The 144,179-nt window shown below is 44.1% G+C and overlaps 3 protein-coding genes across 4 annotated transcripts; 2 read left to right on the top strand and 1 right to left on the bottom strand.

The window, feature by feature from the left end:
* Positions 1-17,011: 17,011 nt before the first annotated feature.
* Positions 17,012-21,104, bottom strand: LOC310870377 (E3 ubiquitin-protein ligase TRIM35-like). 2 transcript variants are annotated; one of them, XM_083781567.1, is made up of 2 exons: positions 21,084-21,104; positions 17,012-19,464 (listed from the first exon to the last, which is right to left on the bottom strand). In XM_083781567.1, the coding sequence occupies exon 2, from the start codon at positions 19,268-19,270 to the stop codon at positions 17,828-17,830; it is 1,443 nt and encodes a 480-aa protein (XP_083637693.1). In that variant the 5' UTR covers positions 19,271-19,464; positions 21,084-21,104; the 3' UTR covers positions 17,012-17,827. The 2 variants fall into 2 exon arrangements, with proteins under 2 accessions (XP_083637693.1, XP_083637692.1); XM_083781566.1 differs by lacking the exon at positions 21,084-21,104 and adding an exon at positions 20,149-20,274.
* Positions 21,105-21,345: 241 nt separating this feature from the next.
* Positions 21,346-38,071, top strand: pom121 (POM121 transmembrane nucleoporin). Its single transcript, XM_083781753.1, has 14 exons — positions 21,346-21,985; positions 23,801-24,019; positions 24,791-24,958; positions 25,515-25,595; positions 26,334-26,505; positions 27,703-27,791; positions 27,874-27,953; positions 28,887-29,008; positions 30,433-30,532; positions 30,852-31,247; positions 31,944-32,167; positions 32,437-34,072; positions 35,142-35,252; positions 35,544-38,071. The coding sequence occupies exons 1-14, from the start codon at positions 21,369-21,371 to the stop codon at positions 35,639-35,641; spliced, it is 4,113 nt and encodes a 1,370-aa protein (XP_083637879.1). The 5' UTR covers positions 21,346-21,368; the 3' UTR covers positions 35,642-38,071.
* A 9,063-nt stretch (positions 38,072-47,134) lies between these two features.
* ppm1e (protein phosphatase, Mg2+/Mn2+ dependent, 1E) lies at positions 47,135-123,338 on the top strand (the record flags this gene model as incomplete). The annotated part of the gene is made up of 7 exons (XM_083760525.1): positions 47,135-47,398; positions 103,899-104,026; positions 111,728-111,927; positions 114,940-115,128; positions 115,625-115,768; positions 116,516-116,609; positions 122,308-123,338. Exons 1-7 carry the CDS (start codon positions 47,217-47,219, stop codon positions 123,336-123,338), a joined length of 1,968 nt encoding a protein of 655 aa, XP_083616651.1. The 5' UTR covers positions 47,135-47,216.
* Between the last annotated feature and the right edge of the window lie 20,841 nt (positions 123,339-144,179).

Genomic DNA, 144,179 nt, shown 5'->3' with positions numbered 1-144,179 from the left:
ACACACCGACTGAATTCACCTTTCATGCTCACATTTCTGACTTCACGCGTGTATCCATGTAACCATGTATCCATGTAACCGTTCGACACACGCGTTCCACAGGGCCTTGAGAATACACTGAGCTCTGAGCTTATAGATCGGCTAAGTGACTAATGTATGTTTTGTAATAATAATCAAAATCTACAGTAAAAGTAAGTAAAAGTGCTATATTTGTCTCTGAGATGTAATGGAGTAGAAGTAAGATTATTGAAAATTGGAACTACTCCAACATACCTCAAAATTGTACGTAATTGCAGTACTGGCGTAAGTCACTTTCCACCACTGGTAGTGAGCGTGTATGAACCCTGGTAGTGTTGAGGCCTGGCCTGCATGGCTTTGTAATGTATGTGGCTCTCTACATCAGCAGATGGTACGACATGGGGGTCTCCTAGCAACTGGCTTCCAGAAGCAAACTGAATAGCTGCTGTTTAGCGTGGGCTTGGCCTCTCTTTCTTTGAACACATGCATGGCACGCTCCCAGCAAGACATGAGAGCACCATGTCATGACCTGTCCACTCACCACTGTTTATTTAAACACTTTAACCATTATTTTAAACTTTAGCTGTTGAAAGATAGCCCACGCCCATAGCTATTTTTTTTTTAAATCATGAAAATGTTTGCAAATCTTCTGGGGTGGTTCCTGGAACAACATATTTTCAGATTGGGGTCGGTGGCCAATTACATATTGTGGATCCTTGACATGAAATAGTTTGAGAATCACTCAAAAAAAGCTGTCATGTTTTAGAAGATATTTGTGGAACCTGGTCTCAATGTGTTAAAGGTGCAGGAAGTGATTGAATAGCTATATTGTTGCTGTCGGGCAGAAACCTTGGGGTCCCTCAAAAGTAGCAGATCTCCAAGCTCGAAATGTGACGCAAAGTGATGCGTTTTTGAGCTTGTAGATTTGGTATTTTTGAATTTGAATCTTGAAAAGTAGTTTCACATAATGAGGTTTCCACCCGACAGAGTCTCATAGTGATGAAACAGAAATGAGCACACAAAAAATTAGAACTGGAAAGAAAATGACTCTCTCCTGAAATTGGTGTCCCACCTGAAAATTTGTTTTCTGTTTATGATAGAGCTGGAGAGACACCTGTTATAGTACAGTCTCTGGAGGGGGGTCTCCTGCACCCCCCGGAAATATACTTCTAATCAGGGTTTTCTTATTGGAAAAAATGTGCTGAAAATGATGAGCTATGATAAAAAGTTGTCAAAATGTCCCACCTAACTCAAAATCCACTTTTTTGTATAAAGCTCTGGCGAAATTATGTAAATGCAAATATTAATTCACCAAAATTCCATAAATAGACATGGTAGTCTGAAATTTGTCATGGACTATCCTGACACATAAGGGTAAGTAGCAGAATAGCATTTTGGGGCTTGCTACCATTGTATTTATAAATATGACCTATATAATCCCCAGAAACACAGAAAAATATACTGTCCGCTTGACAAACAACAACAAAGATGGTAATTCTACAGCACTTTTTGTGAGTATCACTGCCCCACTTGTATATAGAAAACTTCCCATATCCATAAGCTTTCATTTAAGCCCAAGATGACCTTTCTATCTTGAAAATTACTCTTTCTGTAGCCAAAAGTTTGCACTATACCTCAAATCGGAGAAAATTGTATATTCAAGTCAGTTTTCCACAAGCCTAGAATTTAACAATGTACTGCATACCTTAGGTTTGAAATATAAAAAGTGAATACTTCAGCAGGGAAACAAATGCTTTTAAATGGTGTTCAAAATAAATATATATTTTCTTTTATGTTTGATATGAAAATATCCAACATAATTTGGATATATATAATATCACATTTGCATCTGGTGTGCATGTTAGTGCCACCATAACAAAAATAAATCTACTTTTAACATATTTATTAATTTGACTCAGGCCAGGTGTGACTGTTTAAATTAGCCTTGAAACTGGGTCAAACTTATTGACCACAGAATTGCACTCAGAACATATATCAGCTATTGAATAATATTAACAGTTTTTGTCATTCAATTCAACACAGAGATACACATTAAGCAAACATGCCCAAAAGAAAATCTGCACCCGCAGCACCTCCGGTTATTTGCATCCTTCATGTGTCATCCTTATCAGATCATGGTAATTTTATACCCCTCACAAAAATCAAAGGAACTGCTGAAGAAAAACTACAGCGACTTCATAAGATCCGGGACCAACGTCTCCAACAATCACATGAGTCTCCATATCGCATGCAGTCAGTCTGTGACCAGATCCCTTCAACTCTGCCTGATGACCTGGAAAGTGTTGGATATCACCGCAACTGTTATCTGCGCTTTACTGCCAACCTTAATCTCCTAAGACATGATGCCGAACCAGAACCAGAACCATCAACCTCAGGGGGGTATCGATCGCCTCGCCGATCGTCGTCTGGTCCCATCTTCCCACCAGAGTGCATTTTTTGTAACAAAGTTGCGATCAAAGTCAGTCGGAAAACAGAGAGACCTGAATTGTTCTCATCTTATAGGAACAAAACAAATGCATGGGAGAAAATTGAATCAAGGGCAGAGAAAATGGGTCTAGTTCGACTTCATAGACAGGTGAAAGGCAAAGATCTCTTTGCTTGTGAGGCCAAACATCACCATTCATGCTTTAAATCTTTCCACACAGCATTCACTAACTATGAACGCAGGATTCAAAGAGCCAAGGGTACTGAACAGGATTGTATGTCAGCTGCCCATGAAAAAGCATTCATCTCGGTATTGGAACACATTCAAACTCATATCATCCAGCAAAATGAAGTCCTACAGCTAGCTTCCTTACGCTTGGTCTATGTCGAACAATTGAAACTGAATGGGCACGAGAACTCAAATTATCGTTCTGAAAAGCTAATGAAACGCCTACAGAAAGACCCCATCAAGGAGCATATCAACTTCACGAAGGTAGAACATCATAAAGCTGATGTAATTTCATTGTGGCTTGTGTACAGTTCACATCTCACAGTTTCTAGTGCTCTTGCACAAGCTTACACTCTAGGAAGCACAGACGAGCACCAAAATGTTGCTCTCCAACTTCGTCAGAGTATTCTACAGGCTTTCAGCGACTCCAAAGACCTACCGTGGCCTCCAACAGCCGATGACATGGAGCTTACATCTGAAAATCTCTTGCCCCCAGCCCTTGTTCGGTTCCTACGTAAGGTTATGACTGGCAAGGAAAACATGGAGACTGATGAAAAGGTGAATCGTCTGGTATACTCCATTGGGCAAGACCTGTGCCGTGCAGTGTCAGAGGGAAAATGGAAGTTACCAAAACACATTCTACTCTGTGAGACTGTCAGGCACTTGTTCCGAAGCAAGCAACTCACAAAGATATTACACCGACTTGGGCACTCTGAGAGCTACCTGTTTGGCTTAGAGTTGGAAACTGCCCTGGCCAAAGCCCTGGATAAGGCCTCAACATATCGGACACACCAAATTGTGACAGGGGAGGGAAACCTTGTATTCCACTGTGAGTGGGACAACTTGAATAAAACCACTACCAGTGTGCATGGCAGCAACATTGTCAACAGTGCTGGGGGAATCATGGTGCAGGAGGTTAAACCTGGGTTTGAGAACATCAAGGTCCGAATGCTGCCTATCATCGATAAGTCACAACAGCGTAGCCTTAAAGTCGACACACCAGAAACTCTCCCACCCCTGAACTTTCCTCGCATTGGCCCAAAGTTCCCTGATGGCTCATCATTCACACCCCCTGCAGAGAACGATGCAATCTTTGCTGATAAGATGAAAGAGTACTACATCTGGCTCTTCAGCAGGTATATCGGAAGTAACGGTGAGCAGCCTGTGCCTGGACTAGGGGGCTTCACCTCTGCAACTGGTACCCCCCCACCCAGAAAGTCGACTCTAGACTACTTCACGCCAATCCATCAGCCAATCACTGACAATGCAGTTGCTCGTGAGCTACTGAAGCGTTCTGAGGAAGTCACCGCAGAGGTGGGTCAAAGATGGGTCCTGAATACGTTTGATTTGGGTGTCTGTATGAAAGCCCTACCCATTATTTGGCGTTGGCCAGATGAATTTGGCAGTCAAGTGATCATGATTGGACCCTTTCATACATCCATGAACTATATTGGAATGCTCACAGGCCACAAAATGTGTGGTTATGGCTATGCAGAGATACTGTCTGAGGCACAATTAGCGACAAGTGGTTCCCTCAAAGGCGTTCTCAATGGAAAGGCATATGCAAAGTCCCTCTTTTGCATCAAAACAGTTTGTGAGGCCATGGAAAGGCTGTTAATGGAGCAATTAATTGAGGAGGAGAACATCTCTATGACTGAACAAGCTCCTCTTCGCAACTTAACCCAAACTTGCAACCGAGAGCAACTTGATGAAGCCCTGACAGACCCCTCTACTCTAAGTCTCATAGAGAGGCATCGTGCTTATGAGGAGAAGGTATGCAAGGGCCACCTAGGGAAAACAGGTGCCTTCTGGATGTCCTTCATTAACCACTGTCATCTCATCTTCATGCTCCTTCACTCCATCACGAGGCATTTCGTCAGCTTGGTGACGACTGGAATGTCAAGCCTGAGGTGATGAGGCAGTTGGAGCAATTCACGTGTCTGCTGTATGGACAGAGTCACGAGTCTTCAGTGGATGTCGCCCGTGCCAAGTTGCTGCAGAAAATGGTGGGGGCGGATGACAAACTCAGTTCTAAATCTAAAGTTGACCTGGCTCGCCTTCCTCCATGCTACTCTGCTCTGAAGCCACACATCCAACGTGTGAACCACCGTGTTGCTTTATACAAGCGAGCTGATGAAGCTATTGTGGAAAAACCAAACCCCTATGATGAAGGGCAGGGATGGTTGAAAACCGAAGGGGAATTGACACCAGTGTGGTCCTGCGGTCCAGTCCTACCAACCTCACTGGTTGATCTCCTTGACACTGGAGATCATGGACAAGAAGACAACGAGATGAAGAATTTGAGGAAAATGTTGACTGACGAGTTCTATGATGACTGATTAATGTGACTGTGCATTTTGTTATGCATGGTGCAAGTTAGTGTACAACTGTACATGGTGGACACTGTTTGTACAATGTTGCTTACAAATTTCCCTGTGTACAGGGCAGGATACTGTAATGTGTGTATTTAGTTCATTACAGAGGATGTTGTTTTGTGTGTGATGTTATGCTATATGTTATAAAGCTTGCTTAAAAACTCTGTCTAGACATCTTATTTGCACATAGAAAGTACCTATTGTTGGATTCTAGGCTTATAGAAAGCTACTGACTGAATTTAATATTTTCTCCGATTTGAGGTATAGTGCAGACTTTTGGCTACAGAAAGAGTAATATTCAAGATAGAAAGGTCATCTTGGGCTTAAATTAAAGCTTATGGATATGGGAGGTTTTCTATATACAAGTGGGGCAGTGATACTCACAAAGAAGTGCTGGAAAATTACCATCTTTGTTGTCATTTGTCAAGCGGACAGTATATTTGTCTGTGTTTCTGGGGATTATATAGGTCATATTTATAAATGCAATGGTAGCAAGCCCCCAAATGCTATTCTGCTACTTACCCTTATGTGTCAGGATAGTCCATGACAAATTTCAGACTACCATGTCTATTTATGGAATTTTGGTGAATTAATATTTGCATTTACATAATTTCGCCAGAGCCATATACAAAAAAGTGGATTTTGAGGTAGGTGGGACATTTTGACAACTTTTTATCATAGCTCATCATTTTCAGCACATTTTTTCCAATAAGAAAACACTGATTAGAAGTATATTTCCGGGGGGTGCAGGAGACCCCCCTCCAGAGACTAGACTATTACTGAACAAACGCTCTTTCTCAATAGCAACGATTACTTCAGTATATCTCCAATAACTCAACAATTTTTTTTAATAATAATTGTACAAACAAATAATTATACTAAACAAATAATTATAATGAACAAATACTTATTATAAAAAACAAATAATTGTTTCAACCAAGTGTACCAAATGAACCATATGTACACTCCTAGACAGAGTTATAGAAGGGTCCATTTGGTTCCATTGGTATAGCAAAGCATATACCAATACAGTTCAATAGTTCATTAATAGCACGTCCATGTCTCATGATGACCACATGTGTAAAGTATCCTAGTTGTCTGACAGTCTGACTGTCTGCTGACGTTATTCTTTGGGAATTAATGGTCAGACAGGTTTTAATTTAATTAAAGCAGCGTAACTTTCCTGGTGTGCTGACATTTTTTACCATTGAGCTAATTGTTGTGATCTCAGACCCCCCGTCTGGCTCTGACAGGCTGGTAGTGTGTGCAGGCTGGGTGGTGTGTAACAATCCAGTTGAAGTATCATACTATCATAGTGACGTAACAACAAGATATATGAGACATAGAAACGTGACATGATAATGACTAAGGCTGACCTCACTCAGTGGCGACATCTAACAGATGGCTCTCGTGTCTATAAAGTAGGTCTATAATGCAGGCTGTACTATCACATATCAAGTACACTGTATCTCAAGTTCAAGTACACAGACTTACTTAGATGTACATGGACAATTCATAACGCTAATTAGAGTCAGCCTGCTCGCTTTATTCTGGGATAAATTGAATCTTAAAAATCATCTGTCTAGATGAGACATGACCCTTGACACAATCTAAATCAATAGAAGAGCGGGGGGACTTTTAGGTCAGATTCTCACCTAATACTTCGGTAGACTCAGATCCGTATGGGCTGGGAAATGGAATTCTTGCATATTTAATTGGCTGCGGTTTGCCTTCACACTGTCATTCGCAGCAATTGGAAACGCAGCAGGGGGGACCTTTATCAATGTGTTCCATTCATAAACTATAGCCTACACAGTGAAATCTATGGTGATAAAATTACACTCATAACGTGCATGTGTCGTGCCGTCTGGGACCCCCCCCCCCCCCTCTCTCTCTCTACGCACGCAGCCGCCACACACTGTTCTTTTGGGCATGGAGGCACAGCGCTGCATGAGCGCACTGATATAACTCCCCAGCCCCACACAGTGACAGCACTCCATGTTTACGGCACGCACAGACAGACAGACAGAATTGTAGGCTATAATACACTGCAGTGTTTTTATGTGTTTTCTTAAGCAATTGATTAATGTACACGTCCTCATTTCGATCAGGGCTTCAGTCTCCTTATTCGACCACGTCTATCCACAGTAACGGGACATCTTTGCGCTGCGTAAAATATGCCTTCTCCGTCTCCAACTGTGTTCAGCTCCTCACCCGCCACATTATGTTTGCTTCATTTCCTTTATTTACTGCGGATTGCATTCACACCTGCACCGAATCGTAGTCAAGTGCGATTCGAAGCGAAGCGAAACCCACGTTTTTGGGCGGAGTAAAATGCGGTTATTTGCTGCGCATTAGGATTCGAATGAGCCTTCACACCTGCCAAACGAAGCGCACTTTCTGACAATGCGCAGCAGGATTCGTTTTAATCGCAGCAAAGCTCTCTGGTATGAATGTGACCTTACTCTACCTATGAGGGCTCTACCTAATGAGCCCAATTAAGTCCCCTCACCTGTGCAATTTCCAACCTCTGCCTCAGCCAATTGATTGCCATGGCAACCCCACACCTGCCAGTTGATTACTTATCCACTTTTCACAGTCAGTTTGCACTCTTCAGGCACAGGCAGACAGAGAGATACAGAGATCTCCATATTGAGTATGGGCACAAAAGGGACACAGACAGATAGTTAAAACGGGTGCTATGACAAGTTGACAACGGGTATTATTAGGTTCCCAAGTTGCATAGTTCTCAAGTAGGCCGGTGACCGACGGGCACGTACAGGTCTAGTAGGTAGAATGAAAGTGTGGTGTGACTGTGCCCTTAGCGATGAAATCAGTTTATGTAAGATAGATAGATATCTGTCATTAACTGCCATCTCTGTATGTATTTATAATTTTATTTTACCGACGGCACAGGATGGTGCCATGGTGGTCATTGCGTTGTCACAGTAATGTAACTTTGGGAGTGTAGCTAAATGGATCCGCTCATTCCATGGTGTGGTCTCGAAGTCAAGTTTTGTGGCGAAGATTAAGTAAATGAAATGTAAATTGTGCTAGCAAGTGGTTGGTGCTGCAAGCAGTGCAGATTGAGGTTGGAGGACGGGGCTGTGCGGAGCTAGGTTCCTTGTGGCTGTCCATGCGCCGCCACCGGGGCGTTGTGAGACGGGCCCCAAAGCGAGCAGGTATCAGACATCAGACAGGCTCCATGCACCGGGGCGCTGTGAGACGGGCCCCAAAGCGAGCAGGTATCAGACATCAGACAGGCTCCATGCACCGGGGCGTTGTGAGACGGGCCCCAAAGCGAGCAGGTATCAGACATCAGACAGGCTCCATGCACCGGGGCGTTGTGAGACGGGCCCCAAAGCGAGCAGGTATCAGACATCAGACAGGCTCCATGTGCCGGGGCGTATTGAGACGGGCCCCAAAGAGAGCAGGTATCAGACATCAGACAGGCTCCATGCACCGGGGCGTTGTGAGACACGCCCCAAAGAGAGCAGGTATCAGACATCAGACAGGCTCCATGCACCGGGGCGTTGTGAGACGGGCCCCAAAGAGAGCAGGTATCAGACATCAGACAGGCTCCATGCACCGGGGCGTTGTGAGACGGGCCCCAAAGAGAGCAGGTATCAGACATCAGACAGGCTCCATGCGTCGGGGCGTTGTGAGACGGGCCCCAAAGAGAGCAGGTATCAGACATCAGACAGGCTCCATGCGTCGGGGCGTTGTGAGACGGGCCCCAAAGAGAGCAGGTATCAGACATCAGACAGGCTCCATGCACCGGGGCGTTGTGAGACGGGCCCCAAAGAGAGCAGGTATCAGACATCAGACAGGCTCCATGCACCGGGGCGTTGTGAGACGCGCCCCAAAGAGAGCAGGTATCAGACATCAGACAGGCTCCATGCACCGGGGCGCTGTGAGACGGGCCCCAAAGCGAGCAGGTATCAGACATCAGACATCAGACAGGCTCCATGTGCCGGGGCGTATTGAGACGGGCCCCAAAGAGAGCAGGTATCAGACATCAGACAGGCTCCATGCACCGGGGCGTTGTGAGACACGCCCCAAAGAGAGCAGGTATCAGACAGGCTCCATGCACCGGGGCGTTGTGAGACGCGCCCCAAAGAGAGCAGGTATCAGACAGGCTCCATGCACCGGGGCGCTGTGAGACGGGCCCCAAAGAGAGCAGGTATCAGACATCAGACAGGCTCCATGCACCGGGGCGTTGTGAGACGCGCCCCAAAGAGAGCAGGTATCAGACATCAGACATCAGACAGGCTCCATGTGCCGGGGCGTTGTGAGACGCGCCCCAAAGAGAGCAGGTATCAGACATCAGACATCAGACAGGCTCCATGCACCGGGGCGCTGTGAGACGCGCCCCAAAGAGAGCAGGTATCAGACATCAGACAGGCTCCATGCACCGGGGCGTTGTGAGACGCGCCCCAAAGAGAGCAGGTATCAGACATCAGACAGGCTCCATGCACCGGGGCGTTGTGAGACGCGCCCCAAAGAGAGCAGGTATCAGACATCAGACATCAGACAGGCTCCATGTGCCGGGGCGTTGTGAGACGCGCCCCAAAGAGAGCAGGTATCAGGTATCAGACATCAGACATCAGACAGGCTCCAACTTGCGTCAGCCGACCGACAGCGTTTGTTAAATTTAGTTTAGATGTAAAACTTTACTTTAACTTAAGCTTATCTTTTGTTTATCTAGTCAGTAGATCAATGAACCTAAACCCTGGTGCTCTGAACTGAAAGACCAGTATGCTCTTGTGAGTGCGAGAGAATAAATAATTATTATTATAAAACTTTATTTGTATAGTACCTTTTATGACATGAAATATATGCAGCTCAAAGTGCTTTACACTTACAGAGCAATGGAGAAAAAAAGAAAAGCAAGGCATAAACAAGTAAAATTATTTTAAAATCAATCTTAATAATTAAAAACAACCGGAAGCCAATGCAGTGATGCTAAAACTGGAGTAATATGTTCTCTCATCTTAGTTTTAGTTAACTCTGGCTGCCGAATAGCTTAACTGCTATTATATACATTAGGCAATTGCTCTTTTATAGAGCAGGCTGGGGGAGGGGGATGCTTTTTAATTTAGAAGAGATGAGATTAGTGTGTGTGTGTGTGTGTGTGTGTGTGTGTGTGTGTGTGTGTGTGTGTGTGTGTGTGTGTGTGTGTGTACGCACGTGTGTGCATGCGTGTGTGAGCCACCGCTGCTAAAAATAACAGCCCTGTGTGCGTTGGTGGAAATGTTCTGTACAAAGAACAATTCAAACTCACAGGGGGGCCGTATTCACAAAACATGTTAGGGCTAAAAGTTCACGCTACAGCTGAGTGGGATTAATCTTTTTGAATGTAGGACAGGGGTCTTCAACAGGGGGTCTGGGACCCCTAGGGGGTCCTCAGAGTTACCATGGGGGGGGGGGGGGATCTTTGTGTGACAGAAACTTTTGTGATAGAAGCTTTTTTATTAAGTGGTGCAAACCACTTCCTTAAGTGAGTATGTGTGTGGGTCCCTGCCTGGCTGGGTGGTTATTATGTGAGCACAAAAACAGCATGGTTGTAACTGTCATTTCTCAACCGTTTCGGACACGGGGCGGCTCGCCGGAATCGGGCCGGCACCCTGGGTGCATTCCTGTGGGTCTGGAAACCATAGCACCACCATTAGCAAAATGTCTCATTTCAAGTTTTCAAATGTACACAAATCTTTTGAAAATAGCAGATCTACAAGCTCACAATATGTCGCGTCACGACGCATTGGGAGAGTCTATTTTCAAAATGCCAAAATATATATAGGGCTGAAGCGGGTAATGTATGTTGTGTCTTAATAATCAAAATCTACAAAGTAACTAACTAGTAACAAAAGTTTTCAAATAAATATAGTGGACTAAAAGTACAATATTTGCCTCTGAGATGATGTGGACTGGAGAAGTAAAAGTACTGGCAATTGGGCAAATACTACAGTATTTGTACTCAAGTGAAGTACAAATAGCTCACAATTGTACTTAAGTACAGTACTAAAGTACATAAGTTACTTTCCACCAATGTCAGTGGGGCCTCTGCCCACAGGTTGAGCACCGGGGCTGTATACGTGACGAGATGTAAATGTAAAGTGTGTCAGTCGTACAGTCACGTCATTACTGTATATGTGGCTGACATGTTGAACTTGGCCCGGGAGCTTTGGCTACAGCCCAGTCAGCCACTAAGGCTTATCGCTTAAGGAGGCACACGCACACACACACCCATCTGTTGCCAACCCAGTGTGTACGTGTACACACACACACACAGACACACACATGCTAGGCCATCGGTATTGAGTGAGACGTGTCATACAGGCTAGCGTTGTACTTGTATTACCTTAGTATGGCTTTATCGTTGTGGTCCCCTCTGTGTGTATTATCCTTGCACATCCTTCACTAATACTTTCACTTGGTTAACCCATTCTGACCCGAGATCAGATTCTAAAAATGTCTATTACATCCTGACAGTTTCATTATTAACCCATTCTGACCTGAGATCAGATTCTAAAAGTGTCTTCGATTTTTCAAAAATAGCAGACCTACAAGCTCGTATCGCGCCACTCGGTGGGGGGGGGGGGAGTGGTTGAGGCACTTTTGAAGTGATGATGATTACACTGACCTTTTACAATGATTGTCTTCTTTTCAATCACATCAGAATTGGCACAAAACTGCCACTTACGGGTCCATTTGGTTCCATTTGTACAATCTCAGAGGTGCACTACACCCGTAAGGGGACATTTGGGAACCCCCTCAAGGAACCACTTGACCCACTGGTGTAGGTCCAGGACAGTGTTTCCAGTGAGGCTAGCCAACATGCACAATATATCAGTGCCCTGACTCTGTTTTGACCCGAATGGAACGCAACCTTAAATTAGCATCATTGGTAACACCTGTGAAGGAAGTAATATATGGCTGTCGTGTGCCATAGACAGCCATATATATAGAGTTATGATATATCGAGGAACGTCGGGCAGTGAGGGTGATCTTTGTTACTTGCGGTCTATTGTTTCTGGGAGGGGGGCTTCAGTTCTCAGTAATAATTAGCCTATCCTCTTAGCAGCAGATGGTATGAAGGGGATGGGGATGGGAGAGGAGAGGAGACGGGGGTGGGGGCAGGAGATAATAGCAGAGCAGAGTCACAGCTGTGTAGAGCAGAGCCAGGGCTAATGACATAGTAGACTCTCATTTAGAAAAGGCTTTCACGCATCAGCTTAACCCAACACACAGTCAAATCCTGGTGTGTCGACATAACTCTGAAAGTAGTACAAATGGAACCCAAGTCATTTCGAGACACAGAGTGAGTTGGACAGAAATGCTGCCATCAGCGTTAGATATGAAACGAGGCTGAACATGGGTGACGTGGTCCTTTAATCGTATACTTATTTACTATGCTGTATCCGGAAAATCATTGTTAACCCATTCTGACCTGAGATCAGATTCTAAAAATGTCTTCTAAATCCTGACAGTTTTCTGAAAAAGATATGTTTCTATGTCAGTCGTTCTTCGATCTTTCAAAAAATAGCAGACCTACAAGCTCGTAGATGAGCTTGTAGAATATCTGCTATTTTTCAATAGCTAAAGCATAACATAATGCTAACACCAAAAGGGGTTCCCGCCCATATGCCGTGCTCAAAACCCACACACAACCCCTTTGACTGGCTTGGCCCCTGCCTGCCCTAGCCAGTTAGGGGTACCAACTAGGAGGGGGGCCCTAACCCAGTGGTTTCAGGCTGTCACACCCCAAAATAATCATATATGAACTGGGGACACCCCACCATTGTAGGAGTTGAGGCAGCGGTGGCCGAACGGTTTGCGGAGCGGTCTTGATATCGGAAGGTCGCTAGTTCGTGTCCCCGGACCGGCACATTAAAATTACCACCACTGAAGTGCCCTTGGACAATTAGGCATTGAACCTCTACCATGAAATGTTCTATGAGCAGGGCTTGGCTGTAAACAAGTTATTGAGCTTAGTCCAGTTACCCTGGGTAAACATAGTACCTTTCCTTTCCTTTCCACAGATAAATATTGTGGAAAACGCCTCGCAAGGTCTATTTTCACAATTTTTGCCAATGAGAATCACTGGTACACAGTTTGAGAACCACTGGTACACAGGTTGAGAACCACTGGTACACAGGTTGAGAACCACTGGTACACAGGTTGAGAACCACTGGTACACAGGTTGAGAACCACTGGTACACAGGTTGAGAACCACTGGTACACAGGTTGAGAACCACTGGTACACAGGTTGAAATGAGAACCAGTCATTTATATACCAGAGTGGAGTGGCTGCTTTGCAACCATAAAGGTTCCCAGTTGGATCACGGGCTCCACCCGAGTTACTGTCGAAGTGTCCTTGAGCAAGATGCTGAACCCCTAATCGGTGTGTGTGTGTGTGTGTGTGTGTGTGTGTGTGTGTGTGTGTGTGTGTGTGTGTGTGTGTGTGTGTGTGTGTGTGTGTGTGTGTGTGTGTGTGTGTGTGTGTGTGTGAATAGGTGAATGTATAATATAATGCACAATCTATGTAAAGCGCCTTGGATAAAGGCTATATAAATGCACCACTTATCAACAACCAGCTGATTAGCACTTCACTCAGGCATGGAGCTGGGCATTTAGATGGATTCCCTCGACACTTTATAAGGGGGGAGGGAAGGCTTGTTGTCTGTCCATTGTGAGGCGTGTCTGTGTTTACAGCAGTGGTGGAAAGTAAATAAATAGGCTACATTTACTTTATTTAAGTGCTGTACTTCAGCGGTTCCCAAAGTGGGGTCCGCGGACCCCTAGGGGTACGCGACGCATAGCCAGGGGGCTAGTGAATCATGGTGTGTGTGTGTGATATGAAATGTCCAGTACCTCCCCAGTGCCACCCCAGTGTCTGCCCTGCAGTGTCTGCCCAGTGTCTGCCCAGTGCCTCCCCAGTGTCCGCCATGGTGCCTCCCCAGTGTCTGCCCAGTGGCTCCCCAGTACCTCCCCAGTGTCCCCTGAGTGCCTCCCCAGTGTCCCCCTGAGTGCCTCCCCAGTGCCTCCCCAATGTCTCCCCAGTGGCTGCAGTTTCTCCCCAGTGCCTCCCCAGTGTCCCCTCAGTGCTTCCCCAGTGCCTCCCCAGTGTCCCCCTGAGTGCCTCCCCAGTGCTTCCCCAGTGCCTCCCCAGTGTCCCCCTGAGTGCCTCCCCAGTGCCTCCCCAGTGTCCCCCCAGTGCCTCCCCAGTGTCCCCCTGAGTGCCTCCCCAGTGTCTCCCCAGTGCCTCTCCAGTGTCCCCTCAGTGCCTCCCCAGTGTCCCCTCAGTGCCTCCCCAGTGTCCCCCTGAGTGCCTCCCCAGTGTCCCCCCAGTGCCTCCCCAGTACCTCCCCATCGTCCCCTCAGTGCCTTCCCAGTGCCTCCCCAGTGTCCCCTCAGTGCCTTCCCAGTACCTCCCCAGTGTCCCCTCAGTGCCTTCCCAGTGCCTCCCCAGTGTCCCCCTGAGTGCCTGCCCAGTGCCTCCCCAGTGCCCAGCCGAGTGCCTCCCCAGTGTCCCCCTGAGTGCCTCCCCAGTGTCCCCCTGAGTGCCTCCCCAGTGTCCCCCTGAGTGCCTCCCCATGCTCCCCAGTGCCTTCCCAGTGCCAATGCATTTGTGTATTTTATGGTGTTTTTATTGTATACCAGGGGCGCCCAAATTAAGGTAGATCACGATCTACCAGTAATCACAAAGGCTGTGCAGGTAGATCACATGACATAAAATGACCTAAAATAATATTTCATTTAAATACAAAAAATATAATATTTTTGGCATCTGCCACTTGAATTAAGATAACTTGACTTGACATCAAAAAGGGCCTGTGCAGGAGGATGCTAAACGCACACCAGTCTTCGTAGTGGTGCCAGCTCACGGCAGAATCAAAAAGGGCCTGTCAGCTCAAACCAATTTTTGCACCGGCGAAAATGAAAGCCTGGGTACAGAGGCTATAGCTTCAAACCCAGAACCCTAACCCAGAATGCAATATTTTATATCTTATGTAGAAGGGAGTTCCGTCTAGCCTATGGCAGGTCAGTCTGGTGCATTTCAGAGGCAGGACAGGTTACATGCGAAAAAGAAGGCACTGGAGCAGCTCAGACAATTTAGGCCCTTTGTTTAATAACAGGGTGCAGGCGTTTCAATGTTTAAGTTACATCTTCATCAGGTAATCATGATGTAACTTAAACATCGAAACAACGTCACTTTTTACCTGCACCCTGTTATAAACTATAAGGGCCTAAATTGTCTGAGCTGCTCCAGTGCCTTATTTTTCGCATTTTATATCACCAGTTTTTATAGTAGCTATTTGTTAATTACTTTTGATGGAGTAGTCTATAGTAATGTCATACGGGGACCTCCCCAAAATCCCAGGCTGAGAAGCAAGCACTGAGCTAAAAGGTTTGGGAAAACCACTGATCTAAACTCACACGTGTCGGTTTGATCGCAGCTGTAGGACAGTGATTTAGACAGCGACCCCCTGTGACCCCAAACTGAATGTAGATGAGAGTTAATGAATGTTAAAGGCCAGGGTCAGGGATGAAGAACACATCTGCTCCCAAACACACGCTAATGGGGCCATTATCCTGCACTCCCCCCCCCCCCCCCCCCTCCTCTCTCTCACACACACACACACACACACACACACACACACACAGTACAAGTAGTATAGTAGTATTATTGCATTTAATTGGTGTAATGCATTTAATTGGTTTAAAAACAATGTTGCAGTAAGGTGCCTGAGTTTGTAGATTGGCTATTTTCGGCAAAGATATTTTCGTGAGGAGGGAAATAGAGCAGGCAAAGTATTGACTGTTTTAGTGATCAAAAAGTGTAAAAGTGCACATGAACACAACATAAAGTTTAGATTCTAAAAAATCTCCCAAGACATTTTACTCATATTGTTTTGGAACCCAGTTCTTATTATGACGCAAAGATTTCTCTATGGGGAAAATAATGTGGGTGATAGTGCCATCTAGTGGCTAGATGTGGTTCCAAAACCTTTTAGCTCGAAACCCAAAAGAGAAATGTGATGTCTCCCCACCGGGACCCAAACTATAAGGAAACTAGCCCATCTACAAGCTCACAATTAAAAACATTTTCCTTCTTTTTTGACATTTGAAATAATGATGTAGGGAAACAAAAATACAAAAATAGTCACAACATTTTCGTGAACAAGAACATATGGGTATTTTTTCACTGTTTGGGAAACTATTAGTTGTAGGGTATACCTGATATAATCACAGATAGCAAATCCAACTCACTGACATTCTGAGGGTGACATTTTTTAAATGTTATGATGAATTGAAAATGGAAGACCCTGATGTAAACAAGTCTTAGTGCTTTTTCTGGTTTTATCTTCATAGCAGTTTTTGTATTGGTCTGTACTATCGTTTGAACTGTACCCATTCTACAAACTGTGAATTTCCAATCAATCAAACACTGCTTGCATCCCACATGTTCTTCTAATGGTAAATGGTGCATTTATATAGGCCTTTACATAGATTGTGCATTACATTCACCCACTGATGGCGGAGGAAACCATTCAAGGCAACAACCTGCACATCGGGAGCAATTAAAGTGTTCAGTGTCTTGCTCAAGGACACTTCGACACCAGCTCTTGGGGATTGAACTGGAAACCTCACGGTTCCCATCTGGATGTTCTACCGGCCACTCTGTCTCTATCCCTGAGACACTGCCGCCCCAGCAAATCAAATGGCTTCGATTGTCACAGTTTATGTCATTCCATAAGATTGCTCTGCAAGTTAAGCATTGATTTTAAATGTTTTATTTGAATACATGTATACAAATAAATGATCAATACAAATAATACTTGAAGGTGATGGGGACAGCTGGGAGGAGGCCTGGTAGTGTCTAGGACTCGAGTACAGCTAATCATCTGGGGACCCCTCAAAACAATGACCCCAATAAAGACCCCAAGTTTTACTGTGTCCCTCCATGAAAATTAAAAATGTAATTATGGCGAAAGCCACAAAAAAAAAACAACATAAAGAAATACCCCCAGTTTGAGAACCAGTGGTATAGAAGACGTCATTGTGCTCATTTCAAAATTCAAAATCTGAATTCTAAAACAATGCAAACACAGTATGAAGTATAAAAACATCTGTGACACAACGTAATCCCTTCCATCCAAAAGCCCCGTGCTACTTCCATACTGTACATACAAACCCAGGGAGTGAGTGAGGCAGAACAACCTTGAACCTGACAGTCAACGTCCACCAGAGCCACAGTGACCACAAAGCTTTTTTTCCTTTTAAATTATTTCTACCTTTTATTTTTACTTGTTCTCCCCAATTTAGTTGTGATGCCAACTTTAAAATCAAGCTCAAAATCGTAAAACATGCCTAAAAGATTTAGGCATAAGGGGTAAGGTGGCGCGCAAAATAGGGCCCACCATCTATTATTCCCCGTCATGGTGACATAATTACGGTAAATATCACCATGAAAAGAAAATCACCAGACCATCACTGGCCTACTCGGGAGAGATGAAAGTTGGGACCTAATACCCGTTATAACTGTCTGTGTCCCTTTTGTGCACATATATGGAGATCTCTATATATGTCTGACCTTGTCCTTTTTATGCCCATATGGAGATCCCTGTTATCAGCAGTATACATATCGGGCATATGGGGGTGGGGTCGTCTGGTGAAAAACAATCATGAACAATCATTCTAAAATCGACTGGCATTCCCCTTTAAAGACAGATAGGTTGCCTAAAATGTTGACAAACTAAAGTTTAGTCAATTTTACAGTTGACCTGAGTACAATGACCTTCTCTGGCAACATCTTCAGGGGGAGAGCAGAATTGGTGTTGACATACGGAAACAGCGTGTCCGTGAAGGTGTGTGCGAAGGTGTGCACGTGCGTGTTAGTGTCGGGATCCGAGAACGACAGCTTTCCTTTGTCCCAGTCCAGCTGCACCCTGATCCTCCGAGGTTTCTGCTTCACCAATAAAGGACTGACCGACGGCACGGAGGGAGGGGAGTGACTCACAGAGTGTGCCGCCGTGTAGTATTGACCATGATATAACCCTATGCCCCAGGATCGACCCCCTGCGGTTCCCTTCCTCCGATAAGAGTCCGCCAACAACACGCCCAGTTCCCACAGCTCGCCGTCTCCGACCTCGACGTCCCAGCTGTGCGTGCCCGCGTTAAAGCCCTCGGAGCCCAGGACGTGGGAGAAGGGGTCAAACCTCTCTGGGTTGTCGGGAAGGGGCTGGCTGTCTCCGGTCCTCACGCTGGTCAGATCGTCGGACAGCACGAGTTCCGGAGAGGCGGTGTTGGGGTCTAGAATCACGGGCGTGTAGGAGACGATGTCCTTCATCTTGTCCCAGACTCTGAAGGCCAGGTTGCCCAGGTGTTTGGCCACGTCGATCAGCGCTCCCGAGGCCAGCTGTGGGTCCTGCAGCGTGAACTGGACTCTCTCCATGGTGGAAGTGACGTTCTGCATGAACGAGATGTGTTCGGCTCTCAGCTCCTCCTCCACGGCTCGGATTTGGCGTAAAAGGGTCGATATCTCTCCGTCCAGACCCTCGATCTTCTCCTTCATCATCCGACTCTTCTGCTGCTCTTCCTCCCTCAGCGCAGCGATCCTGGTGTCCTCTTCCTCTTGTAGAAACCGATGAAGCCTCTCAAACTGCTCCTTCATCTGTGTCTCCGTGTGCCGAGTCTGGACCTTAATGTGGTCAGCCGTTTGATCGTAGTGTGCCTTAACTTGATTGAAGGCCTCCAGCTTCTCCAGTAAGAGGTTCAGCGACTTCTGGATGCCCACCTTGTGATCCAGCGCGACTTCGTCGATGGGCCTGAAACTGTGGCCGGTGTGTTTTTTAGAATCTCGACACACAACGCACGCCGGCTGTCGACACTGTAGACAGAAGAGCTTGAGTTTCTCGACGTGCAGACAGCAGAGAACCTCAGCCGATGCTCTCCGGTGTCTCTCCTGCACGAAGGCCTCACACAGGTTCTTCAGAGCCAGGTTACAGACTGGATCCATTAAATTGATTTTCTTACAGACCGGGCACTCCTTTACGACCTTCTTTCTCCACCACTCCCGCAGACAGGCGTCACAGAAGCTGTGGCTGCACGACAGGAGAACGGGGGCTTTAAAGATGTCACAGCACACAGGACAAGAAATGTCCTCTTCTGAGAACAGGGACAACTGGGAGGAAGCCATGGTGATGCTTTTAGTCTCAGAGTTAAGGTACAGACACTCTGCTGTCAGTGGCGGTAACACTTGGAGAATCCTTCTTTTGACTTCAGATTTTTACTTTGAATCCTTATCGTGCCTCCAGGAAATACACGGTGTTGTCATTCGTCTACTTGTTGCACTGCAGTCAGTAGCGCGGTAGCACCCATCACGTCATTAAACTGTAACCCATAAAACAATGCATTAAATGTGATAATTTCGTGCACATAACCACGACTGGAAATGAAGGTGGCCATATTAGTCAGTCTCTCAAACCGTAGCCTCAGTACCACTACTACCCAGGCGTTCACGTTCGGCTCAAACCGGGAACGTTGAATCAATGTTTGCCTCTTGACAATTTAACCAATACGGTATTAAAAAGGTAATAAGTCATACATTGTAACCATAGAAATGTACAGATACCCTTCATACACTGTATGTTGGTTTGTTTACTGTTGAGTGCGAAAACAATGTTGTTGTTGCTAATCATCTGGGAGGGTTGGGCCTTGGGGGTCCCAACCAATGGTCACTCACAAGAGTCACAACCCCCACTTTGAGGACCAATGTTAGGCGAGCATGTTTTCGTGAAAAAAAGAACATCATAAACGTCTATGCAACCACTGAAAACAACCTATTATTTTTAAGTCTGGCGACAACCGGCAGAATCTTGTAATGAATGTTGAAAAACCGGGAAATATTCGTGTTTTAGAGATTATCTGTCGAGACTGGGCACCTTATTTTATCGGGACACGCACTCGGGACTCTTGAACTCTTGAACTCGGGACTGAAAATAGTAAATACACTGATTGTAGCTACACCAAAACAAACTTAAACAAAACAGAACAAGCAAAATAAAACAAACATACCTCGTTGGCTGCATACAATTCAGTAAATGTGATACACGATTAAATTGGGCAATGCAATTTGCAATGTTCCCTTTCAAACGTTTTAACTTTATGCAAGCAAGCAGAGCTAAACCTTTGGTGTCAAGTTGTAACAACTAAATGTGTCCCGACTCCCGGGGTACAACATAGGAACCTGTTATGTATATGAGCACACTCAGCACACTTAGTTTAGTTCCATCCTGTGTGAAACACATAAGCGCACCTCCTAAACCCTAAGCCTAAACTTGATAGAAATGCATACATTTTAGACTCAAGAATGATCTGGGTTGATTTTGGGATATTTTGGGATATTTTCTACTACTGTACATTTGCACATACTGGTAGGTTATGTACGCACTACGCATGATTTATTGATTGATCGATCAAATTCGAAATATGTTTGTAGAATGGGTACAGTTCAAACGAAAGTACAGGTCAATACAAACAGTGCTACTGAGGATAAAACCAGAAAAAGCACGACTTACATCAGGGTCCTCCATTTTCAATTTATCAGAATATTTAAAGACATACAAATATACACATTAAGGCATTGAACCCCTACCATGAAATGTTCTATGAGCAGGGCCTGGCTGTAAACAAGTTATTGAGCTTAGTCCAGTTACCCTGGGTAAACATAGTACCTTAAAGGTACTACTTTTCCTTTCCTTACACTTCTATGAAAAAAATGAAATCATCACTGATATAACACACACACACGCGCGCGCGCGCACACACACACACACACACACACACACACACACACACACGTGACACACATTATTATTAATAATAATAATAATATATAAATATATAATACTAAGGGAACAGGGAATAATAATACGGTAACATCACATTTACAGTTCACGAATACAGCAACAACAGTTGCTATTTGACAGTTTGAAAATGTTGACATTAACCTGGCGTCACCCGGGCTTTTCAATAATAAGTGCATGCTTTCTAAAGTTTCTATTAACGACTGTGTGCTCCGATCCGGTCTAGTGACTAGAGTAGAGCCCGCCTCATTCGCACACACACGCATACACATGCGAGCACAAACGTGAGTTTCCGTATCCGCCCTAGACCGGATCCGCACCATACACAATGAACGGAGTGAACCACAAACACAAACAGCGCCAGAAGAAGAACGACACAGCAGGGCTGCATCATGGGATACGTAAGTCCTCCGGCGGCGCGGTGCCGCCATGTCTCCTAGAGAGAAGCACTTCATATTTCTCATCTCTCTGTCGGTGTCCGTGCTGCTCGTATTCACCCTGCTTCTTTACTGCGTCCCCACGGTTCTCTACGCCACGCTGATCCTCGGAGTTTGCGGCATCGCGTGTTATTATTATTACAAAAACGGACAGTCGCTGCTGTACGCCCGGCTAGGCCCCGTCGATCCGCGGCGTGGACTGAGCGTCGTAGCCGCGCTCCGCCGCTGGTTGACCGGCAGGGCCGCGAACGGAGCCGCAGCACCTCCGGCGGGGAGGACCTCCAGGAGCCACCGCGGCGGCGCTAACAAAGCGGCAGCCCACGTTGTCCGGGACTCGGGCACGTACTCCGGCTTCGGTCTCCCCCCAGAGACCGCCGGTGGACTAGCGGGTGTTTATAGACGCGGAGCAGGGGGAGATTCTGTGTTCAGTCCGCGGGACATCCTCATGGGGTCCTACATCAGCAGACCTGCGGTGGTCCCGCCGGTCGCCACCGGGAGAGGCTCCCACGGTCCTGGGGCCGTTGTTTACCCACGAGATCATCTCCGAGAGAGGCTGAGCCGGCCGAACCACGCGGTCCATACCCCCAACAGGAGACTGTCCTTCTCTGGGTGAGTTGACTCCTTTCAAGTGGCGTCTCTATCTATCAAAGCTGGTAATGGTAAGGTAATGCTTGATGATCATGTAATTGTTGTATGTCATGAACATGATCGAGTAGTGTTTCTCAAACGCTTTCACAGTATACAAATGTAATACAAAATGGAAGAATTTACTTACAGACCTGCAAGGGTCTATTTAGAAAGTCTGACAGTGGTTCACAATCTTGAAATTATTCAGACAACCACTGGTTTATATTACACTATACAGAGGGGTGGATGATTAAAAAAAATAACACACACACACACACACACACACACACACACACACACACACACACACACACACACACACACACACACACACACACACACACACACACACACACACACACACACCTGTCTGGAAAGTTGAAAACCCTTAATATTTCATTGTATGATAGTAGCAGATAATCATAAGTGAAATAATGGAAATGAATTAAATCCTGCAAGCCAACTGGGTGGTGGGGTCAGGTCACAGGTGCATTGATTTATTATTTACATAGCCTATTACTATGTATTGGTGTGTTGATGACTGATGACTATTTTAACAGGAAGTGCCCCCAGGGTCTGTAGAATGTTTCATCACATTTAAAAACAAAGTCTAACCTAGCCCGCCATATTTCAAAAATGCTTTGTGTTTATTATAGACCTCATTATCAGTGGAAGTGCGTTGCTATGTGAACAGCGTGGGTTCAACAAGGTGATTTCCTGTCAGTCACTGATCCTCACACACACTGCAGCAGGAAATAAACCTGGACCCATTTAAGATGTTCTGAAACGTCATCAGTACCGGATCAGTTTTTCACCACATTATGACAGGTGGTGGTGGTTGGTTTAATACGAATAATTGTACAGTTAATAAGTAATTAATAACACAACTAATCCTTCTACAGCTAAATAAGTCCTGGGGCACCTGATCATAGACCTCATCACCATAAGTCGATAATCAAGAAATTGAACCTATGTTTGTCACTTCACTTGTGCTGCTATATACTGTAACTATTCATCATATAGTGATGTATTAAGTGTTAATGGACATGTTTTATACAGTTAAAGCATTTGTAATCATGGAAAAACCCTTACTTTGTTACTTGGTCACGCACCCAATTATGTACATTTTATTAATCTTGGCTTGTTCTGTTGTTTTACCTTTTACTCTTTCTTTTTTGTTTGTACAAGATCTCTGGAGCTGGTAGATGTAGGTTATTATTTTAAGCATCTGAATACTGCTCAAACTATCAATGTGTTCGGAAGCATTTTCCATCAAATTGTAATAATGGTCTCGATATTTCACAATTTTGTATAAAAGCAAAGTTTAAAGCCTCAGTCTGTGACCTCATCACCGGGTTGTCAGCAATGACTCGGCATGTAGAACAGCAGGAACAATATTACTAGTTAATTGTTTTGGAATCCGCGCTAGTGTGGCGGGATTCTCCTTTTCTGTTTCACAAATCACACAATGGGACTTGTTCACGCAAACGCTTTCAGTTGTGAGATGGTTGGTAGCCATTGGACAGATCATCTATTATTTGATGATTTTTGATTGATAGGGGCAGCTATATAATAAGATTCATCTGGTAACAGTTCCAACAGAGATATCCAGACTCCAGACTTTCTCGAGCAACATTTGTAACTTCTCCGGGGGGATCCCGAGGCCTTCCCAGGCCAGTTTGGAGATATAATCCCCCCCCCCCATGTGGTCGGCACTTGTTCCGCCATGTCAAAATAAAATAGAATAAATGTAATTAAAACTACATTTTGTGTTTTTAATCCATGTGTTCACCACAGGGAGCAGGTTGGCACGGCCAGCAGGTTCACCATCACGCCGCAGCGCCACTACCCCCTGCAGCAGACGGGCACCTCCTCGGTGGGGCTGCTGCCTCCGGCCCAGTGGGACAACTTCCGGAAGAAGAGCATCCTGAGCCCCCGTAACTCCTCCTCCGTGCACGCCAGTCCGGTCACGGTGAAGATAGCCAGGCCAGACCACAGCACCTACAGATCCCCATTGTAAATTCAATGTTATTTAATTAACCCATTCTGACCTGAGATCAGATTCAAAAAATGTCTATTACATCCTGACAGTTTCATTATTAACCCATTCTGACCTGAGATCAGATTCTAAAAGTGTCTTCGATTTTTCAGAAATAGCAGACCTACAAGCTCGTAGCGCGCCACTCGGTGGCGCGCTATGAGCTTGTAGATCTGCTATTTTTCAATAGCTAAATTATAACATAATGCTAACACAAAAAGGGGTTCCCACCTAAAATGGGTTAATTTTCTCCACAAGGTATTCAAAACTATTCATGATCCTACATGGATTGCGGTTGTAACTCGCCACATTTGGATTCCATAGAAGCCAAGCGTGTCTTCTATGAAAACATGTCGCGCACCGAAAATAGCAGGTCGACAAGCTCGCAACACGTCGCACCTGCGACGCGTTGTGAGCTTATAGATCGGCTATTGAAGATGAAAGAATATTTGAAGTGATCAAACTAGCAATAGAATACATGTTTAGTGAAGCATCTACCATAAACATGAATGGTCTCAGAAATGTCAATGGTTATAATGCCTCAAATCTGTGATTTCTTCAACTGGTTGGCTGTACGTGGAACAGCAGCAACATAGGTTTAGAACAATAATACCGTAACATCATCATCGGTAGATTTTATTTAGCTTTATTCCATGCATCATTGCAGTCAGTGCCATGTAGCTACAAGCCTTTGTGTCGTTTGAAATGGTGGTTTGAGTTGTTGTTGATGATGTGGGTCGTTCCTTTAGCTTGGAGCACGTGGCCTCCCCCGGAGGTCTGTGTTCCCCGGGCCCGACGCCCCCCGCGGACCCCTGCTCCAGGGAGACGGTCCTCAAGGTGCTCAAAGAGAGCCGCAAGAGGGAGGTGGTTGACGACGAGGACAGGACATTTACAGACGAGCAGAAAAGCAAAAGAAGGTATGTAGGAGGCGCACACACAGATCCCATTTTGTCAATGCACTTTGCACTGACTCCAAGAACTTCTACTGAAATGCACAATCAATGAATTAATCGTCATATCTGTAAAAACAAAAACTGTATTGGTACAAATTGTATCACTAAATTAAATTGATCCTCTATTTTTTTTCCTTCCCAATATAGTCTTTCTATTTTCTAATATTTTGTGAAGAATGAAGGTTGTGGATTCCATCAGTGTTGGAAGAATAAATGACTACATTGAAAGGATTTGAACTAATATGTGCATTAGTAGGCCTAATGGATCAGGGAATAACTGCATATAATCACTCAGAACCCCATTTCTCTGTATAACAGGTGTAAGTTAACTAATGAAACACCTGTACTGTCTGCAACATTAGTATCTATCGAATTGACCATGAGAGGGATATGTCAATTTCGTGCATTCCTAGAAATGGTAATATGGTATAGGCCAGTGGGTGCTGTGCCGTGTGGGCTTCCCTGAGAGTCAAAGTGAAGGATTGAGTGTCTTTAAACCAACTTAATCTCCTTTCCAAAGACGCAACGACAGCGGAGGAAGTGCACATTCTGCCTTTGAGTCCCTTCTTCCCAATGGACTGCAATCTCAGCTCGTACCGAAGTGAGTTTAATGTCTGTTTAAACCATTTAACTAATCACAGATTGGGGGATATAGTGACATAGATATATGACAGTGTTTTTATGTCTGGTAAAAAATCTTTCCAATAAAAGGTCAATTCTGCTTTAACACTATTTGTGAGGCGGGTGGGCGAGAAAAGAAAATATTGATATTTGTTCATAAATATATAAAATATATTTAATTTGGTCCTTAACATTTATGTGCCCTCACACTACTGTACCCATGAGCGCACGTGTTGCTTACCAGCCTGATAGCCCTCCAGCTATGATTGTTAACCCTCCTCGAGGAAGCTATTGAGCCTATTATCACAACATCTGCTTGGCAGCTGTCTTGCTTTTAAGTCTCAGGCTAATTAGGACGTAATCAGGCAGGCCATCTCCAGTTTACTTCCGGTGTCTGCGTGAAGTAGGCTGCCTACCTCCTCTTTTTAGGAGACCGGAAGCAGGTGTCTTATTTACAATGGAAGAGTGAACGTGAACACAGGTTCTGAATCATTCTTTAGCCCCATGGTCACTGAACTGGACACTGGACCAAATCGCCTGCACGCTCTCAACACGTCACGCTGTGACATGTTGTCCGCGTGTAGATTCGGTCATTAGTTATTTTAAGTTTCGAAGCATCAGAAATGTCAAATGTCTCAAATGAAATCGGTTCATCATTACATTTTCAGCCTTGAGATTTTATTTAGCTTGTTTTTTTTTCCATGTCTCCGCCCCTCAGGCCGGGAACCCTTAAGCGAGGCCTGAACGTGGCGGAGGAGGCCGTCATGAAGAGGTCTCGAACGTCCTCCATCAGTTCTCTGGGCGGCGGCGGCCACATCCACATCCACACCACCGGCTCCGTCCGCAACGCCATACAGAGCTCCTACAGCTCCACGCAGGGCTTCAGCCAGGTACGTACAGCAAAGCCAGTGGACTCCCGACTCATGCACTTAACCCATTCTGACCTGAGATCAGATTCATACGAGGTTTTCCACTGGACACACACTGGTCTGATTAACCCATTCTGACCTGAGATCAGATTCCATAAATGTCAGTCGTTCTTCGATTTTTCAAAAATGGCAGACCTACAAGCTCGTATCGCGCCACTCGGTGGCGCGATATGAGCTTGTAGATCTGCTATTTTTCAATAGCTAAAGCATAACATGATGCTAACACCAAAATGGGTGCCCGTTCAGAATGGGTTAAGGAAGCATGGGGTCGGTCCGTTGCTCTCCCCAGGTCGGCAGAGGGAGTGTAGCGCGCCCAGGATCACATTAGACTTATTGACACTGGGTGAAAATGATGGGTTGCAAAAATCATGGGATATAGATTTAGGGAAAACAAAGTAAAGCCAGTGGTTCTCAGACCTTAGTCTGTGCCAAACACCCTCCAAATTGATATGTGTTTGGCTGCGGATGGGGGGAGGGGGAGGCGGGACCCCAGAAGAGAGGATTTGTGTTATTTTCCAAAACATTTGAGATACTTTTTTTATTTTGTGAAATGTTATTTTAGCAGTGCATTTTGCAACCACACTTCATGCTTATCCTACAAGAGAATGCAAAGACATCCATTGCTGATTTGCAAAATTGAGAATTCCATGTTTAACTTAGCTGAACTAAATCCTTTTTGGAGACATGATTTGTATTTATATGGAATGTTTTATCACATCATGGTGAAATCCTTGCCATGGTTAAAGCAGCACTATAATGAATAAAAAGGTAATCCAATGTCCAATTTGGTTGGTACAAGGTGGTATGTTAATACACTATAACTTACACAGTTGGGTTGTTGTTTTTTGTCTCCCTGCTCTTCTATTGAGGCATTTAGATGGTGTCAAAGGTCATGTCTCACCTAAACACAGGATCTGGCACTCATTTTGACCTGATGGTCAAGATTCAATTTACTCCCTAAGCAAGCAGGCTCTATTGGCTCAATTGTGGTCAAATAATAATAAAAAATCAGCTCTTATGCAAGAGAAACATCCGTGGTAGAAGAGGAAAGTCTCACAGTGCAGCTTTAAATCTGTACCACCAACCTAAAACGGTAAAGCTCTGACCAATTTTGACCAAGAATACAAAACTAAACCTAACTCCGTTTTTTGTCTTTAGTGGATGAGAGCCTCGGCACACGCCTCCCCTCTTTCCAGCCCCATGTCGTCTCGCTCTCAGACTCCAGAGAGGGCTTCTGTCAAGCCCAGGTAGGATGTCTGCTTCTCTGTGATGATGAAATGCAGAGTGTCCCCTCTTCGTTATGTCTGACCCAGGCTTTGTTTTATCCAGGGAGGAAGATGCCAAGTCTCCCAGCTCTGCTTCCTCAGTGAAGTCTGACAAGGTGGCCACAGACACTGAACCCACCATATGTGAGTCTTTATAGGCTGTATATTATATAAGTTCATACTGACATATGTACGCAGTAAGAATCGGGTGTGTTAACATAATATAAGACTCAAAGCCTGTTTTACAGTAGTCCGATGTGCTGAAGTTCAATTCTTGTCGGGGTCTTGTCCTCTCGATTAATTGGTTCTGAATGAGGCCACTTATACACGACAGCGGTCTGTAGAGAAAACGACAAAGTCCCATTGCGTTCTCACTTTTTATTCAGCTTTTACACGGAGACGCAACAGTGACTTAACATGTTGTAGTGTGCATGCCAGGTGGCTATGTCTACTTCCTATCACAAAGCTGTTTGTTTACATTCACCAATCTCTCTACATTTGTATTCATACAATGAGCGGGCGAGAGAGTGCTTGCTCATCCTAGTAACTCCAACATCGCTCTGCACCAATATAAGAATCATATTAAGCAATGTGAGCCGACGTGAGCCATGATCATGTCACACGTTTTGTGGATTTGTCGTGTCATTTTGGTGTTAGCATTATGTTATGCTTTAGCTATTGAAAAATAGCAGATCTACAAGCTCATAGCGCGCCACCAAGTGGCGCACTACGAGCTTGTAGGTCTGCTATTTTTGAAAAATGACATAGAAACATAGCTTTTTCAGAAAACTGTCAGACATTTTTAGAATCTGATCTCAGGTCAGAATAACACGTATTGGCCCAGGCCGTAGCGTAACGGTCTGGGCACCGGACTGGTAATCCAGTCGCAGTGTGCCGCGGGTTCGACTCCCGGACCCGACACGGCCTTTACTGCATGTCATCCCCCATCTCTCTCCCGTTTCCTGTCAGCCTACTGTCTGTCCCTTCAAAAATCAATAAAAGGCGTAAGCCGCAAAAAAATATCTAAAAAAAAAAGAAAAGAATAACACGTATTGAAATCCCATGTTGCCATTCCAGCCAAAGTGGCCCCTGTCCCCAAGGTCCCCGTGGCTCTGTCGTCCAGCTCCACCAGCAGCGGAGGGAAACGGAAGCGTAAGATCCAGCTGGTGGCCAGCCACGGTGGGGAGCAGATCTCCCTGGTAAGATGATCTCCATATTCTAACGCGCATGTGTTTTTTCCTCGTAAAATGAATGCCCTACTCAGTGATGTAAATAGGTCCCGGGGTGCAGGGAGGGACTTTTAGATGAGTGTCCCAGGGACATTTTATGAGTCCCACTTCAACAAATTGCAGCATTTAACTCCCATTTCATTTTATATGGTTATAATGTGGTTATATTCATGTAGAAAACAGAAGAAGAAATGATTATTATAACTAAAGCTAGTGTGTGTATTATTTACTGTACATGCTGAGTACAGTCGTTGTTTTATTGCGTTCCTGGGCTATAAACTGGATGCAAAATGCACCCTATTTTAATCTCTGCCTACTACTTGATCATACTACAGCGCCACACAAAAGTAGCGGATCCACGTGCCGGGTTTCAAAGCTAGATCTGCTAAAAAATATATATTTAAAAAGGGGTTTGGACATACAATATGAGGTTTCCACTCCACAGATGATTACTGTACGTAGGGTTTTTTCTACTTTTATTGGATAGTTCATTTCTTTCATTTATTGTAGATGAGGAATATGAAATTGTCAGTCCGAAGTTATTTTCTTTCTTTCTTTCCAATTATTATTGGTCTTTTTTTTTTTGCCAATGGTTTGATTAATTAGTGCCCTACGTTTGACCGGGCGCAGTACTAAGACAATGGCAACCTACCTCAAACCCTAACCTAACCACAAGCACAGAGCAACGCATGTTCGCCAACCTTAATGCATGTTGTTCGCCAACCTTAACACATTGAGTACGCCGACTGCCTTCAAAATATAGGCTATAGAATACCGGAGGTGTCTGATCGCTTTTACTTTGAAAGCCATGAACCGGAAACACTTTCCTAAAAAAGTTGACTTTACAAAGTGACCTCAACATCCCCGATCATCTTAATATATTGTTTTACGCTCCAAAAAGCGTTCATATTTTGCGGGAGAGACGGATGAGGAGCAGAAAATAAGCGCCAGCATATCGCTCTATTCATCACCACGGAGAGCGCCCTGGATTAGGAGCTACGAGTCATTCTTTCCGTCTCGCTAACGTGGGAGTCAATAATAAGCTAATAGTTGCACTGAGCGTTAGCATACGGCAAGCGAAAAGCGAAATGCCAAAAAAATAAATAGGAAAAATTCTGAATATTAATATCTCGCCCCGCATCGCTGGGATGTCGCTAGATGTCCTCAGACGTCCTTAGAACTCTACGTTCGGTATCCTATGACGTTCTCAGGCGTCCTACGTGCTGTAAGTGTTAATGCATGTTCGCCAACCTTAATGCATGTTCGCCAACCTTAATCCTGTCGTTTTCCGCATGTCGGTCCAATGACTGGTCGGAAAAGTGTACCTTTTCTCCACCAGCTGCATTTTCAGCCATGACAATGTTTCAGTTCTGCTGATGGTAATTCCCTTGCAGCCTCCACCCCCAGAGCTGGGATACACCATTACCGTCAAAGACTTGGACCAGGAGAAGAGAGCCGCCCTCAACAAGATCCAGAAAGTCCTGGAAGAAGTCGGTGAGTGTCGAAAACATTAAAAAACACAATGAGGAATCGATTTCTTCGATTCAAAATTTCTTTTCTTTTTTTGTTAATTAAAACATAAAAATTTGTTGTGCATCAAAGTGACAAAACCCAACAGTCTATAAAAATTGACAATCAAACGAAAGAGAAGGATGATCACATTGGCTGAGGCGTAATTACACGATGAACTCAATGTGTTGGCTCATTCTTGTTACAGATCGCACACTGCATACATAAATATTCCTAATAATTATGGCCCGTGTGCTCGGTGTGTTTCAAACCATTAACCCTGTTCACCTGCATCTGCGTGTAGCTCCAGAACCAAAGAAGCCTGATCCTCCCGCGGCAGAGCCTGCTCCTTCCTCTCAGGCTGCAGCCTCCTTCTCCTCCTCCTCTGTGGACTCCGGCCCCACCCTGGCCAGCCTCCTGGCGGCCCCCCTGCCCACCGCCACTTCCTCCTCCTCTGTGGCAGCAGCGGCAGCACCCATCCCTGTCATCAACCTGGACCCCAGCCCAGCCGCCACCGCCATCACCAGCAGCATGAGCACGGCCCCGAGCTTCACGGCCGCCCCGGCTCGCTCCTCCCCGGCCCCTGCCCCAGCGGCAGCGCCTGCCCCTGGCCTCCCCAACTCCCTGCTAGAGATCCTGAAGATGCAGAGCGTCCCTCCAGCCGGTTCCACCACATCCACGTTCAACACCACCACAGCAGGTAGGCTTAGATCAGTCGTTCTCAAAACGTCTTCGTGCTCCAAGGACCCCCACATTGTGGCCCCGGACACCCACCTGAAATTATTTTGTGCCAGAGTCCTCCTGAAGAGTAGATTTGTGTTTTTCAAAAATGAAAAAGAGTTTTCAAAAATAGCACATGTAAAAGCTTGGAACGACAGTTTTCTACCTCTGGTCTGCTTTGAGGCAATATTCCAGAGAAGAAGGGAAGATATAACCTCATGATCAGCTCTGTAGCAGTGGCCATCAAACTGTGTTCTTCTGGATCGGGGATGGTTGCCGTATATTAGAGAAGTCGATGGGTGGCTCTTCCAAGAGAGATTTTGCGCTCATTAGAAGGAGGGTGCCATCCAGCCATTTCTCGAATTTCTTTGAAAGTGTCCATGTCTCGAAGCCATAGAGTAGAATCGTCTCGACGGCCGTCCTAAATATTTTTTACTTTAAACCTCTTACTAAGCTGGGATGACCAGATCTTATGAGATAGAGTTATGGAGCTGCCATCACCATCAACATGGAGTAGGAAACGTCCAACCTTCTGGAGCAGTGCCTTGGGAGCCACGACCATGAGCTCTGTTTTTGAACTGTTTAGTATAGCTTCTATGATATTAGACAAAATGGAAGCAGTTAATGAGCACTCTATCATTACTGTATGGTTGTGTGTGTGTGTTCTTTTTTTTAGGTCCAGTGTTGACAACCACATCGGAGCCCAATGGTTCCGTGCTGAAGCCTGCCTCCACCACGGCTCAGCCACCTCCACCCTACTCCGCCTCCACCCTGTCGGGCCTCAGCCAGGCCTCCTCTGCCTTCAGCCAGGTTCTGGGTGGGGGTCAGGCCACCAAGACCACCATGGCAACCAGCAGCCTGTTTGGACTGAGCACCGCCTCTTCAGCCTCCAGCACATCGGTTAGGCCCGTCACCGTTATTACATGATGGCCTAATGGCGCAAATATTTTAGAAAATCGCAATTAATTAACACAGATTTTGCATAATCGTCATAGAGTGCCAAAGTTCTCACTCATCCCCTGGTTCATGGGGTCATCTTAAAATCGTCTCATATAAGCATTGTGGTCCAAAAATAAACATCCAGTGCCAAAAACACTATTAAATCCTTAATCGCAATTATTTGTATGAAAATTAATCGTTCAACTTAATCTTTTTTGTAATGGTGACAGCCCTTCACGTCGGCTCCCATGGTCCCCGGTAGCGACTCGGCAGCCGGCACCGCTAACCCTCTCCTGGCCTCCGGCTTCAAGCCCATCTTCGGCGCCAACCCAACCACCGCCCCGGCCTCCTCCTCGGCCTCCTCCTCCGACAACAAGCCGGCCGTGCCCACCTTCAAGCCGCTGTTTGGCAGCACCGGCGCGACTGACTTCGGCCAGCCCGCGGCAGCAGCAGCAGCCACTTCGGCCCCGGCGGTCACCTCCGTCAGCGCCACCTCCATGTTCGGCGGGGGGTCGCTGACGACGGCCGCCGCCCCCCCGTCGATGTTCGGCAGTATCGCCACCGGTACCTCCTCCTCTTCCGGTGCCGCCACCGCAGAGTCTGCCGTCAAGCCTCTGTTTGGAAACTGGGGCACTCCCTCCTCCACCACGAGCAGCGCCTCCACGATGGCCTCCTCCGTCACCAGCGGGCCTTTCGGGGTTCAGTTTGGAGCCGCCACCACCGCGGGCCCCCCCGCCCAGACCTCGTCCACTAGCAGCGCCTTTGCGTTCGGCGCCGCTCCCGCCACCACCTCCGCCAGCACCACCCAACCCTCCAGCACCGGCCAGAACCCCTTCGCCTTCGGCCAGGCGGCGACTACTGGCGGGCAGAACCCCGCCACCACCATGTCCTTCGGTGGCTTCGCCATGCCCAACGCCGCCACCACCACGGCGGGTGCCTCTGCGCCCCCCGCCGCTCCGCAGCAGCCCACCTTCAGCTTCGGAAAGCCGCCGTCGTTTGAGGCGGCCACAGCGACCGCGCCGCCACCGGCCTACCCCGGTGCGACCATGACCACGGCGGCGGTGAAACCGTTCAGCTTCGGCAACGGAGCGGCGCCGGCCGCAGCAGCAGCGCCCGCCCCCACCACGGCTCCCTTCGCGTTCGGCTCGGCCGCCGGCCCCACCCCCGCCACGGCCTCCACCTTCGGGCCCCCCGCAACGGCCTCCACCTTCGGGCCCCCCACCACGGCCTCCACCTTCGGGCCCCCCACCACGGCCTCCACCTTCGGGGCCACGGCCTCCACCTTCGGGCCCCCCACCACGGCCTCCACCTTCGGGCCCCCCATCACAGCCTCCACTTTTGGGGCCCCCGCCACGGCCTCCACCTTCGGGCCCCCCACCACGGCCTCCACCTTCGGGGCCACGGCCTCCACCTTCGGGCCCCCCACCACGGCCTCCACCTTCGGGCCCCCCACCACGGCCTCCACCTTCGGGGCCACGGCCTCCACCTTTGGGGCCCCCGCAGCGGCCTCGACCTTCGGGGCCCCCGCCACGGCCTCCACCTTCGGGGCCCCCGCCAAGCCGGCGTTCGGCTCCAGTGGCTTTTCGTTCGGCAGCGCCGCGGCGGCTCCGTCGGCGGCGGTGCCCCCGAGCTTCGGGGCGGCCGCTCAGACTGCGCAGGCGCCGGCCGGCTTTGGTTTTGGTAGCGCCGCCGCGGCGCAACAACAAACCCCCGCCGGCCCCGCTGCTAATCCAGCCTCTGGTTTCAACTTTGGCGGCGCCATGACGGGCGCGCAGTTCCAAACGCCCGTTTCTAACAACGCGCCGCCGCAGATGTCCGTGTCCGGCTTCAACTTTGGAGCTGCTGCTAGCGGTAAGCCAACGTTTGGTGAGTAATGAAGCGTATCAAGTCACTTAGCCCCTCGTGATCTACCAGTGGTTCTCACACATTTTCATGTCGAGGACCCCGAGATTGATGTGTATAATTTTGACCACGGACCCCCATCTGAAGAGGTTTTGCCAGGGACCCCAGAAGAGATTTTATGTTACGATTTTAGCAGATGTACAAGCTTGAGACACAAAGTGACGCACTGTGATCTTTTAGATCTATTTTTGAATAGCAGATTGTGCTGCTATATTAATTCATTGCTTGGTTGGGAACCTACTGGAACCCCTCCAAGGAGGGGGGTCTCACTTTGAGAACCACTGCCCTATACACGCCCAAAACCTTAGTATATTGATAAAATCAATTATTTTCATTGCAAAATGGTATGAAGTCAATGCTGCTGTTTACATTTTGTTATACTTCGATTCTTGAATTTAAAATCGATTTTCCGATGCAATTGTTACACCCCTGGTGGTTAGTGTAGTTGTGTCTGAATTTGACTCATTGCCCCATTCAAATCCTAATGTTTAACCTCACAGGAACTTTTTGTAAGACAAATGCATTATCTTGTCATCAACTATAAACTGTTCTAGTTCAATGCCAGTCTACATTTACAGCCAAAACAGGTCATGTGTTTGGTCCTGAATCGGCACCGGCCCACACTGAATCATGGCAGCTTTGTTTCCATAATAACTAAGCGGACTCAGACAGACTTTTGCAATGTTCATGGATTGAAGTTCTCAGTCAGATTCCATAGAGCATGCCTTCTATGAAAGCATGTTGCATAGTGGAAAAAACTGAAAATAGCTGATCTACAAGCTCTCTGCGATGCATTAAGAGCTTGTAGAGAGGCTATTTTCTGTTATCAGTTTAATATTTCAGCATTTGAAGTTTTCAAACTAGCAACACTTTCATAAGTATCTTCCATAAAATCGTAATATAGTCTCGGATATTTCATATAAAAGCACATTCACCTAGTTTGCAGTGTGTAGAACAGCAGGAGCGTTATTACTAAAACACCATCATTTTGCATAATGTGTATTAAATCTAAATGTTTCCATGTTGCCTTCAGGGACTTCTACTCCCACCTTTGGACAGAGTGCCCCCACAGGTCCCATTCCCTTTGGCAGCCCAGCGACGCCCGTGCAAGGCTTCAACTCTCAACTCGCACCTTCTCCCTTTGGTAAGAGAGAGTCGTAGACCTTGTAGATTGGCTGTTTTTGCACAACGCTGGCGTACAAACTAGTTTTTCTTTATTATGCACCTTATATTGGACTTTGTATTATTTGATTTGCCTGTGCCTTCCTGTTATTGAGCTGTTCTCTGTTCCTTTTCTGTCCATCCATATTCTAACTCTTCCTGTGCCTGCAATGTTTGAGAGCTCTTTTTTCCAAACTTTAATCGTGTGATGATGATGATGATGTGACAATAAAGCTGATTCTGCATGACTTCCTCCCTGGAAAATGTCTCACAGGCGCAGCGACTCCTTCTTTCTCCATCGGCGCCAGTTCCAAGCCCTCCGGTGCCCGGCAGAGGCTGCAGGCCCGCAGACAGCACCCCAGGAAGAAGTAAAAACAAACTGCAGTGGTTGGTTCTCAAACTTTTTTTTATTTCAAGGAACTCCCATAACTCCCGAGAGCAAACTAATGGGGTCCATTCGGTTCCATTAGTTCGCTCTCGGAGTTACAGACCTGAAAGGGTCCATTTGGAACCCCCTCCCCCAAGGAACTCTGGCGATCCCCTGAACCCACTTTGAGAACCACTGCTACAACCCAAGACAGTTTCTGCGTGTGTGGGGGCGACTGGGGACGGACGTGTATTTTGTCGCTACTGTTGCTGCTATGGCTAAATAACGACTAGCATAGCTGCCTGTTCTAATCCCACATCCCACACTTTCCCTGTGTGTGTGTGTGTGCGCGCGTGTGTGTGTGTGTGTGTGTGTGTGTGTGTGTGTGTGTGCGTGTGCGTGTGCGTGTGTGTGTGTGTGTGGTCTTCTCGGCCATGCTCACCCTCGTGTTTGCCGGGAGAAATTTAACCCGCATTCTGTTGCTGCTTGGCTGACTACGTCGATCCAGGAGGGAACAGGATGGCTTAGGGAGGTGGATTTGAAGCGCAAATGTATATTCTACTTGAAAAGAAGCGAGAACGTTTAAAAAGAGAATTAAACGGCATCGATTCTACGCAAACACATAATACAACTTAACCCCCCCCCCCTTACTGTATTTGGTGTTTTTGTCCCAAGTTGAGTCAGACTCATCCTTTTTTTCCCCCTCCTTTTTTAAATGTGACGTGCTAACCAGGTGTGAGTGTAGACTACGTATGTATCAGGTCAAGAGCATATTCTTTAGCAATGCCAAACAATAGGGCTTAATGCACCATTTTATTTTATTTTTCCAATGTGAATTATACTCTAAGCTCTTTAGAACAATTATATTTTAATTGTGTTTTGCGTTGTAAAGAATTGTCTCTTGTCTCCGCGAATGAATGACCACAGCATGTCTGAATACCTAGATCCTTGTGTTTTCTTTTTTTCATTTAGTACATTATTATATGCATTCCCCTTACATTTGAAGTACTTTACCAGACGATGTGTGTTTGCCTAGTGTCCTAAATCGTGGTGATTGCCAATGTGTGAAACCAAAGCCGGTTGTTAAAAAAACAAGACTGCCCTCGTGACATTAGGATAAGCCTAAAGTCAAATGCAAGCCGCATGTTGATGTATACTAGATGAGAACAAGTGGTTCTCAACTGTTTTATTTCATTTTTATTGGGAGCCCCATTTGGCTAAATAGGACACAGTATTGCTTTATTAAAGCTGTTCCAATGCCAGAACATCTTGTTACCCCGCGTTGGGTCCGACACGGTCAAATCCTCAGTGTTAATTTAACTCATGAGTGTACAAATGGAGCTTTTCGGGGAAATGTATTAACGCCTAGCTAGTGTACAAATGGAACCTTTATGTCCATTTGGTTCCATATGTACTCTCCGAGTTAAATGAGTACTGGAAGATTTTTACTGTGAAATCCACAGGTGGAGACTTAACTACTTGACTACCTCTCTTTTCAACACCGATTTCCTTATTCAGTGTAGCTGTGGTGCAGTGCGGCGACAACAACCCCCTTAAAAGTCATTCAGGAGGGGAAAAAAGTACATGTGAATTCCTACTAAGATGAGTTTCATGGTAATTTGGGTGACACCTCTTTTCCTCCGAAATGCTCTTGAGATGTATAATGGCACAGGAACTGTTATGTTGAAGAGCAAACTGCTTTAATGTCATGTAAACCTAGTAATATTCAGTATTGACCCATGACTACTTAAAGGACCACTTCACCACTTTTCAATTTATCTTCATATAATTGGTCCTCACTAATATTCATTATAAAATGCCATCATTTTTTCTACTCCGCGTCTCATAGGAGGGCTGTGGGCAGTTCAGAAACCTGTCCACGAGTGACATCATCGTTAGGCAGAGTTTTTTTTAAACAAGATTTTTTCCCGAAAAATATTGAGATTTTTATTATCTTGTGAACAATGGCTTCCATTATTGCATTACAACTTTTCAGGAATAGAAAGCCTTCCGTTTCATATGGCTTGGATTCCCCATCGATGATATCACTGGTGGACGGGTTTCTGAACTGCCCACACAGCCCTCCCAATGAGACTCAGACTGAGTAGAAAACATTGTGCTATTTTATCATGATTATTGGTGAGGACCAATTATACGAAGATAGGTTGAAAAGTGGTGAAGTGGACCTTTAAATACCTCCCAGATTGTGGTTTATATCTGAACCATTAAGTTAAGATTCCACCTTTCGTTCAGGCCAAAAAGTTCCCCAGCCTATACCGGCAATGTATTTAAAAGCCTTCAGACTACTACTAACTATACTCTGGTAGACACCATGACACCTTCCAGCATTTGAAAATCCAACAGAGGTTATGGTTTTCCTTTTGCATCAAAAGTACAGACTGGAGCCTTTACTGGAAAGATCATATTTCCCCCCCCCCCCCAGCTTTAGATCTTTGATGTAATGTTTCCTTTTTTATTCTGTTTATTATTACTACTGTAGATTTGCCTTATTGGGTCGCACTTGGAGGAAATGAATGTGAATGGCAGCATATTTGCTTGTGTGGGGGCATTGGTCGTAACGTGGGGATCAAGTGCAGTCGAGGATAGGAGTCGATATTATATTTTTGTATGGCTTTTTATGAAGGGTCACTTCCTGCAACTGGCACCAAGATCCCCCCCACCACCAAAACAGATTTTCTTTTCCCTCTGAAAGCCAATGCAAAAAAGTAGCCACTTTATTAGGTGGATACGTTGTTTCAGTGGTATTGGTGAATGAAATAGTTTACATTTAAGCCTAATAGATGCTTATCAGCAAAAGAGGCAAAGTTTTGTCACATGATAATAAAAAAAACCCTACATATTTTTCAACTGAAAGAAATCGACCACTCTGAAAAACGGTCGGCCGTTCTTGTCAAAGCGTTGGTGCGTAAATTAGGATTTATAATGATTCCCATTGGATCAGGTCTCTTTTTTTTTTTCTTAAGTATTGATGAATGTATTTGTCGAAAGTGAATTTAAAACTGTTTTCCACAAAGCTCATGTTCATTCATGCTGGACTGAAACTCAGGACTGAAGGGAACCGAAGGGGGGTAAATGTATGTTTAATATTAATGTGATCTTTTACCACCCAGGGAAGGTGAACAGAAATACCCTGGGGGGTGGAGGGTAATGTTGCACTCCTAATACCTGATTTAAACGTGGCTGTGCGCGGGTGCCTGCGTACCGAAAATCGGTACCAATCCGCTGCTTTTGGTGCACGACACCCACGCACAACAAAGTACAACTCAGGTTTTAGATTAGAACCATATTATATGGTGTGTAGATTATTTGTTTTTCCAAGTCCTCATTTTTAATACGAAGTCGCCCCCTCCTGGACAAACCAGTTGTTGATTCTGAAATGTGTGAATTTGTACGTGGGTGTAAGATAATAATTTTGGGAGGCGAAGGGGGGGCTTAACCAGTGGCTAACCCATGCTTAAAACAAAGAACAAGAAAATGTATATATTTTTGTATATCAAGCAGGTTTCTATTAGAGTTCCTTCAAGCTTGGCTCAGTAAGGCGCTTGGTCTAAACATGTATATTAGTGAAAGACCAAACTTTTTGTTTCTGTTTTGTTTGTGCTAATTCATTACATTTTTCCTCAACCATATTGCTGTGGTGGAATAAAACTGTCAAAGTTTTCCCCTGTCAGGCGTTTATTTTAAATGTGTTTTTACATGGTCTGGTATGTGACTGGTTGTGTTTTCATGGTGTGTAAAAAAAAAAAGAAAAGCTCTGGTTGACGCATGGTCTCATGTGGGTTTCACGGAACATGGATATCAACCATATTTATACAGTTATTACATCTATCTTTATTTTATTTCCACAACGTTTGCATGGGTTTGTATACCCAGGTGGTGACTGAGTCTGAGTTCATGTTTAGGGCAATCTTTCATTAACCACTTTCACCTGCCGTCCCAATTTGGAGCATTTATAAGCGGGGGGAGATCAATTTGAAACATTTCAATCTGGCAATACCTTAAGATTGATTTTTTTGCACTATACCATCGGCTTTCTGACATTCCAGTTAAACCTAGCTGTGACCCACTGAGCACATGAAACTTGACTGGTTTTTTGTTTGTTTGTATAGTTTAAATTGTAATTTATGTATTTTTCCACAGACCATTTTAAAATCATAATTGTTATACAGTATTGAAGCACAAATCTGTGTCAAGGACTTTTACAGTGGGGGTTCTGTTAGTATGGAGGAACCTTTTTTATTTTCACGGCGTACGTAACATGGACTCCTCCTGTCCTACGTGTCAAGCAGATAAACCAGTATTTCACCGTGAAAAGTGTGAGGAACAATGATTGTGTGATGGATTTGTGTGTGGTATTTAAGTCTCGATTCAGACAAGAAAACGGCCCTTAAAAATAATTTCACGTTTTTGTACAAGGGAACCAAAGGCTGTGGTTTCAGAGCGATTGGAGAATGACTGCGCAATAAAAATCCTCTAGTTATATGTGAGCTCTGAGCATGTACAAAATTACCCATACGAGTCCATTTTGTTACACTCCCAGAGTTCAGAATGGATACAGTAACTGGGGATTTTGCTGTGTTTATAAGACGTGCCTACGAATTTGGGACTTTAATTGTCTGTGACGGTGTGCGTGAGTGAGTGTGCAGATGTTTTGGATGTCGCGTGAACGTTGCTGCACTGGGCAGGGCAGCGTAATATAGCCTCTACTCATGATGTCTTGAATTGTGCTGGTTTTAAATAAAAATGTGACAAGGTTGACACTGGTGTATTCCTTTCCGTTGAATGGATGATGTCAAATGGAAAAGCACAAACATATTTCCCCTTCTCCTTTCCTCTCGTAATCTTTATTTTTCTTGCCTTTTGAAAGGGAGATGGTGTGTAAAATGGAAATCTTAAACTTAATTTATGCTTAAGTTAGTCTTAAACCTGATTTAGTTATAGGGTGCATTAATTAGTATAGTAATATACCAGTCAAAATTTATTTAATAACCAGTTATTGTACTATAACTGTCATCTACAACTTATGACCAAATAGTTTATTAAAATACCACTTACTGTAAAAAATTAAATAATAAATTAAAAACCAGTTTTTTGTGCTTAGTTCAGTGTTTTCATATATACCCTACTATACTATCCAACAGACAAACAGAAAGTAGCCTACTTAATGGGAAAACAAACCATGTATGCCTTTAAAATGATTTGTAATATAGGCCTACATTGTATTATACGATAATACTTATTGCATGGCTCACTGGGGATAGATTTTCATTTTAATAACCATTTTAAGGAATAAAAAACTTTGCAGATAGAGGATAATTCAAGATTCCGTACAGCTGCAATGTTGAGTTTAATGTTTAATACAGTCGGAACACTTTTCTGTTGTGTTTTTTTTTACCACTCGGTGAGAGTTCCCGCATAATTTACGGGAACGATGATGTCACGCACATAGCCTTTATAGAGCGGCGCAGTCCCTCCCCCTTTCAGAACAACGAACGGCCCAGGAAATGAAAACGCAATGCATTTCCCCATAAGCAGTTTTTATTTAATTTATTTAAGACCTTTTAAGCGTCGTAAGAAGCCAACTCTTGTCATGACAAATCATGACAACACACACAATATTTCGGGCCAAACAAAGAATTAGAAAGACGGCAAGGTTACAACACTTTTTTGTTGTTTTTCTTCTTTGTAATTATTTGTTTGGTCCAAAATATTGTGTGTTGTCATGATTAGTCACGACAAGAGTTGGCTTCGTACGACGCTTAAAAGGTCTTTAAATAAATTAAATAAAAACTGCCTATGGGGAAATGCATTGCGTTTTCATTTCCTGGGCCGTTCGTTGTTCTAAAAGGGGGAGGGACTGCGCCGCTCTATAGAGCCTGTCTGCTTAGTAGATGCTTGCACATTACAGTGATTATAATCCGACGCATGAAAACGCAAGACTACGTAAACAACGGAGCGGACTATGTATAAAATAACCTTGCGTTTTTTGTGTCCGTTTAACTCCCCAACGCAAGGAACAAAACGGACTATGAGGCGCCGGAAACGAATAGTTTTCATAATCCTCATGGGGGCCCATGCCTGGTTTAGCCAGGGGAGGGCGGTGTTGAACAGTGTCTGACTGTCTTCAGTGCGGTTGGGTGCAATTCCCCGAAAATCCTCATGGGGGCCCTGGCCGGCTCCCACAGACTCTGTCACTTTTGAGGCCTTTAAGGTCAAAACTTTGGTCAGATCCTGTGTCTAGGTGAGATTTGACCTTTGACACAATCAAAGGCCCAATCCCAATCCACTCGATCCCTTGCTGACTCAATGAGCCCTCACTGACTAAAGCCCAACACACACCGGCTCCGTGCGACGCGACGCGTTGCCAAGCGGCGCCGCCTGGAAAATAGAACTGGCAGTCTGGCACTGGTGTGCGATAGGTTCATTGAAAATAATGGAGGCGGCTGTTTTGACGCGCGGCGGTCGCAGACGGTGTGTGATGGGCTTTAGCTGTGCTTTCATGTGAAGTCTGCGAGGGCTTGAGGGATGTCCCATTTGAAATCGGTAAGTCAGTGAGGGCTCAGCCCCGCCCCTTTATGTGCCCTTTGCCAAAGTCAGCGTCGATGCTGACTTTGGCTGATTTTAGCAAAGAAATTACCCATGACAGTTCATAGCGTTACCAGTGGAATGAGGGGGATCCTCCGAACGTCAATCATTTAGGTATGCAAATTAGTTATGTATCACGATTAGAATGTCAACAAACACAATAGTGCTTTCTCACTGTTCTCAAAAGGAGACAGAATGGAAGGATATAGGCTATATATTTAATAACAATAATAATATGGGAGACATAATGAGAAATGACTAATGAGCAAAGTAAAAGAATATGGAAATGAAATGTATAATGAATATTATATATGAATATTACAACTCATATCACACAGGAAAGTATTTATTAAACTAATAATAAAACGATCAGCTTAAATACTAAAATAGACATGATAGACATGTATAAATAGGCCAAGCATGTAGGTATATAGGCACTGGCTGTGAATAACGACAGTTTTTATAAAGTTATGCAAAGTGTCATAAATGGCGGACTCATCTTCAAAGTGCTGTCCCATTTCTTTCACAACAATTTGGAGCCCTTGCAGCCTCGCACCCTCAAGCACTTACAGCTGACGTCATTAAAGTCAATGAGGGTCCGCGGCTCAGGGCTTGAGGGAGGCAATTGGGATTGGGCCTAAATGTCTCAAAAGAGCAGGGAGACAAAATACAACCACCCCAATTGTATAAGTTATAGCCTTTGTATTAACATACTCTACCACTCACATCAATGCTTTGATTGTTCTTAATATTTCTCAAACGAGCCTTCACTTTCCTGCAAGTAATTGGGTGTTTTGGAACCAAACACATACATATTCAAGTCAACGTTTCTTTACGTATAACTGGCAGGTTAAGTGCTCTGGAAATATCCTCTTTAATGAAACTGCGGGTGCTACCCCCATCTAATAGTACTTGGCTTTGCGTTGGTGAATCTATCCAAATGGTAGCTGTCTGCAGTAATACTGTAGCCTATTGTCAGAGTTGCTTGCTACACTACTAATTGCATCTGCAACACTGTGGTCAGCCTGTCTGTCGTTGCCGTGGTCGGCGCGTCTATCATGCGCTGTATAGTCTATATTGACTGGCTGTTTGATTGCAAACTGTTTTGTGGTGTCTGCGCCCGCACTCTTCAAGTTCACAGTGAATATGCCCTGCGTTCTACAATTACGCGCGACATGCCTGCCTATAGCATTTTAATGGCATTGTCATAATTCTGGTCTGATAAAGCCAATCCCGCGACTACATAGCCGCTGTGCCACATTAAAGAATGGCTTTAAATATGTGAATTTATCAGACTTACTGTTTTTGTCTATTGCTGTCTCAAATTGACTCGCATCTCCAGTGAACTTCTCCATGGTCAGTTTAGGCAGTTTGACGGACTAAAATATCCTAAAAGTTGCGTAACTGATCTGACGGTGCCTGTTCCTCTCCGACGCTGATGTGCATCACTTCAATGTCCACAACTTCAGTTATGATATTTAGCGTGGTGACTTCTCCTTGCACCAGCCATCCAAATACACTAACACTTTCAATCTAGTCCTTCATTCAGTCTCTCCATTTTTCCTGTGACCATTTTCCAATATTGGTCTCAAGAATGTGGTCTTAAGAATTACTTTAAATATGTGAATTGAAATTGTGCTTCGTCACAGTGTGATTGTGAAAAGTTTTTAGCATTTTAGCCTGAGAGTGGCGCTAGACTCTAGCGCCACTCTCAGGCTAAAATGCTAGCGGCTAGAGGATAGCTCATGGGATGGCTCACTATCTTTGCTGAAGATTGCCATTAGATTTTGGAATATCTTGTGTCATCAAAAATTGTGTCCTAATGGTGGCGCTAATGGACAGGTCATTGGGCATTGGTGGAAAGTAACATTGAAATACCGTAGGCTACTTTTACTTGAAATGTTAAATTCTTAATACTTTTTATCCTTCTATCTATCTATTTTATCCTTTTATCCTTCTATCTATTTTTCTATCTATTTTTCCTACTACCTATCAAACAGAAGTTACTTTGTCAATCTAGCCGAGTTTGACTCGAGACAAACACGACATCAGTTCTGGTATTCCACAGGGCTCGATTCTTGGCCCTCTGCTTTTCTCCTTGTACATACTGCCATTGGGCGAACTCATTGCCAATCACGGAGTCAATTTTCATTTCTATGCTGATGATACCCAACTACTTAGAAGTGGAAGTAGAAGTTGTGTGGAAAGGTCATTTGGTCACCAAATTTAGCCATCACCTGGGGAGCTTTCTCCCCCCCCCCCCCCCCCCCACACACACACACACACACACCACAAACCATCATAGATAACCGTGTGAAAGATGATGGTGATGAAAATAATAATAGGCCTATATCAGATTTACATTGCTTGTCTAAGTAGTAAAATGCATTTATTATTTTACTATAAAATGGGGAGAGATAGAAGAAATCAGCTTTATTATAGGAAAAAAGCACAACAAAACAGTAACGCACAAAAACAAGGGTATGAGAAAATCAAATACAATCCTGCACAGTCTCAGAAATGCAAGACCTGCAAGATATTTAAAAAAGCAAACATGTTAGGTATTGAATTGAATTAGCACTTTAGGCCTATAGAGCACCGAAGTCTGACGTCACTTTCAGTAGAGGGCGTCAGTCCCCAGGTTCATGTATTTGTTTAGTTGCATTGTAATCCCCATTGAGGCGATTTGACATCGCCTCATATAACAACTGTGTTTGAAAAATAAACATGTCACCCCGGCCGCTTCACTCATATGGATATGAAGAATCAACTGACTGAGAGAAAACGCTAATGTTACTGCTACTGAATTAGTTACATTTTCGCTAGAAGCAGACTGTATCATATATGAGTGACTGACTGTTGCAAACGATACAGAGACACCTCCCTGACAATAACGCCGAGACAGCTTGTTTATGTTTGGACCACAACGCTTATAGTAGACGATATTAAGATCACCCCATGTTATTCTCCATAGAGAAATCACTTCCGCGAACCAGGGGAATGGTCGGGATGAGCGAGTTACGTCAGGACTTCGGTGCTCTATACATTTGTGCTGTATAGGCTAATGTGAAATGTGTCCTCTGCATTAGAGCACTGAGCAGTCGTGTTGTGGCGATCTGGAGTATAGTTCGGGGTTAAGTGTCTTGCTATAGCCTAGACCCTAGAGGGCCACATTTAAAGGCCATGGCCCTCATTTATCAATTGAGTGTAAAATCTGCCCCAAATTCGAGTGTGGGTTTCGTAGTACACCCACATCGCCACGGCATTTATAAAGTGATCGCAAACAGCTGATCCTTCCTTAATTTCGTTCTGACGTTAATAAATGTGACGGCTGAAATCTATCTGGCACGCCCTATGAAATCAAGCCTCGCCCTCGTTTTTGCGACATGAACAACTGCAATACGACCTGGAAACCATGGTTAAAGGGGGAAAAAAGTTTCTCCCGTGCCTTGCTGCCCGCCTCACCCCCCTCTCTTACACACACACAGACGCACACGCAACTTGCAAGCTGGTGTGTTATTAAATAAATAAAGAACGAACATCTGCAGGAATTAAATAAAGTTGTAGGCCTATACCCTACCCATTCATGGCCTACCCTACTAGTAGTCTGTTTCCCTCTCACCTCGCTTGCCTTGATGTCATGCATGCACGCACCTACTGTGACCTACATGACACATCGACATCGCATTGCCATGAATGGAATACGTTTGTAGGCTGGCCTATATTAATTTTACCCATTTGTGCGCAGTGCACGGCGAAGGCGTGAGACTGCGCACTGCTGTGATAAGTCCTGTGGGTGAGTGATGCCTGCATGCGAGATAGGCTATCATGTCGTCAAGGCAGTCATAATCAACGTTGTAGTGATTTGATCATTGATGTATATACATAGTTTTATATTAGCGTGTCAGCAGTTCAGACAATGCTGCTCCGCTTGTGTACGACAGAAAAACAGCCGAGAACAAAGCATACGACAGCTCCCGACCAGACGTGACTTTTTGTCCTACTCAAGTTCAATTTCGGTAATTTCGGCGTGCACCCATATTTTGGCATATGCACGGTTGATAAATGAGGGCCCATATGTATAGGCTCTACATATTGATATTAAATGCTCAATGCTGTGCCAGATAAGTGGTTTTACCACTATCAAAAATAGCCTGTTGCAGTGCTTGTAAATAGATGATTTACCTTGATTTGCCTCACGATGTATTGTGTTCTGAGCTTGTCTGCTATCTTTAAAATGGGGTCCCTTCTGCGAACATTATTTTCCAGATGGGTGTCTGCTCAATTATCAACATAATTAATTATACATTTAGACCACCAAATATCAATTTGGGGGTCCTTGACATGAAAAGGTTTGAGAGCTGTAGTAGGCCTGTTATGTTGTCCTTTAAGTTCCACAGCCGTCTGCCATCCAGCCTCCCCCCTGACTGACCCCTCACTGGGGAATATTCCGGGAGGAAAACGGAAAAGGGGTGAGATGTCCTGTTACCGGCCTACAGGAGTACACATTTATTATTTATATAAAATGCTGCTCCAGATGTGGTTTTAGGCTTTATTTGAGCAAAAATAGCCTGTAAGTACCTGTCAGTCGACCTCCATCCGCCCACTCTACCCCCCCCCCCCCGCCCCCCCCCCCCTCTCTCTCTCTCTCTCTCTCTCGGACGCGCGGCGCGTTCACGAGCCGGCGCAGAGTGGTGGAGAACAACTCCGTCTCCAGCAGCTTTTCCCAGCAGCAGAGCATCTCTCTCTCTCTCTCTCTCTCTCTCTCTCTCTCTCTCTCTCTCTCTCGCTCTCTCTCTCTCTCTCTCTCTCTCTCTCTCTCTCTCTCTCTCTCTCTCTCTCTCTCTCTCTCTCTCTCTCTCCCCCCTCCCCCCTCCCTTCCAAAGTGTCAGTACTCAGTACAGTAACACTCTCTCTCTCTAGTCTTCTGGAACCGGGCTTTTCTTTTCGTCTCGTCCTGGGAAATGAGAAGCGATGGCCGGCTCTGCAGCAGAGGAGAAAACCTTCCGGAGGTTCCTGGAGCTCTTCCTCCGGGAGATGAGGCCACCTCTGCAAGAGAACGACCCGCTGCCGATGCGCCCTCTGTCGGACCTGCTGTCGGAGGACGAGGTGGAAGGGGAGTGCCTCGACCTGTGCCTCCAGCACCTGTACAAATAGTTGAGTTTTATTTCTTATTTTTATTCTTCTTATTCTCTCGCTTTATTGTGTTTATTGCATTGCAAGTTTGTGGTCATGAATAGATATTCGAATTCTGAAATGTGGTTAAAGTGAGCAAATTATTTTATATTCTCTCGCTTGCTTTTATGTTGTTAATACATTTTTTGCACGTTCGTGGTCAGGAATAGCCTACGATGTCTGAAAATCAGTTAAAGTGAGAAAATTATTATTACTCTTTCGCAATATGTTTTTTTTTTTTTTGCCCATTTGTGGTCATTTCAAAATTGTTAAGTTATTATACTTCTACGAGAGGCAGGGTTTGATTAAAACAAACACGACAGCTTGTTCAATCACCCACTATACTCGTAACTCGTTCATTAGTCAGTTTTACACGCGTCTCGTCTTATAGACTACTATGCTTTTATTGCTTTAGCAGCAGTAGTAGTGAGATTATTGTACAGTTGTTGCCATTTACATTACAGTTGTAGCCTTTGTTTTAAACGTATAAAACAGTGCGCACGTTGTAACGTGTCGCGTTTTCAGTACAGGTTTTTATGTATGGTCCTCAGTCTCCTGTAACCTGTCTCTGTGAGGAGGTGAATCCCCTCCGTTTGTTTTTGCGTAGCACGGGACGTCATTGATCGTTGGCGATCACATCCCATAGTCGGGAGGGAGGGCGGACGGCCGCCTCGCGCTGTGATTGGATAAGATGGGTTGTCACGGGCAACCACAGGTCGTTGTAATGTATTCGACGGTCAGCTTGCATATAGGGGTCATTTAAGTATCAGAGCCTCTCTGGTTACTACTTAAATGTATCTCGTCTTGTTTCCTCAAAAAATGTTGTAGGCTATTCGACATTTATTTATATTATCTTGGTGTTCTTATTGTTTTACCGGCTATAGTCTATGGCAGTGTCTTTCAAATCAAGAGCGCCCCCAAACTGAATATGAATTTGGGGCCACAAATCTGAAAATATTTTGTGCCAGGGATTCAAGATTTGTGTTATTTATTTTCAAGCTCAAGCTTTCTACAAGCTCACAACGCATCTAGCATCAAACTTCATACATACTACAAAGCCATTTAAGCTATAACTAGGCTAAGTGCCGATTGCCCGATTCATACTCCTATTTTAGAGCCGAATAAAAGTCGGTTCGGCTCTGTAGAGCCTACAATGTGACGTCATTTGAGGTTCGGGGGAGCAGGGTGCTACTGAACATTTCTGACAAGCCGAAATCATTTCGGCACTACAGCTGTAAAATAGGAGTATGAAAGTCTGAACTTATAGTGTGAGGTGGTGCAACTGGCTCCTATATATAGATGTGCTGTGAGCTTGTAGAAAGCTTGAGCTTGTTTAAGAAAGTAAATAAATAAAAATAATAAATAATAAAATAAATAACACAATTTGTTTTGAAAGACCCTGATGTAAACAAGATGTAGTGCTTATTTTGTTTCATATCCTCGTAGCAGTTTTTGTATTGACCTGTAGTGTAGCCCATTGAAATTCTACATTCTACATACTGTGAATACAAATTTCAATCAAAACTCCAGAATAGATAACTAGATTTTGATTCTATTAGCTCATTTCGCCGGGGACCCCCTGGAACCACCCTCCTGGCCCCCCCGGGGTCCCCGCACCCCACTTTGAGAACCACTGCATAAGCTTGAAACGTTGTTACGCGTCAGCGGAGGCTTGGCAACCCAACTGTCCAATCACAGCAGGACCGTCCCTACGGGCTATGGGCTGTGTCCGCGCATCTTCACGGCGGGCTAAAAATAGCTGCAGACACCGGTCACGCCATGGGCCTCAAATCGAAACCAGATCGTTGCATTCTAATAGCTTCTATTAACACTTACACTGATAGGGCTTGTATTGTTGATACAACATCCCCACACAGGCTCAGAGAGCCTATTTATTTAACGTTTTGAAAGCACAGCATCAGCATGCACTACTAGATCAGTACTGCAGTGTTTCTGATTCTGAACCATTTTAATTTCAAGAACCCCCCTATGTGTGATGAAGATGCTTCATCTTTGAGACTCAGTTTACATTGTAGATTCTCAGTACACTCGCAGAGTTACAGACCTGCCTTAACCTGGCTGTAACCTACAGTCTACTCTCCTTAAACCCATTCTGACCTGAGATCAGATTTAAAAAATGTCTATTACATCCTGACAGTTTCATTATTAAAGCATGGTTCTCAAAGTGGGGTCCGGGGAGGGGGTCCCCACCCAGCAAAGGTAGTTAATAATAGCATCACAATCATTTTAACCACTTTATCCATTTATATGTTTGCTATTTAAAAATAGCAGATCTACAAGTCCTTGTACATCTGCTATTTTTGGCATTTATCAAATAAATAATATATATATATATAAATAGGCCTATAGAAAATGTTCTCTTCTGCGGGGGTCCTTGGCACAATTTTATTTTCTGATGCGTGTCCTCAGTCAAATTACATATTGATTTGGGGGTCCTTGACCCGAAAAAGTTTGAGAGTTGCTTTTTAGCAACAATTCTATTTTATTTAATTACTTACTTAATTTTTTTCTGTTCTTTTTTCACCTAAACGTCATCAGTGATGTTCATTGCAATGCCATTTCAATGCCATTGGTCATGATATTTGCATATAAATACCCCCCACAGAGGCTGCAATTCACACAAATAAAAAATGTCTGGACTGTCTTGAACATTTTTTAACCTAAGACTTTTGACCTTTACCCTAATAAAAGTGGGTAAAATAATTGTAATATATGTTTTTTTGTGATCATTAGAATGTCTAGAACATGTTCTATTCATTATTGTGAAAGATATCCCCAAAATGTAAATGATTAATTTATTATATTATTATATAATTATTATATAATTATTATAAATTTTTCATCAAACTTTATTTAAAAAATAAAATTAACATATTTTTTAGTCTTAGTCCTAGTAGTACAAAGTAGTAGTAAGGTTGAAATCTATTTTTTGCAAGTAGAAATTAATGCGGGTGTAAAGACCCCTGCAAGACACTGTACCCCACGTTGATAATCACTGCACTAGGATATATATTATATTATTATTACCGGTACTACTACTACTACCACACCTTCAAATTGACCAATCAGACACATTCGTCACAGATTCTTTGGACAGTTTCACATGGATCATGGAAGGAAAATGAATTGGAACATACAAACTGTATCACAGAGAGCAATGTCCACTAATGTACGCACCTGACTCACTAGAGGGAAGTATAAAGAGGACATGAAGCCTATGACGTCACAGAATAGGCTAATATTATCTTACCATATATAGGCTCATACTAGAATAGAGAACGGAATATAAATGTAACCTTCTGCAGTCTGTGCTGCTGCTGTTGTCTTCCTCTGAGATTTTACCAACGCCGGGTGGTGGGTGGTAGTTTACTAGTCCTCTTTCTCGTGCCCGACATGTCGGTTGCTTAGTTACTTTGTTGCTAAATAAAGTTAGTCGATTTTTGGGGGGCGCCTGCTGACCTAGTGGTCCAGGTGCATGCCATAGGCTCTGGCCTGACAGCGCGTTGCGTGTTCGAAAACCGTTCATGACGACCTTTGCTCCCCCATCTCTCTCCCTCAGAAAAAGGTTAGGCGATTTACAGGTCTGTAGTACGCTCTTTGTTAGTGGGAGCCGGTGAATTTACAGTACATGCACTCCTCTGCCTCTGCAGTCTGTGGATATCTGCTTTTGATATACACATTAACAATGAATAGACAATACACCTCAGTCCAAAATAATAACACAACTGGCAGAGGTTACATTATTTCACATGAACCTGAATGCAAAATATGCACTTGCTGGTGGAGAAGAAGATGAAGAAGAAGATATTGAGGTTAAGCAGTAGAGAACGAAGCTCTATAACTTGAGCAGGGCAGACAAACTCTTCACTGAGCCGTAATGCTCTCTTTGGCCTGATTTCTGAGGCCGAAATAGACGCAGAAACTGTGCTGGGAATGACAGTGTTGGAAGTATAGTCATCTGGGGCAGAATGGCAAGGATAAAACTTGTTTGACTATCTCCATCTCGGAGATCGGTACTTTTACTGGCCAGTTTACACGACCTAAATGAAATGTACAATGTTTAATGGCAAAGCAACTCTTCTAACACCACCTCGTACTGTGTACAAGCAATTTATTATTATTATTATTTATAATTAGTGCCTTCTTGTAAGAGGAAAGTCGAACTCGTAATTTCATGCATCCCTGTATACTTAACACATACAAGCTTATAGCCTTTTCTCCTGTGCATTTCTTTAGAAGAGTCTGTAGTGTCATCTAGGTTTGAACTTGGAAAGCCCAATGTATTCTTTGTCGTACGACGGAGCATAAATTAGGGCAGCGATACCTGTGGCCATGAGGATATATTGCAATTCCCCCACAATTGATTGGCAAAACATTATGATTTTATTGATAATATAACATTAATATTAGAGACTATAGAACACTGAACTTCGGCCTGGAAGGTCATGGTTGTGATCCCGGGTGTTGGAAACTCTGTGTATGAGTTTCATGGCTTGGGTGCAGCAAGTCGTGTGGTAAGTAGCCTCGTAGCACTTGCCTACGCAGGCTAATGCAATTTATGCAATGCCTAACGGATGCCAGATTCATTTGCAGACCTGCTATCCTGTAGTGTGCATAGTTTCAATGTACAGATTATAATTCATGTTTTGATATTATACTGTTTAGACTGAGGATCTGTGCTTGGTTTACAAATGTATCCTATATATGACTATGTCTATGCATTTGACGTATTACCTCGTGTTTACCTTGATTCATTGTCTCCACCCGGCCCGAAGGCATGGGGAGAGAGTATGATTTGCACTCCGTCCGTGTCCGTCTGTCCGCCCGCCCGCCCGTCCGTCCGCCCGTCCGTCCGTCCGTCCATGTCCGTCCGCCCGTCCGTCCGCCCGTCCGTCCGTCCGTCCGCCCGTCCGTCCGTCCGTCCGTCTGTCTGTCTGTCACACTCCCTGAATGGCAACAACAAATCTCTGCCCCAAATATTCCACAACAGCCTGTTATAGCGCCACCATGAGGTCGATTTTGGCAAAACACATTTCATCCATACATCACACAATTCGTTATACACTATCTCCATAGTCATGTGATCAACACGGATCTGCATCATTTCCCATCTTCCACCCTGATTGGCTAAGATTGGCTTCCAAAGCTCACATGATCGGTCCGTTTCGAACAAAATGCCACAAATCACAAACACTGTGTGCACTTTCCGTGAAATTATACACACACATTTGCACTAGGCAGAGGACGACATGACACTCATTTTTCCCCCAAATCAGCATCACAGTGGCGCTATAACAGGGCAATTCCTGTTTTGACCAATAACTGCATCGATCTGTGTACAACTTTGTATGCACACTCCCTAGAGGCCATGGAAAAACCTTTTCCCTGCATCCCTCCACATCTGCAGGTTATAGCGTCACCATGAGGCCGATTTCTGCAAAACACATTGTTTATATTAGTTGCACAGATTTTTCTCACGCAAATCGGTACACATGATCTCTGTAGTCATGTGATCAAGTCATGTGATCAGTGTAGAATCTGAGTCTTTCTCAGATTCTACACTGATTGGCTAGATTGCCTTCCAAAGACTTCAGGAGTGGCCCGTTTCGTACAAAATGCTGCACATGTCCTGCTCATCCAGAATTCTATCCTCAGAGATGCTATGAGTGATCTGGCTCTGCATTGTTGCAAAAAACAAACATGTTTATATTACTCCTAAACATTTTGCCAAACATCACACATGCACACTCCTATCCTCCTGGTGAAGACCTGTGCCCAGAAGGGCACACATTACCGTGTGTGTGTCCGTCCGTCCGTCTGTTACAGCTAATCTCCGGCACCGTTAATCCGGTCGATGCCAAACTTTGCACACACACTCCCTGGATGCCAACGATGAACCTCTGCCCCACATTTTCCAGAACGGCCTGTTATAGCGCCACCATGAGGCAGCTTTTCACATTTTTTACCTATAACTGCACCGATCTGCGTGAAATGTTGCATGCACACTCCCTAGAGGTCAAGGACAAACCTTTGACCTACGTTTTTCACATCTGCCTTTTATAGCGCCACCAGGAGGCCGACTTTTGTAAAACAAATTTTTTGATATTACTCCTCCAGATTCTGTCCAATTGCAGCGTGCAATTTACGTGAAATCTTTCACACACTTTCTTACTAGGCTGACGAATGTATCCCACCCTTTTCACATTGGCCTGTTATAGCGCCACCATCAGGTGGAGTTTTGCTAAACAAATCTTTGGAACAAAATGCCTCAAATCATCCAATTGCCATCAAAGGCATAAGAACAAACCCTTTTCACATTGGCCTATTTTAGCGCCACCAGTAGGGGGCAGGTCAGGTTGTGGTGCCCCGAGGGGAACCTTTTCTAGTTTACTGTAAATCGCTCTGGATTAAGAGCATCTGTTAAATGGCAAAATTGTTTGAACTGGAAGCTGATGTAATGGTTGCGCTCCACCTCAACTATATATATATATATATATATATTCATATAGAGTATGCACGTGACATCACCATACCCGGAAGTTATGCGGGAACAAGTGTGTGAGTGGCAAAAAAAATACTTTCTGTCCTTGACAGCCCATACATACAGTACCAGCCTGGTCTTGACAGCCCATACATACAGTACCAGCCTGGTCTTGACAGCCCATACATGCAGTACCAGCCTGGTCTTGACAGCCCATACATACAGTACCAGCCTGGTCTTGACAGCCCATACATACAGTACCAGCCTGGTCTTGACAGCCCATACATACAGTACCAGCCTGGTCTTGACAGCCCATACATACAGTACCAGCCTGGTCTTGACAGCCCATACATACAGTACCAGCCTGGTCTTGACAGCCCATACATACAGTACCAGCCTGGTCTTGACAGCCCATACATACAGTACCAGCCTGGTCTTGACAGCCCATACATACAGTACCAGCCTGGTCTTGACAGCCCATACATACAGTACCAGCCTGGTCTTGACAGCCCATACATACAGTACCAGCCTGGTCTTGACAGCCCATACATACAGTACCAGCCTGGTCTTGACAGCCCATACATACAGTACCAGCCTGGTCTTGACAGCCCATACATACAGTACCAGCCTGGTCTTGACAGCCCATACATGCCAGCCTACCAGGGGATCCCCAGCTAAATTACTTAATATAGTGCCACAATCATTTTTTTAACGACTTATTTTAAGCATATTTTATATTTTGACTATTCAAAAATAGCAGGTAATATACAAGCTTGTAGATCTGCCATTAAAAAAAAGAGAATAGTGAGCATTTCTGCAAATGTTTGATATATTTTTAAAGCAAAGCTTTTTTTACTCAAATGTTTTCTTCTGGAGGTCCCTGGAATGAGATATTTTGAGATGGGGGTCCGCAGCAAGATAGGCCTACTATATGATTTTGGGGGTCCTTGTAATGGAATGGTTTGATAACCACTGATTTGGCAACATAGGTTTTTCAGAAGACATTTTTAGAATGAATGGGTTAAAATAAAAGGTAAAATAAAGCTTGAGAACCATACATGCCATGCATCAAAAGCTAAACCTTACACAACCTTACCTGCTCTTTTAGCTGGACTATATTTAAAACCCATCTAAGAACATTTCTTCACTGGAACAATTTACATTTTACGTTTGTCTCTCACTTCCGCTTGTCTCTTGAGGCCATCTCTCTGTCCCGTAGCTCTTTGAGGTTTGATTTGGATGAAATGTGAGCTTATAAATGAAACAATTCAGCAGTATAATAACCCATTTTGGTGTTAGCATCATGTTATGCTTTAGCTATTGAAAAATAGCAGATCTACAAGCTCATAGCGCGCCACTTGGTGGCGCGCTATGAGCTTGTAGATCTGCTATTTTTTGAAAAATCGAAGAACGACTGACATTTTTAGAATCTGATCTCAGGTCAGAATGGGTTCATCAGACCAGTGTGTGTCCAGTTGGAAACCTCGTATGAATCTGATCTCAGGTCAGAATTGAATAATTGGCGCAGCAGATGCTGAGGGCACTGCCATCGTGGCTCCCATTATCACTTTGTCAGATCATCAGCTCCACGCAAAACTGCCCTTTGTCTCGTAGCAATTTGCATTTTATTCAAATGCACGGGGAGGGCTGTGGACAACGACGGCACCTGCTCACTAAAATCCTGAGAGTTAATGTAACTGAGAGTCTACAAATGGAATCAAAATGGATTATTTATTTGACCTTTTACACTCTATTTGCAGTGCAGCGCAGTAGCATCTCTTGGTCGAGTAAAAAAAAAATCTATATCTGAGATCACTTCACTGTGATGTTCTCAGTGACCACTGCACTGATGCAAGCATGCAATCCTCCTCTGTTGTCCTGTCGTCTGTCTGAACGTAAATATGAATAGGAGTCAAATGCACCTAAAAAAAAACAATACACAATAGTAGTACGCAAACGTAAGACAGGTGTTTTTAGCTATGACATATAAACTAAGGAATAACGCTTTTATTAGACTTAGAGGAAGTCACGTTGGAAAGGAAAAACCTCTTTCACAAGTGAGATCTAAAACAGGCCCAAAACATAAAAGGACAGATAAACCGATTAAAGCAACAGTAGATTGATGGACCTGTACTGATCCCCTGAGGGACATTCAGTTGGCAGTACCACAGACAGAGAGTGAACAGGCAGCGCAGATGCAGACGAAAACAAATCATAATGAATACAGGTAAAGGTACCAACATGCAGTGGTGGAAAGTAACCAAGTACATTTACTTAATTACTGTACTTGAGTACAATTTTGTTATTTGTACTTTAATAAGCATGTCAATCTTTCAGTAGGCCTACTTTGACTTACAGTACTTACTACATTTCAGAGGCAAATATTGTAGTTTTACTTTTACTTACTACAATTATTTGTAGATCTGCTATTTTCAAAAAATATCTTTATACATTTTGAAAACATGAAATGGGACATTCTGCATAACGAGTACTTTCTACTTTTGGTACTTTAAGTATATTATTTCAATACTTTAGTAAATTTAGAATATCCAGACTTGTACTCCTACATTGCAATTTTGATACTTTTACTTAAGTTTTACGTAAAACATGTGAGTACTTTATCCACCACTGCAGTGAGTATAGGCTATGGACAAGGCCTCCTTTACAAATGGTCAATTACTGGTCTGTAACTCTGAGAGTGTGCACGGGAATGGGACCAAATGGACCCGCACGGGTCCATTTTGGGCACGCACGCATGCACGCACTCACGCGAGCAAGCACGAACCGCACGCACGCACTCACGCAAGCAAGCAAGCAAGCACGCACCGCGCACAGGCACCGTGCGCACGCACCGCACGCACGCATGCATGCACGCATGCGTGCATGCACGCAACAGCCACCTCTTTTACATCAGCTCAATAGACAGACAGTGTGGGACTTCCGCCGGGCCAGGCTCCCTCCCGGTGGCATTTCCTCCTCCTGGTTGATAATGATTGTGTGTGTGTGCGTGCGTGCGCACGCATGTGTGCGCAAGCGCGTGCGCATGCGTGGAGCATCGCCGGCCGGCGCGCTGCTCTGCGCACGCTGTGCAGCCAACGTCAGCGCCTCCTGTCATGCAGCCTCGCTGATTAGTTTGTCTCTGGGCTGAAGATCTAATAATAGACTCCGCAAAGGAGCAAGAGATCGCTTTTCTAGCCCCTTTTGTGTGTGTGTGTGTGTGTGTGTGTGTGTGTGTGTGCGTGCGCACGTTTGTGAAGGCGTGATTGACGTTTGCCTTTAAACGATGACAGATGAGGAGAATAAGATTGCGATTTCCTCGTGCTGGAGGGTGGGTGGTTACGGGGGATGTACATTTTAACCGAAGAGGAACGTGTGTGTGTGTGTGTGTGTGTGTGTGTGTGCGTGCGCGTGCTTGCGTGTGTGTGAGTCAACATTCCTGGAGGGGGGGCCGGGGTATTGGGGGTGGGGAGGGTATAGGGCTCAGTGGCAAAACGACGCATCAGCCCACGCATCCATCCGCCTGCTCTCGTGGGAGAAGATGGTGCTCCGTTTAAAAAAAGAAGAAAATAAAACGGAACGTTTTGAAGTCATTTGGAGCTTCTTAACACATACTGTATAATATACCGTCTATTCTTAGTAAAACGGACCTCCAGCTGGGACCGTACATGAAGCACTCCCCCCGTACACAGACCCAGTCTCTTTGCTGAACATTGCAGATGTGCAAGCTATATAAACAGCTATTTTAGGAGAATGTTCCCCCCAGAGTAGGGTTGCTATAGGGCTCAAGTGGTTAAAGATCGCTATTGTGTCATAGATCCCTTTTAAATAAGGCTTTCCGGACCCATCCCCCATTTTGTTATTATAATGTAAAAATGCATCCATATCTATTGGATATATTTTGCATCTAGCACAAGTACTGTACAAGGCCGAATCGGGTCCAGTTTACGAAGTCTAACAGGTAGTGTTTACGTTGTTGGACAGGAAATTTGAGAGAATGGGCAACAAAGGTCATGAACTACCAGGGTCAAACCTATGGTGTTGCAAACAAGTGCTTTATGGCACGTGCAGTCCAGAGACCGACGGGGGGTTTGATCAGAACTATACCGCACACAGTATGTGGGCACGGTTCCCCCAGGCCGCCTGGAAAACCCAACAAGATACGACAAGGATCGAATGCCTGCGCCTCTCTCCTGTGCCCCCCCACCCCCCCACCCCCGCTGGGAGAGCTGATAGACAGTAATTGAGAGAGAAGAGGCTCTTCTCAAACCCCATTTAAACAGCCACGTCCTCCACAGCTGTAGACAAGCGCAATCCAGCTTCCTCTGACGCACACACGCACTCATGCACGCATGCATGCACACTTACACACGCACACACAAAGTGATGGAATAGGTATTGACTTGAGATGTGGTTCTCCAAATGTTTCATGGCCAGCTAGGGACCAATCTCCTGAAAATGTGTTTCGTGCCAGGGAGGGACGTACCGTAATGTTCACTTATTTTCAAGATTTGTTTGAAAATAGGGGCGGAGAGGGGTGTTGGGGTGTGGCGACAGGGAGGGAGGGAGTTGGAGGTGGTGACGGGGACATTTGCATGGTGACACGTGTCTCTCAACCTCACTAGACAGAGCAGGAAACTCAACCAAAACATGGATTAACCTCAGCAGGAAGGTGTGTGTGGTTTGGGGAAGTGATCGAACCCATCGCTTACCCCCTGCTCCACCCAATACCGCTGAGATGTCCTTGAGCAAGGCACTGATCGGAACCCCCAACTATAGGCCTGTCACAATTGTTACATACTCGCCTAATCGCAATTATTTGAGATAATCGCAATTATCTTTCGTCGTCAAATGTTTCCATGTTGAAAAATGGGGTACAGGCATAAGTTCCGACATACTAAATAGCCCGACACCCCAAACCCTAACTAACCCTAACCGAAAGCACGACGCAACGCATGTCGGACCAACGCATGGCGAAAGCTACAGGTGATTTGCGCATGTCGGACTTTTGGTGTGTCGGATTAAGTGTGTGCACCCCGAAAAAAATAGCCATACATTTTCAGTTTTCAAAAATAGCGGAAATAGTTGATCTAGAACAAGCTTACAACACTTGTGTGTTCTGTACGCTTGTAGATCTGCTATTTCTGAAAATGTATGGACATTTGTAATTTTGTTGTGTGAGTACGAAGGCTAAAAGGCCAAACAGAAATACAAATGTTCCAATGTTCAATGCAGTGCAGACATGTTTAAATCGTTAATCGCAATTATTTGTGGGACAATTAACTTTGTTAAGAATTTGTACTCGTGACCGGCCTACCCCCAACTGCTCATGTGGAGCTGCCCAGTTGCCAGTAGTACAGTATAAGACTGTGGTCGCACTGGACAGTTCCCAGGTCTGTGTCATTTTAAATGGGTATTTTTTCGTGGCTTTCGCCTTTATTTTATATATTTTATGGAGGGACAGACAGTAGGCTGACAGGAAATGGGGAGAGAGATGGGGGGAAGACATGCAGTAAAGGCCATCGGGATCGGGAGTCGCTTCGTTGCGAGCTTGTTTTTGAACATTGTTGAAAAATCTTGAAAGTGTGAGAACTGACGTTAATTCCAAACCCTGCATCTATAAGACGACAGGAGGCTTTGAAAGACCACTATGCCTTCCACAAGAGTTGCCATGGAAACCAGTGATGCCTCATCGGTTTATTAACAGCACAGATGGAATGGGTTTGAAATGAATGTCCAGAATTGTTGTCTAAATATACAGTATTCTTAAAAAAATCATACCCGTGTGAAGTGAGTGGTGCAACTCCGTGTGGGAGTCCCCGGGGGGGGTCCGGGTCCCCGGAAGTTCCAGACCCACAGGAACGCGGCCAGGGTGCCGGCCCGGTTCTGGCGAGCCGCCCCACGTCCGAAAGGGTCGGGAAATGACAGAGTTACTAGAGTTACTTTTTGATAGTTATAATGTATTTGTGAAAGGGATCCTCTGCCTTTGACAAGAGACTGCAGTAGGGCATTATGGGTAGCTCAGTCGGTATAGATCGCTCGCCTTTGGAGCACAAGGTCAAGGATTGTATTGTACTGGGAGCTGATGGTATTGGTAGGTGTGTTGTGGATTGTATTGTACTGGGAGCTGATGGTATTGGTAGGTGTGGCGCTCGGCTCCGCCTCAGCAATCCATCTCCCAGGGGTCTAGTGCAGGGGTTCCCAACCCTCCCAACCCCCCAATCTATTTCCACGGACTGGCTGACAGTTCATTAAATGTTCGCGGACCGGCATGGCATGGTACAAATGGACCCTTACAGGTCCATTTGGTTCCATTTGTACACTCCCAGAGTCAAATGAACTCCGGTGGTATACATAGCTAGTACACCAGTGGTTCCCAAACTTTTTAGCCCAAGACCCAAAAGAGAGATTAGACGTTTGCCCAGGACCCCAACTAGTGAAACTAGCAGATCTACAAGCTCTCGCGTCGCTTTGCGCTGTGTTGTGAGCTTGTAGATTGGCTATTTTCACTACTTCTTTGATTTGTCTTTTCTTTTTCTTTTTATTCTTCATGAAATCACTGAAACTACTTGTTTTTAATTTAATAATTGTTGCTTTTTTGGGAATGATTTTTGAAAATGTTTTTGAGATAATAATAATAATAATAATTAAAAACAAAATGTAGGAAACAAAAAATAAAGGGACGCATAAAAATGTGTCCTCCACCCACAGTGTTTGGGAACCACTGGGCTACACTATATATACAGTTTATACGTAAGTGGTGTTAAATGTACCACGCTTACACGGTGTTGACTATTCATTATTCATGACAGAGGCTAGTTGGACAATGGACATGGTTTATTGAAAGCCAGTGCAGCTGGAAAAGTGCACGCCCATGCCATCCATCGTCACTGCATATTGTCGGGGAGAAACCTTGTATTTTCATATATTGTTTTTTTTTCTTTCCCCGCAGAATAATGCTTCATCAATGACGAAGCATGAAGTGAAGTCTTGTATGACGAATCGTCATACAAGACTGTCACACTGAAGTGGGTGAAAACAGCCGATCTACAAGTTCGATCAACAAAGCACATTTTGAAGTTGTCGATTTGGCTAACATTTTCAAATGTTTCAAAAGTAATAATAAAAAAAAAGGAAAAAAAACAGTTTCGGACATACAAGGTTTCCACCAAATGTAAATGTTGAACCTAGTGCCACGGGTGTTTTAATCAGCTGATTTATTGCTAGAGAGGAAGGGTTTAGACAGAGTCCATAAAATGTAATATGCCAGCCACTCCATTACGGTATCATGGTGTCTGCTTAGGATCAGCACCCTTGACAGTGACTGACAAAGGCACTAAAACCTAAATGCGCTCGTTTGCTTATTATTATTAGTTAATAGTTATTAGTAGGTAGAGTAAGTGTCGTGATATCTTTTGATATAGTGTTTTTTCATTAATAAAGGTAGAGTAAGTCAGTACTCTACTCATTTATTTGTGCCATCAATTCCAATTTCACTTTTGTATCCTGTCTCCTGATGAAATTGGTATCCCGACCTGAAAATGTATCATTTCCTTTGCTTACTAAAGAGCTGGAGAGACCCATTTTATTGAACAAACACTCTAGTCTAGTCTATAGCAATGCTTGCTATCGGAGCTATTTAACGTGTATTTTAACACAAAAAAGTCACTTAATGTCTAAATGGCTGATTGCTTCGCTCCTGATTGTGCTGCTTGACACATTGTCCAGGGACACGCCCCCGTTTCCGATTCGCTCCCGCCTCCGGACAATGTTTCAATCAGCAACGCCCACTCGGTATACACACTCCCTTGGGTCGTCATCGGACAAAGTCGATTGGACGAACGGTTTCTCGAGATACGTATTGTGAATGAGAGACAGACAGACAGACAGGCAGGCGGAGCTGCCGAAAATACCGGATCTACAAGGAAAAAAATGCCATGCCGATTGCTCTGAATATGAATGTGCTGAACCTGTTGTCTCTTCAACAGACTGATTGCTTGGCCCCCAGAAGTGCTGCTTAAGATGTTATCAAGCTTCACACTGACTCCACATTGCACTCCCTCGGCTCCTCAGCAATAGACCCACGTAGATCTGATGAAGGGTCCTCCAGATATTTGAATGACAGTCTTTTCAATAGACAAACGTTTGGGGATAGAAAAACAAAACAAATCCCAACAACAACAACAACAAAGAACCACCACAGGATAGAAAGAATCAAGACAACGTCCTATGACAGTGTCCCATCTCTACTATGTATTAAGTCCTATTAACCCATTTTGGGTGGGAACCCCTTTTTGGTGTTTTAAACATTGTTATAATTTAGCTATTGGTGGCGCGCTACGAGCTTGTAGGTCTGCTATTTTTTGCACAATTAAATCTTTGAATAATATATATTCTTTCAAAGTGAATGTTTTTCAAAATCAGGTCTAAATGGGTTAAAGTGTATAATAGGATGAATATTATCAAACGGTCTGAAGGGTCAAAGCAACCAAAAAAAAACGTGGCCCAATAAGTGCAGCTTGAGCGCTTTAGTTTGCGTCCAAGGTGGAGTTGGCTCACAGAAGCAGCCATGTGGCTCCCTCAGTGGGCAGACGTGGCCTAGTATCAGTGCAGCCCTCAGGGTGAAGGACAGAGCTCACCTTGACAGGCCTTTAACACAGTGCTTCTTCTTAACCCATTTTGATTGTTTCTATGTCAGTCGTTCTTTTCGATTTTTCAAAAATAGCAGACCTACAAGCTCGTACGCTATATGCGCTTGTAGATCTGCTATTTTTCAATAGCTATAGCATAACATAATGCTAACACCAAAAGGGGTTCCCGCCCCAAAATGGGTTAATGGGGGACGCACCGATATGGGAATTATTGGCCGATACCGGTGTTTAAAATAACAATTTTGCCGATAAGACGATACTGATAACGATATGTTTATTTGGCTCCCCCAGAGTTGGTGCCGAATTGTCCTTGAGCAAGACCCTGAACCCCTAATTGCTCCCGATGAGGAGGTTGGTGCCTTGCATGCTTTTCCTCCGCCATCGGTGTATGAATGCGTGTGTGACTGGGTGAATTTAATGCACAATCTATGTAAAGCTCTTTGGATAAAAGCGCTATATATATAAAGGCACCATTTACCATTTATCTTATTTTTTTTATTCCAAGTACCCTCTGTTTGATATGAATTAGGCCACGGTCCCCCGTTTTTAAATCTCTAGAAGACCCTCAGACGTCATGGTTCTTCTACTTCAGAAACCCACCTACCAGGGATTTATTTTAACAGTTTAACAGTGAGTTCTATAATAGCATGCTAACAGTATTGGAACAGTCCACTGCCCTAGTCCGAGACACAGATGGGATAGTTCCAGGGGGTCCCCAGCAATATGTGTTACATACAACATCACAATCATTGTATCCACATTTTATACGTATACAAGCTCACAGCGTGACACGTCATCTCGCGATACAAGCTTGTACATCTGTTATTTTTTTAACATAAATCTTCTCTTCTGCCAGGTGTCTGTCAGAAAACATTTTCAAATTGGGTCCCGCCGCGGCCAAACATATCAATTTGGGGGTCCTTGGTGGCACCACAAAGTCTGAGAACTACCGTGTCATAGGGGACACGCGCAGATGTAGAAAGGACACCATGTGTCGATGCCATGGCGCCATGGGCCAACAAGTTCAAAAAACACCTTTGAGTAGTCTTACGTAAGAGACGCCCGCCCCCCAGCGCGGACCACAGGAAACACTCTGCTGCGTCGCAGGGTTTATATTATAAAATGAATGCTTGCCTCTCCAGGGACCTCGGGGCGACGGCAGCGGCTGTCCCTCCATGCTTTTCATTTGTATAAAAGAGGTCCTTGACCTCTTCCTGTGCTTTGCCAGCCGGGGATAATTTGATCGAACGGTAATTGATTGTCTCGGGTTTCCTCCCCCCCCCCCACCCACCCAGTTGCGGAACATCGTCTTGCTTTGTGGCTTTGGGTGTCATATGTTTTTTCTTTTTTTCTTTCCCGCCCACACACTTTTCCGCAGGATCAAATCTTGTGCAAGGACTTGGGTCCTTCCTTGTTCAAGACCTTCGTACAAGACCACTATAATGTGGAACACTAGCTGCGACATAATGCATATTAAAGGATATGAATCACTCACTGGTCTCTTTCAAAATTGGCCTGAAGAAAAAATTAAAAAAAATGTATCAGCAGACCACAAGGGGAGGAAAATGTAAATCCCCATCGAAAGGATGGTCAGTTCAGTTTTATTTTCGGAATGTACATAAACAAACATAATTTCCATTTGTTTCCCCTCCTTTCTTTTGAGTGTCCGTTTCTTGTGTCCTGTCCAAATATCCTAAAAAGGGCTAGGGAGAAGCCATAGGCTTGTCAGGCCCTACCCCTGGAGTCCCTTTGCTTAAGGTACACAACATGTGTACTTGATGTAGACAAATGGTAAATGGTGCATTTACAGTATATATATAGGCCTTTATCCAAGGCTTTACATATGTAGTGTTCAACATTCGTTGATGACGTTGATGACCACAATGGAAACAAGTCCCCAGGACTTGTTTGTGTTATCCATTTAACCTTAGTGTCTTAGCTGTACCTGTATGCACTGTTTACATTTAGGACTATTAAAGTATTCAATCAATAATAATAATAAAAAATAGGCGATCTATATATGCTCACAACCAGTCACATTGTGTTTTTCCCCACACAATCCCTTCGCCGGAAAATAGCTGTTCTACAAGCTCACAACATGTCGCAACATGGTGCATCATACAACATGGTGCATCATACGTAAGTGTGCAGATCTGTTATTTATTTGGAGAGAGCTCCAGAATAAGAACAGAATGGGAATATGTAACTAGTATGTAAAAAAAAAAAAAAAAAGGTACACAGTTCGACTTTTACTCACTCACCCTTTCAAATAAGGCCAATGGTCAAAATGGGGAACGTGGCAGGTATAGTCGGTGTCTTTAAGCGCAGTGGCATTGGCTCTTTTATTCCCATTGTAGCACGCAGCATAATGGAAGACATATCTCATCCACTTCGTCATCATTGAAGTGAGCTTCAGCAGCCCCTCTGTACAAAACATGCAGTCGAAAGGCTTTGTAGTGAAAACGGCATGGAGTGGATAAATAGACCGCCTCTCAGCCCCATACACTGTGAGGCTGTTGTTGTTGGCATCTCCCGTGGAAGCTGTTTAGAGTCTTTTGTGTCCGGGTCGCTGTCAGTGTCTATTACAGCGCTCCTATATTGTCTGTTTTGCAGTGCGCCTCCATTAGCGCCTGATTCATGCCAGGTTTGTGGGGGACTGATGCCAATGCCAATTTTCTATAGCGGTAGCTCTCTCGAACCCCCACGTTGAAAGTATTTGGCCACAGACGACCACCCCATCGGAAATAGTTTTCCTGAAAAACGTATTCAAATGACGATTGATTGATCATCAAAATAAACATGCTCTGATCAAGTGGGCCCAGATCCAGGAGAGGTGGAGAACCACCGTCCCAGACCATCTTATACCGATGGTTTGACCAAAAACGCTGCCACATCTTGGAATCGATTTCCATTGAAGTTTCTAGTTGAGACTTGAGAACATCTAGACAAATTATAAGCAAATAAATGTGAGCATTGTAGCCTACATATAATAATAAAAGGGCACTAGTAATTTTTTTATGATCCATTTTAATCATAAATGTCTATCTGTACGGTAGAGTTAATACAATATATAACTTATACAAATTTGTATTTTGTCTCCCTGCTCTTATATTGATTATAATTGATAATTAATTAATTGATATTAAGTTCATTTTCAAAGGTACAAATTCAATTTATCCCCTGAGCTCTATTAGCTCAATGGTAAAAATGTCAGCAGGAAACGGGGTTAAAATTCTGTGTGGCCGAGGAAAGTGTGTGGCTTTAACCCATTCTGACCTGAGATCAGATTCATACGAGGTTTCCGCCGGACACACACTGGTCTGATGAACCCATTCTGACCTGAGATCAGATTCTAAAAAATGTCAGTCGTTCTTAAATTTTTCAAAAAATAGCAGACCTACAAGCTCGTAGCGCGCCACTCGGTGGCGCGCTATGAGCTTGTAGATCTGCTATTTTTCAATAGCTAAAGCATAACATGAGGCCAACACCAGAATGGGTTAAACTTAAATTATTATATGATGATGATGATTATTATCATATGAAACGAAACAAAAAATATAGCATAGTAACTACCAGTAAGATGCGCTGAGGGCCCCCTTGAAGGGCGAGGTCACGCTGAAACAACAGAGCTTCTTAATATGGCACAGTTGAGAAATAGGAGTTAAACTATTTAATCTGGTGTCAGTGAGTGAGGTCAGATAGGGTCTAAATCGATAGTCCAATCGGTGATGCCGGTGTCACTTCCAGGTGGGCAGGCATGATTGTTTTGTCATTCTATAGCAGACTAATAATCAGAACAGAGCATCCACTTAAATCCCTCATGTATCGTCTCAGAACAAAACGACCTCCTTTTTTTGCACTGAACTAGTTTCACAACCTGAAACGATGAAACGCCCTTCTGCTCGCGTCTTAAAGATGACCGCGTACAGTCACTCCATGCATAACAGTTAAATGCAGGGCAACGGATACATGAGAAATCACCACCAACAACATTGTGAAATGTGAAAAGCATAAATAAAAACAATTCGTAGTAGTAGCAGCAGCAGCTACTGGTGGACATAGTATATACTCAAGTAAATATGCAAGTATTCAGAAGTACAATAGCCACTATAGCGTTGCGTTGGTTCTCAACCTTTTCAGGTGTGACCACTCCACATAATCATATTTGAACTGGGGAACCCCTACCCTGGCAAGCACTTGTGTAGGCATTACATTTACTTTATTTTCTGACCGGGCACCCATTTTGGTGTCGGCATCATGTTATGCTTTAGCTATTGAAAAATAGCAGATCTACAAGCTCATATCGCGCCACCGAGTGGCGCGATACGAGCTTGTAGGTCTGCTATTTTTGAAAAATCGAAGAACGACTGACATTTTTAGAATCTGATCTCAGGTCAGAATGGGTTAATCAGACCAGTGTGTGTCCAGTTGAAACCTCGTATGAATCTGATCTCAGGTCAGAATGGGTTAAGGCATTACATTAAGTTTGACTCGCTTCCACCAATAAATATTTGTAGAAAACTGAAAATAGCCGATCTACAAGCTCACAATGGCTCTCGTTGTGAGGCGGCGTGAGAATGTTTTTGTCTCTTTCTTATATTATTTGACCAGTTTTTATAGTAGCTTATAGTTTGTTGACAGCTTTTGACGCTGCAACGGTCTTATTTGTATGCATTTGTTTTATTCTAGACTAGAGGTATTAAAAAGGTCATTTTAGAACTGTGCAGAATAGATAGCCTGTATGCCCTATAATAGCTTTGGATGTGGGTCTATCCCAGGCTGGGAAATTACTGGCTGGAAGTAATCCCTTAATCAGGGTCTCGCTGGGATTACCATCGAGGAGGGCCCACCCAACCAACCACAATGAATGTTGGGATTACCATTGAGGACGGCCCACCCAACCAACCACAATGAATGTTGGGATTACCATTGAGGACGGCCCACCCAACCAACCACAATGAATGTTGGGATTGCCATTGAGGACGGCCCACCCAACACGCCACAATGAATGTTGGGATTACATTGAGGACGGCCCACCCAACCAACCACAATTAATGTTGGGATTACCATTGAGGACGGCCCACCCAACCAACCACAATGAATGTTGGGATTACCATTGAGGACGGCCCACCCAACCAACCACAATGAATGATGGGATTACATTGAGGACGGCCCACCCAACACGTCACAATGAATGTTGGGATTACATTGAGGACGGCCCACCCAACACGCCACAATGAATGATGGGATTACATTGAGGACGGCCCACCCAACACGTCACAATGAATGATGGGATTACCATTGAGGACGGCCCACCCAACACGCCACAATGAATGGCACTAATTCAGGCTGCAGTGTCTATTTGTTCCAAAGGAACAGATCCAACCGTTTCCCGTTGCTGTCTCCATGTTATTTTTTCTTTTTTTTTTATATATTTTTGTCCCACGATTTTGTAACCCATTTTTCACCCCTGTGTCAATCATCCTGTGATGTGATCCTGGGCTCTACACACCCTCCGCCAAGTCTCCATGTTCTAACCTTTTAGATTTATTTGTCCTACTACTTGAACATGCACGAGCGAGCGAGCGCGCGCAAGTATCAAAACTAGCAGATCTAGAAGCTCAAAATGTTGTATATCTTTCAGTCCAAGAGCTACTCTCTGTGATATACAGTATATAAACATTTGAATAAGAATTTGAAGGTTTTCAGAAAACTTTTAGGTTAGTTAGGCTTTAGAAGGCGTTTTTTTTAATCGACCCATACAGCCTTATAGGTCCTATAAGGGTTAAATGTGGTTAGAATGTAGTTATTTTATCGTCAAGACACATACAACCCTCTTCCTCCTCCTTGGCTGTGTCGCTGCATGACCGCAAAGTAGGACATGGCTGCCATTTAGGCCACGTCGTCCACGCTAATGCGGAGACATTTTAACCACTTAATAGACCACAGTGTGCCCATTCTGGGCATGTCGTACTACTATACACAGCGTTCGGTGAAAATAGCAGATTTACAAGCTCACGTTGTGACGTGTCATGCCGCATAGTGAGTTTGTAGATCTGCTATTTCAGACGCAGACATTTGGATCAATACTAGACCCCTGTGTGGGGGCGTGGGTACACCGGTGAACGAAGTGTATGGAAATGCATCTGTTTTATTTTGGGGTTTTTTTTACTACCAAAAAGCCGGCGTTTTTTGTTTTGTTTTGAGTACCAAAAATGGATCGTTTACGAAACGTATTAATTGCATTTGAAAGCGTTGGTGTCGTAATTGGGTGTTACTGTGTGGACTGGAGAAAACATTGCTTTTCTAAGAGGGCGATCTAATATTGTCTTGATCCAGGCTGTATCCAAGCATCGAAAATGGCTACACATTTTGTTTTTGTTTTGATTGTGCTGTTGAATGCCTCTGTGTTATATCCCTGAGATATAATTGGGCAGTGAATTTCCAGCACACTTTATTATTTTGGTAAATTAACGACCTAATTGATCACACTACAGTCAACGGTGTCACATATAAGTATCAAAAGTAGCAGATCCGCAAGGTCGAAACGTGGTGTGAAGCAATACCTTTCACCTTGAGTATATTCAGTTAATGCATTGGAAGGAAGTCACCAGAAGGAATGAGGTGCGTCTTCAGTGAGGTCTAATGTGGGTGCAGGTCTGTAACCCGGCCCCTTTTCCACTGAGGTTGAACTGGTTCAGGTCTGTAACCCGGCCCCTTTTCCACTGGGGTCGAACTGGTTCAGGTCTGTAACCCGGCCCCTTTTCCACTGAGGTTGAACTGGTTCAGGTCTGTAACCCGGCCCCTTTTCCACTGAGGTTGAACTGGTTCAGGTCTGTAACCCAGCCCCTTTTCCACTGAGGTTGAACTGGTTCAGGTCTGTAACCCGGCCCCTTTTCCACTGGGGTTGAACTGGTTCAGGTCTGTAACCCGGCCCTTTTCCACTGGGGTTGAACTGGTTCAGGTCTGTAACCCGGCCCCTTTTCCACTGGGGTTGAACTGGTTCAATATGCAGGTCTGTAACTCAGCCCCTATTACACTGGGGTTGAACTGGTTCAGTTCCTTTTTTTTCTGCCTAATATTGAACCAGTTCAGAGCGTTTCCACTGAAAATGAATTGGTTCAAGACCCTGTTAATTGGTTCGGAACTGGAGCCAAACAAATGGATGCTGGTTATGTGGAAAAAGCACCAAGGTTCCAAGAAACTAGAACGGAACCACGGTTCTGTTGGTTGATATGGGGCCTGAGAGTGTGTAAAAGGGGGACCAGATCCATTTGGTCCTTTTTGCATACTTTCAGAGTTATGGGGGCCCATGGTCCTAATGCGTACCAAACTGGGTGTCCTTGAAATAAAAATGTAAAGAATGTATAGAGAATCACTATTCCAATCTAAGGCAGTGCTTCTCCAACCTTTTCGTGTCAAGGACCCCCAAAATGATATGTTTTTGGCTGCGGAGCACCCATATCAACATATTTTGTCCCACAGGGGGAACCCTGGTACCCCCCACCAAGGACCGCACTTTGAGAGGCATTGATCTGAGGAACATGAAAAACAGCAGGGCTCGAACCTGACTCTGGGAAGACACAGGGAGCCTTTGTAGTGTAAATCTGCGTTCAGACCTGAATATATATATATATATATATATACATATATATATATATTAGAGCTGGGACTTGATTTAAAAAAAATCTAATTAATCAGAGGCTTTGTAGTTAATTAATCTCGATTAATCGCATTTTAATCGCATATCAATATTTAACCCGAGAACAGTGAGAAACCTTTTTTTCAAATGTTTTTGGTATCCCAGTGAATAGTGACTACGGGATTCCACTCATTTTCAACATTTTACTGTCAGTAAAATCAGTAACATTATGAAGTACATCTCAGTGACATCACAAAAATGTACTTCATAATGTTACTGTTTTTTTCAGACCTCCAGTTCTATAGGCAACACAGAATGGGGGGACTTTTTATTATTTCCATTGCACACAACTCCATAGAAAAATGCGTTTTATCCCAACAGTGATATATAGGCAGGTGATATATATAGGCAGCAAGTGCCTATATAAAGTGTCTTCAGTGTGTATATGAATACTCAAATGTGCTTTACATGGCTGGGCATGAGAAAACAAATAAAAACAACTTTATGATGGGGGAAACAAAAAGGTGCGATTAATTTATATGTAGTTAATCGCGATTAATTTTTCTGTAGTTAATTAATCTAAATTAATCGCAATTAGTCCCGGCCCTAATATATATATATATATACACAGCTCCATCTCACTGAATTTTAATATTTTGTCAAAGTAAATTTTCTTCTGTAATATAATTCAAAAAGTGAAACTTTCATATATTCATTGTGCATTGTGAAGTATTTTAAGTATTTAAAACCTTTTTTTGTTTTAATCTTGATGATTATGGCGTACAGCTCATGAAAATCAAAAAATCCTATCTCAATGAATTAGAACATTTTAAACGAGAAATGTCGACTGAAAAGTATATTAATGTATGCAGTTAATACTTGGTCTGGGCTACTTTTGAAGAAATTATTTCATCAATGGGGCGTGGCATGGAGGTGATCAGCCTGTGGCATTGTTGAGGTGTTATGGAAGACCATGTATGCTTTGATAACAGCCGTAAATTAATTTGTATTGTTCAGTCTCATGTCTCACGCCTTCCTCTTGACAATACAACCTAGATTCTCTGTGGGGTTCAGGTCAGGCCAGTTGGCTGGTCAGTTAAGCACAGTAATACCATGGTCAGTACACCAGTTACTAGTAGTTTTGGCTCTGTGGGCAGGTGCCAAGTCGAGCTGGAAAGGACAATTAGCATCTCCATGAAGCTTGTCAACATACTGAAGCACAATGTACTCTAAAAAGATGGCTGTTCTGACATTCCATATGTATCCATCCTTCCTCTTCGATCTCTCCCTTTTGACTGATACCTGTCCATACCTGCCCTACCTGGGCCCTATAGGCCCTACCTGGGCCCTATAGGCCCTAACTGGGCTGGGCCTGAGGCCTCGTCTGGCCTTACTAAATAGCACACATTTTTCGCCCTACCCGGCCCGAAAACGTCAAAAATATAAATGTCCATAATATGACATTCCCAGACCTGTAGTTTCAGAGCGACATCGCAAGGGCGAGGTCGCTTCTCGCCCTCAGGGCGTCTTATGTCTTACTGGTATTGAACTATTTTAAAAGGTTTTTCAAAATAGTAAAACATGTTTATACGTTTAGGGATAAGGGGTAAGGGGTGGTGCAAGATATAGCCTATGCTGTTGTACATACTTGTCGTCACTGACATGGAGATTCAACAGTCTCTTCTTTCGGCTGGAGAGACATGTACAGTATGAGAGAGAGAGAGAGAGAGAGAGGCCCCATTTTTGGAAGAGTATGACCTTCAAAACAGCCAAAGCTGCTCACTGGCCTCTTTTTCCTTCCTTCCTTCCTTCCTTCCTTTCTCTCACTTTCTCTCTCACTCTCTCTCTCTCTCTCTCTCTCTCTCTCTCTCTCTCTCTCTCTCTCTCTCTCTCTCTCTCTCTCTCTCTCTCTCCTCTCTCCCTCTCTCCCTCCCTCTCCCTCCCTGTGGAGTGAGTCAGTAGTGTGGACTACAGGGGGAGGCTGCAGACCGACCTGGCAGATGCATGGCCCAGGCTGGCTCTTCACCACCACCCAGACAGAAATAACCACATTGTATGGCCTATATAGGCCTGTACTTCTCTCACCTAAATTGTTATCCGAAGCTATTTTCTGATCAGACAGCGTGACAGACATTAGTGGCACAGTGTTGAAACCGCCTGGACCAGTGCCTGGGCAGATATACAGCACAGTATAGACTGGGCTTCTCCAGTCTATGGGCTGTATTTTGTGTGTCTTAAGTACCAGGTCTTATTACTTAACTTAAGACCTGGAGGCGTGATCAATGCTCTTTGGCCACTCAGAATAGCCAAATGGCATTGATCACACCTCCAGGTCTTAAGTTAAGTAATAAGACCTGGTACTTAAGACACGCAAAATACAGCCCTAGAATCTGATCTCAGGTCAGAATGGGTTCATCAGACCAGTGTGTGTCCGGCGGAAACCCCGTATGAATCTGATCTCAGGTCAGAATGGGTTAAAACTTGTCTTGACATTTGTTCCATACGGAGCATACATTACACACTGATAAGGCTGTATCTCCCAGCTTATCAAAAGTAGAAGATCGACATGCGCGAAACGCGTCGCTTGATCCCGGCGCGTTTCAAGTTTGTGGATCTGCTACTGTTGCTTTGTGTGACGCTGTGATATGATCAAGGTGGGTCTTTAACCACTTTCAACCCGGTGTCCCTACTTTGGGCATGCCAATATAGTTGAACATTTTCAATTTGTAAAATGTTTAAATGCAGATCTAGAATTTGCAATTATAGATTTCCCTGGTACAACGTCATCGTAAGACAAAGTATAAAACAGGGCTTGTTAAGTGTTCTTTGTCGTAAGAATTGAATATGATTTATGTAAACTTAAAGTATTTTTTAGGCCCACGGTTGTTTTGGTGCATGCAGCGTAACTTATTGTCAGGAATCAGTCTGTCTGAAGTAGAAGTAGAGTCTACTGTGAGCCATCATTTCTACAGCACTGTGTGGCAGGCAGATTTCAAAAGCTGATTGCGGCAAATCCTTTGGGCAGAGCTGGCACGGCTTAACCCATTCTGACCGGGCACCCATTTTGGTGTTGGCATCATGTTATGCTTAACTATTTAAAAATAGCAGATCTACAAGCTCATATCGCGCCACCGAGTGGCGCGATATGAGCTTGTAGGTCTGCTATTTTTGAAAAATCGAAGACACTTTTAGAATCTGATCTCAGGTCAGAATGGGTTAATAATGAAACTGTCAGGATGTAATAGACATTTTTATATCTGATCTCAGGTCAGAATGGGTTAACATTGGATGCTGCAGCGGTTTGTGACTGTCCTGCTGCTTCTCTCTCCATCACTGCGTGTCCACCTGTCGTCCCTGTTTTTGGCCATGTCATTATAGCAGTGTTCATTTTAGTCCTAGTCTTTTGAATAACACACCGTTTAGTTTAGTCATCTGACATTTTTAGTCTTAGTCTAGTCGTGGTCGACTAAATATCTTTTAGTGTTTTAGTCTTAGTCTTAGTGTAAACTTTTGACAGAGAATTCAGATTTACACACCAATTAGTTTTTGTCCTATTTAGTCATCTGGAATGTTTAGTCTTAGTCGACTAAATATTGAAAACCTTAGTCTCAGTCTTAGTCAAAACAATTAACACTGTATTATAGGCGGACATTGTCTGACATATCAAATGTTTAAAGACATGTAGACAGGCTATTTGCAGCTATTGTTTTTGAGTGGTACTAACCGCCCCAACATGTGGCTTTGTGTGTATGTATTACTATTAACCTTTCCTTCAGACGAGTACATTTCCCATTCACTTGTCCGGAGTCGGACACAAAACTCACTTGTCCGGAACACGAACACACAAATACATTTTAAATCAACTAACTGTATAAGTTGGTTTTGGTGAATACATTAGATGAATGTTCTCAGTTTACAAGTTAATGGTGCGTTCACAAGGGCAGACACAACGACGCAAAGAAGCGTTGTGAATTGATTTGGAGCAGCTGCATGCGTCATTGCGTCTTTGCATCATCATGCCGCTGGCTTCCATTGACAATGAATGGTAGACTTTTACATCTTCCGCGCTCCGTGAACGCACCATAATAGCCCTATAATGTCTGTGATCTTACATGCATTTCATGTATTCCAAATACAAGTAAAAATGTAATACACTTGTCCGGAAAGAATTAGTTGTCCCGGACAACAGGACAAGCCTTAATGTCAAGTCCTGAGTTGTATGTGTCACCTAATGATACATGGCAAGGATACAGTTATTACCTTTTTTCCCCCCTCCAGTTGAAAATACATCATCTCATAGACCATGACAAAGTATAAATCATCCTCTAGAGATGATGCCATGCAGTGGCAGTGTAAAGTACATTTAAAGTACACAGTACAATTTAGAAATGCGTACTTTACTTGATTATTTCCAATTTCCAATACTTCTACTCCACTACATCTCGGATCCACATATTGTACTTTTTACTTTCCACTACATTTATTTGAAAACGTTAGTTACTAGTAGATTTTGATTATTATTACAAAACAAACATTAACCACTTCAGACGTACAGTAGCCTATATACATTTCCACCATTTGAAAATACCCGATCTACAAGCTCACAATGCGTCGCAGAGCTTGTAGATCGGGTATTTACAAAAGGTTATTATTATACATTTGAAAACTTGAAATGGGACCTTCTGCACAATGAGTACTTTTGGTACATTCTGAAGCCAATACGTTTGTAGCTTTTACTCAAGTACATATTGCATTCAGGACGTTTACAGTAGGTATTTCTACGTTGTAGTATTGATATACTTTTACTTGTGGGAGTACTTTTTCCAACACTGATGGAGAGAGATTGTGGACTCTCTCTCTCCCATTCGGAGCGCATCCATGTCCTGTCTCTCCAATTTGACTAAATGGCAGTGGCCTTATCCAGTCTGTCTGCAGGCCTGTAAGCAGCTTTTATCTCCATCATTGTCAGTGGCAGGGTTGCCATGTCTACTTATTGTAAGCGATTATTTTATATATATATATATATATATATAAATATCGCTGTGCTTTACTTTTGGGCTTGTTTCTTAAGTGTGTTTTCTTGTTTGGACTTGCTATCTAAAGCTGCTTGAATCAGTATTTCTTGCTCAAACATTTTCATGGCAAGTACCCCCATCATCTGAAACATATTTCATGCCAAGGAATCGGATCCCCACAAGATGTGTGTCGTTAAAATGTTTCAAAAATAGTTTTGAAACTTTTTTCCCCAAGAATTCCTATTTTCAAATAGCCACGCACGAGTCGCACGTGCATGTGTGTGTGTGTGTGTGTGTGTGTGTGTGTGTGTGTGTGCTCATGTGGCCTAGTCGCTTCTTTTGGCCTTGCTATTTTGTAGACCTGGTTCCTTATTTCTCTTGCAATACCTGGCGACGCCGACAGGGCGTGGCCCTTGGTGTCCTGTAACACCTCCTAAACGCATTGTAAGAGTAACGTCTGCATTATTGAGGCCACCGCCGCCGCCTGCATATTTAATAGAGGCTCACCATGCTATTGCTTACCTGTTGAGACCTCTCTAGCAGTCTTTATACCCCCTAAGGGCTCTCTCATTGTGCTGGCCTTAGTTTGTTCCTTAGATTCACTTCATCGGATAGAAAGAAATAAAAGGCTGTTTTACCCGCGAGCTAAAGCCTAGTGGAAACCCAACACTGCATGGTTCCTCAATAGCGATTGCAAGCTTGGCCAGTAATTGTTTGTGGGGTACGTCTGCCTGCTATGGAAGCCTTGTTCCGGAGTGATTGGTCAGTGATATCAGGTCAGTGACTGGTCAGGTATACCAGTGATTGGTATACAGATATGTTTCCTTTTGTTTTGGAAAGGTTTTTCTTGACTACGTCTCCTGTTGTGTCCGTGGAGGTCTCTTGACTTACAGTATTTATTTACTACCCCTCCTGTTGTATATCCGTGGAGGCCTCTTGCAGTACTTTTTTCTGTTTTGTGTGATCGCGAGGTTAAGCAAGCAACATTATGACTTCCGGTTTTTGTACGGAACGGAAGCCCCTGGCTTTCAGAGTCATATGAGCCATGTGAGCCTGTGTGCGTTAATCCGGCCCGGCCTACGACACGTTGATTCACTGCTGAGTCAGAACTGAACAATACGTTTCCTATAACGACATGATATGAAGGCCGAGTTTGCTGTAGAGCAGCGTCACACAAGAGTACCCAAATGTAGAATGATCTTATGAGCTGGAAACGCAGCACGAAGCGAAGAGTTTGGAGCTCGTCGATCTTCTACTCTTGCTATTTTTTTATTTGAAACTGGGGAAAGTAACAGTTTTGCACACACAAGATTTCCAGGAATGTCATTTGTATTCATAATAATAATAATGTTCCAGTGTTTACGCAGGAGCTATCACAACTTCATACCGACACTCTGTGGAATAAAGTGAGGAATGACACACAAAGCATGTCAGCTCCTAGCAAGGCTTCAGCGCTGTCTGTGAAATATAGGCCTACTGTAATAATGCGCTTGGATACGGCAGTTGTGCATATTTTGTCTTGGAGCAGTTTAAAAGAAGTTGCTCTTTGCAATGCATACTTCTCGTATAATGAAATGCCATGCAATGTACAGTAGCTGACTTGATTTGAAACAAGGCGCTGTATAGCGATATACTGTATATATAGTATAGCCAGTGCTGAAACATTTTAGATTTATATTGGCAACAAAAACTCCAGGACAGTGGTTCTTAGATTATTATTATTGCGAACGCAATGAGCACTAACTATGAGACCCTGCAGATCATGTCTGTGTGTCTGTGTGTGTGTCTGTCTGTCTGTCCCGCTGTTACACCACCCGCCCGCCAGGGCACAGCTGTATCACACAAAACACACACACGCACGCACTCACACACACGCACACACACACACACACACACACATACACACACAACTTAACTTAAAAAAACTTAACTTTAAAAAAACAACTTTAAAAACACTTAACTTCAAAAAACTTAACTTAAAAATAAAATCTTAAAAAAACACAAAAAAACTTAACTTAAAAAAAAACTTTAAAAACACTTAACTTCAAAAAACTTAACTTAAAAGAGAACTTTAAAAATAATTAATTTATTCTAATTGTTGTTATTGCCATTTACGAGCTGCGTTCGCTTCCCGCGTTTGCGCGTCTTACTTGTTTTTTAACACGCATCTTCTCTTCTGGGGGTCCCTGCCTGGCACTAAACATTTTCAGATGGGCGGAAAAGGTTTGAGATCCACTGATACAATTGGCCTCAGGTCTTAATGAGTTAAGGAGCCTCACCTACGAATGCATATGTAAACAGGGGTGTGTGCGTGCAGTGACAAGGCTCACCTGCGGCCCATTACCACACACACACACACACACACACACACACACACTCTCTCTCTCTCTCTCAGCTGTTCAATTACATAACAGGAGGCTCTACATACACACACACAGCCGCACCTGTCTGGAAAACCTGGGAGGGAATTCCACGTACAGTAGCTTTGCCAATCTGAGCGCCACTGTTACTGTAGTCCTGGGAGTACTGAAACAAATATTTGAATTTTGTTATTAATTCATGAACAGTTTTGCTTTTTTGGGAATGTTTTTTTTTTTGAAAATGTTAATAATAATAATAAAACAAATGTAGGAATCTAATACTAAGGGGACCCATAACAATGTGTCTGCGACCCACAAATGGGTCCCGGCCCACTGTTTGGGAACCAGTATTCTAATAACAAATAATGATAAAAAATCTAACCAAATTCCATAAATAAAATAAAAATAGCCGATAGCTCACAACATGTGGCGAAGTGACATGTTGCGTTGTAGTGTGACTGGTCCTGCCCCCCGGGGAAACATCTCATTTCTCTGGCTAAAAGGTTTGGGAACCACATGCTTTAATACGGACACGCTATGCCACTGTCATTAAAAAAAAAAAAAAAAAAAAGTTTTTCTCTAATGGGGTGAAAACCTACTGTATGCGTCTACATGTGGTGCGTGACACTATGGTCACATCCAGACCGTAGCGTCAAGAATGCGCGTAGAACAGGCGTCTCTTCCTGGTTTTGAAACAGCTGGTGGATGGAAAGGACACTATAGGTATAGGGTATGGCTTCAACTGGCAGCTTCAAGCACCCTCCAAATCGATTCCGAATGATTAAACAAGGTTTATTTAGGGCCTTCATGATGATGTCAATAATGACATGATCGGTTCCATCTGTGACAACTCATAGACGGGTCCCGGCAGCCAGCAGCAGCTGCCATTTGGGCGCCAATAATGGCCACTAACCGCCCACCTCCACCTACAACAATTGGCCAATCACAAAGCCACACGCAGTCTGCAGACAAGCGCGCACACACACACAACCATGGAGACAGGGAAAATATGCCAACACAATCTCATGGACATGAACATTTTTGAACGTGTCCACACAAATCTTCTCTTCGTGGTCAAATGGCCTACATATCAATTTGTGGATTGTCTGAAAAAAAAGTCTGAGAACTACAGATTTAGAAGGCATTTGTAGAATTTTCAATTTAGGCATTTAGCAGACACTCTAAGACCACTTTTCAACCTATCTTCATATAATTGGTCCTCACTAATATCTGTCTGTGTCTCATAGGAGGCCCAAAGCAGTTCAGATACCCGTCCACCAATGACATCATCGATAAGGAATCCCAGCCAATAGAATGTGCAGGCTTTTTATTCCTGAAAAGTTGCAATGCGAAAATGGAAGCCATCAATCTCACGATAATAAAAATCTAAATATATGTATTGTTTAAAAAAAAATGGTCCAGGCGCATGCCACATAAAAGGCTCTGCCTGACAGCGCGTCGCGTGTTCGAGTCCCGTTCATGACGACCTTTGCTGCATGTCTCTCCCCTTCTCTCTCGCCCTCTTCCCTGTCTATCTTCACTTGAAAACTTGAAAATCAAAAAGAAAAAGGAAAAAAAAAGTGATGATGTCACTGTTGGACGGGTTTCTGAACTGCCCACAGCCCTGCTATGAGTGAGACACTTCTGGGTCACGGGCTAAAAAGACTGAGTAGGAAAATAATTGTGGTATTTTATCATGACCATTAGTGAGGACAAATTATAGGAAGAGAGGTTGAAAAGTGGTGAAGTGGTCCTTTAATCCAGAGCGACATACAGTATAAAGAATCGGCCTCAGGTCTATGATGGGTTAAATCAACGTTTCTATCTCTCCTTTAATCTTTTTCAATAGAAACGGACAAGGCGGCGCCTTAAAGCCCTTATAACAGATCAAGCACGAGCTATCGAAAAAAGCAGCGCGGTCGGTCGGCTTTGCGCCGCGGCTATTTCTAATTTGGTTCCAGATTAGACATGCCGCTGTGCGGAGGCGTCGACATGTGAATGCATTCAGAACGGCAGCAGTCAGCCCGCTGACGTCACTCAGTGTCCTACTCTTATACGCGCTCCGTCCCCCGAGTTACGTCGCCCACATTCCAAAAAGCATCTGGGGACGCACCGAGCGCCAAGGTATATGGATGACGTACACTACATCGTCACGCTACGATGCCCTCACTCGCCACGCTCCAGTTCACAGCCGAGAGAGGGAGAGAGAGGGGGAGAGAGAGAGAGAGAGAGGGAGAGGGAGGGAAAGACAGAGGGAGAGGGAGAGAGGGAGAGAGGGAGGGAGAGGGAAAGACAGAGGGAGAGAGAGAGAGGGAGCCTCTGTCCCCTGAAGTCACCGTATTCACAATCCACGCTTTTTTCTTTTTTTTTGTTTCGTCAAATTCATCTACTGCAGTGATTCTCAAACTCTTTTGTGGACACAAAAGATTTTTGGCTGCGGACCCCCCTCTGAAAATATGTTGTACCAGGGAGACCCCCAGAACTCCAGAAGAGAATATTTGTGTTAAAAAAAAATCCCAGAATAGAAGATGTGCAAGCTCGAGTTGTGAGCTTAGTTTGTACATCTGTAATTTTTGAATAGCAGCATATGAATTGATTTGAAGTGGTTAAAATCATTGTGACGCTAAGTTAACTGCTTTTGCCACCCCTCCCAAGGACCCCTGGAAGTCCCCGGATCCCACTCTGAGAATCAACCCTCTAGTGTTTTATATTAGCTTGGGGACGCTTCTCTGAGTGAATGCAAATCTCGCCTGCGTGTGTATGTGTCCTTCACAGCATGACCGATTGACTTCAAAGTCAAAGGCATGTGTTGCCGAGGAACCACGTGTGAAGTAAAATTATCTTTGATATCAATCTTCATATATGGGGCATACACCGGCAGTAATACAATACATACACAATATACATGCATACAATCGTCGCTGTCGCGTGGAAACCTCATATGTCCAAAACTGTTACGTTTCAGGATTCAAATTAAAAAGAAATGCTTGTGGGAAATGCTCCTTTCCATACTTTTGTCGCTGTGTAGTATGATCAAGCTAGCTAGGGCGTTAATTTATGAAACAACAAATAGGTTTCTGCCCGACAGCCATGATACTAGTGTATGGGTGTTACACAGACAGTGCCTGCTGTCACTATGGGTGTTGCATAACTGGAGGGTTCCCTCCATTTAGCTCTCTGAGGCCCCGTTCATGATAAGATAACATTTTGTAGGCACAAAGGGTACATTTACACCTGCCATTCAATTCCATCACCATTATACACTTATTAATGTCTGAAAAAAGGTGTGTATATATATATATATATATATATATAATATAATATATAATAATGTCTCTAGTTAACAGTAGCATCAGCAGAATTAAATGACCCTATTTGCCTGAGTATAAGACTACGTTTCTACCCCCAATGGGAATATCCTAAAAAAACAGGGTCGTATTATAATCGGGGACTAGACTATTTGACATTCAATGTTCTTTTTCCACGAATGAGTCTTGAAAAATGGGGGTCGTCTTTATAATCGGAGTCGTCTTATATTCGGCACAATACGGTACATATAGGGACCAAGTCCCAAGGACCTTTTTTTGCGTGTGTGTGTTTGTGTGGGTGGGGGGAGTGTGCGTGCAATGCCGTGCACGCTTGTATAACTATACTTACAGTATGATGACCAAATGTCCCCGCACATATTTTGTCGAGTTTGAGAAATAGACATATAGCGAGGCTACTTTTCCTGTCCTTACACGAGAAATGGTTTAAATGGATAAAAAAAGTTTTCTTTCAGGATTCAGTCCAAATACATGCTCCCTCCGACCTCTGTAGGCTACTGTATATCTCTTGGTTCGGAAAGGTTCTGAAGTTGACTGAATGACGTCAGTTTGTAGTTGGGGGGGCTTTAGGCTTATGATTTGGAAAATATTCAGATTGGTTAGGCATTCACAGGTCAGGTTTAGGTGTTACGCCAGATTAATACTTAATTGTATGCCCAAAAAGAGCCGATCTGCAAGCTCACAACGTATCGCAACGCAGATATTCTCGGCTCACAACACACGGTAAAACTCCGGCATTAGGGTTAACACATTTAGTACAGGAAGTGCCTTCAAAATAAAGGCCAGAGTTGTCTGATCGCTTTTACTTTGAAAGCCATGAAACAGGAAACACTTGCCTAAAAAAGTTGACTTTACAAAGGGACCTCACATCCCCGATCATCTTAATATATTGTTTTACGCTCCAAAAAACGTTCATATTTTGCGGGAGAGACGGATGAGGAGCAGAAATGAAGCGCCAGCATATCGATCCATTCATCACCGCGGAGAGCGCCTTGGATTAGGAGATACGAGTCATTCTTTCCGCCGCGCTAACATGGGAGTCAATGACAAGCTAATAGTTGCACTGAGCGTTAGCATACGGCAAGCGAAAAGCGAAATGCCAAAAAAGAAAATAGGAAAAATTCTGAATATTCTTATCTCGCCCCGCGTCGCTGGGACGTCGCTAGGACGTCCTCACACGTCAATAGTACTAATATTTCGGGGTCCTTATGACGTTCTCAGGCTTCCTATGTACAGAATCTATTTGTACAAATGGCTAACTGAAAGGTGACAGCGGGGGTAGTGATTAGAGGTGTGGTTAGTTGAATACTGTAAAACAAGAATGACACGCGTATCATTAACTGCCAGGTAAAACAAGCGCTATCCATTGTGCATCTGTTTTTTTATTTTTATGTAACATAACCTCTCGGCTGTTGGTTTCATTTGTTTCCAACGTTCTTTTTTTGGTTCAATCACTGTGTTTTGGTATGCCTTTCCTGTAGCTCCAGACTGTTAGCTCATAACATTAGCCGCTGTTGGCAGTGCGCCGTTTCAGAGTATGGGGTCAGACTCGGGCAGCCAATTATGACTAGGTCACGTCAAAGTTGTTAAAGCCAACAGCATCGAATATAGGCCAGGCTTCGCCGGGCAAAAATGACTTATTGTTAATGCCCATTCCAAGGCTCTGAGGGTAGGCCAGGTCAACCTTAGCAATGACAGGAACAGGGATACTATCCTACATTTTTTTACATCAAACGACAAAACATCACTTAAATTAGTCTGTGGCAGAGAAAATGTATATGTGTGGTACCCATCTTACCCAGCACATCAGGGTAGCCTGGGAAGTTAAATGGAAAAAGGGAATATCCGCATTCTCTTAATCATTCAGTCTATCCACTATTGCAAGTATTATTTTATTACAGCAGCAGTATTTATTTTAGAAGCTTAATAAGTCCTCGTATCAGTAAGTCTGTGTGGGATAGATACTACGGTAAGTAAAGATACTGAGATATACAGAATGGATCTCTAGAAGCCATTTTCTCTGCTTTGACTATATGCTGGTTCCTCTTTCCGATTTCAATGAATGACATTTAAATTTAAAAGCTGAAAGCTTAAATTCTGCACTTTCATAATCTGTAAAAAGAAAGCAAAGGGGGGGGGGGGGGGGGAGGATTGGGGGGTGACGGGCTCTCCGTACTCTCCTCAGCAGGGTTGCCATGTCTGCTTTTTTATAAGTGACTTTGGGCTTGTTTATCTGTGAAGTTGCTTGTCAATACTGGTGGTTGCGGTTCCTTCCTAAATGTTGTTTAAACCAGTGGTTCTCAAGCATTTTCATATCAAGGACCCCCAACTTAATATGTATTTACCGGACCAGATTTGTGTTGTTAAAATGTCTTTGCGATGCGTTTGTAGATCGACTATTTTCCAACAGCCGATGTATAGGTTTAAAGTGCTCGCGTGGCCTATAATAGCCTCTTCTTTTGGGCTCATTGTGCCAAGTACAGTACATGTACAATACAAACGCATACAAATAGCTTGCTCACCCACTCCCGCCCACACACCCAGCTCTCAGCTGTTTTTCAATGAGAATGGAAAACAAGACAATGACCTTGATAATGAATCAAAGTCAAAACCAGCACCGGTACAAACAAACAGTTTAAAAGCAAGGACAAGATGTGAATTTAAGGAAGTCCTGAAGCGGCCAAAAGAAGATCTGAAGAGAAAGAGGAACGCTTGTTCAAATCAAATGGAACTTGAATGACCTGCGTCCAACTTCTGTTTAAAAATGTAGGAATAACAAACAGGGATATTTTTTATGTTTTAAGACTCTTATAATCCCACCTTTTCCCATGCATTCACTTAGCCGTTAAGTGAATGCCTGGAAAAAGGTGGGATTATATGAACTTTTCTTGTTTTTCAAAGGACAATCCAGGGAAGTTGCCTTTCCCCTTTTTAAAATGCTAAAGAATTAAAGCTTTCCTGGAAAAGCATGTAAGGGCATACTTTTCACTGACATTCCCATGTTTAGCATCACTGTCCTGAGTGAACTCTAGGACTACTCTATCTACTCTAACTATACACAAACGCAACAATATAATTGACTGTGAATGGGTGAAGGGGAATGCTCAGCGCTGCTTTGTACAGCAGAGGGTTTTCAACTTGCCACGAGGACTCACTGAAGTGATTTGTTGGCACCAGTTTGGACGCGGTGACTTGTCAGTCACAGGTATCCACGTTGCCATGGATACGACCCTTGCTCTAGCCCTCGAGGGGTTAGTCTATTCATTTGACAGACAGCAAGGACATAAAACCATGGCTCTACACATAAAGCGTCTATATGTAGAAACACGGAGTGCTGCTGTCACAATGCCACGCTTGTGGCATTTGTAAGCGCCCACTCGTTCCATTTGATCAGTGTATCTCCCTCTAAAATACTTTACTTGCGTAATTGTAACGCGTACTCTCTCTTTTGTATCGAAGTGTCCTTGAGTATGACTGAACAAGACTCTGAACCCCCTATTATTGCTCCCGATGTGCAGGTTGGTGCCTTGCGTGGTTTCCTCTGCCATCGGTGTATATTATGAATGCGTGTGTGAATGGGTGAATGTAATGCACAATCTATGTAAAGCGCTTTGGATAAAAGCGCTATATAGTTGCACCATATACCATTTACCACTGTCTGGTATGCGTCATGATGTGATGCGTTGTGAGCTGGTATAGATTGGCTATTTTTGAAAGATTTTGACCAGCCTCCAGTATTGAAAATGTCGGAAAAATCTATTGAAAAGGAACATTCTGCGTCATCACTGCATTAGCCTCGGTTTTCAAAGAAGAAAAAAAAAGCCTGGGCGAGCGAGAAGGAGGAGGAGGGGAGGGGAGGCGGGCTCATATGGTTGGTGAACCAATAGGAAGTCGGCATCTTTTTCCAGCGCTATAGTTTGTTTTCCGCCCCTCTATGGCCTGCAGAAAAGTATAGCTCTCTTTCTGGGTCTTTCTGATATGACTATACGTTTATGTTTGGTACATTCAGCATATTTTGATGCCAAGATACTTTAGTAGTACGTTTACTCATGTCAAAATTTGAATACAGGACTTTTCCTTCATGGTTACAGAGTATTTCCAGTGGTTGAAAAAGTACTTAATCGTTTTACTTATCAATACTGCATACTTCGTTGCGATGCGTCGTGACGCATTGTGAGCTTGTAGATTGGCAATTCTCAAATGGACGAAATGGATACAAAGTAACTAGTAACTAAAGTTGTCAAATAATTGAAGTGGAGTAAAAGTAAATGTATTTAGTTAGTAGTTACTTTCCACCACTGAGTATTTCTACACTCTATATTTCACTATTAGAAATCAGAGTTATTTTTCCGCCTCTGTGGTGGAGAGTGAGACCTGTTTTTATGAAGCTGTGGGAATTATTCCCTTCAGAAGAACTAGAGTACGAAACATGATATGTTGAGACGATGATCAAATAATACCATGATGAAACAAGGCACAGACATGCCATGCAAATGCGGGGTCTGTCTCTACTATGTTCTCTGTAAGGTGTCACCTCTGGAGGTGTCGGTGGAGTAGATGATGAATGGGAAGAAGACAGACTGGGTGCAGATAATAACACGTTGCCCACTCCCACGGTTTATTGCACAGATCAACATTTCCATTGCCAAAAGGTTCTTCATCAGGGATATCGTGATGAAGATCCTTTTGGCAGAAAACAGTGGGAGCAAACGACAGTGTGCAGAGTCTATTATTATCGCCGATGCTGGTCTCCCGTTTATCCTGCTGCATGCCTGCAGCTGACAACGATCGCCACAGTGGATGCGCAATGTCGCTGTCGTGCGGAAACCCGAAAGTTTGACTCGACCTTACGTTTTGGACGTAAGGTTGAGACAAGTAGGAGGCTTAGGAACAGGTGCTTAACCCATTTAGACCCGAGTTAAAAACATTCACTTTGAAAGAATATATAGTCAAAGATTTGCGCCACATTTTTACGATTTAAAAAAAATAGCAGACCTACAAGCTCGTAGCTGACCGGGAGGTATAGTACTTCTGCAAATTTGTGTTTTTCAGCAGATGATAAAAAAAACGTCAGTTGAATCTTTGCACCACGTTCTGAACAAGGTTGAATTTGGGCTTCATTTCCTTTGATGAGGAATTGTTGGCTTTGGCTGCAACAGTAATTTTGTCACCTATGCAACAGTACTTCAGTCAATAGAGGTTAGCTTTTGTGGTGGGATTTAGCGAAAGGTCTATTGTGAAAGAAAATTTATGTAAAAGTATTTCAGTCAGACAACTCTTAGAGTGAATTTTAGAATATATATTTATTGAGCATAATTGAGCATAGATATAAAGAAGCATAGATTGGCATCAGGGCTCATTCCCTGTAACATTAACATTTTAGTTAAATTATAAGCCAAGTAGAATTACAGGGAATGAATAAGACCCCCATGCAGGGAGATCTAGAAACAGAGCCTGTATACATCACAGGTGGATGCTGGGGAGGCGGTGGGATTTACAAAAACGTAATGAGCAGCAGGTTAGCAGCAAGCGAGGCAAGCGAGGCAGGAGAGAAGCCAGGAATGAGCAGGTAGATCATCTGATCAGGTAAAGAGTGCATGAGACTAGTCACCTGATCAGGTAGGCGCGCTCACGCGCTGCCTGCCTGAACTAGCTCCGCAGGCATCATGTGTGAAGCGAGGGGTGCTCTTATCATCATACATCACATTCCATGCTCAACCAATCAAATCATCACAAATGTCATTCCGGCCAAGATTGAACTTTTCTGTCCTCGCTTTTAACTTCAAGGTTTGTGTTTTACACAAACAAAAAGCTGGGCGTAGACCTCATAAACCTGAGCGACTAGTTCCAGCAGGAGGCAGAGGCAAATGGTAGATCTCAAACAGCATAAAAGAACAAAGATAGCCCTGCAGACAAAAGGAATGCAACACCCGCTATAAGCATGATGGATGTTATGACAGCCTGTGAAGCAAAAATCTCTGTTCTGTTGGTTTCAGTTGAGTTCAGTTGGATGAGCTGTAGTCACTAAACTATTTACTGAATCTACAAATCTTGTTCTTTTGCTGATTCTCTGCTTTCATATGAGGTACTATCTTTCAGTCCAAACTGGCCATATCGTGTACTCTGATAGGGTCTCCAAAGTAAGTTCTGTTACCATCGAGATGCGTGCGACCACATTCAATTCAATTCAATTCAAAGGGCTTTATTGGCATGAGAAAACATACGTTTACATTGCCAAAGCAGAAAGAACAATGCAACAATACAGCAATACAATCAATACAAAAATTATGTACATTTGAAGATCAGAATCTTCAATAGATCAAATTCTATGTACCCAGGTCACTCGATGCAGGTATAGTGCAGGAATATACACAATGATTAGTCTTTAGGGTAGTTGTGTTCCATTTGATATCCTTCTCCTATCACAGCAACTCACAAATCTTGCTGCTGTGTTTGCACATTGTTGTACTTCGCCCAGCAGATATGGGATTTTTTTGTCATTGGTCATGTTTTCAAAATCTCTGTGTGTGGTTGTAATTCATTCACTTCCTTGTTTACACTTTGTGGGAGACTCTATCGGCAACTCGCAGACTGTACGAGTCCTCAAACCATCAACAACATCAACGTAGTATTGACCGGGCCTTTTATCTTCTTCTTTCCTGCATGCGATCCCTGTTGCGAATCATCCAGTCTTTTACGTACCCTTTTAAAAGCATGTAATCAGAACTGATCGAGGATGGATTAACCACAAGTGGAGCATTCGGGGGCGGGTGATTTTCTGGAACACCAGGGGCAGCAGAGGATGGATATAGCACATGTGGAGCATTGGGGGGCCGCGGCGGGCGATATGCTGGAACACCAGGTGAAGTTGATGTCTGCTGTGGCAAAGGGTCCCTATTTGACTCTTGGAAGGGCCTCGAGCAAGACAGGTGGTCACTGTCACTGTCGGCCGGTTCCCCAAAGCCCTGTGGCTGGTAGGACGGAGGGATGTCATTGCGTGTTGGTCTCCCGAAACACTGTGGCTGGTATGGTGGAGGGCTGTCGGCCCAAAAGCCAGCAGGTAGCACGACCACATGGAACTTGACCTCTGGATCCACAGCCGAATTGATGTCCAACTCAAAACATGCCTTTAAATGGTACTGCAATGAGATGATGTCACAGTTGTCGATGGTCTGGGTCAGGCCTTTAGGAATCAACAACTGGCTCCTGATGGTTTTGCTTGTGTTGGGGTTCACCGTCTTCCCCGCGGCACTGCACACTTCCTCCTTACTGCAGATGGTTTGACCATCGGCGCGATACACCACGCTCTGGACCAGTTTGAATTTAGGCTTCATTTCCTTGGATGAGGAATTGTTGACTTTGGCCTCAACAGTCATTTTGTCTCCTGGACAGCAAGTGCTCCTGTCAACAGAGGCCTTCATTTGGACCCATTCATTGGTCCCGAGCTCTTTTCCCACCGAACCAACCTGAGGTGAGATTATAGATCTTGGCGTGGACCGGTGAACAAAGGTTAACTCTTGGCTCACGACACTCTCAAACCCGATAGTCTCTCCGGTGACTTTGGCCTCCAACATGTAGACAATTTGTCCATACATCCCTTTGAAGGACGGCGGCACATTTTCCACTGGTATATTGAAACTGAAATCGTAGGCATGCTTCCCTTTAGGAAGTACGGTCGTAAATATGCTTTCTGGAATTAAAAACAGTTTGAGTTTGAAATATCTCTTGTATGAGCGGTGAGGGGTTCGGTCCCTAGATGACCAACAAACGACGGCATCCCCTCTCAGCTTGACGAAAACATGTTTGACTGTGGTGTTTTTATCCAACTTCAACTTAACTCTCCCTGTGACCAGATCGCCGGCTGAAAAGGTCCTGTCCTTGTTGAGAGCATTGTAAGTTATGCTAAGCTTTTTCACACCCATGGCTCCCCTTTAGGATGTAGTGTCTTCTTCTCTTCGTCTTTAACTGCCAGCATCTGATGCTATTAAGTGAAATTCTTCCAGCCAGTGATGTCAGTCATCTGTGTCATCTCTGTTGTCATATCTACGTATGACGTATGACTCCAAATTCTGGCAAGGTTTTAGTCCAATCAGAGCCAATTGTCAATTGTGGAGATACTTGCCACTTTGGCCTACTGCACTCAAGGAAATTGGCGCCGATTGTTCCAGCAGCTTGCAATCTTCTGTGAATCCACAGTTTCATCCCTACGGGGGTCGACATCTTCTGTGCCCACATCTTCTGTGAATCCACACTTTCATCCCTACGGGGGTCGACATCTTCTGTGTCCACATCTTCTGTGTCCACATCTTCTGTGAATCCACAGTTTCATCCCTACGGGGGTCGACATCTTCTGTGATAAAAATGGAATGGGCTGCTCCCATCCGCAGGGTGTGCGTATGAGCAGTCACTGAATGGTTGGATGAACATGAATAGAATGCATCACGCCATGGATGACTTACTGTTACCTCAAGCTAGTTGGTTACTAAGGAGATTCTGGAGCAGTGTCTGAGACAACATATCGTTGCTGTCGGGCAGAAATCTCTTTTCTAACTTTTTGTGAATTATCACCCCTACTTGATCATAATATGGCGTCACACAAAAGCAGTATAGCAGTATAGCAGATATGCAAGATCGAAGCGTGGCACGCTTTGAGCTTGTCGATCTGCTCTGCTCTGCTCCCCCACAGTTTTCGACATATGAGGTTTCCACCCAACAGAGACGATATACTATCACAAGTAAACATTAGGACAACACATTTATATCAAAGTGTGGGTTCTTTAGAAGGCATTTGTAGAATCGGCCAGGTCCTTCGAGCCGGATGTAATGGAACCGATGGCAGGCAGAGAGGAGGTAGGCAGAAGGCTGGAGGATGAAGAGGAGGAAGAAGAGAAATTGGAGGATCAAGCGGAGCCGGACAAAAGGTCCATGAAGCCGCTCCAGGGAGCCACCGTCCCACCCAAGGCCCATGCCACAAGGCAACAACCTGCCTTGCTGGTTGAAGGGTTGCCTCACCCCCAGCGGAGGCGACAACAGCCGAGTGCAGCCTTGATACTGGGCCAGCCCGCAGAGGAACCGCCTGCTGCATCGTCCAGCCAGGCAGGCTCCGCCCCCCACTCCAAAGCGCTGAGCCAGGCAACCTCCACCCACCACTCCAGAGAGTCGAGCCAGGCAACCTCCACCCACCACTCCAGAGCGCCGAGCCAGGCAGGCTCCAGCCATCACTCCAGAGGGTCCGTCCAGGCAGGTTCTGGCCACGGCTCCAGAGCCCCCAGCCAGGCAGGCTCGGCTCACTATTCCAGAGCTGCCAGCCAGGCGGTTTCTGGACACGGCTCCAGAGCATCCAGCCAGAGATGTCGGCACAGCGGACACTCGATATCCCTGCATGACACCCAAGTGGCCGCCCTCAACGAACGGAAGAGGGCCATGACTCTGTTAGAGATCGAACAGCAGATCAAGGAGGACAGAATCGCAGACGAGCGATGTCGGATCCTGGAAGAGCGGACTCGGCAGGACCAGGAGCGGACTCGGCGGGACCTGCAGGAGAAGGAGGACATCACCAAGCACATGGTGCAACAGCGGCGGCTGAGACAGGCCAGAGATTGTCTCGTCTTTCCTTGAGCAGAACGAGCAGCCAGATGAAGACACAGAGGTCGTCCACCAGGCAGAGTACGTCCACCCGGCAGGGGGCGCCGCCCAACAGGTCTCCCTTGACCGCCCTGCATACGCAGCCTTCCAGGGCAGACAGAGTGCAACACCGGGCCCTGTTGCATTCAATGCAGAGTCGTCGCGGGAGGAGGAGAACTGCAGCATCACTCCCAATCTTCCGCCGTAGTCTGAAAACCCACCTTTTTAGACTCCACCATGGCCCATAGCACTTACCCCACCCCCTTAGATAGCATTTCTGTAGACTTAGATAGCATTTGATACAGACTTATAGCATGTTATGTAGACAGCACTATAATTGCATTGTATGTAGTCATAGCACGCCATAGTACATATGTATAGCATAGTAGTATATATATATAGTTTATATGTATAGTCTCATAATATAGATATTCCACTGTTACTTTCTTAGCTTACGCATGTTTTATGATAAATGCTTTTGTGATGTATTCCCATGCTTTTGTTCTTGATTATTGTAAGTCGCTCTGGATTAAGAGCGTCTGCTAAATGCCTAAATTGTAAATTGTAAATTGAGGAGAGAGGGCTGCCGCACCAAACCTTTCACTCTGCGATGGAAAGGACTCCTCCTCCTCCCCAATGTAGGGATCTATCCAGCCCATCTCCGTACCGCCAGTTACCGCCACCTACCGGTCAGAGGCCCTCTCGACCAGAATCCGGGCCCGCCAATGTGACAGTTCAGTCAGACCGTAACTGTGGACCCACCGAGGTGGTGCAGAGCAATCCCCCAACAGCTGTTGGTCCACTGTTTGCCCAGGAAGTTCAGTCACCAGGCCTTATGGAACTTCTGGTGGCCTCGGCATACAGAGTACCACGGCCCAAGCTCCCCTACTTTGATTGTGGGAAGGAGAGTGACTTTATTCTGCTGGAGATGGCGCTGAAAAGCTTGCTGGGGATACACAGTCATCTCTCCGAACAGTACAAGTACCAGGTCCTGCTGGACCATCTCCATCTGCCCAGTGCCTACACCCTGGCAAAATCTTATATGCACTCACCAACTCCATATACCTCGGCCCTCCAGGCCCTGAAGGCGATATATGGAGAGCCCCGTCAGCTGGTCCAAAACGAGCTTAACCGCATCTTTGAAGGACCTACTGTCAAGACCAGGGATGCTGCTGCTTTCCAGGACTTCACCCTGGCAGTACAGTCCCTGACGTCCATGTTGGAATTGGTCGAGGGAGAGAACTGTAACGAGCTCAAATGTGGTTCCCACGTTGACAAACTGCTCTGCAAGCTTCCACCTTCCCTCAGTGAGAATTTCATTGAACATTGCTTGACCCGAGGCATTCTGAAGGAGGGCTCCAGCCGCACATATGTCCTCCAGGTGAAGGGTGCAACAGTCGCCTTCTCCATTTCTCCCCTAGGTCGACCTGACCTGGTGTATCCGATTGAAAACGCCTTCACTGCTCATGGACTTGACTTGGCTGAACACACCTGTCCAGGGAGTGCCCTCCAGAAACATTATTCTCACCTTGAGGGACTCCCACTGCCTAACCTAGGTTAAGCCTCTCCTCCTCATCGGGTCCGACTACCCGTCCCTCATTACTCCGATTGAGCCAGTGGTGGCAGGGCCTACCGGAGGACCGGTTGCTATCCACACACCACTGGGTTGGGCAGACCAGGGTCCAGCCCATCCCTTTACCCGTGCCCATGGGGCACCACAAGCCTCGAACACCCTCTTCACAGGGAGCAGCCCAACTCTAGCCCCTAACCTCTCCGGTGAGCTCCTTCGCAATGTGGAGTTACCGTGGCAGATGGACACTTTCCCACATCCACATCCTCCTCTCTCCACGACACCAAGGTTCGTCCTTCCCCTACTCCGTGGAACCGAGTGTAGGCTGGAAAGGGATCCGGAACGGGCTGAAATCCCACCACTGCCACCAGAGCTGATTGCTGCTACACGGGAGAGTGTTGACGGGGCGGCTCCCTCAACCTCCATCACTGCAGAGACCATCCAGTTCCAGCAGTCTTCAGGCCCTGAGACGGTTCATTTCAAGACGGGGGACCCCTTCGAGGTCCTCGCTGATTGTGGTACCAACGTCCGATCAGGAGACACCAAGCTAGAGGAAGCTTTCAGAACCATGGAGCCTCCCAGCCAATCCTGCAATCAAGGCTGAGTGGCTGGCAGCTTGCTCACTATACACACAGGTGTGGGAGGCTACAAATAGGACTAGATGCACTCACTCATTCATGCATGCTTCACCACACTGGCTGGTTGTCTACCAAACCTCCAGCACCATCTCTCTTCTCCACCCAACTGTGTGCGTCCACGAAAGCAAACCACACACACCAATTAAAACCTTAAACCGAATCCTCTGCCTCTGCCTCGTCTTGATCAGCCTGGCCGGTGGCCTTGCCTGCTCACCATTTTGTCCATTACACCTCACCTATACCCATATACGAAATATTACTGCAGAAGACACCCCACACCCCATTAACCCATTCTGACCTGAGATCAGATTCATACGAGGTTTCCACTGGACACACACTGGTCTGATCAACCCATTCTGACCTGAGATCAGATTCATACGAGGTTTCCACTGGACACACACTGGTCTGATCAACCCATTCTGACCTGAGATCAGATTCTAAAAATGTCAGTCGTTCTTCGATTATTCAAAAATAGCAGACCTACAAGCTCGTATTGCGCCACTCGGTGGCGCGATATGAGCTTGTAGATCTGCTATTTTTCAATAGCTAAAGCATAACATGATGCCAACACCAAAATGGGTGCCCGGTCAGAATGGGTTAAGTAATGCAGATTTAACAATAATTTTACGCTTTAGAGTTAAACGCTTTTAGAGTTAAATATTTGAGTAATATTTCATTCTGACCCCTCCACGAAAAGGCCTCGTTGTCCTGACCCCTTATCCATCATTTATACATTATGGATAAATAGTGTGGACTTAGACTGTTTTTTTAAAACACAGTAACTATAATGGCGTTACTGAATGGGAAAATGTAAAGAGTTACATTACAAGTTACAGCAAAAAGTAGTTTCTTTATGTAAAGTAACTTAAAGTAAGGGCGTTTTTTTTCACTTGAGTGCCTAGCTGCCCCGCACAATGTCTGTGCACGCCACTGCACACGTCTTTCCTCAATCTACACACATGCACACACACACACACGCACGCACACACACACACACACACGCACGCACACACACACACGCACACAAACACACACGCACAGGCAGAGAGACAGGAGTGGTTGCAATACCTGCCATGGCTGCAGGCAGGTTAATGAATCCTCGGTAATAAGGGCAAATTGCATTAACGCCCATCATCTTAATTTGATTATTCACAGTAACGATAGCAATTTGTTCATGCAAACGTAGCTTGTGTCCTCATGCTCACTCACGCACTCACGCGAGCGTGCACGCACGCACGCACACACACACACACACACACACACACACGCACGCACGCACGCACCACATACTAGGATCAATATCTCTCTGGTATAACAGATGAAGTAATTACAGTTAAACTAATTGGTAATTAAACTAAACTAATCAATTGCGTTTGCCACTGAGCAAAGCAAGGCCAAAGCCTCAGTCCCTATCCTCACGTCCACTCCATCCTTCTATCCCTTTATCTCCGTTTCTCCGTGGCGCTCTCTCTCTCTCTCTCTCTCTCTCTCTCTCTCTCTCTCCCCCATGTTCCTGGCCACTGTTGCCGTGTCTGCTTATTATATCCCCATCTGAAGATATTTTGTGCCAGGCATACAGTACCCATATTACATTGGTGTTGTTGTTAAAAATGTTGCAAACGGCCCAGGCCGTAGCGTAACGGTCTGGGCACCGGACTGGTAATCCAGTCGCAGTGTGCCGCGGGTTCGACTCCCGGACCCGACACGGCCTTTACTGCATGTCTTCCCCCCATCTCTCTCCCGTTTCCTGTCAGCCTACTGTCTGTCCCTTAAAAAATCAATAAAAGGCGTAAGCCGCAAAAAGAATATCTTAAAAAAAAAAAAAAAAAATGTTGCAAACAAACAGAAGTATGTCTTTTTTTCAAATGTATAGCTTCTTTTCAAATATCTGATGGGGCTCAGGTTGTGGGAAAAAACGGTCTCTTCCCATGCATGCTACTGTACATGGTCGCTTGTTTCTCATGTCAAAATCTGGCAACATATTCCTGTTCCTGGCCCAGCTCTCTGCTCCACGCTGAGCCTCCCTTCTCTTCAACGCGTGACGTCAAATCCAGCAGGCTTCCCGACCGACCCACTCCCCCCCCCCCCCCCATCCCACCCTACCCCCCCACCCCAGCAGCTGCAGTAATCTGCAGTAAAGCCATCATCATCTCTCTCTCTCTCTCTCTCTCTCTTTCTCTCTCTCTCTCTCTGTCTGCTATCTCTCTTCTGTATAAAGCCCTAGCTGTATTTATACTTCGTTGTACCGACAAAAGCCGATCTACAAGCCACAGACAAGCCAAATGCAGGGATGTCCTCAAAGGGCAGGGAAACATGTCCTATATAGCTATATATCCATAATAATACTTTACATAAGGCCTTTCAACATTTTTGTCACGACGCTATACTATGACCTCACTGGTGATGTGCTGCTGGCTTGGGAATTGAAGGGAGGGAGCCCCTTCCTCCATTCGCTGCCTAATATGGGCTTTTCCTATACGTCTCACACTAGCCAATGAGTGCTGCCTACCTTGGCACCCCCCCCGCTCAGTGATGGAATGTGCGAACCACTGGCGATTGTGAGGAGAGAGAGAGAGAGAGAGAGCGAGAGAGAGAGAGAGGTTTCTGTGAATGGATACAGTGGAGGTGTGTCTCTCAGCTGGGGGAGGGGGGGCGTGCGCATGCTTTTCTCTGCATCATCTTCTCTGTTTCTTTCTACTGCATCATCCGTCTTTCATAAAGCCTAAGTGGGTATATGTGATGCGGCACGACACGGAAAACTTTTTTCTTTTTTAGGTTCGAAAACCTGTCACTTTTGGCATGCCGACAACGGAGCCGTTAACCTCCTGCAGGTTTCCTTCCCCCTTGAGCTCTCTCTCTCTCTCCCTCTCTCTCTCTCTCTCTCTCTCTCTCTCTCTCCCCCCCCCATTCTCTCACTCTCTGTCTCTGTCTCTCTCCCCCCCATTCTCTCACACTCTGTCTTTCTCTCTCTCTCTCTCTCCCCCCATTCTCTCACTCTCTGTCTCTCTCTCTGTTTCTCTCCATCTCTCTCCTTTCGAGTGAGTCATTGTTAAAGGGAGCAACCGACACCCTGCCCACCTACAATGGCGTGCGTGCGTGCGTGCGTGCGTGTGTGCATGCGTGCGTCCGTGCGTGTTTAGGGGATGTGCTTTGCCGTGCGGTGTTAAAGGGTGTTGCGTGCAGCAGCAGCAGCAGTATCACGATATCGGGGGTGAAGCACAGAGCTGATTCAACCATGTTGTTGTTGTGAATATTAACTAGTTCACACACGCCTCTCTGTCATGCATGCATCATTAAGTGTGCCTTTACACCTGGGTGCCCGTATACGTACTGTACGTGTCACTCCAACAACCGGCGACATTGTGAACCGTGGGCATTTTGTCACATGCCCACAAGGATCACTGGTGTAAAGTAACTACGTACATTCACTTAAGTACCGTACAGTACTACCGTACTGTGCTTGAGTGATTCCAATTACTATACTTACTTTTACTTCTACTCCACTACATCTCAGAGGCAAACATAAGCGGACTTGGCAACCCTGCCTGGAGTCGAGCAGAGCCAAGAGTTACACAAACTCCGTTCACTTCACGAGGCCAGTCCATTGGCGGCTCTTCTACATAGACTTCTATTGAATGGGGACAACCGGAAGTTGTTTTCTGACCCCTCAATGTCGCAACTCTTCTATTAGAGTCGACTAGGTGGCAAACATGTCAAACATGTTAGGTCGTCACCTGACCAAAAGGTCCTGGGGACTTGTTTCCATTTGCATGTATTCAATGCATCAACATAGCATTAAAAATAAAAAACACTACACAACCTCCCATCAACTTTCCTACTGTCTGTCTCTCCTGCTCTGTCTCTCTCGTCGTGGCGTGATGCTCCGCCAAACCGTGAATCCGTGGCGTTGTGGCCAATCAGGCAGAACATCTCTGTGTGTTTGGGGGATTGTATGCGACCGATTGGCCGCATACAATCCCCCAAACACACAGAGATGTTCTGCCTCTCTCTCAGACCCCGCAGGCCGACAGAAACGGCTATCAAAATATACTTTTTGTTGCTTCTCGGAAACGGCTGGTCCGTCATTCGGCTCAGCACGCCTCAGGGTTATATATATATGACACATGTCAAGTTTGAGACCGACCACTGTCCCACGTTATGCCAGAGGGACGTATTGCGTGTACACACAGACACAGAGATTCTGTGATTAGATGGCATTAGAATGCATGACTCGGCATTGCATTACAAGCTGACATAGTGAAGAGCTAAGCGCTGCTACAGTGAAGTGATCGCTGGCGAGCTGGCGGTATAGTCGTACTGTAGCAGCGAACGATCAACGCTTAGATTAATGTAGTTTAGATGTAGTTTTCGTCTGTGAAAAAAGGTTGGCCAACATTTTCGATCGTAGTTTTAGTTGATGAAATGAACGATGAAAACACCACATTCAGAACATGTAACTTGTTGATGGAGTCCCACACAGTACCGTACTAGGCCCTCTCAATCCACACAAAAAGATATCTTGGCTGAAAATTGCCAATCTACAGTACAAGCTCACGACGCATTCCAAGAGCTTGTAGATTTATTTTTGCCAAATAGAATAGGGCCGCTACCAGGGTTCATGGAGACTTCAAATGATTGTTTTAACTCTTAAACTAATTTCTCCCCCATAATAATTCACTACAGAAGCCAGCAGGGAGAAACCATTCACAGAGGAGGGAGGGGGGCCCTGGAGGTGACCTGGGTTCACGTTGAGTTTATATAATATATGGTCTCAGTCGGGTGGAAACCAAAATGTCCAAAACTCAGTTAATTGCTTTTCGAGTTTGGAGCTTCTTGATTGGCTTGTTGTGTGCTGCTGTCCTGAGAGTGTACACATGGAACCATATGTACACTAACATTGACTTTACAATATAAATTGGGGGTCCCAGAGATAGAAATGCCATTAAATGGGGGTCCGTAGCCTAATGCATGTCAAACTGGGAGTCCATGGAATCACTGCTAGAGCCGTAAACATCTTCTCTTATGGGGGTCCCTGGCATATCTCTTCAAATGGGGGTCCGTGTCAATTTGAGGGTTATTTTTTCTTTATTTTATATAATTTTTATCCCACGATTTTGCAACCCAGTATTTTCACCCAGTGCCAATTATCTAATGTAATCCTGGGCGCTACACTTCCTCTGCCAACCTGGGGGTGGGCAGAGGACTGACCTCATGCCTCAATCTATGCATGAGGAGTCCAAGCTGCTTCTTTTCACCTGACAGGGGGGGATTTCCCTGGCCGGACGTAACGCGTGGCAGGAACACGTTATTCCGAACAGTTCCTTTCCCCTCCATCAGGCGCCCCGGCTGGCCAGGGGGAGGCAGTTTAGAGACCAGGATCACTGCATGTTTTTGTGAGGGTATACCTACCCTAGGGGACACGGGGAGAACATGCAAACTCCACACAGAAAGGCCCTTTCGCCAACCCCCGCCTCGGGTATGGGCACTGATGACACGGATGAGGGAACACACCCCCAGCGTCCCCAGCGGGAATCGAACCCAGGACCTTTATAGCTGTGAGGCGACAGCACTACCGAATTTGAGGGTTCTTGATGTGAAAAAGTTTGAGAACCACTGAAGTTTAGAGTAATGGTATTCAGTCCTCCTGGGTCTCCTGACTTTACTCTGATATGAGTTCTGCATTCCGGGGTCCTGACATGTGTAGAGATGAGAGGTTTCTGCCCGACGACAGAGGCCATATATATATACTGTATATAAGTTGATTTGAGTCGTGCCTAAGAGGAGGCATGAAGTTTTGTTACCATGGTTACCTCCGTCTTTGTGGTGGCCTGGTTACCGAGGTGGTGACTCACATTTATAGAGCAGCCTGTCATTGGAGCGACCTTGGGATGTGCTCCATTTCTCCATGCCTCTGTCCTCTCTCTCTCTCTCTCTCTCTCTCTCTCTCTCTCTCTCTCTCTCTCTCTCTCTCTCTCTCTCTCCTCTCTCTTCCTCCCTCCCTCCCTGCCTGTCCTCTTCCTCTCTTGAAGAAGACGGAACCTCCAGGGGTCTTCAACAGACCCCCTAGGCTAGCCCATTTAGACCTGAGGACGATTCTACAAATGTCTTCTAAATCCTGACAGAAGGACCCTCAGAAACTATATGTAATTGGCCTCCGACCCCCATCTCAAAAGATGTTGTTCCAGGGACCCCACCAGAAGCAAAGATATGAGTTAAAAATGTTCGCTCTGAAAGAATATGTATTCGAAATTTGCGCTACATTTTCGCGATTTTTCAAAAATGGCAGACCTACAAGCTCATAGCGCGGCACAAATGAGCTTGTAGATCTGCTATTTTGCAATAGCTATAATGCTTAAAACAACAAATTCAGTGATTTAATAAACAGAAAATCAAAAAAACTCCATAAATTAGAAAACAAATGCAAGTGATCTTATTTTCACTAGTTTGGGTCCAGGGGAGTTTTCAATAATTTATTAACTCCATCTCTCAAAGGCAAATATTGTACTTTTCCTCCACAATAATTATTTGGAAACTTTAGTTACTAGTTTGTAGATTTTGAATGATCATCAAAACCACTTCAGGGTCTGTCCTACTTTAGCAATTAAAAAATATCAGATCTACAAGCTCACAAAGCAACGCGCTGTGAGCGTGTAGATATTTTCAAAGGATTTGTATACATCTAATACATTTCAAAACTTGTGACATGGGACATAACGAGTAGCCTACTTTAACTTTTGGTACTTAAACTACATTTTGATACCAAATACTTTTGTACCTTCACTCAAGAAAACTTTGAATACCTAACTTGTACTTCTACAATAGGTTTGGATATTTAAAAAAAGGCTTCCATCACTGGTATTTTCTCCCAAGCTGTACTTTTTTAATCACTTGTGGGATTAACAATCTCGCACACGAACGGACAAGGAGCGCGCCTGGACTGGATTGTTTATCTGTGGTGCGTTTTTGAACTCACACCCCACAATACATGCATGCCTGTGCCGTATGTAATTGGGGGGCGCTGCCCGGGCCATTGCAGAGATGGAAGGGCACTGTATGTCCACAGGAATGTGGGCGGCTGTGGCTCAGGAGGTAGAGCAGGCTGTCCAATGATCCGTGGGTCGGCGGTTCGAATCCTTGCTCCTCCTGTCCACATGTCGAAGTGTCTTTACTTATCGAAGTGTTTTCATTATATATTTGTACTTCACTACATCTCAGACGCAAATATTGTACTTTTTACTCAATTGAAATTGTTTAGTTACTTGTTACTTTTAGATTATTATTGCAAAACATATCAATCTTAGTCCCTATTTTATACTTTGGCTATTCAAAAACTGCTGATCTACAAGCTCACAGTCACAATGCATCACATTGCGACGTGTTGTGTTGTTTTTATTTTGTACTTTCACTCTGATATTGTTGTATTGGGATGCCAATACTCTTGTACCTCTACTACTACTACTACTAATACATTAAGATTTGTATACATTGTCATGAAATGATCAGTCGTTCACTTTTATGGTATGTGTTGTATCCAGTGGTATAGAGTAATTAAGTACATGTTCTCAAGTAGCCTACTGTACTTAAGTCCAATAATTTTGAGGTATTTTTGTATTTATTAATTTTACTTTCCTGGAGTATTCCCAATTTTCTATACTTTTACTTACTACTCCACTACACCTCAGAGGCAAATTGTACTTTTATTTTTACTCCACTACAATTATTTGAAAACATTAGTTACTAGTTACTTGGTAGATTTAGATTATTATTACAAAACATACTAACCACTTCAGACTTCTATACTTTGGAATTTGAAAATAGCAGAATCTACAATCTACTCGCGGCACATTGAACATATACAATCGCAAGTTGGGGCGAGGGAATTTAAAAAAATGAGGCCCCGGCTCATGCCAACAACACTCTCTGTGATTGGCGGCGTTGGAGTGTTATTTAAGCTGTTTGGTTGAGGAAATGACTTGTGCTCTGGACTGGTGGGAATAATCTGTGCAGGCAGCGTGCGTAATGGGCAGGCACTAGGCAGCCTTCTGGGTGTGTGGTCTCCTGTTGTTCTGAGCTCAGACACACTGGACACAGACACACTAGGCAGCCTGCTGGGTGTGTGGTCTCCTGTTGTTCTGAGCTCAGACACACTGGACACAGACACACTAGGCAGCCTGCTGGGTGTGTGGTCTCCTGTTGTTCTGAGCTCAGACACTAGGCACTAGGCAGCCTGCTGGGTGTGTGGTCTCCTGTTGTTCTGAGCTCAGACACTAGGCACTAGGCAGCCTGCTGGGTGTGTGGTCTCCTGTTGTTCTGAGCTCAGACACACTGGCTAAAAAGTTTGTATTGTTAAATTGGACAACTTGGACCGGAGGATAAACTGATTGGATTTTGATGGTCAGAGTCAAAATGTTATGGTATATTATATATATATATATATATATATATATATATAAACTTTATTACAGGCTCGTGGCCCACAAGGTAAGACAGTACATCACATATACAAGAATAAATAAATAAAATACAGTACATTTACCCAGCCCCACAGATTACTACTCTAGGCGAGGCACTCATCATGCCAGTGTCCTCTGATGGTAGAAGTGTACGGCCTGGGTCTGTCATCTGTCCAATGAGTGCATTCAGTGAGCGATCCAGCCTGCTCATGAATTTGAATGTCAGGTTCCTCAACAGAGCCATGAATATAGTGAGACCCAATGAACAGAAAAGCCCACTGGCTCTGGTGCTCCTGGGTTTTTTTAACAGGATTCGAAGACAGTCATTATAGGCTACTTGCAGTTTGCGTAAGCTCTCCTTCTTATACTTCACCCACAGTGGAGCTGTGTAGAGAGGGGTGCAATAAGCTCTAAAGAGGTTTAACTTAACATCCGTAGAACAATGGTGAAATATAATATACCATATAATTATATAATATATAATATTGTTGTTACTAGAGAGAGGCGCAACAGTTAACTTGAACTTCATCGATTATGAAAACATCGGTTGTTTCATAAAACAATTGATTGATTTGCAATCCATCCTTACTTTGGGCATGTAGGCAAAAAATAAATTCAAAACAAAAATTGTGAAAATGGCCAATGCACAAGTTCACCACACGTAGATAAGATCTTTAATTGTCACTGTACATACAACACAACTTCAGTCAGAACCTTATAACTTATTTTCATATTTGTTTTCACACAAAACTAAATTAATTTCATTCATTTGTACATCTAAATACAATTAAATAAAATATATGAAGACGAGAGGGGGTAAGGCTTTGTTTTGTGATGTTTGTAATTAGGAACTTCAGATACTATCAAATGTAGAAATAACAAAACTATCTGATCTGGGAATGGGATCCAAGGTCTCCGACAGCTCCAAAAATGTTACTTTTCAGGATGCAAATTTTAGTTTGGATTGGGGGGTCAAATCTACTAATCTAATGATTCCCGAGCGCGGCGCACGGCTGCGGCTCACCGCTCCTTAATTGGCTGCAGCTCACCGCTCCTTGGCTGCAGCTCACCGCTCCTTGGCTGCAGCTCACCGCTCCTTGGCTGCAGCTCACAGCTCCCAAATGATGGGTCAAATGCAGAGAACAAATTTCACTGCGGTAACGTGTGTGACACATCGTACGACTTTTACTTTGACTTTGACTTTGACTTTGACGGCGTTAATTAACTAAATGATACACAAATATGGAGATATGAGGTAGATATTCTGCCCGACACCAGCGCTATACAAGCTTATACAGTATAGGTCATTTCCATCTTCAGTCCCTGGGCATTACAGACTGCACTCATTCCACTCACTCCTTGGCAGTTTGTAAAAGCACGTCCCCGCACGTTGCTCCCTAGCCTTTTGTTCCTATGGGTTTCTGGGTGCCGTCCCAGATTTCTTTGCTCCTCCTTTACCAGTCCTGCATGTGTTTTGACCTTCTTGCCTTGTCTTTTTGGACTTTTTGGATTTTTGCCTGCAACTCTGGAATAGCTTTTTCTGTGTGGATTACCTTCCCTCCGTGTGCTTCATGTGCGCCTGCCTGTCTCGCCATGTCGTTAAGCCTTTGCCGCTCCAGTTGTTTGGAAAGAACTTATTTGTTGAACTTGCTCTGCCTGCTGCTAAACCGGCTGCTAAACCGGCTGCTAAACCGGCTGCACTCCAACCTGGTATATATAACCACACCCACCCGGTATATATAACCACACCCACCCGGTATATATAACCACACCCACCTTGTATATAACCACACCCACCTGGTATATATAACCACACCCACCTGGTATATATAACCACACCCACCTGGTATATATAACCACACCCACCTGGTATATATAACCACACCCACCTGGTATATAACCACACCCACCTGGTATATATAACCACACCCACCTGGTATATATAACCACACCCACCTGGTATATAACCACACCCACCTGGTATATATAACCACACCCACCTGGTATATATAACCACACCCACCTGGTATATAACCACACCCACCTGGTATATAACCACACCCACCTGGTATATATAACCACACCCACCTGGTATATATAACCACACAGACCTGGTATATATAACCACACCCACCTGGTATATATAACCACACCCACCTGGTATATATAACCACACCCACCTGGTATATATAACCACACCCACCTGGTATATATAACCACACCCACCTGGTATATAACCACACCCACCTGGTATATATAACCACACCCACCTGGTATATAACCACACCCACCTGGTATATATAACCACACCCACCTGGTATATATAACCACACCCACCTGGTATATAACCACACCCACCTGGTATATATAACCACACCCACCTGGTATATAACCACACCCACCTGGTATATATAACCACACCCACCTGGTATATATAACCACACCCACCTGGTATATATAACCACACCCACCTGGTATATAACCACTCTCCACTAACTGTCCCTGTCTGGTCTTTTGTCCTCTCCAGTAACTGTCCCTGTCTGGTCTTTTGTCCTCTCCACTAACTGTCCCTGTCTGGTCTTTTGTCCTCTCAGTCTCCACTAACTGTCCCTGTCTGGTCTTTTGTCCTCTCCAGTAACTGTCCGTGTCTCGTCTCTTGTCCTCTCCACTAACTGTCCCTGTCTGGTCTTTTGTCCTCTCCAGTAACTGTCCCTGCTCGCTGGCGGCAGCGCTGTCCCGGGCCACGGCAGACAGCCTTCTACAGAGCGATCTGTCCCTCCACCATATCACCAAGATGCCAGAGGACGAAGAAGGCGTCCCGCTGCATCGCCGTGAGTCTCTCTCTGTGTTTCATTTTTATGTAGGGTGGGAAAGTACTCCAATGTTTTTATCTTAAGTACCGTGTATCAATCCAAAACCAGCTCAGTGGCCTTGAGGTTAGAGTGTCCGCCCTGACACTGGGACGTCGGGGTTCGATCCCCGGCTGGGTCATACCAAAGACTCAAAAATGAAAAAAATAAAAAAAATGGGACCCAGTGCCTCCCTGCTTGGCACTTGCAGCATCAATAGTTGGATTGGGGGTAAGTCCCTGCGACAGACTAGCATCATGTCCAGGGGGTGTACTGTACTTGCACATCAAGCTGCCTCACGCTACAGAAACAGGAGATATGGGCTCCTGCCTTATTCGGTATTTAACCCATTCTGACCTGAGATCAGATTCATACGAGGTTTCCACTGGACACACACACTGGTCTGATGAACCCATTCTGACCTGAGATCAGATTCTAAAAATGTCACAGTCGTTCTTCGATTTTTCAAAAATAGCAGACCTACAAGCTCATATCGCGCCACTCGGTGGCGCGATATGAGCTTGTAGATCTGCTATTTTTAAATAGCTAAAGCACAACATGATGCTTAACACCAAAATGGGTTCCCGTTCAGAATGGGTTAAGTCCAACGTCATTTTGTAGTCCTACGTTACGTCCGGGTCCGAGTGGCACCAGCTCCCGTCCGCTTCTCATTGTAAATAACAATATCTAAACGCGTGAATCTTTTTACAAAGACGTTATTTTTCAGAAAGGAAGCATTGCCGTTTTAAAATGGGTCTTAATGCTTCCAACTCGAGTAGAATTATTAATGTTCTGTACAAGTGTCCATGGCAAAGAAGAAATATGATGTGGAGACAAGATAGACTATTATTACTTGCGCAAGCAGAGCGCGCACGTACTAGTTTTGCCCGGGACTCGTATGCACCGTCCCAGCCGTCCCGCCAATTTTGATGCGTATGCACCGTCCCAGCAAAGTGTGCCTGATGTGGCAGTGTTGCCAGATTACATACATGTATACACAGGAGCATTACCTTTAATCCTCCCAACACTAAAACATATCGTCATTACGTCACCATCGAAAACCAATTACACTCTGGCATTGGGTCCTTTAATCCACATCTTTATTTACGTCATCATTGAGAGCTAGTTATACAGATGTATGTAATCTGGCACCACTGCCGTATCAGGCACAATTTGCTGGGACGGTGCATATACGCATCAAAATTGGCGGGACGGCTGGGACGGTGCGTACGGCGCAAAGTAACCACAGTATACCGCTAATCAACTTACAAATTACGTATACAATACATACATAGTATATGTATAACTAGCTCTCAATGATGACGTAAAAAGGATGTGGATTAAAGGACTCAATGCCAGAGTGTAATTGGTTTTCGATGGTGACGTAATGATGATATGTTTTAGTGTTGGGAGGATTAAAGGTAATGCTCCTATGTATACTATGTATGTAATCTGGCACCACTGCCGTATCAGGCACAAGTAGTCATTACTGAGATTTGACAGTTTGTAGCGGTCGAAAGTACTTGCGCGCTCTGCTTGCGCACTAGTAGGCCATTTATGGCCTACTAGTGACGTCACGGCTAAAATACCGCATAGGTCTAATGGCTCGGCAAGGCTTACTTGCCAAGTAGCAATACAACATAACTGAAAGACAGCGACAACATGCAAAGTTATTATTTATTTAATGATGTGATCCGTTGTACAGTGATAACGGGAAATGCACTCGGAGAGATGCTACAGCCACACTTACACTGTACAATCCTGACCCCACCCCCGAGTCCTGTGTGACAGATGGACGGACAGACGGACAGAGGGTGGTGATTACATTACCGCTGCTCTAGAGCGTGTGTGGGTGTAATAGATGGTGAAAAAAGGCATAATATTTACACTGAGCTTCGATGCAATTATTTTACAAAGGCACTTTAGAACTTTATATATCAGGCCCCCGCTCCTTTGGAATTGGAGTTAAAGAAGTAGTTCACCCGAAAAACATGACACATTTTAGTTTTTGTCTCATCCCTGAGACAATAATTTGATGACATTTTGAAGACATCTTTCTGCCATGGGCTGTGTAATTGATAGAACATCGTAAAGGTTTTTGGGTGAACTAACCACGTTAAACCCCAGTGGTGGAAAAAAGTACTCGAATTGAGATGGCTGAAATGAATATAGGGCAGAAGTGGTTACCGGTAATGTATGTTTTGTAATAATAATCAAAATCTACAAAGTAACTTGAAATTAATTGAAAATGGTGGACCCTGATGTAAACAAGTTGTGTGCTTTTTGTATTGACTTGTTTGAAATGTACCCATTCTACAAGAAATACAAGAACAATTTTCAATCAATGATTGATTGATTGAAGATGATCAATCAATCAATGAATCAATCAATCAAAACTAGTAACTAAAGTTTTCAAATAAAGGTAGTGGAGTGAAAGTATACAATATAGGATACAATTTGGATCTGAGATGTAGTGGAGTAGAAGTAAAAGTTTTGGAAGTTGGAAAGTACAAATCCCTCAAAATTGTACTTAAGTACAGTACTTTAACCCATTCTGAAAGGGAACCCATTTTGGTGTTAGCGTCATGTTATGCTTTAGCTATTGAAAAATAGCAGATCTAAATGGTAAATGGTGCAGCCTTTATCCAAGGCGCTTTACAGAGATTGTGCATTACATTCACCCATTCATACACCGATGGCAGCGGAAACCATGCAAGGCACCAACTAGCACATCGGGAGCAATTAGGGGTTCAGTGTCTTGCTCAAGGACACTTCGACAGTAACTCTGGGGGAGCCCGGGTTCGAACTGGCAACCTTACGGTTACCATCCAGGCACTCTACCCCTGAGCCACCGCCGCCCCAGATCTTCAAGCTCATAGCGCGCCACAGAGTGGCGCGCTATGAGCTTGTAGGTCTGCTATTTTTTTTAAATCGAAGAACGACTGACATTTTTAGAATCTGATCTCAGGTCAGAATGGGTTAATCAGACCAGTGTGTGTCCAGTGGAAACCTCGTATGAATCTGATCTCAGGTCAGAATGGGTTAAGTAAATGTACTTGTTCTCCACCACAGTTAAACCCCATTATAGTCCCATAGTGGAGTGTAGTTCCTCAGGGCTCTTGTCTGTTTCTGTTGTTGCTGTGCGACGTGTCGTCAGGAAAACAAAACAATCAACAAATCTAGAAATAAAAAATACATTGACACAAATGTTGTCTTGGGGCGGTCCCCAAAGTCATTTCAGAGTGGGGGTCCCTGGAACAGAGTCATTTCAGAGTGGGGGTCCCTGGAACAGAGTCATTTCAGAGTGGGGGGTCCCTGGAACAGAGTCATTTCAGAGTGGGGGTCCCTGGAACAGAGTCATTTCAGAGTGGGGGTCCCTGGAACAGAGTCATTTCAGAGTGGGGATCCCTGGAACAAAGTCATTTCAGAGTGGCGGTCCCTGGAACAGAGTCATTTCAGAGTGGGGGTCCCTGGAACAGAGTCATTTCAGAGTGGGGGTCCCTGGAACAGAGTCATTTCAGAGTGGGGGTCCCTGGAACAGAGTCATTTCAGAGTGGGGGTCCCTGGAACAGAGTCATTTCAGAGTGGGGGTCCCTGGAACAGAGTCATTTCAGAGTGGGGGTCCCTGGAACAGAGTCATTTCAGAGTGGGGGTCCCTGGAACAAAGTCCTTTCAGAGTGGGGGTCCCTGGAACAGAGTCATTTCAGAGTGGGGGTCCCTGGAACAGAGTCATTTCAGAGTGGGGGTCCCTGGAACAGAGTCATTTCAGAGTGGGGGTCCCTGGAACAGAGTCATTTCAGAGTGGGGGTCCCCCTGGAACAGAGTCATTTCAGAGTGGGGGTCCCTGGAACAGAGTCATTTCAGAGTGGGGGTCCCTGGAACAGAGTCATTTCAGAGTGGGGGTCCCTGGAACAGAGTCATTTCAGAGTGGGGGTCCCTGGAACAGAGTCATTTCAGAGTGGGGGTCCCTGGAACAGAGTCATTTCAGAGTGGGGGTCCCTGGAACAGAGTCATTTCAGAGTGGGGGTCCCTGGAACAGAGTCATTTCAGAGTGGGGGTCCATGGAACAGAGTCATTTCAGAGTGGGGGTCCCTGGAACAGAGTCATTTCAGAGTGGGGGTCCCTGGAACAGAGTCATTTCAGAGTGGGGGTCCCTGGAACAAAGTCCTTTCAGAGTGGGGGTCCCTGGAACAGAGTCATTTCAGAGTTGGGGTCCCTGGAACAGAGTCATTTCAGAGTGGGGGTCCCTGGAACAGAGTCATTTCAGAGTGGGGGTCCCTGGAACAGAGTCATTTCAGAGTGGGGGTCCCTGGAACAGAGTCATTTCAGAGTGGGGGTCCCTGGAACAGAGTCATTTCAGAGTGGGGGTCCCTGGAACAGAGTCATTTCAGAGTGGGGGTCCCTGGAACAAAGTCATTTCAGAGTGGGGGTCCCGCAGCCCAAACACATTTTGGGGGAATCGTACTACATGTCGATTTGGTGATCGATGTGGTTTTGGGATCTCAAAGTACAAAATGTATTAACCCATTTTGACCTGAGATCAGATTCTAAATAATGTCTTCCACATCCTGACAGTTTTGTGATTTTTTTTCTCAAAAAAATAGCAGATCTACAAGCTCGTAGCGCGCCACTCGGTGGCGCGCTACGAGCTTGTAGATCTGCTATTTTTCAATAGCTAAATCATAACCTAATGCTAACACCAAAAGGTGTTCCCGTCCCCAAAATGGGTTAAGAGCAGATTCAGGGTTATTATGAATGGAAAGCAAGCACGTCAGCTATACAGTAATAGGTACAGTGCTAATATGGGATGGTAATTGTAGCTTGGGTCACTTTTGTCCCTCTGAGACTAAATGTGTGCCATTTTCTATACTTAAAAAATGGGCAGGATTGGAGGTGTGTCTGTGTGTCTGTGTGTATGTGTGTGTGTGTGTGTGTGTGTGTGTGTGTGTGTGTGTGTGTGTGTGTGTGTGTGTGTGTGTGTGTGTGTGTGTGTGTGTGTGTGTGTGTGTGTGTGTGTGTGTGTTAAGAGAGACGGTTGAAGTTCGTCGCGCCCTGGTTCCTTGTCTTGTGTTTGTGTGTCGAGGACAGACTTGAGATTACATAAAGAAGCATGCGCGCGCACACACACACACACACACACACACACACACACACACACACACACACACACACTGTACTAAGTTGGAGGGATAAATTTAGCTCATGGAGGCCACTCAAAGACATTGCTGCTGTGGAGCAGAATCCTCGTATCTTCCCGATACAAACGGAAGCGGTGGAAATGGCAGATCTACCAGACCTCACATCTAATATGTTAACATTAGATGGTCGATCATCACATCCCAGGTCAAGTTCGTATAAAGTATAACCAAATGGACCCTTATAGATTGAGAGTGTAGTGACATGAAACCAAATTGATCCTTGTAGATCTTTGAACCTTAAAGGTATATTCAGTGATTTCACTCAAAAAACCTTAGGTTTCGTTTTTGGCTGTGGGACCCAGCCTTTCGTCCAATCAGGATAGAGAGTCAAAAACGAAACCTAAGGTTTTTTGACCCCCAGGGGTTAACTGGGGACAGGGAGGAACTCCTTATATGGCCAGCACACTCTATAGTAGGGAGGATTATCACAACAAAACAAAAAAAGAAGTGATATTTGAATTAAGTGAAATCACTGAATATACCTTTAACAAATTATTGTTAAAACATATTTGTTACTTAATTTATACGAGAAGTCTACACAATTAGAGAATGTAAAAAAAAAGTTATCTCTACTATGGTACCAACATCAATACAGCATGGAACGATGGCACAAATATTCTTTAGTCTTGGGTCTGAGAGACTACAGTAAATCTCATCAAATGGTTGTTCCGTGGCTCAAATGCAGAATAAATAATGGACCTTGATATGAAGGGGTTGAAATCCGCTGCCTTAATCCATTCTGGGCGGGCACCCCTTCTGGTGTTGTAGGTCTGCTATTTTTGAAAAAATCGAAGAACGACTGACATAGAAACGTAGCTTTTTCAGAAAACTGTCAGGAAGTGGAAGACATTTTTTAGAATCTGATCTCAGGTCAGAATGGGTTAAAGGACCACTTCACCCATTTTCAACCGGTCTTCATATAATTGGTCCTCACTAATGGGAATGATAATGATAATGGTACCAGATGTTTCTGCTTGTTCTGTGTCTCATAAGAGGGCTGTGGACACTTCAGAGACACGCCTACCATTCACATTTGTATTCTTGTTTCCTCCATATTATTATTATTATTATTATTATTATTATGTAGATTTGCATTAATGAGAGATCAATGACCATCATAGCAACATTAAACTTTGCAGAAATAGAAAATCCTGCCATTTCAATTGGCTTGGATTCCCCGTCGATGATATCACTGGTAGGCGACGGTTTCTGAGCTATCCACAAAAAACAGTACCGCCTTATAACGATAGGTTAAAAACAGGGCTTATAGTCGTCCTTTAACCCATTCTGACCTGAGATCAGATTCATACGAGGTTTCCACTGGACACACACTGGTCTGATTAACCCATTCTGACCTGAGATCAGATTCTAAAAATGTCAGTCGTTCTTCGATTTTTCAAAAAATAGCAGACCTACAAGCTCGTAGCGCGCCACTCGGTGGCGCGCTATGAGCTTGTAGATCTGCTATTTTTCAATAGCTAAAGCACGACATGATGCTAACACCAAAATGGGTTCCCGTTCGGTTAATACTGAACTGAATACTGAACAGAAGTGAATAGTGCATGTCAATGGAGAGGCTTACACTTTGCACCGACATCACCACCACCAGTACTGATGCCCCAGATTGACGGTGCAGTGTGAGAGAGATGGTGTGTGTGTGTGTGTGTGTGTTTGTGTGTGTGTGTGTGTGTGTGTGTGTGTGTGTGTGTGTGTGTGTGTGTGTGTGTGTGTGTGTGTGTGTGTGTGTGTGTGTGTGTGTGTGTGTGTGTGTGTGTGTGTGTGTGTGTACAGTGCAGTGCAGTGTGAGAGCGATGGGAGGTCATGGCCTGGTCAAAGCCCACAACCATAATATTATCGCTTCGTGTGGATTTAATCCGTGCAGCGGCTGTGCCACACAATAACCCAACGCCTGCTGCCGTTACACAATACAAGCACCCATGCAGTGCAGCCATGATGCAGGCTGTGTTTATTAATTGCATAGCGCTGCTTGCTCAAGCTTTTTTTGATATGCATTATTTAGGCCATGGACGCCCATTTGATACCGTTCTTATCTCTGGGAGCCCAATCTACTGTACCCTGTACTGTACCAATCAGTGTTAACTCCGTTTGTACTCTCTCTCTCTGGCCCCTTGAACACTGGTGGCGCGCCACCGAGTGGCGCGCCACCAGTGTTGATGTCTTGAAGTATAGTGAGTATTATTGACACAAATGTGAGACAGACAGACAGACAGACAGACAGACAGACGGCTTATTTTTCCTCGTCAAATAGTGGATATGTTTTATTGACATTCATGAAATTGCCATCCTAAAATGTTGATGTCCTCACAAATATAGTAACACAGATGTGCGTGCGTGTGTGTGTGTGTGTGTGTGTGTGTGTGTGTGTGTGTGTGTGTGTGTGTGTGTGTGTGTGTGTGTGTGTGTGTGTGTGTGTGTGTGTGTGTGTGTGTGTGTGTGTGTGTGTGTGTGCGTGCGCGCGCTACAGAGCTGGAGGCGGCGACGTTTGCGCGGCTGGCGTTCAACAAGCTCTTCGAGACGTGCCTGCTGTGGCTGAAGGACTTCCCGTACCGCCGGCGCCCGCTGCCCTACTACGAGACCTCCATCCACGCCATCAAGAACATGAGGCGCAAGATGGAGGACAAGCACGTGGTCATCCCCGACTTCAACAGCCTCTTCAACATCCAGGTACGAGGAAGACGCACCCCGCTCCACGCCTTGAGGCGCAGTAACAGCCTCTTCAACATCCAGGTACGAGGAAAACGCACCGCGCTCCACGCCTTGAGGCGTAGTAACAGCCTCTTCAACATCCAGGTACGAGGAAGACGCACCCCGCTCCACGCCTTGAGGCGTAGTAACAGCCTCCTCAACATACAGGTACGAGGAAGATGCACCCCGCTCCACGCCTTGAGGCGTACTAGTAACAGCCTCCTCAACATCCAGGTACGAGGAAGACGCACCCCGCTCCACGCCTTGAGGCGTAGTAACAGCCTCCTCAACATCCAGGTACGAGGAAGTCGCACCCGCTCCACGCCTTGAGGCGTGGTGACGTGACTGGTAATTTGGTAAACGAATATTCTAAATTTTAATATTCAAATTACGGTTTTCGATACTGTATGTCAGGGGTATTCAACTAGATTAGGTCGGGGGCCACAACTGTAGAATGATTGTGTGTGGAGGGCCGCAAGCGTGCGCGCGAAGCGCGGATTTTTTTGGATTCTACAAATGTATTTTGTGTTCAAACACAAAGATCTATGTAGGCCAGGGGTCCTCAACTAGAAATGCTGAAGGTCCACAAATAATAAGTAGTATAAATAAGTTTTGAATAAGACCATGGTCCAGTCTCATGCGCGCGCAAATACAATTGCGGGTCGCGGGCCCCATGGGGTGGGGCTTCCCCCCTCGCCCCCCACCCCTAGAAACAACTATGGCTGATTACTGTCATTATGATAATCTAGCACTTTATATATCGCGCACATCATACCTGTAACTTTCTCTCTTAAAAAATAAAAAAAATAAAAATAAAAGTTTTTTTTTTTTTTTTTTTTTTTTTAATTATTATTCCAAGGGCCACTAGGGGGCGCTCCGCGGGCCGCATTTGGCCCGCGGGCCGCCAGTTGAATAGCCCTGCTGTATGTACTAGTAGCGGCATACATCTATTCATTGTGGCTTGTGCAGGTGAGAGACACCCTTACTGCAGTAGATATCAACTATATAAGGGTGTACATTACCAGTGTGTAATCACAGTCATACCGAATGCATGAAGTGACAATGTATGTATGATGGCCTGTGCTGATATAAGATTGATGACAGTGCTCAGTGCTTGTTCAAACACACGCACATGCACACGCATGCATGCACACACATACACACGCGATTGTGCGCGTGCACGCGACTCATCCAAAACACTCCCCGTAAGACCCTCTGGTGACTTTCACCGGCGTGACTTCAGCGTGTTTCAACAGCAATTATGGCAAGGCTGCGCGGGCTCGTTAACCAATCAGGAGGCGTCCTTCAGGGACCCCCAACCCGGAGACCCCCCCCCCCCCCACATCACCACATCGAAGCTGATGGATCCACTTATAATTAACTTCATAATTCCTCTGGATCAAATGTTAATCCCATTTTGGTAAATGTGCAGATGGTTGTTAAGCCAGTTAATTGACATTAATACCCACTTAATTACAGGAGACGGATGAGAGAGGGTGGCACTAGTACACAGTAACATTCTCAGTGTTACTTTGACTGTGTGGGTGCACATTAGGGGTCAGTTTGGTCCCAATTGGTGCACCCTGCCGGTTAAAAGCAACACAGATGATTATCTAAAACAGATTGCCACTTTACTCTACAGGCAATAATATCTCTGTATCAAATCTGATATGGTGTGGGTTTTTGTGGCCATACACGTCATGTATACAGTAGATAGATATATATATATATATATAGTTTTGTGGCTTTTTGAGGTAAGGTCCGGCCGGACAAATGTATTTGTCTGGGCAAATACATAATACATTTGGGTTTCCTTGACATGAAAATGTCTAACAACCAACTGGTATAGCAGATTTAAGTGGTTAGTCGACCACTGAAGCCCTCGTCTCTGCCGGGTGATCAAAGCATCTATGTCCAAAACTGTTACGTTTAATTTTAATTAATTACTAAATGATTATTATTTTTTCTGTTCTTTTTTCACCTAAACGTCATCAGTGATGTTCATTGCAATGCCATTTCAATGCCATTGGTCATGATATTTGCATATAAATACCCCCCACAGAGGCTGAAATTCACACAAATTAAAAATGTCTAAGACTTTTGACCTTTACCCTAATAAAAGTAGGTAAAATAATTGTAATAGTTTTTTTGTGATCATTAGAATGTCTAGAACATGTTTTATTCATTATTGTGAAAGATATCCCCAAAATGTAAATTATTAATTTATTATATTATTATATAATTATTATAAATTTTTCATCAAACTTTTTTTTTTTTTTTTTTTTAACATATTTTTTAGTCTTAGTCCTAGTAGTACAAAGTAGTAGTAAGGTTGAAATCTATTTTTTGCAAGTAGAAATTAATGCGGGTGTTAGAGGGTTAAGGATTCAAACTAAGTATAGCAGATCTACAAGCTCACAGCGTGCCACTGCACGGCACGTTTCAAGCTTGTACATCTGCTACATTTTGACGGGTTGCAAGTGTGATCAAGTCGGGGGGCGTTCATTTACGAAAAAGAAAAGGCAAAAAGTGAAAAGACTTTGATATGATATGATATGATATGGTTCCCAGTGGCGTGCACAGACATTTAGAGGGGCAGGTGCTCAAGTGAAAAAAGGGGCACCTTGTGCAGCGCATTTTGGGGCGGGAACCCATTTTGGTGCTTTATAGCTATTGAAAAATAGCAGATCTACAAGCTCATAGCGCGCCACCGAGTTTGTAGGTCTGCTATTTTTCTTTAATCGAAGAACCACTGACATAGAAACATAGCTTTAGATTGTGGGGGGGCCTAAATAACATAGTAGAAGCGTTTTTGTATCAAGATTTGATCAATGTCACCATGGTCCACAAACTACAAATGAAGGGAAAAAGAATATTATTATTATTTTTATTTTTTTAAGAGCAAAATTGCCAAAAGGGCAGGGGGTGCTCTAGCACCCCCTAGTGTCTATCTGTGCCCGCCACTGATTATGGTTCCCCTCCCCCGTTCAGGACCAGGAGGAGCAGGCCTTCTTCGCCGTGTTCGACGGCCACGGGGGCGTGGACGCCGCCATCTACGCCGCCAACCACCTCCACGTCAACCTGGTGCACACGGAGGCCTTCCGCCAGGACCCCAGCGAGGCCCTCTACCGAGCCTTCAAGGTCACCGACGAGCGCTTCATCAAGAAGGCCCATCGGGAGGTGAGGCCTTGCCGTCACCGTCGATAACACCAGGAGGCCGTGATCGGCCTGCATGGCACATTATTTGAGAGATTATCACAATTGTTTTCGCTTAAAAAGCCATTGAGACCTGGAGGTAATCCAGTCGCAGTGTGCCGCGGGTTCGACTCCCGAGCCCGACACGGCCTTTACTGCATGTCTTCCCCCCATCTCTCTCCCGTTTCCTGTCAGCCTATACTGTCTGTCCCTTCAAAAAACCAATAAAAGAGGCGTAAGCCGCAAAATAATATCTTTAAAAAAAGAAAAACGGCGTTCCAGCTTGTGGATCTGCTACTGATCAAATAGGGCATTCATTTACGAAAAAAATGCATAAAGTTAGAATATGGAGATGAGTGCTAATGTTGCTAATTTATTGTGTGTGTGTGTGTGTGTGTGTGTGTGTGCGTGTGCGCGTGCGTGTGCGTGCGTGCGTGCATGCGTGCATGTGTGCGTGTGCGTGTGTGCGTGCGCGCATCAGAAACTGCGTTGCGGGACCACCGGGGTGGTGACGTTCCTGCGGGGCAGGATGCTGCATGTGGCCTGGCTGGGGGACTCTCAGGTCATGCTGGTCAGGAGGAGCCAGGCGGTGGAGCTGATGAAACCACACAAACCAGACCGAGAGGTACTGTACGCACACGCACAGACACACACACACACACACATGCACGCACACAGACAGACAGACGTGCACACTAGTGTTGTAGTCGAGTCCATCTAAAGCGAGTCCGAGTCGAGACCGAGTGTTGGAGCGGTCGCGACCGAAACCAGATTAATTTATTCCCTTATTTGAGGTACAGAAAAACTGCACTTATACTTATACAGACTTTGGAAAAGCTCAAAATTAGGTATACTACAGGCTGGCCAGTTCTGTGTTATGAGCTCCGTTACTTAATTCAAGCCGGACCACAATCGAATGAACTTAACTCGGGAGCCTATCAGCATCTGACCACTTAACACGGGAGCCTATCAGCATCTGACCGCTTAACACAGGAGCCTATCAGCATCTGACCACTTAACACGGGAGCCTATCAGCATCTGACCACTTAACACGGGAGCCTATCAGCATCTGACCGCTTAACACGGGAGCCTATCAGCATTTGACCACTTAACACGGGAGCCTATCAGCATCTGACCACTTAACACGGGAGCCTATCAGCATTTGACCACTTAACACGGGAGCCTATCAGCATTTGACCACTTAACACGGGAGCCTATCAGCATCTGACCGCTTAACACGGGAGCCTATCAGCCTGTGAACCTAACTAACTTGAACTAACCACTAACCACTGAACTAAACGTGAACCTGAACGTGTGTGTGTGTGTGTGTGTGTGTGTGTGCTCGTGCTCGTGCTCGTGCGTGTGTTTGTAGGATGAAAAGAAGAGGATAGAGGCGCTAGGAGGCTGTGTCATCTGGTTTGGAACGTGGAGGGTTAACGGCAGTCTGTCTGTCTCCAGATCCATAGGTAAACATGCATCACACATGACATCATATCAAAGAAAAGAAAAACACAGCTGGCACATCACAGGCAAAAATAAATAAATGTCTCCGCACTGTGGCTTACAGGTCTAAAGCTTTATTGATTAACGTGTTCACTAGAAAGTATTCTTCAGACATCCGACATCCATCATACAGTCCGTCTGTCTCCAGATCCATACTGTAGGTAAACTTTACACATTGATCATCTATCCATCTACAGTCACCCCCCCGTCTCTCTGCTCTTACTGTCCTGTCTCTCTCTTTAAAGATGCAGTGCCGTGATTTCTTCCACCCTAATATTAATATAAGGAAGATTTTTTTTTCAAAAAAGTGTACAGTATTTGTTAAAATGTTGTTTATATGTGGACACGCCCACCAGTTATGTCTGGCTTGCCTGGTGGGTGGTAATCCACCGGAACTGAAGCCGCACCCACAGCTGTTGTATGATAAAGGGGGAGTGGTTAGAGGAGGGGATGGTATTGTGATGTCACTATATCAGTTTTGATTTTCCATTGGCACGTTTGGCTGTCAAGGTTTCAGCCTCCAGGAAGAAACCCTAAATACAAAGGGAAGACATCATTGCACATAACAACCACACCAAGGTGTCTAATGAAGTATTGTCACCACTCACCAGAAATCATGGCATTGACCTTATACCAACCTTGAAACGTATGCTGGTCCCTGATTGGCCGGTGGAGTACACCGACATACATACATACCCGATCGAAGTACTTGCGTGCTCTGCTTGCGCAAGTAATAAAGTCTGATATGTTAACAGACCATCCATGGGCCCCTCTAGAGCATGATAAACTATGTTAACAGACCATCCATGGGCCCCTCTAGAGCATGATAAACTATGTTAACAGACCATCCATGGGCCCCTCTAGAGCATGATAAACTCTATATGTTAACAGACCATCCATGGGCCCCTCTAGAGCATGATAAACTATGTTAACAGACCATCCATGGGCCCCTCTAGAGCATGATAAACTCTATATGTTAACAGACCATCCATGGGCCCCTCTAGTGCATGATAAACTCTATATGTTAACAGACCATCCATGGGCCCCTCTAGAGCATGATAAACTATGTTAACAGACCATCCATGGGCCCCTCTAGAGCATGATAAACTATGTTAACAGACCATCCATGGGCCCCTCTAGAGCATGATAAACTATGTTAACAGACCATCCATGGGCCCCTCTAGAGCATGATAAACTATGTTAACAGACCATCCATGGGCCCCTCTAGTGCATGATAAACTATGTTAACAGACCATCCATGGGCCCCTCTAGTGCATGATAAACTCTATATGTTAACAGACCATCCATGGGCCCCTCTAGAGCATGATAAACTATGTTAACAGACCATCCATGGGCCCCTCTAGAGCATGATAAACTATGTTAACAGACCATCCATGGGCCCCTCTAGAGCATGATAAACTCTATATGTTAACAGACCATCCATGGGCCCCTCTAGAGCATGATAAACTATGTTAACAGACCATCCATGGGCCCCTCTAGAGCATGATAAACTATGTTAACAGACCATCCATGGGCCCCTCTAGTGCATGATAAACTATGTTAACAGACCATCCATGGGCCCCTCTAGAGCATGATAAACTATGTTAACAGACCATCCATGGGCCCCTCTAGAGCATGATAAACTATGTTAACAGACCATCCATGGGCCCCTCTAGTGCATGATAAACTATGTTAACAGACCATCCATGGGCCCCTCTAGTGCATGATAAACTCTATATGTTAACAGACCATCCATGGGCCCCTCTAGAGCATGATAAACTATGTTAACAGACCATCCATGGGCCCCTCTAGAGCATGATAAACTATGTTAACAGACCATCCATGGGCCCCTCTAGAGCATGATAAACTATGTTAACAGACCATCCATGGGCCCCTCTAGAGCATGATAAACTATGTTAACAGACCATCCATGGGCCCCTCTAGTGCATGATAAACTATGTTAACAGACCATCCATGGGCCCCTCTAGTGCATGATAAACTATGTTAACAGTCCATCCATGGGCCCCTCTAGAGCATGATAAACTATGTTAACAGACCATCCATGGGCCCCTCTAGAGCATGATAAACTATGTTAACAGTCCATCCATGGGCCCCTCTAGTGCATGATAAACTATGTTAACAGACCATCCATGGGCCCCTCTAGAGCATGATAAACTATGTTAACAGACCATCCATGGGCCCCTCTAGAGCATGATAAACTATGTTAACAGACCATCCATGGGCCCCTCTAGAGCATGATAAACTATGTTAACAGTCCATCCATGGGCCCCTCTAGTGCATGATAAACTATGTTAACAGACCATCCATGGGCCCCTCTAGAGCATGATAAACTATGTTAACAGACCATCCATGGGCCCCTCTAGTGCATGATAAACTATGTTAACAGACCATCCATGGGCCCCTCTAGAGCATGATAAACTATGTTAACAGACCATCCATGGGCCCCTCTAGAGCATGATAAACTATGTTAACAGTCCATCCATGGGCCCCTCTAGTGCATGATAAACTATGTTAACAGACCATCCATGGGCCCCTCTAGAGCATGATAAACTATGTTAACAGACCATCCATGGGCCCCTCTAGAGCATGATAAACTATGTTAACAGACCATCCATGGGCCCCTCTAGTGCATGATAAACTATGTTAACAGTCCATCCATGGGCCCCTCTAGTGCATGATAAACTATGTTAAAAGACCATCCATGGGCCCCTCTAGTGCATGATAAACTATGTTAACAGACCATCCATGGGCCCCTCTAGAGCATGATAAACTATGTTAACAGACCATCCATGGGCCCCTCTAGAGCATGATAAACTATGTTAAAAGACCATCCATGGGCCCCTCTAGAGCATGATAAACTATGTTAACAGACCATCCATGGGCCCCTTAAGAGCATGATAAACTCTATATGTTAACAGACCATCCATGGGCCCCTCTAGAGCATGATAAACTATGTTAACAGACCATCCATGGGCCCCTCTAGAGCATGATAAACTATGTTAACAGACCATCCATGGGCCCCTCTAGTGCATGATAAACTCTATATGTTAACAGTCCATCCATGGGCCCCTCTAGAGCATGATAAACTATGTTAACAGACCATCCATGGGCCCCTCTAGAGCATGATAAACTATGTTAACAGACCATCCATGGGCCCCTCTAGAGCATGATAAACTATGTTAACAGACCATCCATGGGCCCCTCTAGTGCATGATAAACTATGTTAACAGACCATCCATGGGCCCCTCTAGAGCATGATAAACTATGTTAACAGACCATCCATGGGCCCCTCTAGTGCATGATAAACTATGTTAACAGTCCATCCATGGGCCCCTCTAGAGCATGATAAACTATGTTAACAGACCATCCATGGGCCCCTCTAGTGCATGATAAACTATGTTAACAGACCATCCATGGGCCCCTCTAGTGCATGATAAACTATGTTAACAGTCCATCCATGGGCCCCTCTAGAGCATGATAAACTATGTTAACAGACCATCCATGGGCCCCTCTAGTGCATGATAAACTATGTTAACAGACCATCCATGGGCCCCTCTAGAGCATGATAAACTATGTTAACAGTCCATCCATGGGCCCCTCTAGAGCATGATAAACTCTATATGTTAACAGACCATCCATGGGCCCCTCTAGAGCATGATAAACTATGTTAACAGACCATCCATGGGCCCCTCTAGAGCATGATAAACTCTATATGTTAACAGACCATCCATGGGCCCCTCTAGTGCATGATAAACTATGTTAACAGACCATCCATGGGCCCCTCTAGTGCATGATAAACTATGTTAAAAGACCATCCATGGGCCCCTCTAGTGCATGATAAACTCGGCCAAGAACTACGCGGCAAACGGTCTTCTCTCCCTTCCACGCAGGCCAGGCGCTAACGAAAATGTCAGCACTCTCTTGTCATATTTACAATTTACAATTTAGGCATTTAGCAGACGCTCTTAATCCAGAGCGACTTACATTTAGGCAAGAACAAAAGCATGGGAATACATCACATAAAAGCATTTATCATGAAACATGCGTAAGCTAAGAAGGTAACAGTGGAATATCTATATGATGAAACTATACATACACTATACATAATAAACTATACATATTCACTACTATGCTATACATATGTACTATGGCGTGCTATGACTATATACAATACAATTATAGTGCTGTCTACATAACATGCTATAAGTCTAAGTCAAATGCTATCTAAGCCAACAGAAATTCTATCTAAGGGGTTAGGGTAAGTGCTATGGGCCATGATGGAGTCTGAAAAGGTGGGTTTTCAGGCTACGGCGGAAGATTGGGAGTGATGCTGCAGTTCTGACTGCAATGGGAAGTGCATTCCACAGTTTTGGAGCCAGAAGGGAGAAGAGTTTGGGACGTGTGGAGCGTTGTCCCGGCGTTTTTAGTGAGGGTACTTCCAGTTTCCCTGCGTTGGCTGATCTGAGTGCGCGGGAGGGTTTGTAGGGTTCAATCATACTTGTAAGATATGGGGGAGCCATACCTTTGGTTGCTTTGAATGCCAGCATCAGAGTTTTGTATTCTGTGCGGGCAGCGACCGGGAGCCAGTGGAGGGAGCGGAGCAGGGGGGAGACATGTGAGAATTTTGGCTGGTTGAAGACCAAGCGAGCTGCTGCATTTTGGATCAGCTGGAGAGGCTTAAGTGCACATGCTGGTAGGCCAGTAAGGAGGGAGTTACAATAGTAATAGTAATGCGGAATGTCACGAGGTCAAGGAACGATGTGAAGGAGAATTCATTAAGGACTGGAAAAGACAGCCGCAATGCTGAGCAACCGACCGCATTCACACGCTAGGCTAGTGTTGTTGTATGACAGTGGATGTTATTGATTCATTCACACGCTAGGCTAGTGTTGTTGTATGACGGTGGATGTTATTGATTCATTCACACGCTAGGCTAGTGTTGTTGTATGACAGTGGATGTTATTGATTCATTCACACACTAGGCTAGTGTTGTTGTATGACAGTGGATGTTATTGATTCATTCACACACTAGGCTAGTGTTGTTGTATGACAGTGGATGTTATTGATTCATTCACACACTAGGCTAGTGTTGTTGTATGACGGTGGATGTTATCGATTCATTCACACACTAGGCTAGTGTTGTTGTATGATGGTGGATGTTATTGATTCATTCACACACTAGGCTAGTGTTGTTGTATGACGGTGGATGTTATCGATTCATTCACACACTAGGCTAGTGTTGTTGTATGATGGTGGATGTCATTGATTCATTCACACACTAGGCTAGTGTTGTTGTATGACGGTGGATGTTATTGATTCATTCACACACTAGGCTAGTGTTGTTGTATGACGGTGGATGTTATTGATTCATTCACACACTAGGCTAGTGTTGTTGTATGACGGTGGATGTTATTGATTCATTCACACACTATAGGCTACGGTGTTGTATGACGGTGGATGTTATATATAATCAATCAAACATTTGTAACTATTTAGCCAAATACATATATTTATGGGTACTTGACATGAAAACGTTTCGAGAAGGAACTATTCACAAAAAACTACATTTTCCTGGTAAAACTGTGACCGATTGTGACCCTGAGAACCCCATTGGTTACGTGTGGCTCCTCCTCCCTGCAGGCGACAACGAGCACAAGCCCTACATCTCGGGCGACGCGGACCACGCCGTGTTCCCGCTGGACGGCTCCGAGGACTACCTGATCCTGGCGTGCGACGGCTTCTGGGACACGGTGACGCCCGAGGAGGCGGTGGGCGTGGTCAGCGCCCACCTGCAGGAGAACGCCGGCGACACGGCCATGGTGGCCCACAAGCTGGTGGCGGAGGCGCGCGACGCCGGCTCCAGCGACAACATCTCCGTCATCGTGGTGTTCCTTCGAGACCCGCGCTGCCCGCCCCCGCCGCCCCCCATGGCGGGGGGGGGCTGCGGCGGCAGCCTCGGGGGGGTCGAGGAGGAGGCGGCGGAGGAGGGGGGTGGCGGGGTCGGGGGGGAGGTGGAGCTGATGGAGGAGACGGAGGCGGTCTGCACCGAGCCGGAGGCCGAGGAGGAGGAAGAGGAAGAGGAGGAGGAGGGGGGGACGAGGGGCCGCGGCGGAGAGAAAGGCGGCACGGCGGCCGACGTGGGCGGCGGCGGCGGGAGGAAGGGGCGCGGCGGCTTCCTGCAGCAGTGCTCGGCGCCGGCCGACATGGGCTACGAGGACCGCGCGGAATCCTTCACCGACAGGACCAGCCTCGGCCTGCTGGGCGGGGAGGAGGGCAGGGTCACGCTGACCCCGGCGCCCTCATTCTCCTCGTCCTCAGACGACGGCCTGGCGCCCGGGGGGCGGGGGTCGGGCCGCGTCTGCCACCCGTACCCAGGAGAATGCCCCTCGTGGAGGAGGAGACGCGTCCCCGCGGGAGGGCCCCAGCAGGGGGCGGAGCCGCTGTGGGCGCTGACGGCCGGCCTGCTGGGCAGATGCCAGCGGAGGATGGCGTGCGGGCGTCCCCACTGGAGCCGGAGGAGGCTGGGCAGCAGAGCGGGCCGCGGGGATCCCGGCGGCACGCTGGGGCAGCGGGCCGGCTCCCATCCCGCCGTGCCCTGCTCCCAGCGCCGCGCCGAGACCAGGCCCGGGGTGGCGGAGGCCCGATCAGCCCACCTCGACACCTGCCTCTGAAGAGGACGCAACCTCCACCCCCCCCCCCCACCCCTTCCACAAGCTGCCCCCCCCCAGAACCACCCACTCTCATCCCCACGCACTGCCCCCCCCCCCCCCCCCTCTTCACATGTAACATGTAAGCGGCCAGGCTCCTGCTGTTGTCCACCCGACCAACTGAAGCCCAACACACACCGGCTCCGTCCGCCTGGAAAATAGAACTGGTTCTATCGGCGCGCCAGGCGAGGCGCCAGCGCGCGTCGGACGCCGCCGGTGTGCGATAGGTTCATTGAAAATAACGGAGGCAGCTGTTTTGATGACGCGCGGCGGTCGCAGACGGTGTTGTGATGGGCTTGACTGACTGAATCCCCGGATCCCCCCCCCAGCAGTCTGTGCTGTGATGCCATAGAGCGTTTGAACCTCTGCCTCCTCCACATCTCCCGAAACCCATCCACCGCCCCGCCCCACACAGACTGGAACTCGGGGAGGGGAGGGGTGGGGTGGGGGGCTAGAACAATCAGACAGGGCAGCGGACGCACGCTGCTCTCTCTCTCTCTCTCTCTGTCTCTCTCTCTCTCTCTCTCGGGAAGAAACGAACGCGCCCATCATCAACCCACCCACTCTCTCTGTCCATAGATAAAAACAGGATTATAAGATTATTAGACACTCACTCACCTGAATCACAGCATCATGTAGAGCGATATGTATTACAAAACGGGAAGGGGGGGGGGGGGTGGGATACCATAGCTGGGGATAATGGAGTTGAGCAGGGGGTGGGGTGGAGGGGGGGGATATTATTAAGAAATTATATTCTATTTATAGTCTTTGTCGGATCACATGGTTCTCTTTATTGTGTATAGACTTGCTTCTTGGACATGCCCTGCCCTGGGTTTGCGTTTACAGTGGAAAGAGAAGCAGATGACTGTCTGTGTGTGTGTGTGTGTGTGTGTGTGTGTGTGTCTGTCTGTGTGTGTGTGTGTGTGTGTGTGTGTGTGTGTGTGTGTGTGTGAGTGCCCCGTTTAAAGTAGTGGCTCTTTTCGACTGCGAGTACCGAAAAGGGAACCGTGCCCCGAACACGTCTTGCACAGGCTCTGGATCTGTTCCCGTCATGCACTACGGCTCGGTTTCAGATAAGGTTCTCACTCAGAACCTCATTTGGGTCCCTGGTCAGGAGGAGGTGGTACTGATCCTTCTGGGTTCTCCCCCAGAACCTTCAGAAATGATCATTTCAAATGTTTTCTTTCTCCATCCATTTGTTCTGATCTTCTAGGTCAGCTATTTATTGATTAAAAAAAAAGGAAAAGGGAAAAATAAATAAGAGGAACGTCATTGTAGATTAACATCACAGGGTTTTCCGGAAGGTCTTCAGAGTTCATGGGAAGATTCAGTCGAAAAGAGCCATTGAAACTGTTGCCATTTTTGTAACCGGGTCAGGACAGTTCAGACACCCCCCCCCCCCCCCCTTGCAGAACACGTGCCTTCCATGTCTGTTACTCCAGCCTACTGTATCCTCCCCTCCCCAACCAGGAAATAACCATTTCAACTCCACTCTGTATACAAACTGCTACACTGTTAGGGACATGTTATGTCACTGAGAAGATGTATATGATTTCCATGTGGCGATACTCCCAGTTCCAACTGTGTGTTGTGTGTCCCCTTTTAATGCTTACGCTTATCTACCAACAAAAGTAAAGCCATAATTCTGTATTCGTCGCTGGGGGGGGGGGGAAGAGATGCTGCACACGCCGTCGGTTCAAATCTGTAAAACGTTTCACCTCACTGCTTCCAAGCAAAGTCTGTTTAGGTAATCCTAAATGTGCCTCCTCTTTCCTGGCCCAGACAATGGCTCTAGAGACACTTTAAAACTCTCTTAAGTTATTTATCGCCCCCAAAATGACAAAGGCTAATTTGGGTGGGATATACACAAATAAGTGTTACTGTACATAAGTGTAATGTTACTGCTCTTTGGCTTTGTAGTTGTAGGGCAGCATCATTTGACAATTTAGCTAAATCTCTTCGCCAAATAATTGCCGATCTACAACAAGCTCACAATGCATCACAACGTGATAATTTCCGTTTTTTGCGTTATAACCGATATGGATATGGAGATACAGTGCAGAGAAACACACACACACACCAGAAACCTCACAAGATGGCGCACGCCTGTTCATATTAAAACACATGTGGCTTCACATGCTCTTTGGAAGCAACGTCAGGTCTGGTACTGCTAATGCAACTACCACCAGTAGGAGGCAGCGCAGCCTCACTGAATTACCTCGTTATTATATTTTATTTTATTTATACATTTGGGAGGGACAGCGAATATCAACGATGTAAATACACCGGATTTAGCAATCAAATGTTTCCATCCGTAGTCCATGTAAATCAGTGGTTCTCAAAGTAGGGTCTGCGGGTCTTTGAGGGGGTTCCAGGGGTTGAACCAATGGAACCAAATGCCTTACAGGTGCATTTGGTTCCAGTTGTACACTCTCAGTGTTATGGGGTTCTGTGGCTTTATTCTTAATGCATACCGAACTGGGTGTCCTTGAAGAGAGAGGAAACATTTGGAGGCTTGACTCGTGATGCCAAATTATTGACGGCTAGCTGACATATCCGTGACAAAGCGACCACACTGTGCCATCACCTTGTCCTCTTATTTGAATGGGAAACAACGTGTTTAAATAACCCCCTCTCTTCTCTACTTCCCTTCACATTCAAATGGCCCCCGGCCGCTACTTTGACAAACGCCACGCCCTGACCTCTACCCCGAAGGTCACACCACGGGGGTTTCGGAGACGGTGACTCAAAGAATGTATCTCATTCCCTTGAACGTACGACGGGCACTAGCAGTTGGCCTCAGCGAGCAATCAGGGAGACGAAAGCCCCATCTTCATTGCACGACGTCTATAAATTGTGCTCGTTCGACTACAGTCTATAAATTGTGCTCGTTCATACGACGAAAGCAGCTATTTCAGTCGAAATATTATAAGTGGCGCGGTCGCACAACAGACTATACATTTTCCTCCACAGCGTGGACCCGTTTTCCAGTGGGGGATTTAGTTTGGACCACTGTTTATAGAGGACTCGTCATGCAGTGTTTTCAACTCGGCTTCACTTCCATTCCCATTTGCTCTCGTGACGTGTTCCACATCCGTGTGTGTGTGTGTGTGTGTGTGTGTGTGTGTGTGTGTGTGTGTGTGTGTGTGTGTGTGTGTGTGTGTGTGTGAGGGGGTGTGTGTGTGTGTGTGTGTGTGTGTGTGTGTGTGTGTGTGTGTGTGTGTGTGTGTGTGTGTGTGTGTGTGTGTGTGTGTGTGTGTGTGTGTGTCTGTGTGTGTGTGTGTGTTGCTGCTCTCAAACATTGTAGTTTTCCGATGTAGTCCTTTTTATGTTTGGAAAGTCAAACATACAAAAATGCGGCCATTGCTTCACATCCCATCACTTCAGCCAGGTTTTTCAGACTCTATTTTTGAGAGCAGGAAAGGCGATACATTTGTGTGTGTGTGTGTGTCCCATTGCCTTGTGCTTTTGTACCCAGTTCTGTAATGGAAACATTTACCTAATCTGTACTGCTGTATGTAATCTGTATCCGTTCTGAGCTGTGCGGTCTATCTTCAAATGGTTCTTTTCAACTGCAAGAACTTAGTGAACCGCTCGTAAAGTATTTCACGGTTTCTGGATTTGTGTCATTAGTACACTGCTCAGATAAGCAGTTTCAGATAAAGTTCTCACAGCCTAATTTATTTATTTTTGGCTTTGTAATTATACAGTTTTATTGTATTTATTTATTATGATGTACCTCGTCCTTCAGGGGGGGGGGGGGGGGGGGTCACGATGGAAAATGCCGTCACAGAACTAAACAGGTTCTGAAAAGTTCCGGAAGGTTTTCTGGAAGGCTCTGGGTTTTACCCCCTTCGTAGGTAACTTAAGACCTGGAGGCGTGGTCAATGCTCTTTGGCCACTCAGAATAGCCAAATGGCATTGATCACGCCTCCAGGTCTTAAGTGAAGTAATAAGACCTGGTACTTAAGACACGCAAAATACAGCCCATAGTGTTCTGGCTCAGTCACCGTTGTAAAGCCAGGGCAGCGTCCTACATACTGTATGGAGAGGCTAAACTACTGCAATACGCTGTGTCTGACTCCCATGTGGCTGTTGTGTTGTACATATAATCTGCCAGACTGCCAGTCACCCGTAGAAGCAATAAGATGCAGAAAGGTTACCCTCATTCATTCCTCAGGGTACCAGACACGCGTGGTCCAAAACCAGCCAGAATTCCTCCTCTCGCTCTGAGTCACGCACCGCTTTCAGTGCAAGGTTTTCTCCACGCCGTCGTGAGCTCCCCCCCCCCCACCACCCCATTCTTTTCGTGATGAAAACGAGCATCGCTGAGGCATTTCCCTTCTGGCCCGGTCGCATCCCTGAGGCTGTCCGCGACTCTGCACTGTGTCTATGTACACAAAAGTGTCCCCACACCTCTCCTCTGTAAGCAATAATTAAAGTCTTTTATGCCGTTAAACGGGGGAAAGGCCCTTTCGAAAAGGGTCTGTCTTCACAAACCAAGGGGCGAGGCTCAGCGCACTGACGAAACTAAAAAGGCCTCGGTCACACTTTGCACTGATATTTGAAAAAGTGAACCGGAAGCCCCTGGTTCGGAAACACCTCCCCCCACCTTTGCACCCCTTGACCCCATGCCTATGCCCTATAGCTAGCCTAGATCTGAAAAGATTGCCCGTGAATGTCCGTGCTCCACACGTTTCCGGGCCAAGACGTTGACGTTCACTTAAAGCTCCTATATAATTTGTCATGCGACGAATAGGGAAAGTAGCCAGTCTGCAAGGTCTCTGCATGGCGCGATACGACACATCTAGGGTTGGGATCTTTTTTATTCCGGTTCCTTTTAACGATTCCTGTATTTTCTTTAAATCTATATTTCATTGTGGTGATTCTCAAAGTGAGGTCCAGGGACTGTCTGAGGGGGACCGGGGACCCTTGCAGGTCTGTAACTCTGAGAGTGTACACACATGGACCCTTAACGGGCCAGGTCCATTTGGTTCCATTTGTACAATCTCAGGGTTATGGTGGTCCACGGAAATGAAAAAGGTTTGTGGAACACCGGCATTGTAATTGTATAGCAGACATGAAGTCCACACATACCAGCCTCTGACAGTGTGATAGAAATAGAAAAAGAAAGTTGTTGGATTCTGGTTCCTCCGTGTTTCCGAATTCCCAACCCTGCAGATGCGTCGTGACCTTCTAGATGGGCTATTAGACTCTATTTCTAGTTTCTGTTTAGAGACGTGTGTCCGTTCAGAGGTGGGCACAGGCCACCAGACCAGAGGTATGCCAGTGCCTACGTGACGGGCACTGGCCACCAGAACAGAGGTATGCCAGTGCCTGCGTGACGGGCACTGGCCACCAGAACAGAGGTATGCCAGTGCCTGCGTGACGGGCACTGGCCACCAGAACAGAGGTATGCCAGTGCCTGCGTGACGGGCACAGGCCACCAGACCAAGCCATTGTTCTCCTCCTGTCACCATGCAGGGGTTTAACTCACAAATAAAGTTACGCCACATTCTGTTCCTTTAGCCGGTTAGGTTAACAACCACTATGGTATAAAAATAAATTAACAAAAAAGATAACTGTACCTGTAACGTCTGTGTTCTTGATAGTATATAAATGTGTATTTTAACTGGTGACTACTATTATCATGTATATAAAGATTAGAACCAAACTTGTTCGATTTTCCTGTGTATTTATTTTTTTGTTGCTTTTGTCTTCATCATTCAACATGGGTTGGGGGCTGTCTGTCTGTGCCAAGGTTAATTATAGTTTTGTAATTCTTTTCCGCTTCATTTTTAAAGCGGTTTTATTGGTTTTAGGCATAGTTTTATTTTCAAAAAGGCACACTGTTTTAACAATTCTTATTATCAACAATTGTATTCTATTCAGATTCTGGCACAGAAAAAGAAAATCATGTTGTTTGCCAATGCCATCCATTCAGGACAGAGCAGGCCTACCCATTTACCAGTTCTGCTCTTTCTTTGTCATCACCTCTCATTTCAGTTGTTATCTTGTATCCTGTATGATATGAGAGACCCAAAACACCCTAAAACTAACATTTTGAGCCCAAAAGATGCACCACAATGCCTGACCATGACACTGACTATGATACTATGACCACGGTAGTCAGCCACTGTCTGTATAGCTGTATGTTAAATGGTGCATTTATATAGAACCTTTATCGAATGCGCTTTACATAGATGTGCATTACATTCACACACACATTCATACACTGATAGCAAAGGCAGCAACCTGCACATTGGGAGCAATTAGCGGTTCAGTGCCTTGCTGAAGGACACTAACTCTGGGGGAGCCCGGGCCGGATCTTAACTGGGAACATTCCAAATGGCCGCTCTACTCCTGAGCCACTGCCGCCCCCATACAAGCATGGTCCATTCTGTGTTTGGGAATTCAATTGGTCTTATCAGTCGGTGCCTTTGTCGCACATGAACAAAATTCATTACATTATAATGGAAATTCATATTAAAAACGAATTGTCTGTCGGGTGGAAACCTCATATGTCCAAAACTGTTACTTTTCAGTTTTCAGGATTCTAGCAAAAGTAGCAGATCCACAAGCCCAAAATGTGTCGTTTCGTGTCGCACTGCATTTTGAGCATGTAGATGCCATTTATATATAAAAAAGATAGATAGAATATGGAGATTATACTGTATTATACTGCCCGACAGCAACAAAATGTTAATCAAACACTTGCCTACAGGCATTGCATTACTGTCACTATAGCCTATTCTTTCCACGGATCACGGACACTCCCTGGTGAGGGTCTGTCTGTCCAGACGGTGTGGCGCTCCGGGCAGTGTCTCCGGAGGCTCAGCCAAGAGTCTTAACTAGAACGGTTACGCCCTCCTCCACCTGCCTTGTCCTGGCAGTGCTATGGCCCGTTTTAATCACCCAGGACGCTTTTTAATCAAGCCCTTACACCTATCCTGTGGTATACGGACAAGATGGCCAGTTTTCGCACCGTGGGTGACGCATGCATGTCGGCCTGCACACAGTCACAGTCATGAATGATGACATGGCAGTCAGTGGTGCCAAATGATAATACGATGGATTCATTCTGCACCGCAAGTTGTCAAAGCGGAGTCCCAGAGGTCCTTGACTGAGGGGGTTCCCAGTAAAATAAATTAAAAAACTTTAAACCCCCGTTTCATTTTTTTTGGCTATTCGAAGTTCGAACATATAGCTGATTTTGTAGATATAGCTTGTAGATGCTACTAAACACATGTTCTCTTACAGCACAAAGTTCAAATGGGGGGTCCGTGACCGTGAGTATAAAATCTCTTCAAATGGCTGGTCCGCGAATATAAAATCTCTTCAAATGGGTGGCCCGCGAATATAAAATCTCTTCAAATGGGTGGCCCGCGAGTATAAGGACGTGCCACAGTGGTGTGCGATAAGAACTTAACCGAGACATCAACCTCGGTGATGATGGATGAGAGTGGTTCTGGAGCCCTGAAGAGCGCAGAGGCATGTGGGTTGTATAAGGCCTCGCATCCTGGCTGGTACGGAAGGGTGCTGAATTCTCTCCTGGTCGGAGCTGGTCAAGGGTCTTGAGTGTTGATGGTAATGATCCAAGGAAGATTCCATTAAGGAACAAATGTTTTAAAGCAAACACAACTGTGTTGTGTGTTGTTGTGTTGTGTTACAACACTGTAGTAAATGTTCTCTATAAATTAAGTTAATTGGATGAGAAGTGACCTAGTGAGTTTGGGAGGCATTTCTACTACTAATGATTATCTTGTAGATCAAATTAGGATGACTGTACTGATGTCTCTGTTGAAGCCATTTGACTTGTCACAATCAATCACAAGGGACACACTGTCAGAGCTACGACTTGAACTTCTGACTCTACCCTTTGACCTATGGTTGCCCTGTAACAATGTCAACTTTCAGACGAGTATAGGCCCTGATAAGAAATGTTTGTATTTAAAAAATATATATATATTATATAATAATATTGTCAGGCTGGAATCTGTCATAGATAATGACAGAAAAGCCATAGGCTTGTTTCCATTGTGGTTCATAGACATTCAAACATCTATAACAGCACAACAAACGATAGACAAATCTTCTGTTATTATCTTTTTTTATATCAATGTTGCTACTCGAAGCCAAAGGAAGACTGTGTTGGGGAAGGTACCACTCGGTGGTACTCGGTGAGTTAGGACGTGGGTTCAAACCCCTCTCAAATCTTTACTTTCAAGACCGATTTCCAAAAGAAAAAAACTGTACTTTTCGAGTGAATTTGGCCCAGACCGGGCCACCACAACCAGCGCACAGATAGCAGAAACTCTACCGCCTGCTCCGTCGAGGCACACACAAACAAGGTGTGTTCTAGGCGTAAGTATGTAAGAATAGTAGCATGCCAAAGTTTGTGCTATTGCCATAGAGAATGCATTGGGCGTTTAAGTTAAATAACTCAGAAACGACAAAACATCTCAAAGTAAAAAGTTCCAGCATGTGTCTCCACAGTAAGCTGAATAATAAAAAGTGTGAATGGAGTTTCTAGGTGAAAGTGATTTTTGTGCCATTGTGCCATTGAGCGCCATTGTAAATTTGAAAGCACAATATTTCTAAAACTATGAAACATTTCAAAGATTCCTTTTCAGGCAAACATGTCCACCGTAAGATGAACCTAAGTAGGCTAGAATGGGGTTGGTAGGTTTAAGTATGTAGGACTAATAGCATGCCAAAGTTTGTGCTATTGCCATATAGAATGCATTGGGCGTTTAAGTTAAATAACTCATAAACTACAAAACATTTCAAAATAAAAAAGTTCCAGCATCATGTGTCTCCACAGTAAGCTGAATAATAAAAAGTGTAAATGGAGTTTCTAGGTGAAAGTGACTTTTGACGTGCCTATAGAGCTGCCATTGAGCCCCATGTTAAATGTCTCAAATTTGAAAGCACTATATATTTCTAAAACTATGAAACATTTCAAAGATTCCTTTTCAGGCAAACATGTCCACCGTAAGATGAACCTAAGTAGGCTAGAATGTGGTTGCTAGGTGTAAGTATGTAGGACTAGTAACATGCCAAAGTTTGTGCTATTGCCATAGAGAATGCATTGGGCGTATAAGTTATATAACTCAGAAACTACAAAACATCTCAAAGTAAAAAGTTCCAGCATGTGTCTCCACAGTAAGCTGAATAATAAAAAGTGTGAATGGAGTTTCTAGGTGAAAGTGACTTTTGACGTGCCAATGTCTGCCATTGAGCCCCATTGTAAATTTGAAAGCACTATATTTCTAAAACTATGAAACATTTAAAAGATTCCTTTTCAGGCAAACATGTCCACTGTAAGATGAACCTAAGTAGGCTAGAATGGGGTTGCTAGGTGTAAGTATGTAGGCTTCTCTGTTGTTAGCAAAACATGCTAATGTTTCTCATCCTCCGCAACACCCATTCTCATACACCTATATATATACTATACCTATATATATATATACCTCTACACCACTATACTTTTAAGTATGTTGCGCTAGAGAGAACGTCATCATTTTGGACCATGGGCTATAACCTATATCGTACGTCATACTATAGCATGCGTTTTTCATCATTTTTGAGGATTTGAAAAAAATGAAAAAAACGATGGGTTATAGCCCATCGTTTTTTGAATTTTAGAAGAAAAGAAATTATCCTCGTTTTTTATCATTTTGGACCATGGGCTATAGCCCATATAGTACGGCATACTATAGCACGCCGTTTTTCATCATTTTTGAGGATTTAAAAAATAATAATAATAATAAAAAAACGATTGGTTATAGCCCATCGTTTTTTCAATTTTTGATTATTATTTTTTTATCCTCGTTTTTCATCATTTTGGACCATGGGCTAAAGCCCATATCGTACGGCATACTATAGCACGCCGTTTTTCATCGTTTTTGAGGATTTGAATGAAATGAAAAAATGAAAAAAGCGATGGGTTATAGCCCATCGTTTTTTGATTTTTTTGGGGGGAAACATGCCAAAGTTTGTGCTATTGCCATAGAGAATGCATTGGGCGTTTAAGTTAAATAACTCAGAAACTATAAAACATTTCAAAGTAAAAAGTTCCAGCATGTGTCTCCACAGTAAGCTGAATAATAAAAAGTGTGAATGGAGTTTCTAGGTGATTTTTGACGTGCCAATGTCTGCCATTGAGCCCCATTGTAAATTTGAAAGCACTATATTTCTAAAACTATGAAACATTTCAAAGATTCCTTTTCAGGCAAACATGTCCACCGTAATATGAACCTAAGAAGGCTAGAATGGGGTTGCTAGGTGTACGTATGTTACAGGACTAGTAGCATGCCAAAGTTTGTGCTCTATTGCCATAGAGAATGCATTGGGTGTTTAAAGGCCCTGACACGCCCCTCGGGAGATAAGAACGGCTGTGACGTCAGAGTGTGACAAGCTTTCCCCATCGACTTCTATGCGGGCTCGCCGGGCTTGGTGGCCGTAGTAGCATAGCAACTTATGCTACTATTGTTATAGCCCATCGTTTTTTGAATTCTTGATTATTTTTTTAATCCTCGTTTTTCATCATTTTTGACCATGATGAAAAACGGCGTGCTATAGTATGCCGTACGGTGTACGGCATAGCACGCCGTTTTTCATCATTTTTGAGGATTTGAAAAAAATGACTCCCGGCCTGATTTGGAGTTCCACTCCGGGCCTGCACTCTGCACCCCATTATTGGTTGGGTGGAAGGGGATCTGATTTGTATAAGCTTGGCTTGACCATACTAAACGGGCATAGAGCCCCGCTCTCCGAAGGACGCCGCGCATGGGACCGGACCTCGGTCTTATTCAAAAAGAAAATTGTGGACCTTCATCATTTCTAGTTGAGGACCCCTGCCGTACGGCATACTATAGCACGCCGTTTTTTTTAAAATTTTTGAGGATTTGAAAAAAATGAAAAAAATAATAACATGGGTTATAGCCCATCGTTTTTTGAATTCTTGATTTTTTTTTAAATCCTTGTTTTTCATCATTTTTGACCATGGGCTATAGCCCATACCGTACGGCATACTATATAGCACGCCGTTTTTCATCATTTTTGAGGATTTGAAAAAAAAAAAAAAAAAAAACATGGGTCTATAACCCATGTTTGTTTTTTTTGTTTTTTTTCCCATCGTTTTTTGAATTTTTGAAAAAAGAATTTACCTCTTTTTTCATCATACCGTAGGGCATACTATAGCATGCCGCTTTTCATCATTTTTGAGGATTTGAAAAAAACAAAACAAAAAACAAACATGGGTTATAGCCCATCGTTTTTTGAAAATTTGAAAAGAAATTACCTTCTTTTTTCATCATTTTTGAACATGGGCTATAGCCCATACCGTACGGCATACTATAGCACGCCGTTTTCCATCATTTTTGAGGATTTGAAAAAAAATAAACAAATAAAAAACATGGGTTATAGCCCATCGTTTTTTGAATTCTTGATTATTTTTTTAATCCTCGTTTTTCATCATTTTTGACCATTATGAAAAACGGCGTGCTATAGTATGCCGTAGGGTGTACGGCATACTATAGCACGCCGTTTTTCATCATTTTTGAGGATTTGAAGAAATGACTCCCGGCCTGATTTGGAGTTCCACTCCGGGCCTGCACTCTGCACCCCATTATTGGTTGGGTGGAAGGGGATCTGATTTGTATAAGCTAAACGGGCATAGAGCCCCGCTCTCCGAAGGACGCCGCGCATGGGACCGGACCTCGGTCTTGTTAAAAAAAAAATTGTGGACCTTCATCATTTCTAGTTGAGGACCCCTGCCGTACGGCATACTATAGCACGCCGTTTTTTTACATTTTTGAGGATTTGAAAAAAATGAAAAAAATAATAACATGGGTTATAGCCCATCGTTTTTTGAATTCTTGATTTTTTCATCATTTTTGACCATGGGCTATAGCCCATACCGTACGGCATACTATATAGCACGCCGTTTTTCATCATTTTTGAGGATTTGAAAAAAAAAAAAAAAAAAAAAAACATGGGTCTATAAGCCATGGTTTTTTTTTTTTCATTTTTTCCCATCGTTTTTTGAATTTTTGAAAAAAGAATTTACCTCTTTTTTCATCATTTTTGAACATGGGCTATAGCCCATACCGTACGTCATACTATAGCACGCCGTTTTTCATCATTTTTGAGGATTTGAAAAAAAAAACATGGCTTATAGCCCATCGTTTTTTGAATTCTTGATTATTTTTTTAATCCTCGTTTTTCATCATTTTTGACCATGATGAAAAACGGCGTGCTATAGTATGCCCTACGGTGTACGGCATACTATAGCATGCCGTTTTTCATCATTTTTGAGGATTTGAAAAAAATGAAAAAAAAAACAACATGGGTTATAGCCCATCGTTTTTTGAATTTTTGAATTTTTTTTAATCCTCATTTTTCATCATTTTTGACCATGGGCTATAGCCCATACCGTACGGCATACTATAGCACGCCGTTTTTCATAATTTTTGAGGATTTGTCAAAAAAAAAACAAAAAAAAAAACATGGCTTATAGCCCATCGTTTTTTGAATTTTTGAAAAAAGAATTACCTCGTTTTATCATTTTTGACCATGGGCTATGGCCCATACCGTACAGCACGCCGTTTTTTTTACATTTTTGAGGATTTGAAAAAAATGAAAAAAATATTAACATGGGTTATAGCCCATCGTTTTTTGAATTCTTGATTTTTTTTTTTATCCTTGTTTTTCATCATTTTTGACCATGGGCTATAGCCCATACCGTACGGCATACTATATAGCACGCCGTTTTTCATCATTTTTGAGGATTTAAAAAAAAAAAAAAAACAAGGGGTATATAACCCATGTTTTTTTTTTTCATTTTTTCCCATCGTTTTTTGAATTTTTGAAAAAAGAATTTACCTCTTTTTTCATCATTTTTGAACATGGACTATAGCCCATACCGTACGGCATACTATAGCACGCCGCTTTTCATCATTTTTGAGGATTTGAAAAAAAAAAAAAAAAAAAAAACATGGGTTATAGCCCATCGTTTTTTGAATTTTTGAAAAAACAATTACCTCGTTTTTCATTATTTTTGAACATGGGCTATAGCCCATACCGTACGGCATACTATAGCACGCAGTTTTTCATAATTTTTGAGGATTTGAAAAAAAAAAAAAAAAAAAAAAACATGGGTTATAGCCCATCGTTTTTTGAATTTTTGAAAAAAAAATTACCTCGTTTTTCATCATTTTTGAACATGGGCTATAGCCCATACCGTACGGCATACTATAGTATGCCGTACGGTGTACGGCATACTATAGCACGCCGTTTTTCATCATTTTTGAGGATTTGAAAAAAATGACTCCCAGCCTGATTTGGAGTTCCACTCCGGGCTTGCACTCTGCACCCCATTATTGGTTGGGTGGAAGGGGATCTGATTTGTATAAGCTTGGCTTGACCATACTAAACGGGCATAGAGCCCCGCTCTCCGAACGACGCCGCGCATGGGACCGGACCTCGGTCTTATTCAAAAAAAAATTGTGGACCTTCATCATTTCTAGTTGAGGACCCTTGCCGTACGGCATACTATAGCACGCCGTTTTTTTACATTTTTGAGGATTTGAAAAAAATGAAAAAAATAATAACATGGGTTATAGCCCATTGTTTTTTGAATTCTTGATTTTTTTTTTAATCCTTGTTTTTCATCATTTTTGACCATGGGCTATAGCCCATACAGTACGGCATACTATATAGCACGCCGTTTTTCATCATTTTTGAGGATTTAAAAAAAAAAAAAAAAAAAAAAAAAAAAACATGGGTCTATAACCCATGTTTTTCATGTTTTCATTTTTTCCCATCGTTTTTTGAATTTTTGAAAAAAAAAATTAACCTCGTTTTTCATCATTTTTGACCATGGGCTATGGCCCATACCGTACAGCATGCTATAGCACGCCGTTTTTCATCATTTTTGAGGATTTGAAAAAAATGAAAAAAGAAAAAAAAACATGGGTTATAGCCCATCGTTTTTTGAATTTTTGAAGAAAAACAAATACCTCGTTTTTCATCATTTTTGAACATGGGCTATAGCCCATACCGTACGGCATACTATAGCACGCAGTTTTTCATCATTTTTGAGGATTAAAAAAAAAAAAAAAAGAAAAAAAAAACATGGGTTATAGCCCATCGTTTTTTGAATTTTTGAAGAAAAACAAATACCTCGTTTTTCATCATTTTTGAACATGGGCTATAGCCCATACCGTACGGCATACTATAGCACGCAGTTTTTCATCATTTTTGAGGATTAAAAAAAAAAAAAAAAGAAAAAAAAACATGGGTTATAGCCCATCGGTTTTTGATTTTTTGAAAAAAATAATTAACCTCGTTTTTCATCATTTTTGAACATGGGCTATAGCCCATACCGTACGGCATACTATAGCACGTCGTTTTTCATCATTGTTGAGGATTTGAAAAAAAACAAAAAAAACAAACATGGGTTATAGCCCATCGTTTTTTGATTTAAAAAAATAAATAATTAACCTCGTTTTTCATCATTTTTGAACATGGGCTATAGCCCATACCGTATGGCATACTATAGCATGCCATTTTTCATAATTTTTGAGGATATGAAAAAAATGAAAAAAAAAAACATGGGTTATATAGCCCATGGTTTTTAGATTTTTCATAATTTTTGACCTTCCCGCTGAGCAATAGCCGGCTATTAGACGTGCGTCTACAAATGGGATAAAAAACGTCTAAAAATAGACGTCTAAAAAACTTCTAAAAATAGACGTCTAAAACACGTCTATTTTTAGACGTATTGTAGACGTCTATTTTTTGAAGTTTTTTATCCCATTTTAGACGCTCGTCTAATAGCCCATATCGTATGGCATACTGTAGCACGCCGTTTTTCATCATTTTTGAGGATTTGAAAAAAATGAAAAAAAAAAAATCATGGGTTATAGCCATAGACTGTAAAAAATATGGACAAAGCGTTCTCCGGGTCTAACATGAACGTAAAATGAAGCCTGAAATCGCTTCATTGTAAATCGCCATCTTTCTAGATCCGTTTGGTACCAGCTGGCCATTGGCTGGCTCCGTTTTGGACCAGCTGGCCATTGGCTGCCCAGACAACGATGCGGGACTTCCCCCCTTCTTCTCCGTTGGTTTTTATTTTGACTCGAGTGGGAGGGGAATCCCGATCATAGACTGTAACAGTAGCCACGCCCCTCAGAACATACGCGATGGTTTTTTTTCTTTATGGTCATTTTTTTAATTAATGGGACCATAATTTTCCAAAAATAATATTATGACATTAGAAATGAGACTTTAAACTAGTGACTGGAAGAAGAAAGTATTCATGACCATGTTTATTAAGGTAATACAGTCTAGGTGAAGTTGGGCCAAAATACATGGGCCTCTATGGAGCTATGGGACTTTTTGGGTCCAGCCCAGCGCCACAACAGGCCATTATATGAACTACCGATTTCAAATGAGGCTTCACGAAATATCTGGCTGACTGCCCCCCTGGTTATAGCCCATCGTTTTTTGATTTTTTGAAAAAAATAATTAACCTCGTTTTTCATCATTTTTGAACATGGGCTATAGCCCATACCGTACGGCATACTATAGCACGCCGTTTTTCATAATTTTTGAGGATATGAAAAAAATGAAAAAAAAACATGGGTTATAGCCCATCGTTTTTTGATTTTTTGATTTTTTTTTTAATCCTCATTTTTCATAATTTTTGACCATCCCACTGAGCAATAGCCGGCTATTAGACGTGCGTCTACAAATGGGATAAAAAACGTCTAAAAATAGACGTCTAGAAAACGTCTAAAAATAGACGTCTAAAACACGTCTATTTTTAGACGTATTTTAGACGTCTATTTTTAGACGTTTTTTATCCCATTTTAGACGCTCGTCTAATAGCCCATATCGTACGGCATAGTGTAGAACGCCGTTTCTCATCACTTTAGGATTTGAAAAATAATAAAAAAAAAAATAATAATAATTTACCTAGTTTTTCATCATTTTTGAACATGGGCTATAGCCCATACCATACGGCATACTATAGCACGCCGTTTTTCATCATTTTTGAGGATTTGAAAAAAATGAAAAAAGAAAAAAAAACATGGGTTATAGCCCATCGCTTTTTGATTTTTTGAAAAAAATAATTAACCTCGTTTTTCATCATTTTTGAACATGGGCTATAGCCCATACCGTACGGCATACTATAGCACGTCGTTTTTCATCATTGTTGAGGATTTGAAAAAAAACAAAAAAAACAAACATGGGTTATAGCCCATCGTTTTTTGATTTAAAAAAATAAATAATTAACCTCGTTTTTCATCATTTTTGAACATGGGCTATAGCCCATACCGTATGGCATACTATAGCATGCCATTTTTCATAATTTTTGAGGATATGAAAAAAATGAAAAAAAAAAACATGGGTTATATAGCCCATGGTTTTTAGATTTTTCATAATTTTTGACCTTCCCGCTGAGCAATAGCCGGCTATTAGACGTGCGTCTACAAATGGGATAAAAAACGTCTAAAAATAGACGTCTAAAAAACTTCTAAAAATAGACGTCTAAAACACGTCTATTTTTAGACGTATTGTAGACGTCTATTTTTAGAAGTTTTTTATCCCATTTTAGACGCTCGTCTAATAGCCCATATCGTATGGCATACTGTAGCACGCCGTTTTTCATCATTTTTGAGGATTTGAAAAAAATGAAAAAAAAAAAATCATGGGTTATAGCCATAGACTGTAAAAAATATGGACAAAGCGTTCTCCGGGTCTAACATGAACGTAAAATGAAGCCTGAAATCGCTTCATTGTAAATCGCCATCTTTCTAGATCCGTTTGGTACCAGCTGGCCATTGGCTGGCTCCGTTTTGGACCAGCTGGCCATTGGCTGCCCAGACAACGAGGCGGGACTTCCCCCCTTCTTCTCCGTTGGTTTTTATTTTGACTCGAGTGGGAGGGGAATCCCGATCATAGACTGTAACAGTAGCCACGCCCCTCAGAACATACGCGATGGTTTTTTTTCTTTATGGTCATTTTTTTAATTAATGGGACCATCATTTTCCAAAAATAATATTATGACATTAGAAATGAGACTTTAAACTAGTGACTGGAAGAAGAAAGTATTCATGACCATGTTTATTAAGGTAATACAGTCTAGGTGAAGTTGGGCCAAAATACATGGGCCTCTATGGAGCTATGGGGCTTTTTGGGTCCAGCCCAGCGCCACAACAGGCCATTATATGAACTACCGATTTCAAATGAGGCTTCACGAAATATCTGGCTGACTGCCCCCCTGGTTATAGCCCATCGTTTTTAGATTTTTTGAAAAAAAAAATTAACCTCGTTTTTCATCATTTTTGAACATGGGCTATAGCCCATACCGTACGGCATACTATAGCACGCCGTTTTTCATAATTTTTGAGGATATGAAAAAAATGAAAAAAAAACATGGGTTATAGCCCATCGTTTTTAGATTTTTAGATTTTTTTTTTAATCCTCATTTTTCATAATTTTTGACCATCCCACTGAGCAATAGCCGGCTATTAGACGTGCGTCTACAAATGGGATAAAAAACGTCTAAAAATAGACGTCTAAAAAACGTCTAAAAATAGACGTCTAAAACACGTCTATTTTTAGACGTATTTTAGACGTCTATTTTTAGACGTTTTTTATCCCATTTTAGACGCTCGTCTAATAGCCCATATCGTACGGCATAGTGTAGAACGCCGTTTCTCATCACTTTAGGATTTGAAAAAAAAGGAAAAAAATAATAATTATAATTTACCTAGTTTTTCATCATTTTTGAACATGGGCTATAGCCCATACCATACGGCATACTATAGCACGCCGTTTTTCATCATTTTTGAGGATTTGAAAAAAATGAAAAAAGAAAAAAAAACATGGGTTATAGCCCATCGCTTTTTGATTTTTTGAAAAATATAATTAACCTCGTTTTTCATCATTTTTGAACATGGGCTATAGCCCATACCGTACGGCATACTATAGCACGTCGTTTTTCATCATTGTTGAGGATTTGAAAAAAAACAAAAAAAACAAACATGGGTTATAGCCCATCGTTTTTTGATTTAAAAAAATAAATAATTAACCTCGTTTTTCATCATTTTTGAACATGGGCTATAGCCCATACCGTATGGCATACTATAGCATGCCATTTTTCATAATTTTTGAGGATATGAAAAAAATGGAAAAAAAAAACATGGGTTATAGCCCATGGTTTTTAGATTTTTCATAATTTTTGACCTTCCCGCTGAGCAATAGCCGGCTATTAGACGTGCGTCTACAAATGGGATAAAAAACGTCTAAAAATAGACGTCTAGAAAACTTCTGAAAATAGACGTCTAAAACACGTCTATTTTTAGACGTATTGTAGACGTCTATTTTTATAAGTTTTTTATCCCATTTTAGACGCTCGTCTAATAGCCCATCTCGTATGGCATACTGTAGCACGCCGTTTTTCATCATTTTTTAGGATTTGAAAAAAATGAAAAAAACATGGGTTATAGCCCATCGTTTTTTGATTTAAAAAAAAATAATCCATAATCAAAATTTCGGGACTGTAGCATATTGTAAACAAAAGTAGAAAATGTATTAAAGCTGAAGTAAAAGTTAAAAAAAAGTATGAACATTTGTAAAAACTATAGTTTAAGCATAAATAACTGCATAAAGCGCAATAAAGTATGTGGAAGTTGTAGAAGTGTTTTTAAAAGTTTTTCTTTAAATGTAAAAATAAAATAAATAAAAAAGTTTTTATTAAAAATAAATTTAAGTTTTTTCTTTTTAAGTAAAAAAAAGTTTAAGTTTTTTATTTTTAAGTTTTCTTTTTCTTTTTATTTTTTTTTGTAATTTTTTTGTAATTTTTTGTAATTGTTTTAGACATTTTAGACATTTTAGACATCTATTTTTAGACGTTTTTTATGACGACGACGACGACGACGGAGACGACGACGACGACGACGACGACGACGACGACGACGACGACGACGACGACGACGTTGACGACGACGACGTCGACGACGCCGACGACGCCGACGACGCCGACGACGACGACGTTGACGACGACGACGACGACGACGACGACGACGACGACGACGACGACGACGACGACGACGACGACGACGACGACGACGACGACGACGACGTTGACGACGACGATGACACGACAACGACGACGTTGTAGACGCACGTCTAATAGCCGGCTATTGCTCAGTGGGCTATAGCCCATGTTCAGAAATGATGAAAAACGAGGTTCATTTTTGTTTTCAAAAATTCAAAAAACGATGGGCTATAACCCATGTTTTTTTTTTTTTTCAAAACCTCAAAAATGATGAAAAACAGCGTGCTATAATATGCCGTATAGTATGGGCTATAGCCCATAGTCAAAAATGATGAAAAAAGAGGTTAAATTTTTTTTTTCAAAAATTCACGACGACGACGACGACGTTGACGTTGACGACGACGCCGACGACGCCGACGACGACGACGACGCCGACGACGACGTTGAGGACGACGACGACGTTGACGACGACGACGACGACGACGACGATGATGACGACGACGACGACGACGACGACGACGACGACGACGTTGACGACGACGACGACGACGACGACACGACAACGACGACGTTGTAGACGCACGTCTAATAGCCGGCTATTGCTCAGTCGGCTATAGCCCATGTTCAGAAATGATGAAAAACGAGGTTCATTTTTGTTTTCAAAAATTCAAAAAACGATGGGCTATAACCCATGTTTTTTTTTTTTTCAAAACCTCAAAAATGATGAAAAACAGCGTGCTATAATATGCCGTATAGTATGGGCTATAGCCCATAGTCAAAAATGATGAAAAAAGAGGTTACATTTTTTTTTTCAAAAATTCAAAAAACGATGGGCTATAACCCATGTTTTTTTGTTTTTTTTTTTTTTTTTTTCAAAAGCTCAAAAATGATGAAAAACAGCGTGCTATAATATGCCGTATAGTATGGGCTATAGCCCATGGTCAAAAATGATGAAAAACGAGGTTAAATTCTTTTTTCAAATTTTCAAAAAACGATGGGCTATAACCCATGTTTTTTTATTATTATTATTTTTTTAAAACTTCAAAAATGATGAAAAACAGCGTGCTATAATATGCCGTATAGTATGGGCTATAGCCCATGGTCAAAAATGATGAAAAATGAGGTTCATTTTTTTTTTCAAAAATTCAAAAAACGATGGGCTATAACCCATGTATTTTTTTTTTTCAAAACCTCAAAAATGATGAAAAACAGCGTGCTATAATATGCCGTATAGTATGGGCTATAGCCCATGGTCAAAAATGATGAAAAACGAGGTTAAATTCTTTTTTCAAATTTTCAAAAAACGATGGGCTATAACCCATGTTTTTTTTGTTTTGTTTTTTAAACTTCAAAAATGATGAAAAACAGCGTGCTATAATATGCCATATAGTATGGGCTATAGCCCATGGTCAAAAATGATGAAAAATTAGGTTCATTTTTTTTTTCATATGGGCCCATGTTCAGAAATGATGAAAAACGAGGTTCATTTTTTTTTTTCAAAAATTCTAAAAACGATGGGCTATAACCCATGTTTTTGTTTTTTTTCCATTTTTTTCAAAACCTCAAAAATGATGAAAAACAGCGTGCTATAATATGCCGTATAGTATGGGCTATAGCCCATGGTAAAAAATGATGAAAAACGAGGTTACATTTTTTTTTCAAATTTTCAAAAAACGATGGGCTATAACCCATGTTTTTTTTTTTTTTTTTTTTCAAAACCTCAAAAA

Source organism: Protomyctophum parallelum (genome assembly GCF_964188405.1).
Source record: "Protomyctophum parallelum genome assembly, chromosome: 1".
Lineage (NCBI taxonomy): Eukaryota > Metazoa > Chordata > Actinopteri > Myctophiformes > Myctophidae > Protomyctophum > Protomyctophum parallelum.
Note: the sequence above shows the minus strand (reverse complement) of the source record. Positions and strands in the feature narration are given on the sequence as shown.

Coding starts and splice junctions, on each gene's coding strand:
- LOC310870377 (XM_083781567.1), bottom strand. CDS start 19,270: ATGGCTTCCTCCCAGTTGTCCCTGTTCTCAGAAGAGGACATTTCTTGT.
- pom121 (XM_083781753.1), top strand. CDS start 21,369: ATGTCTCCTAGAGAGAAGCACTTCATATTTCTCATCTCTCTGTCGGTG. Junction 21,986..23,800: donor AGGAGACTGTCCTTCTCTGG/GTGAGTTGACTC, acceptor TGTTCACCACAG/GGAGCAGGTTGGCACGGCCA. Junction 35,253..35,543: donor ACTCGCACCTTCTCCCTTTG/GTAAGAGAGAGT, acceptor AATGTCTCACAG/GCGCAGCGACTCCTTCTTTC.